This window comes from Dermacentor andersoni, chromosome 2 (genome assembly GCF_023375885.2).
Source record: "Dermacentor andersoni chromosome 2, qqDerAnde1_hic_scaffold, whole genome shotgun sequence".
Lineage (NCBI taxonomy): Eukaryota > Metazoa > Arthropoda > Arachnida > Ixodida > Ixodidae > Dermacentor > Dermacentor andersoni.
In genome coordinates this window covers 21,144,981-21,289,159 of record NC_092815.1, presented here as the reverse complement: position 1 = coordinate 21,289,159, position 144,179 = coordinate 21,144,981, and the positions used below count along the sequence as shown (strand labels likewise).

The 144,179-nt window shown below is 46.1% G+C and overlaps 5 protein-coding genes, 1 long non-coding RNA gene and 1 pseudogene across 8 annotated transcripts in view; 3 read left to right on the top strand and 4 right to left on the bottom strand.

The window, feature by feature from the left end:
• LOC126542786 (uncharacterized) overlaps positions 1-22,320 on the bottom strand; it is a 31,144-nt gene extending 8,824 nt beyond the window's left edge. The window contains exons 1-7 of one of the 2 annotated variants that reach the window (XM_050189850.3): positions 22,211-22,319; positions 19,611-19,820; positions 19,236-19,304; positions 18,762-18,846; positions 13,572-13,672; positions 11,188-11,258; positions 3,999-4,057 (exon numbers count right to left, since the gene is read on the bottom strand). In XM_050189850.3, the coding sequence (XP_050045807.2) occupies positions 3,999-4,057; positions 11,188-11,258; positions 13,572-13,672; positions 18,762-18,846; positions 19,236-19,304; positions 19,611-19,820; positions 22,211-22,231 (616 nt within the window). In that variant the 5' untranslated portion in view covers positions 22,232-22,319. Of the gene's footprint in view, positions 1-3,998; positions 4,058-11,187; positions 11,259-13,571; positions 13,673-18,761; positions 18,847-19,235; positions 19,305-19,610; positions 19,821-22,210 lie in introns of both variants that reach the window. The other variant, XM_055077442.2, reaches the window with a different exon arrangement.
• LOC126542886 (U2 spliceosomal RNA) lies at positions 7,329-7,508 on the bottom strand (annotated as a pseudogene).
• Positions 22,321-33,634: 11,314 nt separating the features above from the next.
• LOC126542784 (cleavage and polyadenylation specificity factor subunit 4-like) lies at positions 33,635-35,332 on the top strand. Its single transcript, XM_050189843.3, has one exon. The coding sequence runs from the start codon at positions 34,412-34,414 to the stop codon at positions 35,255-35,257; it is 846 nt and encodes a 281-aa protein (XP_050045800.2). The 5' UTR covers positions 33,635-34,411; the 3' UTR covers positions 35,258-35,332.
• A 2,701-nt stretch (positions 35,333-38,033) lies between these two features.
• On the top strand, positions 38,034-74,149 carry LOC126542765 (high affinity cAMP-specific and IBMX-insensitive 3',5'-cyclic phosphodiesterase 8B-like). Its single transcript, XM_072286114.1, has 14 exons — positions 38,034-38,134; positions 43,703-43,913; positions 49,764-49,820; positions 55,259-55,473; positions 58,952-59,011; positions 60,061-60,118; positions 61,157-61,324; positions 62,963-63,195; positions 64,378-64,448; positions 65,014-65,081; positions 65,760-65,939; positions 67,187-67,250; positions 67,314-67,449; positions 73,799-74,149. The coding sequence occupies exons 1-14, from the start codon at positions 38,034-38,036 to the stop codon at positions 74,121-74,123; spliced, it is 1,947 nt and encodes a 648-aa protein (XP_072142215.1). The 3' UTR covers positions 74,124-74,149.
• Positions 74,150-75,036: 887 nt separating this feature from the next.
• Positions 75,037-88,489, top strand: LOC140216077 (high affinity cAMP-specific and IBMX-insensitive 3',5'-cyclic phosphodiesterase 8A-like). Its single transcript, XM_072286361.1, has 5 exons — positions 75,037-75,162; positions 76,605-76,830; positions 77,034-77,186; positions 79,300-79,429; positions 88,253-88,489. Exons 2-5 carry the CDS (start codon positions 76,642-76,644, stop codon positions 88,342-88,344), a joined length of 564 nt encoding a protein of 187 aa, XP_072142462.1. The 5' UTR covers positions 75,037-75,162; positions 76,605-76,641; the 3' UTR covers positions 88,345-88,489.
• Positions 88,490-111,114: 22,625 nt separating this feature from the next.
• LOC129387854 (uncharacterized) lies at positions 111,115-122,668 on the bottom strand. The gene is made up of 3 exons (XR_008615005.2): positions 122,558-122,668; positions 114,405-114,468; positions 111,115-111,257 (listed from the first exon to the last, which is right to left on the bottom strand). It is a non-coding gene; the product is annotated as an uncharacterized lncRNA (long non-coding RNA).
• A 21,143-nt stretch (positions 122,669-143,811) lies between these two features.
• The window catches only part of LOC126542783 (techylectin-5A-like), a 66,719-nt gene continuing 66,351 nt past the window's right edge, over positions 143,812-144,179 (bottom strand). For both annotated transcript variants that reach the window (XM_072286360.1, XM_050189841.3), the window contains exon 6: positions 143,812-144,179. This exon is cut by the window's right edge and continues 1,051 nt beyond it. The gene's annotated coding sequence lies outside the window, so the exon portion shown is untranslated.

Below are 144,179 nucleotides of genomic sequence, written 5' to 3'. Positions count from 1 at the left end.
AGCGTAAGCTCCAGGAGACTGCCTGTGCAAAGCAAGGCGATGCAACCCTTTCCTGCCGCTGCAGCGAGAGCGCGAAGCGATATATCGCGCCCCGAGTGTTATGCGACGCGTCGCAGTTTCAGATCCAGCGAAAGCCTCATCCCGTGCGGACCAGCCACAGCGTGTGCAGCGAAAGAAAGCGCTTCGCACCATCGGAGAACAGGGCCCACAACAAGCAAGCGATTCAAAAGCGCATGGGTTATGCAGCAATTTGCCGGTACTCTCAGAAGCTGGGAGCCTGCGCGCGTGTGATCTGGTAACTCTGTGCGTTTCGGAAACGGCGTCGTTGCATTTGCTACATTTGACGCTGTTTTCCGCCGTCAAATTTGGGAGGCAGTCTGGCAACATTGACCCAACATGTAAAGCTGGCAACAGACTTAAACCACCCCAGTCGGAACTCTGCCAAGTATAGGCATGCAGTGGGACACAAATCATGATAATTTTGAGTTTACTCTGAAGTCAGTAATAAAATGCTAACATCAACAAAGTCAAATACAAAACGGTATTTACTAATGACGGCACCCAGGATCTTTGATCCTCTTGGAGTACTTTCACCCTTCACAGTGACAGTGAAACTTATATTTCAACAATTATGGGTTCGAAACGTTTCATGGGACGAAGAATTACCCAAGGAAATTAGTACGCCTTGGAGTATTGGTGCACAGACGTCCTACAGCTTGGCTCGATTAGAATTCCCCGCTGCATAAGAAGCAGTCTCCAAGGAATCACGGATACAACGGAACTACACATTATTGTGGATGCTAGTTTGAGAGCATATGGTGCATGCGCATATCTGAAGGCAACCAACCTGCAAGGCGAGTCCATTACTACGTTCACAGCAGTAAAATGTCGAGTTGCACCGATGAAAATGCTCATGTTGCCAAAGTTGGAGCCAATGGGCACAGTTATCGGAGCAAGGTTGTTGAACTACATCTGATTTGCATGGGATTTCTGACATTTTCCTTGCATTATCTGTCCTGACTCTACTGTTGTTCTCAGCTGGATCCGAGGAAGCAGAGACAAACTGAACCAGTCCGCTAAGAACCGAGTGAGGGAAATTTCAAGTGTAACAATTCCTGAAGAATGGCGTTACTGTCCAAGACAAGAGAATCTGGCAGACATGCTCACACTTGGTGTATCTGCAACGGCTCTTTTGGAAAGCCGCATCTCGTGGAGTAGTCCAGAATGGCTCACGTGAGCAAGTTCAAAACGGCCTCCAGAAACAACTCTAGTGTCAGAGGATAAGGTTGAGCTAGGATCTGAGTGTAGTGTGTAATGTCATCATACAGGCCCAAAAGAAGAATGACACATTCATCCATTTAACAAGACTCAGTGATTTACAGAAGTCACTGAGTATCACTGCGATGGTATTACGGTTTGTTGATAAATGTCATCATATGCAAAAACCCTGTCAAGAAAAAATTTATGCAGGCGAAATTAGGCAGGCTAGAGAATTATGAATTCTTCAGGTTCAGAAAGCAGTTTTCAAAGGAGATATCTGGCAACTGCCGTGCAAGAATGCTATTAACAAGAATTCTGCACTGAAAGATCTGCATCCATTCTTTGGTCCTAATGGAGCACTTCGCCTTGGTGGACAACTTCAAGAGATGACTGGTGCCTGCCAGAAGAAACATCCTATCATTCCTACATGTAAGCATGCATTTACAAGACTGATTATGACAGATGCACACTGCTGTGTTTTATGTGGTAACGTGTCAAGCACAATGATGCAAGTGCAACAAAGATTTTGGGTTATACGGGCTAGGCAAGAGGCCAAAAGAGTAATCGAAACCTGTTTTTTGTGCATATGATACAATACAAAACCGACAGATGTGAAGTGTGCTCTTATACCCGTAGACAGAATCAGAATGCTCGACCCTTTGAAGTTATCAGAGAAGATTTTGCACGCCTGCTTTATGTAAAACAAAGGGAGCTTGAGTTTGGCACTTATAAGTCTTTCGTTTTGCTTTTCACTTGTGGGCGTACCAGAGCAGTACAGCTTTAACTGGCTAGTGATCTGTCAACCACGGTCTTCCTCCTTGCGTTTCGCAGATTTCTATCATGCAGAAGAGTTCCTCTATCTATCTATTCTGCCAATGCCCTGGCATTCAAAGGAGCATCATGGGACTTGCAGGACTTCATGAGCGTTATGAATGGCTGACCTTCTGCCACTTTTCTTTTGCTTCCCACTGCAACGAATGGAAGTTCATTGTACTGAGTGCACCATGGTGGTGGGGGAGGTTGATACGGTCAATGAAGCCGGTGCTACGCAAGACACTTGGCTCGATAACAAAGAGGTAACAACGTTACTGGTGCAAGTGGAGGCCGTAATTCTAGGCTACTGACCTATGTGTACACAGACACAAGAGAACTTGCTCCAATCTGTCCAGCCAATTTTTTAGAAAGTCTTTGTTAACTGAACCGGAGTATGGCTGCGAGGAATACCAGAGCCGAATTTTGCAAACTAGCCAATAAGACTGCATTAGAAGACTACGATATCGGAACAAGCTCTCAGATACCTGTGGCTTTGTTGGAAGAAAGAGTATCTACTTGAATTTCATTTACTTCATCACTATCTTACGGCGACAAATAAAGGTTTAAAGGTGGACGACATAGTGATTGTCGGGGAACCCAACGGCTTACTATGCATTTGGCCACTCGGAAGAATAACTGAGGTCTATCCTCGACATGATGGATTGGTATGAACCTGCCGAGTTCAGACTCGGGACAGGAAGTTAACAAGGCCTGTGCAAAAACTGTACCCACTAGAGATGACATCTGTTTCTTTGGGCAGGGAGAACATAGCTATAATAAAGAATGGCCGCTCATAGAGAAGAGAGACGGAGGATGAGGTTTGAGTGGGCCCACGGTGTTCGAGTCAGTCTCTTGCATTTTTAATACTTGGTTTGAAATTCCAGATGTTCTCATGGCATGCAGCGCTGCAATACTTTGCAGACACGATCATCAGCATGTGAGGATGCGCAGTGTTTGTGTGTTTAAAATAGCCAAACCTGGTGGGCGGCCCTTTAAGCTTTTGTTTTGTAATAATGGTTGAGATTTTGAATAAGCACTTAAAACATAGTCTGCAGTGTTCTTCATAAAAGATTCTGCAATAAAAATATCTTCCAATTTTTGGTCAGAATTCGTTACAATAGCATGGCATGAAAGGGGTTATTATGCCTGCTGCCCAGTCAGTAAAGCTCAATAGAAATATGTCTTCTAATGTTTCTTGTACCTTTTACATATAATTTTTGTATCACGTGAGACTCCAATGAACTCTCACTTATTCATAAAGCAAAAAGAATGACATGTTGTAGAGCTGGCCTAATGGCATTGGAGCAAGAGTACAAACGGAATGTCCCTTGTCGTGTGCAAAGCAAGAAAACTAATGTACTGTAAGAAATAGGTTTAACTGGGATGAGAAATAGCAGCTGCACAGTATACCACACACAGGCTGTAGCAGAAAGGATATTATAGTGTTACACTACAAAGGCTGCCTCCATTGTCATCCAAGAGGAGCACCATTTTTGCTTGGCTGATTGCAGTGCACACCATTTAGCTGCTGCATGTGGATTAGCATCTAAAATGGCAAGCTCAGCCTGACCAAATCAAAGAAGTACACAGACATGAACACTATGTTTTCAAGCGATGTGTGAATTTCCTACCTCACCTTGGCATGTATGTGTGAAGGGCTTGTGGCCGGAATCCACCATGAGAGAAACTCGCGAGCAATACGTTGCTGTTTGCTGCTTTAAATTATGTGATTTGCGCACAGGTACTTGGACTGAGCCAAACATCTCGTGGTTATTTTGCAACTGCTTTACCAGATGCTACACTTCAACTAGTCTGAACGCAAAACTGCATTCTTCTCCAAACTCAAAGTGCCCCAGCATTGCATTGTCATGCAGAGACAGAGTATGCTCTGACCAACATTCAAGTGTGAAAGACAGCATACATACTTCCAAAAATGTCCAGCGGTGGTTCCAACAGGCTTTTTCGTTGGCCTTGCAGTGTGTGTCTAGTTTAGAGACGAAAAGACAAACAAACAAATGATTGAATACAGACGAATACAAAAAATAAAAGTTAATTTTACGAAAGCAACTATTCAGAACAACGGGTAGGTGGAAGTTTGTTGTGCCAATGCTAGGCAACCTACACACCTTGTTTCGATGGAGGGCAACGAGCATATTTACATAGCCCCTGGAATCCTCCCATCACAATGTTTCCCATACATGAAAGCAGGCTGATGGGTTTTCAAGCAGAATTTTCATTCGGTGAAAAGATCTCATTTTAACTATGCATGGGTGACGTGTCCAGCACAACAGATTGTTTTCTTCTCAAACATGTCTGAGCCAAACTGCAGCAAACAAATGGAAGCTACCCAGTGCATCTGCAAGTCAATGCACAGCCTTCACGTATTACATACTAGTTAATGCCTTCTACAAAATAACATCCACACATTGGCAATAGTTGCTTGTAAAGGTCAACTATAGTAGCTTTGCAGATCTGAATGAAATTTGTATCAAGAACTGCTAGCCTTAGAACTTAAAGGAAAAAAAGAAAAGGTGCTAAAAGATTATGCAAACTACTAAGACGCATTTTATTATTCACGACATTGGCTGCTCATTTAAAAATTCACCAGCTTTATTCTGTAAGGAATGCTGTGAATACTGCTCTACTTGCTGATCGAATGGTCTGCAATGCACATAACAAAGAAAAATTGTCACAGCTTTTCATTTCTGTCAACAGCCCCATCTTTTCCTTCCGAGATAATCAGATGCACCAATATGCTGCACCAACAAGGGTAGAATAAGTTGACAGTGTTACATGATAAAATTTTGTACTTGTCACCCTTTCAGTGCTTCTCAACGCTCATAAAATGCGGAAAGTAGCATAAATTATTTTAAGTACCGTAAAAACCCGCATATAATACGAGGTTTTTTCCTATTATTAGCGTCCCAAATTTTCGCCTCGTATCCGAACAAAAATTTCAGTCAGAAATTTGGGCTACAAGTTTTGGTTTCGTTATTGCTGCCTGGCTATGGCTTGACTTCGTTATTGCTGCATGACTGCAGCATCATTTCTTTAATGTTGAGTGCACACCTTGGCAGCACACGTGTAAACCATGCTTTGCGAAGTGCATCTTTTTTTATTCTGCATTGAAGGACCAAGATGTCCGGACCACGAGAACAGTACTCGGCTGCTTTCAAGAGAAAGGTTATTTTAGCCGCACAGGACATCGGCAACAGTGTGGCTGGGAGGCAGTTTGGCGTCAACGAGGGAAGCATTCGCGGATGGCGTCGACCGAAGGAAGCCCTTCTCGTGTGCAGTGGAATGCGAAGAAGCTTTCGCGGCCCTAAGAGCGGGACATTCCCGGAAATCGAACTCGCCCTGATGGAGTTCATACGCCAACAGCGAGCCGCGCATCTAGCTGCGAGCGTGGAGCTTATGCAGGCAGAAGCTAAGGAGCTTGCAAGAGAAAAAAGGCTACCGAGCTCCGCCTTCAAAGCGAGCAAGCACTGGATTTATCGCTACATGTGCTGTGCTGGTTTTTCCTTATGCCGCCGAGCTTCGATATTGCAAAAGCTGCCAGAATCGTTCGAAGAGCTGCTTGTGGCTTTCCAGCACCACATTATTTCGCTATGCAAGTCCAAGAACTTCCAGCCAGGGCAAATCGGCAATGCTGACCAAACGCCGGTTTATTTGGACATGCCATTGCCCCTCACCGTGCACGAAAAGGGCTCTAAACAAGTTTATGTCTGGTCCACTGGCAACGAGAAAACGCGAGTTACCGTCATGTTGTCGTGCATGGCAGACGGACGCAAGCTTCTGCCATATGTCATCTTCAAGCGAAAGACAGTGCCTAAAGGTGAGGAGCTGCCAAAAAATGGTCGTGAGATGCCATGAGAAAGGCTGGAAGAATGAGAATCTTGTGCCCGACTAGATAAAGTCCGTCTGGTGTAGGCGGCCCGGCGCACTGTTGTCATTCCCGTCCATCTTTGTGCTGGATGAATTTCGTTGCCATTTGGCTGACTCGGTGAAGAGGCTGTTGTGTGAATCTGGCACTGAACTTGTCGTTATCCCGGGTGGGATGACGTCTCAGCTGCAGCCTTTAGACGTTTGCGTGAACAAGCCGTTCAAGGACGCGGTCAATCGGTGTTATGCAGATTGGATGCGCTCAGGTGAGCCTGCAGTGACGCCGACCGGACAGCTGAAGCGGGCTTCGCCAGCAGCGCTATACAAGTGGACTGTGGACACGTGGGCCAGCATACCTTGTGCGTTGTGCATTCAAGAAGTGAGGCATCTCAAACGCGCTCGATGGCACAGAGGATGAGTACCTCTGGGGAGATATGTCCGACAAAGAACTATCCAAAGAGAGCACAGCTGAGGAAGACTGATTGAAGTGCAGAGTGCAATTTAAATAAATGTTTTCCTCGAGTTTTCCTAACTCGTATTATACGTGGATAAAACTCTTTATTCCATTTCGTGTCCCAAAAATTTCACCTCATAGTACTATATGCAGGTGTTTACGGTACTTCTTTTTGGAGATTGTGTCACTGCAACACAGCAGTGATGGACTTGGCAGGAACCATGGAGCAGGAGAGAAGCTGAAGCCTGCCAGCACAATAACTCAAACATACCACTACTAGCTACCAAAGGGTTAATAAGTTATACCACTTGCCGACTGGATTCTTGTCATGGCCCCACTGACTTGCCTGCTAAACATAACTAGAACAATTGAATTATCTTGAAGATCAGTGCAAGCACATAAGCAAGGAGGACGGCAATTGTCGAGACAATTAAGCTGTGGTTTACCAATTCTGCCAAGCCTACAACCTTCCGAGCTTCAGCACTGTGTGGTGCTGCAGTATGGGCGACAACATAAATGACTACACGTATCATGTTGAGACACTGACCACACAGATCATGTAAAAAAAAAACTTAGTGAGACACTGTGAAATGTCTCAACTTTATGTCTCCCTTACGCATGGACTTTATGGAGTTGGTGGCGATGCTGTAGAGTGCTAAACAATTGAGCAGGCTAAAAAAATTCAGGCATCCAAAAATATTAGTCGAGCTATTGTATTCATATACTTTCGGAATAAAATTGCTCCTAGCAACTAAAATGATTGGTCTCATTACGACTGCAAACATGCCTTAAAAATCTGGTATTTTGCAATAAAATCATAAACGTGCACCAGGTATGTGTATCTTACATTCAATTGTGCCCTTTTACAATGAAGCTGTTTATGGCTAGGGTTGCGTGCATTCTTGCTCTGCATGTGCAAAAACAGTGAGCCGGTCCCAGAGATAGCACAATACCGAGCCGACCCGTGGTGGAGGTGAAGCAGGCTTCAAGCACTCTGCCAACTTGTAAAAATAAGTTTAATAGCTTGGGTCTAAATAGAACCCATATCAGATATTAAGCTGATAAGAAAGGATACTACACTTTCACCTATGTTGGCCATGTCTATGTTTTCGCTGCCCTCTCTTTGTCAGTGTTCCAAGCACTTGCATATCTACTTTCCTTCCGCTCTCCTGTGGCGACGGTCCTGTTGAAACATCACGCGTGTCTAGTTTTCTCCGGTTTCTCGGGGTGGCAGTCCAGTCGTCGACGTGAATGTATATACAAATCACGGTAAACAGTTCATACCTTTGTTCAAAATTCTCTGTCACCTCTGTGTCATGTGCTATATAGCTAAGATGGTCATCCACCTTCACAGAGTGGAATGGCTCATGATTTTTTTAATGTGCACAATATGGTGTGACAGAGTTGTGTGGCCTCTATAGAAACTATTTTGAATACTACTTCAGGGCGTTGTCGCCATCCATTTCTTTCTTGAAACTTTTATGGCTTACTAAGCTTTTTGTCACAGTAAGAGTGGATTTTATGGTACTGCAGAAATGTAATTTATAATGCATCTAAACTTATTTTTCTCTGTAGTGCTTCTTTACAAACAGATGATGACACTGCTCACAATATCCCTGCATAAGCTTGCGGCAAAGAGTGCCTTAGTTTGGGGCACTGCTCAAATAAGTGACGATTGTCAGCAATACTTGCTTTTGCTCAATTTTATTTTTTGATCTAGCATGCCATGAGAGAGATAGCTGAGCTGTTCCAAGAGAGCCAGTAGTGTCATATGTGGACATACGAGTTATGGATCGCTATCATTGCAACCACCACACTGACCACTATCATCCACCAGGCAACTAGGCACAAACGTATATGCTATGAAATGACCAGCTGAGTTTGTAGCCATTTTTGGGACTTGGATTACAAAACTATGAGGACACCCAAACACTTCTTATGAGTTGTGAATGTGAAAGCACTAATTTCCAATTGAACGCCGCTGAGTGGTCTTGTCAGTTTTGCACTGTGAGCAATGTGTTCGAGTTTGCTGTGGCGTATGTTATAGAGTTTTATGATTAAATTAGTGTGGGTTACTTTTTTGTACAGTTTCTACGTTAGCATGCTGGCTATAGACCGGAATCATTTGAACGATACTGCTGAGAAATCAAGGATGTCGCATGCCATTGATGTCCTGCATGAGTGACCGAGTAAGCACCAGTGGCCACCAAGAGTGGCAGGCACGTGCAGCAGCTAAGCCTAGTGGGGGTGAGAGAAAAAAATGAACTGACACCGGCTACCGAGAGTGAGACAGCAGCATCTGCACGTGTGCGTCTCATGACTACTTCGCAGACGACAACTTGTCTCAACCCACGGCATTGCGGTGCCACATCTGTTCCGTCAAGGTGTGCTGGTGATGTAGCGTCCCTTCATGCAACCCTTCGTGTGCTAGGGTGGCAGCGGCTTAGTGATGCGAGTTTTGCTGCTACAGATGCCAACTTTTTCGCTGAACGGGCCATTTTATGTTGTTGCATCCATAAGTATCCATCCCGACACCAAATACTAGTCCATCTAATCACTCAGTTAGGCAACATTGTGTTTCTTACATGGTAGCTATGCCTGATCGAGACTTATGGCTCAAGTGCAATGTCGCTAACAAACCAGAAATATGCACTAGTTTTGAAGAGAGCTTTTGCAGTGATGTGCACCTGTGAGCACTTTCGAGTGCATGTGCTCGGTCCACAATTTCACACAAAGGGTGATGGTAAGTGTTTGGTGCTTCTCCTCTAAACAAAATGCATTATCAAACGAATGCCTAGACCACAACGGTTTTGCCTGCATCTATGTGAATATGAGTTCACAATTTCACATGTGCAGGGCAAGTGCATGCCCAATGCAGACGTGTTGTCAAGGAAACCTCTACAGCTTGAAAATAAAAGCCTAGCATCAGTGGTGTATGAGTGAAAACTTTTGACAGCTGCCGGCCTATGCAGACATGCTGAATAGGAGAAGAGTTGAGCTCTAGAAAGACTCAACCATGTCTATGGTGATGCAATATTCGGTAACTAAGTGGCCAAGTTAGAGACTCTCATGCAGGATGTATGCAAATATGAAAGTGTTGCTCAGGGGTAGTCCATCAAATTATAAGGACTTTTGACGTAGTAGTTCTGCGGAAACCCGCAAGGTGGAGAGAAGTAATGAATAAAGGGAAAATCAGACATCCACCCGTTCGTAGCAATTGCTACAAAGATGTAGCAATTTCGACTTCGCCCTGCCATCTGCTAGCCGCCTGATTAGCTCAGATGGTAGAGCGGCTGCCCCGGAAAGGCGGTGGTCTTGGGTTCGAGTCCCGGACCAGGACGAATTTTTCTTCAACTATGAGGCTTTTCTTTCGAGGAACCCGTATGGGTTTCCTTTGTAGCAATTGCTACGAACGGGTGGATGTCTGATTTTCCCTTTATTTATAAGGACTTTTGCTCAGAGGTTCAAACCAGTCCATTCATCAAGACTATGCCAAGAAGTGCTTCAACAAATGCGCACTAAACACCAAGGCACTGCAAGAATCTGGGCTTGATACTGAGAGTCCACTTGACAACCTGTCAGCAGCAGCGACATGGAAGCTTTTGGGAGTAGATGTACGACCTGTGGAAGGTTTGATCCTGACTGAACCAAAACACCAAACGCCCTGTCTCAAACTATCGTGGCAATAATTGGCATGGATTTGTTTTGTTGCGAAGGGAAGGACTACACTACAACTGTGCACTATTATTGGAAGTCTTTTGTTAGTCAAGCTCCAAGAAACACAAACAAAGAATGTCATCCACTATTTTTAACCAGTTATTTACTCATTATTTACTCAACCATCCCAGATGATGTGCTTCAGTCAGACAATGACCCTCCAGTTTATTTCAAAAAAATTCTGAGGGTATGGAGAGTAATATACATAGCCTGAAAAAGCCATTCGAACAGCAATAAATATGCTTTGGAATTTGAGCAATGATGCAGATGATCTTTTGGCACGCAGAGCAACTTCTTCAAACTAAAGATACTCTTTGCTGCAAATTTCTGAGGGGTCAATGATTGACAATGAATGACCCTATAATTTCAGCAATATTGGAACCAATGAATGACTATGAGCAAAATATTGGCAAAGGAACAAGCTAAGGGAAAGACAAGAAGCCAGAGACGATAAAATTTGGCACTAGACTCTTCCACTTTGGTATCCTGGCACCATTGTGTAAACCACGCAAGAGGCACAGCAGAAAAGAATACTAATAAGGCCTGCAACTACCTTGAGATTATACGTTGTGCACAAATATAAGAGAAATGTGTGTTACATGAGGAAACACCTTCAAGAGATCCCTTGGAAACACACTGCCCTTGTCACAACCTAGAGGACAAGCTGGACAAGCTGCACAAACTGGACAAGCTGGTCGCACCAGTTGCAGTGATGGAACAGTGAGGTTACCGCAATGCCTGAACTTGTCAGGGAGACACCTCATTGGGAGAAAAAAAAAAGTGTCGTATGTGGTCATACCAATGAAGGACCACGATCACTGCCACTGCCATGCCGCTTAATATCTTCAACTACGCAACTAGGGATGATCGCATCTACTCTGTAACAACTGGCTATGCTCATAGTCTCTATAAGACTAGCTTTGGACTAACAACAATAGATATCAGTCCTGACACCAAGTATAAGCTATCGAATCCCTTGGTTATGCAACAGCAGTAAACCTGTGCTAAATGATTACCTTAAAATGTTTGGTATGGGCAGTTAAGATAAATAACTTGCTTACTTGTGGAAGCGGGCGAGAAAATAACAGATCATTGATGCTGCCATTACAACAAGCGTCATCCAAACGGGATTCTGAAACAGAAATAAGGACGTGATTAACAAAATTTATGGTGACAGTCTTACAAAAATGTCATTCGCCCAAAATGCCAGGGCGCACTTCCAGGATAACTGCTATGAACTTCCATCCTGCAACATCCACTAACCTCTGGATATTGTGCAGTAATTACACAATGTAATGGCCTCAGCAAAGCAATATCATTGCTACAGACCGGAATTACAGGAAATTACTGCAGTTAAACCTCGATATAACAAAGTTGGTGAAGTCGGTACTTAAATCATATGGGAATTTCATTATATTGAAATTCAAAATGAATTTCTCTTACACAGAAGGCACTGAAAAATTTTCTGAGTTACAGGGCAACTTCAAAAAATGAATTTCAATGAAAAGAAAAATATATATACATATTGTTGAATTTGAGAGTTGGTGACGAAGTTATGGTTTTGTGCTGTGTCGACGATATCCTCACACTGGTAGTATGAAGCAATGTATGCAATGCTTGTCCACACCGCTGCTGGAGCAGGTTGCGCTATTATGATGAGCAGAGGCAGAGGGGAGCGGATACTGTGCCTGCCTCTCGCTTCAACGCGTCCCTGAAACTAGAGATGACACAAGCTCCACAATTACGTAATGCATTAGAAGCGTCAATTGCTGGGCCAGTTGGTTCATGTTTAAAGTGAAAAAAAAAAAAAAGTCTGTGAAAACCAAGACGCACGACCAGAAGAAAGCATACACACAGTTGCCGGCGACTGTGTGTGGGTGCGAATCCTTCTGGCCCACATTTGGGTCAAACGTGGGCTCAGGGCCGCAGCTTCAGAGCCAGTGGCCAGCTGAGGCTCTCAGAGACGACACAAGTGCCATTCAAGAGAGAACCTTTACTGGTTGTCACTAGCCTGAATAGGAAATAGTTCTCATCATTCAATTGCTTGTTACAGGAACTGAAACATATCAGAGCTCGTGTACAGCTAACTTAATTCAGTCCGATGGAAGGGTCTGCTTGGACAAACGCGAAACACCCAAGTACCTACTGTGGGCATATTTGTATCAGCCATTGGTATTGTTCTTCCATATTTGAAATTTATGGTGATAGGTCTATGTTGAGCCTCCTGTACGAGGGTGCGGCTCAACATGGCGATCATTGCGATTGGCAGACCAACATGATACATAAGCTTTGTGTTTCGGCACAGGCTCTCTGCCCGGTCAAGCAGTAACATCAGTGCGTAAAAGGAATGCGATGGTGTTTTGTCAGGACATAATTCTGATGAACGAGTCGCACCATCTAGTACAAATATTATATGGTCCGAATGCTTGTCGCTGCAAATAGCATAACGGTGCTCACATTGTTATGACGTTTACGTTTCTTGAACTACTCACTGCTGCTAATTTACAGCCAGGTAAACTACAACTACAGTATTTCAACAACAACAACAACGACGACAACAAGAACAACAACAACAACAACAACAAATGCAGGAACTCCCCTGGGAGTTGTCTAAGTATGCCTAAGCATTGTGCCATATGCTCATCTCCATGCTGCTCAGTGTCATTATCAATGTTATGAAACTTGATCTGACCAGTACAAATGACAGTGCTGCGGCGACATGAACTGCCACCGATGGCAGCGCAAGGTTAATTGATGACTCAAGCAAACTATTGCAGGTGGAGGCGCCAGGTAGGCTGATGACATTCCAATCATTATAAGCCGCTGTCCCTCTTTGGTGCCTTATCCATCCACGTCAAACCATTACAACCGTGATCAATTGTGCTTCAGCGGTGGCTACATCTGGCGTGGCGGCATGGGCTGTATCTTCAAGGGGATGTGCGACGCCGACAGAGAGTGCCAACTGCTGATAGCTTGGCACACTATGTCCTCGCCGCTTACTTAGTATTGAAGAGAGACGAACAGGCCCATATATTGAAAGCGGTCTGTGAAACAGGCAGAGTGCAGCATGTGCCAAGAGCTCCTTGAGCGCTGTGTTCTCGCCGCTTTTTTCGCGTTGAAGCGACAGGCAGCACGAAGGTAAAGTCGCTTGCTACTGGGGGCTCCATCTTGAAAGCAATCGTCTTGCATCACAGACGGAGAGACGGTTTTTTCGTTGGGTAAGCATAGAAATGCTTACACATTTAAAAAGAAAGAAGAAAGAGGTTTAAGTACCGCTCTCAGTTCATTTTGATGACAATTAAGTTTTTATTTGCGGCCATTTCCTTCTTTCTTTCTCTGACTAAACATTTTTATGCCTTTTGAAGGGCCATTACAAAGTTACGTTACATTTGCAAATACAATGCTTAATTAGCATACAAACATAGAAAGCATGCAGGTTCATTACCACAAGAAAGGGTTGTTCTCTGATGCCAACGTCAAAGACAACAAGAAGCACACCCAGAACAAAGCCTGTTGCAGCTCCGACCCAGGGAATTTGATTGTCCACTGTGGGGGGAAAAAAAAATGTGGCGACCAATACAGTTTAAAGCCTGCAGCTGTTGTCTTTTCTTGTTGAGTAGCAACACAATCGTTGCATGGTACATTTCACACTGAAGAAGTTAAACCAAAAATACAGCAACCAGTGCTGCTAAAAAAAAAAAAAAAAGAAGAACATTAGCACTGCTGTTGCTTACTGGTGCTCCGTTTTCAGTTTTCATTGAGATTTTACAACAATATCGCACATTTTATTCTGCATTGTTTTACAGAAAACCAGCATCACATGTACATCTTGCCTTCAGGAAGCTAGCTGTAGCAGTGAGCTACTGTAGCTGTAGCAGCCCGTTGGCAAGAAGTTCTGATAAATTAAGCAAACAACAATACCACTGAGTTTTACTGAACAGTTTGAACCTAGAAATGTGAAGAAATGTGTATATGAGAAATATGAACCTAGAACATGGCCATCTTGCATGAAAACTTGTGCTGCTGCCATCATGCGATAACATCGACTATGAAGCTGGCTTCAAGGTAGGCCAGTGCTAATGCCATGAACGTGATTATGGTTTCGTATGCGATTGTAATCCACAATAAATTTACAGACAACTTGGAAAAAAGAGCTGCATTAAGAATTGGGCAAAACGGTAATAATTCATTAGGAGCTGTCATTTTTTGCTTTGAAATATGGCAAAGGTAGGCCACAAATGGGCATTCTTGGCTGGAGGTAATGCATTCTTAACTCCTTCATTGCCCCATAAGTGCAGCCAAGATAGACACTGCTGTTATTGGGGTCACGATTGGGGTCAATATCGGGGTCAGGCATATGTATGCTTAGTGGTCAAGTTTTAATTATGCTGTGAAGGCCAATTTCAGGATTGAATTAATAAAATTTTAGGCCCATAGAAATGAATGGGTGCCGGCTGGGAAATTCAGTCTGGATCGAATTAACTGAAAAATTGAATTTACCAGAGTCGATTTAATGAAAATGTGCTGTATAGGTAATATAAGCTAGGTTATTGTAAGACATGTTTGGTTAAGAGTAAAAATGGGAAATGAAAGCAAAGAATATGAATACACATATGGTCAAAAATTGAGGGAGAGAGTGTTGTGCCATACCACGTTGCTATCATCGAGGCGACGGGAGCTGCCATACTACGTGCACCACGTGGCTATCAGTGAGGCGACGGGAGCTCCCACTTCTCCGCGACGAATCATGAATTCGACGAGGGGGACTTCAAGAAGCGCCTAGCCATCTCCGCGACGAATCAAGAATTCAACGCGAGTGGCGTCGGCTCCTGCCAGACTGGTTCCTGCCGACGAGGGGTCACCAAAGGGACTAAAGGGAAAACCAGCCCATTGTGAAGCAGAGAGAGTCGCCTCCAGCTGCCCAGTCAGTCTGATGCGCTCTTGCAGCTACATGTACGCTATCATCCCCTACCTGTAAATATTGTACAAAGTTTTTCGTTTCTTTTTCGTCTGCGGAAAGAATCTGTCTTTCGTCCCCCACCCTGAAGTCACAACAAGAGAGAAAAGAGATAGACAAAATATCGAATAAATGAAGACAAAATAAATAAACTGAGTATGATAATGAATTAGTAAAGAACAGCTTGTGAGGAAAAAATATTGGGGCAGGGGATATGATCAGCTCTGGTCTAACCAGGTGCAAGGATACAAAATGTTAAGCACTGCTGTGTATATCTGTGCTAGTGGCATAATAAATGGATTCAATAGCTCCCTTTGAAACCTTTATACTTGGTCAGTGACGTGTACTGCACCTGTTTTGTATTCTATATTTTCTAGAAGTGGTAGAATGAAAGTGTGGTTGTAGAATATGAAGTTTAAGTTCTCTGAAATTGTGACCTGGCAGGCTAAAATGCTGAGCAGCTGCTTTGGGAAGCTACTTGGTCGTGTCCATACAACGTCTCCTTAATCTATAGTTTCATTTATGTGTTGTTTGTGGCAAAACAAGTTCAATACATTTCTATCAACAGGCACAAATGTTTCAAAGGGTGTGCTTGAATACATTTATTATACCAATGGTGTACCTGGCTGTAATAGAATTGACTATACCCTCAGCCCCGCTCACCCCCCCTCTTTTCTATCTCACCAGCTTTTCCTTACCTATTTATTATCCCACCTGGTTTATTATATGTTGTGTTTACTTTTAATATTTGGCCAATCTCTTTTCTGTCTCCCTAGCTCAGTTTCTGACAATACGTGCATTCACGGTTGCTTTTCACTTCTTATCTTTACTCCTAACTGAACACATCTTTACTCCTAAGTGAACAGATCTTGATGCAACTCAGCTTCTTTCACCTTTTTCCTTTCACTGATATTTTATTGTTCATTCTTCAAATGACCAAACTATATATCTTCCTGGTTCCTGTTTTCTGGGAAAACTAGTCCCACTGGATTGATGCCTGCCTACATCTTTAGATCCTTTCCATTTCTGTCACCCCCACTTAGTAGAATCTACAGCAGTACCCCTGCCTGTTTCCTTGATATCACAGCAAAACATCAACCCATTTTATTATATTTTTTCTCAACAGATCGATTTCCCTCACTCGAATCTATGCAATAGCTTATTCTTCTTCTCTTGCCCCAACGAAGCAAGGGAAAGTGAGCTATGCATACATAAATGCTGCCAAGGAAAGCAGTTGCTGCCCTGACACCCCTTGTAGAAACATTGGCTCCAGTTACATTCCTTGTTGAGCCACACTTAAAGGGACACCAAAGCGAGACAACAAATGAGTTTAGACTGATAAAGCATTGTTTGAGAACACTACAGGCAGTCATTTCAAAATAATAGTTTGAGCATTAGATGAGAAAATGAAGGTCGAAGTATCAGTATTTGAATTTCACACCGAAATCCCGACGCCGGTACGTCAGTGTGACGTCAGGGATTCCAAAGTATGTTTTCCCATTTGGGCCGCATTGGCTCAGTAAAGGTTCCCGAAACTTGCCATGTTTAATATTTGGTTCCTTTAGAAGACAATGTAGTCAATCTGTACTGCTATTATAATTAGGTAGGCCTTAGAAGATGCATCAAAATCCATGACGTCACAGCGACCAGGTGCGGGAACTCCAAGGAGCCGTCGCAACCCGTATTTTGTTCTTGTGCTTTTTCTGGCTTACCAAGCGTCTTATCGTGGTAAGAGTGGCGTTTTTGGTGTCGTAGAGAGGTAATTTACTGACGCAGAAGAAATCATTTTTCTTTTTAGTGTCCCTTTAAAGGGAGCCTTGAAACACTTTTCTAACTAATCATAAAATGACATCACTAGTATTAAGTTGCATCCCCTCATGAAAATAGTTTTTGTATCCTTCAAGCACAAATGAAGTTGTAGTAGTTATCGCATCGACGAGCACCTTTTTCACTCTTTTCATTTCCACTAGTGAGCTAGAAGGTACACAGGTGAGACGGCAAAAGGGCGCAAGAGAGCAATGCTCCGCTGGCCTCTTTCAAAGGTTGAACATCTCGGCGATGAGATGGCTTGTGGTGGCACCCTGTGGCAGCTACGGTAGGCTTTTCAACTCAGAGGCCATGCGCAACTGTCGTGTGTAGATTATCGGTGCAAAGATAAAATGACTTTTTAGTCTTTTGATATTGCATATATATATATATATATATAGTTTATTTACCTCAAATGAACAATAATTGTATTCCAGAAAAGCGTATTGCAGTAGAGTAGCCAATTGGGCTAGTTGGTGGATGTTCATCTTGTAAAGATAAGATGGGGGTGTTGCACTAAAAACATGGACAACAGAAGTAGAAGTGGGCAAGACCCTTGCATCCTGTCCACTTCTGCTTCTGTTGTCCCTGTGTCTGTGCTGTGTGTTTTTAGCGTAACACCCCCTTGTTTGAAGTTGAGTATTCCAGAGAATTTTCTTGTAATCACAAAATCAGGCAATTGCTGTTGTGGGTACATCTGCTTGCAGTGACACTGTGTAGCGACATCACAGAAGCGAAAGCAAGAATATTTCACTGCTTTTGACACGAGAATGCAAATTCTGTGCTGCATGCAGTGCAATAATTCTTGACCCACACTATCACAGGAGCCTTGTTAACAGATCGGCAATGTTTTCGTACTATATATGCAAAAAAGCGTTTCAGGGCTCCTTCACAGCAACATTACAGGGGCCCTGCAACACTTTTTATCAAGCCACCGTATTTGCTCTAGATCTGTTCACATCATGTCAAATAAGGAAGAGAAAAATGAATTATGATAATCGACGCCTACAAACCCAAGTTATCAGTCAAGAGAAATTTCAAAATACAAGGAAAATGAAGGTTACTCTAAACTTGAATTTTTACAGTTCTAGATGCCTCATTTCACACTTCCACGACATCAGATGGTGGTGCTAATAGCAGTGGGCATTAGCGGAAGTTGGTGTGCCGTGGTTTACAAGCCTACTCAGCCTGTTCATGGCCTTGCCATCATCCCATGACCTGCCTGGTCTGATCTTGGAGGCCATGGTGTCACTTTTATGGCTACAACAGTTTCCGTGAAGCGGCCATTGGTGTGTCAAAGTGCTCTGTGAGGTGATGCGTCATTCTCATGGTTGACACATAGCCTGTGGCTGTGCAATGCTTAAATTGGTTACAAAAGATAATTCTGCAGTTATTTTTTTGCAGTACTCACACATCAAATATTTAACCAATGATCAGTGTCACACTTTGTTGTAACGTCCTGCCTAGGAAGTACATAAAATCACCAATACTGAGGCGATGCTATTGGTACCGCTCAACAAACTTTCTCTGGCACGTTGCAGGGCCCCTTTAAGTGCTTTACCTTATATTAAAGTTGTTAAACCAAAAATGACAGTCACTATACTGTTTATTGAAAGTGACATGCAGTATGGGCCACTATATTTGTTCACAATTGGCGGTACGCAGAATGCTACCTCATGTCGCTTTTCATATGTGCCAATTTAAATGTAAAATTTTGCATTTACCACACATGTTTTCATCACTCTAAGGTGCTATTTTGAAATATCTGCATCATATGTTACTGTGACTTAACAGATATCAGTGCTGTCCAAATAAACTGGAACACGAACTGTGTTTCTCTGTGTCTAACTCATGATCAGTGGATTTTCTCACCTCTGATCTGCCGTTCCATTTCTCGCTTTGCCTTCCTCAACTGGTCCAACACCTTGGGTTCATCGGCTCCAAACTGCAGTGATTTCTAAAAGGACATGGGAATATAAAGTTTGAAACTGGACTATACGAAGAGGATTGCAACCCCATCATGGGAAATTTAAGGCAACAAAATTGTGGCTTACGACTATGACAAACAATCCACTAGTGACACGGCTACAAGGCACATAAAAGAAACATCATGTATCCAACATAGACACACAGACTTCATTGTTATGAAAAAGTACCATTTTCCTGTTGTGTAGAAGATTATGTACGAATTAAAATGCAAATTTCAGGGAATAAGTTTGCTGTTAATGTATACATTCATAGTTTAGAGGCTATAAAGGCAAACAATGTGCCAAAAATAATGAGTGCGCTTGTATACCATACAATGAGGAAGAGGAATGTTTGAAGTTTCATGTTTTGCATACTCACACGGAAAGACTCCATTGCTTCTCTATAGTGCTCCGCCTTGAACTCCACCTCAGCCTTACGGTAGTAACCCTGCACAGACACGCAGGAAAAAGAAATAAAAGAAGAAATAAAGAAAGATAGGAAAGCTGATAAATAACACTTTAGTAGTGATGACTAGCTTGCAAGACAGACACAGTGATTCTCTTTTTCAGAATGGATGATGATAATTTGCAATTAATTTTTCGCTCTGTGTGGTAGACCTTTTAAGATGCATGTATAACTTTACGGTGACAATGCAGTGACTCTTAACTGCGACATGGCAAAAAATTTAGGAGTGTCCAGAACTCTAAATGCATGAATGTGCATGAATGCTACTTCAAAGCAATGAAGACTTACTTTGGGCCATTCCGGGTTGAGTCTGATTGTTTCTTTGGCATCTTCATAAGCCAAGTAAAACTGGTCCATCTTCAGAAAGGCCATTGAACGATTGCTGTAGAGAGCACTATTTTCACGATCATTTGAGATGGCATGCGTGTAGTGCAAGATGGCCTCAGCATACTTCTCTTCCTTCAGACACTGGTTGCCTTTCTCTTTAAGCTCTTCAGTCTGGGTGCGAAAGTTGAGAAGTCAAAGTAGTGGTTAGATTTACTACAGAAGGTAGTGGCCACGTGACAGCAAAAGGCTCCTTAAATCGGCAGCACTATGCACTGTTACTTCAAACAACTAAGTGGCATTCAAGGATGCAAAATATACAAAGATTAAAAAAGAAAGAAGAAAAAAAAATTATGCGGATCCGACACACTGTGGAAACCGATTTAAACGGAGCTTTCTGTGTTATTTGCTTTGACTGATTATAATTCGCAGTGATGGTGACGGTGAATATTTAATTTCTCCCACATTTAGTCCAACATGAGAGTGGTGAGTTGATGTTAAACATTACTTTGCATGCACCACCGCTGTTTGTCTGTGTAGTACACAAAACACATGGGGGGGGGGGTGTTTGAAGCATTATTGTGTACCATTCTTTATACCCTTTGAGAGGGCTGAGCAAACTTATTGCCTCACATGGCACATCACATCGTGGCAGAAGCATAAAACATTAATTCTGGGGCTGTACAAGTCATAACCACAATCAGATTACGAGGCATGCCGCGGTTGTGGACTCCGGATTAATTTCGACACCATGGTATTCTTTAACTAGCTCTTAAATCTAAGTGCACAAGTATTCTTTATTTTGCCCCCGCTGAAATGCGGCTGCTGTGGTCAGGATCAAACCTGTGACCTCGAGCAACGCCATAGCCACAAAGCTATCGCGGTGGGCACAGAAGTGTTGATTTCACATGTGATCACTTCCGTAGTGTCGCCTAGACCTTAATGGGCTTTAATATGGCTCTGCTTTTGCGCACCCTGCGTAAGTTGTCCGTTTGAGAAATTTACACGGTGTTTATTTTTCAGAAATAGCAGATATGTACCGTATCGTGCCCTGAACTTAAATTTATCCTGTTTGCCCACAACTGCTGTTGTGTCTATAGTAGTAGCGTTTCCTTGCCTTCTCACGTCACCTATTCCCTGTTTACTCACCCCCCCCCCCCCCCCTCTCATATGGGAACTGCAAGCTAAAAGTGGCAAGGCAGTTAATAAATTGTTTTGTGACTGCGTCGGTTCTACCCATCCCCTGCCTCCTCTCTACAATTCTATATAGCTCCCTCTGGACGTCAACATTTATAGAAAGGTAAGCGCTGCAATTTCTGCGATGCTTTTACGGAGGATCATGGATAATTACAGCTGTCAAGAGGCTAATGTGGCGACGTCCAGGGAGCTCCAGAGAGTAGTCTGCAGATTTGACGCGGTGCAAATATCCAAACGAGTTTATCGCGTCGCCTTTCCTCTCTGCCGCGTTCGTGTCATGCATGCATACGCTCTGAACCACCCCCCGACGCGATGTGCCAGACCACCGGCCAGACAGCAACAACAGCAGCAGCAGTAGTGGGAAAGTCGAAGGAAGAGGCAAAGAAAGCTTTGCCTTAAAAGAAAACATGCGTCACGATGCTTCTTTATGCGATGCTTTCTGTTTGTACTCGGCACGAAATGTACTGGACTGCCAGCGCCTATTTCTTTTATCGCATAACATCTTAATTTTCACACACTTCAAAAGAAACAACAAATATATTGAAGCACTCCAATTTGCAGTGCGTTATTATGTACTAAATACCACAATTTCAGGACAACATTCATTTGGGCTAGATGGTGCATACTTGAATAAGGAAGGAACAGCGCCAACTAAGACTATCACAAGGCGCTTGTCCTGTGTCGTTCTCCCCTCTTGTGATCGTCTTAGTTGGCGCTGTTCCTTCCTTATTCAAATACCACAAACCAACGGTTTTTCGCGAAAGGTCGGCTACTTGTACAGACAAAATGCGAGCGTTTAAGTACACACATCTGCAAACAGCAACGAAAACGCTTCGTCTTAAAAATATTCTTGCACTAGACATGCTTTCCATGAGAGACGTTCCTACGAATCAACGCAATGGCGAGCAGATTCGCTTGGAGTGCGAGTGAAAGAGCGAAACATGCAAAGTAAAATATATAAAACAAGCGCGCGTTCATTTTACATCGTGCCGGAACATGAAATGCAGCTGGTGGCAAAGAACGTTCGCGAAAGCTGCCACACGCGCTTCAGAAAGGCTGCTGCTACAAAAGCGAACGCATGCGCTGCACTGAAAGGTGAAATATTTATACACAGTACACTTTTTATAAGGCGCTGCTCGAAAAAGCACATTAGTAAATAAGAGGCCTTTAAACATATCTAGTGTGGGCAGTATGAGCCGGTTCCCGGACGCATAGTGGAACCGCTGATAACCTGACGATAAAGAAACGGTTTTCAACACGCTGCACAAACGAATGCATATATGGAACATACTAAAGCAGCATTAAGCACACAACTACAAATGCACTTCCACGTACTGCGGTTAAAAACAGGAAATGTCTATGTATACCTTGCTTGGAGATCCCTTCATCTTACTTGCACTACCACCACAACTACCACTTCTGTTTCAAGCGAAACATGCGATTCGAGAACCAGCTATGGCTTAGACTACTGTCAGTTTGATGTTGAATTCGGCTCGGCTTTGGCTGCAAAAAACAACCGAAACCGAAACTGCCTGCTAACAATAGAGGTATGCTAGAGTAGCAGACATAAACTACATATACAGACTGAGGACGGAAGATGCAGACAATGAAAAATGAAATTTGAGACATAGCCATTACAAAAATCCAACCGACTTCTCACTACTAAGCGGGCATGACTAAAACGCAGCAAGAACGCGAGAAAGCAGCGCGGCAGCGCTGTCCCAAGACAGTTGTGGCTTGGTTGTGGCGTCCAAACTTCATGAACGAAAATGATAGACACACCGGTGGTGATGATGAAACGCCTTCTCCAGGCGTGACAGGACCGGGAATGCCATGGGGAATGCCGACAAAGCGCGCGGAATATGTGGAATGGTGGAACATATGGAGTGCGTGGAACATGCGCTTTGGGCAGCTGAAAAAAGGTTCACCTGCCTAGAAGCTGCCACATAGTGAAAGGAGGAACAATGGGGTCAATGCCCCGGGTCCAATCTGAGTCACGCAGTAAAGGATGACAAAGAGAGGAAGAGATAGGCTTCGCCAGTAGGCGAGAGTGAAAACGTGATAATCAGTGGTGAACCAAATCCGACTAAAAAAAAAAAAAAAAAAAAAAACAACTCAGAGCCCGTTTTGTACATCTTTTTCAAAAAAGACTTAAAAATTCTCGGCGCCAACCACGCTGGCTCCGTTGTGCAAAAAACTATCATCATCAGCATTGGCTCGAGCGTCGTCGTTTTCCATAGCTGGCTCCGTTGCCGCACCTGGCCGCACATCGTATAATTTCACTTTTCTTCTGTGGTCGTAATACGGAGGACGCGTTTACGGGAGCATGAGCCATTCATTGTCTTACGTGACGGATACATTTAATGAGAGGTGATTCGCGAATGTGTGGGTCTGCTGCTCCCAGCGTGTCCCCTTCAATGTTTTCGTAAACGGAAATGAGGTTCCCAAGGTGGAGGAAATCAGAATTCTGGGCATGTATATGCAGAGAAATGGATGCAACCTCACGACAATCAAAAAGCTGGAGGGATACGCGGCGCAAGTCACGGGGATCTTTAGGAGAATTGCACTCATAGGCAGGGGCCTCAAAGAGAACAGCCTCCTCAGACTCATGCAAGCCTTCATTACCAGCCGTATAGCGTATGCCACACCGTATCTTGTGTTTAAACGAGAAGAAAAGGAGAAAATAGATGCGATCATTAGGAAGAGCGTTAAGAGAGCCCTAGGGCTCCCAGACTCGACCTCGACAGACCTCCTCCTCAAAATGGGGTTCACAACACGCTAGTTGAACTCACTGAGGCAGTACGAGTGTCTCGGAAAGATTAGGCCAGTCTAAAACAGGGAGAAAAATCATGGAATGGGTAGGAATCCAATGCGACAGGGGTGCCCCGACTGACAAGAAAGACATTCCGTTGGATGTGCGTAAACGCTTCCGAATCGCCCCCCTACCTAAAAATATGTATCCTATCTACAACAAAGAGAGGAGAGCTCACAGGGCTAAGGCTCTAGTAAATAAACTTAAAAACACACAGGCGCATAACGTAGCGTACGTGGACGCCGCTTGCGGCAGAGACGGGGCTGCGGTATCGACGGTGATTGATGGCGACGGGTGCGTTAAGATAGCTTGTTCCACGTGCACGAGGGATGCCTGTACAGCCGAGGAGGTTGCAGTAGCGCTCGCTTGTGCGGGTACAAAAGCGGGAGTAATATTATGCGATAACAAATTAGCTATCCGAAATTTTAACAAAGGGAGAATCTCGAAAGAAGCCCTCCACATTCTACTCAAAAACCCTCCCAGGAGGGACTTATCTTTTATTTGGGTACCGGCCCATGAAGAAGTCCCAGGCAACGAAGCCGCTCACGAGCTCGCCCGAGCACTCTACCACCGGGCAACTCTAGAGCAGCCAGTTCCAGGGATAAAAGATAGCATCATCACGTACAGGGAAATTGTCGATCACTACAAAGCCGAAAGAAGAATCTTTCCGCCTCCGCATCGGTCTCTCTCTCTATGGAGGACGCTCGCATTTGGCGACGCCTCCAGGGAAACAATTATACATCACCACATTGGATCTACTTAACACAGACGAGGGACCATAACGACGCCCTCTGCAAAATTTGTAAGCAAAAAGGTACGCTAGACCATATAATATGGGAGTGTGCTGGCTCCCCAGGGGCCAAGGAAAACATTGACAGTAGAGAAGCCTGGGAGGCCTTGCTCCAGAGCGAGGCTGAAGACGACCAGCGTCGAGCAATCCGCCTGGCCGTTGAGGCCGTGAAGACTCACCGTCCTCAACGCGCGGGGACTGCTTCGTCCTCCCCCCCTACCTACGTGTAGGTTAAGAGGCGGGCACCCCAGCTCGGTGGAATAATAAAGTTTTCAATCAATCAATCAATCAATCAATCAATCAATCAATCAATCAATCAATCAATCAATCAATCAATCAATCAATCAATCAATCAATCAATCAATCAATCAATCAATCAATTGCGAATGTGTGTGCGTACCTATATCACCACGATGACAACAGAAAAAGACAATAAATATGTTCGTGCCTTTGTTCAATATTCTGGGTCACCTCTATATCGTCCACTAAACAGCTTCGGTGCGTCCTCCGCATTACGACGAAAGAAGAGAAGTGAAATTCTACGCTGGAGCATGGAGCGTCGTCTCAAAAATCAGAAATGGAACCGCAACCTCAGAAGAAGGATTGCTAGGCATAATAAGGAAATCGAAGATTATACTTTTACACTATGCGAACAAAATTGGGCCAACAAGTGTGACGAAATGGAGGGGAGCATGAACCTCTCCAAGACGTGGAACATCCTCCGGCACTTGTTGGACCCCGCAAGCTCGAAAACTCAATCCGGTATAAGATTGGCAAAAGCTAGGCACGCGTTCGTAGGGAACGATGATTATTTCATGAAGAAATTAATTGAGACGTTCGTGGGGGAAACATCGCGAACTCCACTACCCGACTATGGTGGAGCGCCTAACGAGGCGTTGGACGCCCCCATCACAGAAGCGGAAGTGCGAGCAGAGATTGTAAGACTCAGAACGAAGTCGGCTCCGGGCCCTGACGGGGTAACGAACAAAATGCTCAGAAACTTAGACGATGATTCCATTAGTTATCTAACGAAGTACATGCAGGAATGTTGGGAAAAAGGCGAGCTCCCACAACAGTGGAAGACGGCAAGCATTATTTTAATACCAAAACCCGGGAAGCCTCCGCAATTGGAAAACTTACGGCCAATTTCCTTAACTTCATGCGTGGGGAAATTGATGGAGCACGTCGTCCAGACCAGACTGATGGGCTTTATGGAGCAGGGCGATCTGTGGCCACATGAGATGGTCGGGTTCCGACCTCACTTGTGTACGCAGGACGTCATGCTCCAAATCAAACATGATATAATAGACTCAAGGTCTAAAGATGCAAAAGCAATTCTGGGACTGGACCTCACGAAGGCTTTTGACAACGTAAAGCATGAGGCGGTCCTGAAGGGCTGAACAAGATTAACGTAGGCACCAGAACATATCGATACATCAGGGACTTCCTGACGGGAAGAACTGCTTGCATGAAGTTCCAAACGCTGGAATCCCCCACAATTGAGCTAGGCAGTAAGGGTACGCCCCAAGGATCAGTGCTGTCTCCCCTACTCTTCAACGTGGCTATGAGGGAACTCCCCGAGCAATTGGCAAAGCTCGAGGGATTAAAATTTAGTATATATGCGGATGATATCACCCTCTGGGTCAACCGGGGAAGTGATTCAGCCGTCGAAAGCCTGCTCCAGGCCGCCACCGACATCATAGTCGATTACGCGGCCGAGAGAGGCCTAGCATGCTCGCCGCAGAAATCAGAATTGTTTATATACAATCCGAAACACTTAAGGTGCAAGGCACCGTCGGAGATCAAAATTAAAGTGGCGGGTAAAGAGGTCCCAATAGTCGAGCAAATCAGAATCTTGGGCCTGATTCTGCAGTCACACGGCCACAATGGCGAGACCGTCAAGAGGCTGCAGAATCACACAATACAGACCCTGAGCCTAATTAGGCGGGTGGCCAGCAAAGGCCGAGGGTTAAAGGAAAAAAAATTTAATTAAACTAATACAGGCGTACATATTCAGCCGGGTGAGCTATGCAACGCCATATCTCGACTTGAAAGCGGTGGAAAGAGAAAAGATTGATTCTCTAATGAGAAAATGCGTAAAACGAGCGCTGGGACTGCCCATGTGTACATCAACAGAGAGACTGATGGCTCTAGGAGTGCACAACACATGGGCAGAACTGGCGGAAGCGGTGCGAACCTCTCAAATTGAGAGACTTAGCACCACGAGGACAGGAAGAGCCATATTGGCCAAAGTTGGAATAAATCCGGACAGAGGCCCCTCCCAAAAGGTGGAAGTAGATAGGGAAGTGAGAGAAAATCTGATTATCCCCCCCTGCCAAAAAACATGCACCCGGAACATAGCAAAGTCAGGAGGCATAAACGAGCCGAAGCATTAAAAATTAGATTCGGTAATATTTCGGAACATGAGGTGGCCTATGTAGACGCGGCGGGAGGTAGCGGCAGTTTTACGGTGGCAACGGCCGTCAGCGGCCGGGGTATTCCCGTGACCGCTGTCACTCTGCGCGGGCGCAACATAGCAGTTGCCGAGGAAATTGCGATCGCATTAGCTTGCGCTGGAACGGACGCGAAATTTGTGATCAGTGACAGCAAAACTGCCATACAAAATTTTAGCAAGGGAAGGATCTCGCCCTTAGCGGCCAGAATACTAGGCCAGAGAAAGTTAGATAGAAAAATTCAAATAATTTGGACTCCGGCGCACGAAGCCGTCCCCGGCAACGAGGCGGCCCACGAGCTGGCTCGAGATCTCTACCGCCGAGCCGCTACGGGGCCCCCCGATGACCGAGGGAGCGGAGAGCGCATGCTAAAATATGGGGAGATTACGCAGCATTACAGATTGGCTCGTAGACTGGTATCCCCGCCAGACCCAAAATTAAACAACAGACAAGCAGTCGCGTGGAGACGACTACAAACTTATACATATCCGCACCCGGTTATGGCGAACCACATGTTCCCCGAGGCCAGGAGCGATAAATGTAATCTTTGTGGGGCGAGAGGGACCCTCGACCACATAATATGGGAATGTCCGTACTCTCCCGGGGGAACGCACAAAATAGGTAGTAGAGACACCTGGGAGACCCTGCTGCGCAGCTCGGACTCTGAGCTCCAGCTCCGGCTCGTCCAACTGGCTGAAGAGGCTGCTGGGACCTAAGACCTCCCAGCCTGCATCTGAGGCGGCGGCACTCGCCCCCTGACTTGTGTGTCGGGGGGTGGGTAGATCACCTTTTCCGTTGGACATTAAAGTTTATTCTATCTATCTACGCTGGAGGCATGTGCGGCAACGGAGCCAGCTGGGGAAGACGACGACGCTCGAGCCATTGATGATGATGATAGTTTTTTGCACAACGGCGCCAGTGTGGTTGGCGCCGAGAATTTTTAAGTCTTTTTTGAAAAAGATATACAAAACATTTTTTTTTCAAAAAAACATCTCTTCTTACCCTTGTGCCAGGGACCTCTTTGGGTCCCACGTGTGACAAGGGTAGTTCAACGGCGTGTTACAGGTCCCCGAGCTCACAGGGGTATGTGCCATTGAGCTTGGACACTTTCTGTGCACTATCATCAGGATCGGCCCACATGATGGCCTCGACACTAGGATATCCACTGTAGTCACAGAGATGTTTGTTGCACAGTGTTTGATTTATTAACTGAAACAAAGCGATTATCCTGCTTGTTACTGTAGCTTTGTTCTACCTATCAGATCAATATTCATTTCAGTGAAGTTGGTTTTTCCAATTCTTCATTAACATTTTATTTGTCTCTCCTTGATTGCAACATATTTTAATATTGTTACGTGTGGAAAGACACAGATTAAAGAGGCTATATACAGGCTATTTACACTGGAGACAGATCGCCAGGCCGACACTCGCTCGCGCCAAGGGCACAGACCCACTTCGTCGTCGTCCTCGCGGCGGCTCATCCCTTGAGCATCGCTCGATGATATCGTAATACTACCCCCCGGCGGCAAAAGCGCCGTCGCGGTGCTGTTAAATATCCAAGGCGCGTGGACCGTTACAGACCCACTTCGTCGTCGTCCTCGCGGCGGCTCATCCCTTGAGCATCGCTCGATGATATCGTAATACTACCCCCCGGCGGCAAAAGCGCCGTCGCGGTGCTGTTAAATATCCAAGGCGCGTGGACCGTTGTAGGGCTTGAGTCGGGCGACGTGGACAATGTCACTGGTTGTCACAGCGGAGGACGTAGTGGGCGTGGCTAGAGCGATTTCGTAGGTGAGAACGGTTACTTGGCGAAGCACGTGATATGGGCCTGTGTAGCAGGAAAGCAGTTTTTCACAAAGGCCAACTTTACGCGATGGTGACCAAAGCAACACGAGGGTGCCGGGCACAAAATGGACATCACGGTGACGGAGGTCGTAGCGTTGCTTGTGTTTGCCTTGAGAGACTTGTAGACGAGTGCGCGCAAGTTGGCGAGCATGGTCAGCATGGGCGATAGCATCACGGGCATAAGCGCTAGTTGAAGCTGTGGTGGACGGAAGCACAGTGTCCAGTGGTAGCGTCGGTTCACGGCCATACAAGAGATAAAAAGGCGAAAAGCCAGCAGTTTCGAGACGGGAAGAGTTATACGCAAATGTAATGTGAGGTAGAGCCTGGTCCCAGTCACGGTGGTCGTCTGGAACGTATTTGGATAGCATGTCTGTAAGGGTGCGGTTCAAACGCTCAGTGAGGCCGTTCGTTTGAGGGTGGTAGGAGGTGGTAAATTTATGCTGTATTGAGCAGGCACGCATGATGTCGTCAATGACTTTGGCTAAGAACGTACGGCCACGGTCTGTTAGCAATTGACGCGGAGTACCATGAATCAAAACGATATCATGCAGGAGGAAGTCCGCAACTGGTCGGAAGAGCGCGGGTTACGGCATAGCGGGTCGCGTAGTCCACCGCGACTGCAACCCACTTGTTTCCTGATGTAGATTCCGGAAATGGGCCGAGAAGGTGTAAGCCGACACGATGGAAGGGCTCGGCAGGGATGTCAAGCGGCTGTAGGTAACCAACGGAGAGCTGGGAAGGCTTCTTGCGTCGTTGGCAAAGTTCACAAGCGGCGACGTAACGTCGTACGGAACGGGCAAGGCCCGGCCAGAAAAAACGGCGACGTACACGGTCATAGGTTCGAGATACGCCGAGGTGTCCCGCCGTTGGTGCGTCATGAAGCTCTTGTAGAACGGTTGAGCGGAGGTGTTTAGGTAGGACAAGTATGAACTCAGAGCCGTCCGGATGAAGGTTACGACGGTACAGAGTAACGTCGCGGAGGACGAAGAGGCGTAGAGTGGCGTCGGCCGGAGAGTGTTCAAAACGGTCGATGAGTGCTCTGATGTAGGCGTCACGACATTGCTCGTCGGCGAATGAAGCAGCTGCGACAAAGAGAATACACAAGCAGCACTGGTAATATTGGAGGAATCAGGGTCGTCAACAGGGTAACGCGACAAGCTGTCAGCGTCTTGGTGCAGGCGGCGAGACTTGTAGACCACGGAATATGAAAATTCTTGTAGCCTCAAAGCCCATCGACCAAGCCGGCCTGTAGGATCCTTTAGCGATGAGAGCCAGCAGAGAGCATGATGGTCAGTGACTACGGAAAAAGGGCGACCGTAAAGGTAAGGACGGAACTTCGCAACCGCCCAGACTACAGCAAGGCATTCTCGTTCCGTAATGGAATAGTTGCGCTCCGATGGTGTGAGGAGGCGGCTCGCATAAGCAATAACGCGATCCTGGCCACGCTGACGCTGGGCTAAGACGGTACCTACGCCATGACCGCTGGCATCTGTACGCAATTCTGTAGGGGCATCAGGGTTGAAGTGGGCGAGAATGGGTGGTGAGGAGAAAAGAGTGACGAGACGAGAGAAGGCGGCGGCTTCTGCAGTACTCCACGAGAATTGTACGCCTTTCTTCAAAAGATTAGTGAGGGGTCTAGCAACTGCCGCAAAATCTTGAACAAAACGAGGAAAGTACGAGCATAGCCCGACAAAACTTCGAACGTCTGCGGCTGTCTTCGGAACCGGAAAGTCTCGGACAGCGCGAGTTTTGTCGGGATCAGGCTGTACTCCGGAAGCGTCAACGAGGTGGCCCAGAACAGTAATTTGGCGGCGGCCGAAACGACATTTGGACGAGTTAAGTTGCAGCTTCGCCTTTCGAAATACATCAAGTATAGCTGTTAGACGCTCAAGGTGGGTGTCGAACGTGGGCGAGAGGACGATGACGTCGTCGAGGTAGCAGAGACATGTGGACCATTTGAAACGACGGAGCAAGGAGTCCATCATACGCTCAAAGGTGGCAGGGAAGTTGCATAACCCAAACGGCATTACTTTAAATTGGTATAGGCCATCAGGTGTGATGCGCGGATGTTGTCTGATTCGGATGCCTGACGTCGTTTGCTTTATACGCGGCGTGCACGCCGATGGCCGCGCCACTGGTGGCGGCCTTGCGCAGAACGCATGGGAGAGGAGCGAGCCGCGCGCCGTAGCACGCCGTAGTTTGTTGCGTCGAGGATAGTGCTTCTCCATCTTATTTGTGTTTTCAGAGCAAAATAAGCAACACCCTTCGCATGTGTGGGATGGCCAAAGCTTCCGAAGAATGTCGAAGAAGAATTGTTGCAGGGTGGGGGGGGCTCAAATACCGGCGAAAACGTGCCGGTGATACGGTTCTAATTATTCCCCGCAAAGCCTCATCAGCAGGAGCAACGGTGGCAATGGATCGTAGCTTCGGCGCGAAATTTCTTGTTCTCATCCTTTCCTTTGTCGCTTCGGTGTTTTTTCTTTTTTATTATTATTTTTTTACTCAATTGTAGTTAGACGGGTAAGCGACGAAGTTCGTCTGCAGTGCAACCTGCGGTTGAAAGGCATTTCGCTAAAGTTCGGAATGCCGTTTGCCGCTTATATTGTTTTCCGCTTCTTTACCGCGTTGGGCTAGCTAGGCAGCACGACTGCATGAGCGCATTGTTTTGCATGTTAAAGCTACAGAAGTTTGCAAGAACTGAAATTGTTAGTTTTATGTGGCCCGGTAAATCCTCGCACCAGCTGTCGCGCACTTCATGTTTTTACATTTATTTTATGCGTGGCTTCGCCCATGTTTAACTGTTGCTAGTTGCTTCATGCATAACTCCTGATTCTTTTGAGCTGCGAGGTTTTCACCCTGCCTCGTTTGTAAAGGGTATAAATCACGCTGTGTCTTATCGGAATCACACCAAGCAAGTGCTTCTTTAACAGCTTTATTCATTTCGCCCGAGGGCACCTTAGATATTGTGTTTTTTTGGGAAATGTGTTTAGAAAATAGGTAGCTCAGGGCGAGAATTGCTAATAGTTACTGCATATGGTATTTTTGTTCTATTTTTCGCTGATCCATTTTTCGCTGAGTAGTTCGCGTCACATCATCATACCTTGATGCTGTCTGAGCAGACATAACACGCCGAGTGATTTGTTTGTTTCACAACGTAATCGCTTCTTGCAAGTGAATTTTGCACTCAGCTGAATTATTTCTTATTATGATTACGCCGCATAGGACTAAACCCGGCCTTGCCGCCAGCGCTGTATCTAATTTGACTGGCGCTGCTCTGCCTTTAAATATATCATGTGGCCATTCTCTCGAGTAACATTTAAAAAAAGTACTGCAATGTTAGTCACACTATAGCTTTGTACGTTTCCAAGCAGTTCCCTTAGGGAATTTAAAATTGCAAAAACTGCAGCGCGAACGGCAGTTCATCGGCGGTACAGCGCTAACACCGCGCTTTTATTAACCCGTGCGTTTGGTGGCTTCGTTGCTGTAGTGTACGCGTTTCTATCAATAAATTCGCAATTATTCTACTTCAGGCGACTTTCACTACAATTATTCGGCGGCGTCACATGTATTCATCGGCAGAAAAATCACAACGGTATATGTAGACATCGCACCGTGCGGATTTGTTATCTAAGTCTGCACTAACGACGGGTGCTTATTATTGAGGTACAGAAGCAGCATTACGGCAAGGGTAGAATTAAAGAAAAAAAAACGGTCGAGACATCGCATTAGTCAACAAAATTTGTCGGCTAGTTTACATGAGCTCCACTTCATGTAAATGGTCTTCATGGCGTTTGTCTGCGGGACGCACCTGGCGCGTATGTGGACCATGTTGCCCCAAACACCGGTAACACCTTGTTCATACCCGCTCCCACAGAGGTCTGCGTCTTCCCTACAGCTGTCACCGCAGAAGAAGCAGTCTGGCGCCCGAACCAAGGACAAATCGCAGCCGCGAACTTCAGTCACCCTTGCTGCAAAGCGTTGTCGTCTGCTACTGCTCCCACGCGTATTGTTGGAAGCGCCCGCTAGGTGGCTATCAGTGGCGCCTCTATAGGCGGTGCACGCGGCCTATAGCGCTGACGTTCTCTTTCGCGTTTCCGCTTCTTCCCTTTTTCCGGGGTCTTCCTAGGCATCTCTAGAGGTGTCGTCTCATCATCACTCAGATTTTAATGCGACAGCGTTAAGGAGCTCGTGTCGCACAAAAGCCGGTGTCGTCGGCGTCGGCGTCAGCGGCGTTGGCCGTGAGCGATAAATCCCAGAAGGCACTTTATAAATAAAAAGCATCTTGCAAGATGGGCTGGTGGGAACCGAACCAGGGTCTCCGGAGTGTGAGACGGAGATGCTACCCCTCAGCCACGAGTTCGTTCCTTCAAAACGGCACAAAATCACCTCTAGAGAATGCGGTGTTGCCTTAGAAACGTGCCGTAGAAAGTTATACTGTGGTGTATATCGGTAATTATGACCATGTAACTTACAGAAGTCGCAGTTTCACGAGTAGCGAAGTACGTTTCCGCTACATTTCTTCTGCGCTCTGCGTACACGCAGAGCCATCTTGCGGCAAACACAGAAGACCCCCTCCTCACAATGTGCGGCGCTGCCCCGAAACGTGGCGCGCCACTCGCCCCATGATGGCGTCCCCCTTCATGGCGCGTCGGGGCCCGGCTATCTGTGCCGATCGCGACGTTTGGCTGGCGTAGCGCGTTTGAGTAGGCGGTGCAAACGGGGTGCGATAACGCTATCGCGTTCCACTCTTGAAGGCGAAGCTTAAGCGTCCTCCATGTTTTATTCCACAAGATCGCCCGTAAGCATTTCCGCGTGAGCGCGTTTCTTGGTGTTTTTTATGCTTTGATGCTTGATGTTTTTTGTATGCGTTGCGCGCGCTGTGTGAACTTTGCTCGAGAGACGCCAGACCACCAAGCAAACCCCGTAGATTATAGAAAATTTCGCTTTAAATGTCAGAGCGCACCAGTTCCTTTCCTCCTCCTGTGGCAGTTAGCGCATTGAGACGCCATTTGACATTGTGCCGCGTTGGGCATCGACCAATTCATTCCATGCCGTGCCCTACATTCGACCTCGGAGAAGGTCGGTTAGGAGAAAAGGCGCATCCGGAGTGGCGTGTTGTGTGACGCTACTATACACGACAAAAGCGACGCACGGCTCCCCCCCCCCCTCCCGCCCAGCGGGCCGGTACCACTGAAAACCTGGGAGGACTGGGAGACCTCACTACGCTCCACGGACCCGGCAAGGCAGAAGATCGCCGCCAGCCGGGCTGCCACCGTCATGGATATGTTATACATGAACGCTTGAGTGCAGTGGGGTCGTGTGGAGACCCAGGGGGCTGGGAGGTCCCAAATGCCCAGTTAATGTTTTTCCTCCTCCTCCTCTTCCACAGCCGCGATGCACCGCTAGCTCTAAGGACCTTAGCTGGCACGTGAGCACAGCGTTCCAGCGCGGCTGTGGTGCGAACATACGACCGCGCTCGAGCTCCCAGCTCTACCGACGTTGCCACCTACTTCCTGTTCCGCCTACGGCTGCGTTCTTGATTGGTGTGCTCATCCTTGGCGCTGCAAGTACTCGTTCTTGCTCGTAACATTCGCTCTCTTGAGGACTGAGCTAGTAATTAACGCACGCTGGTCGCGGAATCCAGTGGTCCGCCCAAACTACGGCTGCAATGGAAGAGATAGTAGCCAAAGTAGGAAACGTTGTCTTCGAGTTGGAGGTGGCCCTGGATCGACAGCTCGGCGCGTTGCCACTGCCTTTCCCCGGCATGGACAAGTCTGGAGCAGCCGTGTGCTGTTTCTATCTGAAGGGCAGCTGCAGCAAAGGATCCGCATGTCCGTTTCGGCATGTTAAGGGCGACCGAACCGTGGTATGTAAACACTGGCTGCGGGGTCTTTGCAAGAAGGGGGACCAGTGCGAATTCCTTCACGAGTTTGACATGACGAAAATGCCGGAATGCTACTTCTACTCGCGTTTCAACGCATGTTGTAACAAGGAGTGTCCATTTCTGCATATAGATCCTGAATCGAAAATTAGAGATTGCCCCTGGTATGACAGAGGGTTCTGCCGGCACGGCCCACTCTGTCGCAATCGACACACACGGCGCGTGATGTGCATCAAGTATCTTTGCGGATTTTGCCCCGACGGACCTGAGTGCAAATTTATGCATCCCATGTTCGACCTGCCTGTTCCAGACCCTGTGCCGCAAGGGAAGAACATCGTATGTCATTATTGTGGTGAGCCTGGGCACAAGGCATTATTTTGCCAAAAAATGCCAGACGATTCGCGCGAAGAGCAACGGTTTCGTATGCAGTTGCACAACCACCACGGCGGAACGCACCGACGCGAGCACGACGACGGAGGAGGAACCAGCACTGGACGAGGTAAACGAGGCCTCAGACCACTGGATCAAGTCACCTGCTACAAGTGCGGCGAAAAGGGACACTACGCCAACAAGTGCCCCAAAGGACATTTGGCTTTCCTCAGCAGTGCACTTAAAAATTCCCCGTACGTGTAAAGCTGGCGCACGCAGTGCATCGCAATATTTGGCGTTGTTTTGTATATTTCAGTTAATAAAAAGCTTTGTGGCAGACTTTGTTCGCTACAGTGAGAAAAAACAAAAACAAAACATTACTGCTAGTGGCCAAGAATACGTTAGCATCATTCTTTGACTTGCAAATTTTCAGCTGCAAGGGCGCGTCGGTGATCGAAAGGGGGACGCAGCTCTAGCGTCCGCAGCAAGACCACGCTTCACGCGAACACCGCGGCCGCCACCATGTATCGCGTCTCGTGAGACACAGCGGTCGTTTGTCTCCCGCAACTAACGTGGACACACGTGTCACGGGATGGTTGTCATGCACTTGCTGCGCCTCAAGGAGAGCGCTGAATAAGGCTGCGGACTGCGTCCTCGAGTCAGAAAATTAGGCGCGAATAGTCCGACGTTATCGGCAAGCGGGCGAGGGTGGCTCGACGCCAGGCGCGTCGAAGGGCGTTGGCCGTCTCCGGTTACGTTGGCTGCGTCCATAGTTTCGTGCAGTAATTACTAGAGGAATGGCCATGGTTGACCCAGCATGGGAATTATGGGAGGTACGCATGGATTTTCTTAAACTTCGTCCTTCTGGTTTCAAACGGCTTCGGGACTTTGTAAACTCGTCATTTTCAAAATGCAGTGCGTAGTAAATAAAATTGTCCGACGGCAGGATTAGAACACAGGACCTCTAGCACAGAAGCCTGACGTTGAAACCATTACGTCACGGGCGCATGCATTGACAAACGATGTCAAACGCCTTTATGAATTTATCATGGGTATGCGAGTGCCTTGAGACACTTGGCACGTTTCGATTTGGCCACCTCGACAAGCTCAATTGTTGCAATTAGTAATGATTGTGCATGTTCGCAGCGTCTTCTGCACTTCGAAGAGTATAGATCACTCTGAAATTTACGACAATGAATGCATATGAAGCGTAATAAACAAAGCCACAAGAACGTCTGAATCCACAAGCACGAAGATCGGACAAATCCATGTACTTCCCATCATTCCCATGGTGGGTCAACGACTGCAGCACCAGAATAACCTCTAGTATATTGTAGGAAACTCTATGGCTTCGCCAGTGCGTCGAACCGTCGGTCGAACTCGCACCGTGGTCTACAGACGCGGAACTACTACAGAAACTGAAAGAACGATACATATATGACCATCACTAAGTACAGACGCCCCAAATGAGACGCGACCGTACCTTCGGAAGGCCAATTCCAAATTAGACGAACCTTTCACATATGCAGAAGTCACCAAAACTCGGCTCCCGGCCCTGATGCCATCACGAACGCGAGGCTTCGGAACCTGGACGTTAGAGTCTTGACTAAATTCACAGTACTGTTCAATGGCGAGAGCTGGCTCAACGGCCAATTGCCCCCGGAATGGAAACACGCCAAAATTATCATGATCCCCAAACCTAAGAAGACCCCTTCAATAGGCGTTTTGAGGCCCATTTCCCTCACGTTCTGCCCGGGCAAACTGTATACGAACGAGTAGTACAAATAAGACTGCAGCGGTACCTTGAAGAAATAAGATGGTTTCCAAACACCATGATAGGGTTCCGTACCAGTCAAGACGCATTCTTACTGATAGTAGAAGTTATATCTCACGTGATGTTTGTACCACTCCTGCCTGGGCTTCCAAATGGAAGCTGGCAGTATTCTGAAATAAATAAAATATCTAACATCGCACGCGGAGAGAAAAGACTAGTGTTTCAACTAGGCCTCAAGGGAGCATTGATAACGTTGCTCACAAAATAATACTGGAGGAACTCGAATTGACAGAATGAGGAGAACGTACGTACAACTAAGTGGGGGCTTTTCTCGCCAACCGCACCGCCACAATAGGCATCGGCCAAGTCGCTTCCGAGAATTCAAGATGCCCAGTAGAGGAACAAACCAAGGGGCAATAAACTCACCTTTGCTGTTCAACATAATGATGTGTCGTCTGGCGCGACAGCTGGACCAAATTCCTGATTTGGGTTACACACTGTACGCAGACGACATAACTCCGTGGGCAGCAAGGGGCCCTCTGGGACACAAAGAACACGTACAAACAGCCGAGGCAGTAGACAAATTCTCGAGGAGAGTGGTCTCAGATGTGCCCCCGAAAAATCACACGCCATTTGAGTACACTCGAGGGGCTACTTATCCAATAGACCTGTCAACAGCGTTGTGGAAGGACCGACGGTCCAAGAAGCTACGACGATGCGGATCCTGCGTTTCTGGCTCCAAAGTAGCGGGAAAGCGCCCCTTACCATCAAAACACTCAAAACCACCACAAATAACATCCCACAAATGCCACGTAACTTATCGCAAAGCGGGCATGCAAGAACACGACACGCTTAGGCTCTTCCAAGCCCTACTGATAAGCCGAGTCACGTAGGGCCTGCCCTACCACTTCCTTAGTCATGAGGAGAGGCAAGTCGACATCATAATAAGATCAGCATACAAAGCGGCCCTCGGTATACCAAAGGGGACGCCCAGAGCGCCTGCTAGCCTTAGGAATACACAACACATTCGAAGAGCTAAAACAAGCCACACTAATCTCTAAGAGGGAACGCCTGAGCTACACTCACGAACGACGGGCCCTACTGACAAGGGAACGTATTCCTCCACACCCCCAATTCATCAGCGAACGGGTATTACCACTACAGACCTCAACACGAGCTCAAATAACAGTGGCCCCCATACCCAAAAACATGCACCCGGAATACAATAAAGCAAGGCGCAAAGCACGCGCGCAACATATTAGAACAATGTATGAAAATAATCCCACGTACAACACGATATACATGGACGCAGCCGCGTATCCGAACGTACACCCGAACGCCAGCGACGCACAAAAGAACATCAAGAGGTACGCAGTGGCAATCGTCGACAAGAAAGCCCAGCAACAATTTACGGCATCCGTCAGGGCAAGTACTCCGGCGGCTGCCGAAACTTTCGCCGTGACAATGGCCCTTGCCCATGCAGAACGCACACAAAAGAGCGTCACCATGATAACAGATTTCACAAGAAGCATGTTGCTTGCTTCTCAGGGGCCACGTGACCAAAACAACTCGCTGAATAATACCGACGAAATTCGCCCATCATCAGTGGATCGCATGGTGTCCAGGCCACACAGGCCACGAGGAGAACGAACTGGCCGATTCGCTAGCCCGAGGGATTATTAAACGGGCCGACTCGACTGGGGCGGTCCCGGGAAGCCAACGTAATAACCCCAATCCAACGAATGCCCGAGAGATCCTTGCTCATCACCCTCACCCACTACTCAGTGGAGAGGTGAGGGTGATGATCATCACCCCACCTTAAATTACAATATCCCATGTTCCCCACTCGCTACAGGCCCGAATGCCCGTGGTGCGGCGGTATACCAACACTACAACACATTACATGGGATTGTGAATCGCAACGTTTGATAAAACAATGGGGCAATTGAAGGCACAGCTAACCAGCTCAGGGCTGGCGGGACAACAGCCCTTCATAAGACAGGTCAAGCGGGCGGCCGAGGCCACTGGGGCCTTGGACTAAAGGGGCTCCGACTATTGCACGTAAATACTTTTAAGCAATAAAAGTTTTTCGCTCTCTGGTGGCATGGTCTAACTACAGACGCCGTTGTTCTCGCAAACCTGACGTAATGTGTGCGAGCGTTCGCGCTACGTCGAACTATATTTAGCCCTTTAGCGCCAGCTTTGGTCGCATACGAACGCTCGAGGCGTCGGTGGTATCAGCCGGCTGTCTGAGAAGCGCGGGAGGCCCTTATAGAGCTTCTTATAAGAGCTGCCTGCTTGGAGCGTGTGTTCGATCTTCTTCACAGAACAGCGAGCAGAAACTCCAGCGTTGTCACACAGGCTGCATACAGCTTTCTTAAAATATCTGCGCAAAAGTACAGGCTGCAATGAGAGGAAAAAACATAACAACGCACAGCTACATTCTCACAACCGGTCTACGAGAGATTTTAATAATACTAACTTGGCGATAAATATTACACCAACAGAAAGCGTGTATAAATTTAATAAGTTGTTTATTTCCAATAGAGTGTAACGATATTAACGGCAGTGCAGATTTGGACGGCTGCGGGAATTATGAATATACATTGAGTATTCTAACAGTCTCCGTCCTCTTACAACATATATGAGGACGACGGTGGCGACAAGTAAAGAACATCTGAAGGGAAAAGTAATAATGCGATTGACCAACACTGCCCGACTTGGTCTTTGCAAGCCTGCGGTTAGTGCGCTTTCTTATTTGGAGAAATCATAGAATTCCAAACTAAAATATATGAGTCTTGATATCGCGTGCCAGGTCGGTCTGGAAATAGCGGACTCTGAGAAGCGGATGGGGCCGATCTCGACGGCAATGCATGGCACGCCTGTTCAGTTCACTGAATTCGAGAGCGACCAGTTTCATTGCGTAAGCGAATTTCAACATGCCGTTTTCTCACAGTTGCATAAAAAAGTTATCCACTTTCTTTACCATGGTGTTACTGCCGATTGATTCGTGGAGTTTAATGCCCCTCCAGAAAGCAGTTGCACTTAGTTGGACTGTGGCAGGCGCCGCACTAGAGGGCTCCGGGATAACATTGGACCACTTGGGTTTCTGGAACGTGCACCTATATCTCGAGCGTTCTTGCATTTTGCTCCGATTGAAATGGTGGCCACCGCGGTCGTCGTGTCATCGCATTGTCAATCAGTGTGGAGGTTTGGGCTTGTTGGTACGCCATCACGAAGGCTTTTCGGTGTAGCGGAATACAGGGACGTAGAGAAAAGAAAACAATACGCACACAGCGCTAACTTCCAACAATGATTTAATTTCCGTAAATAACGATCCTTGTACATCCCGCACATACGTCAGAGACATGTATCTATCCAAAGCGATAGAAAATGAGCGCTAATAGTTGGAACGTGGCAAAACAAACCAAACAGTAACTGCTATCGCTAACGCATGCGTGAAAAATCTATTTCCTTCTCATGCAGTCAGTTTGGCGGTAGAAGACAAAGTTAATTGTGCGAAACTTGAGAAAATTGTTAATATTGAGAAGATGGGCAGTGCTCGCTGCAAGCCAGAGCCTGCTGCTGCTGCTGTAAATTCATGAGTGCACGATCGGAGGTCTCGTTCAAGTTTGCTGGTTTGTTCGGTTTGATGGCATTTGTCCTCTTTTATTCCAAAAGTCATAATTTGCTGCATTTTTTCGTCTTCGTGAATCTCAGACACGGGGAATTTCCTAGACGGCTAAGAATTATGTGCGTGTACACTTACAGTTACAATTATATACACTTTCAACCTCCTATATAAGTGTACAGATGCACATTCATATGCATAAAGCTCGTCGGAAATGAGAAGAGCAACTAGTGCGAGACTATCTTTCTAATTAAGAATATTTCCAAAGTAACAATGAAAATATAATGTACAAAGTCAATACTTTATTACAATGATCGAGTCGGATTTTTATGTGGTTTCGCCAATTCTCGGCTATTGTTTCAGGAACTGATCAGTTTATTTAGGATTGTCTTGAAAGTACCAATCGCTTAGTTGGGATCCCGGATTCTGGCCGCCTTACCGCTGAAAGTAGCTTTAGATGTTATATGTAATAAGCCTGCACATAAACATAGACATAGTGTACTCTTCAGGACGCAGGTTATGCCTTTTTCATGCTCTTTCGCCCCCAAACCTCTTCGTCGTTGTTGTTTTTGTTGTTGTCTATCGAACATGTGGCTCCTAATGACTATGGGGGATCGGTCAAGAAGTGAGTGGATTATTCCAAGATATAATGAAAAATAAAATTTAAGCAATAATTTGGACTAAGTGCTGTAGAAGGTGAAATAATTTTGTACAATGAAATAAATAATATCATGAAGAATCGTTAATCATTAATTGAAAAGTACACAACAGCGGATTCTGCGCTTTCAACTTCTTCAACAGCCTGGGCATGCTTCTCTAACGCCACCTCTGTTCTCATATGTAATAGTATTTGAAAACGTTTGCTATAGAGGCCTCATTCGACGGGGTCATTGGGGCTTACATGCCAGACACTTGTTATAGTTCCTGCTGGCTGGCTATATTGACAACAAAGGATAGGTCTCTATATTATATTTTGAGTTTGACAATCTATTTCTCACTAGCACCAAGTCTCCAACCTCTATTCTTGTTGTTGTTGCCTCAAAACTCGTTGTCGCTGTGTTCTGTTCTTGGTCAAAATTATTTTTCATCCTCTCACGGTGCTTTACTCTGTGCGGTTCTCCGAGCCTCTGTTAGGTAGATTATTGTTACAGCGCTCAGAAACGTTTCGCATAATAAACAGGTTGTTTTCCTATTAAATGTTTCACAGGCCCACATTCCTGTACAATGAGCCTTCATCATCATCATCATCATCATCATCATCATCATCATCATCATCATCATCATCATCATCATCATCATCATCATCATCACCACCACCACCACCACCATCATCATCATCATCATTATCATCATCATCATCACCACCATCATCATCATCATCATCACAATCATAATCAACAACAACAACAACAACAACGACGACGACGACGACGACGACGACGACGACAACAACAACAACAACAACAACAACAACTACTACTACTACTACTACTACTACTACTACTACTACTACTAAATATGCGAAGAGCAGTTGCATAGAGGGGTTATTATAAGCTACCGGCGCAGGGCAGCACTTCCAACCTCCTGGGAAGTTGGGGTACGTAATTATGTACTGTTTGGTGCCACGAATAGCTCATTCAGCTAGTCTGTTAGCTGAACCGAGCATAACTCTGCGTCGCTTTGCCCATTCTTTGAGCTGATGGCTTCGAAAGGCAAGTCCATTATATTGCATGCGAGCTGTTAAACATATTTAGACTTAAAATGAAGGCCACGCTGTTGGTTCCCTCCTTCCCTGGTTCCTTTGCCACCATTCTGTTGCATTCATTCACACACAACAGAAACGCATGTTTGTCCAAACCTTCTAATTCTTTTTCGAAGTTTAGCCAAATCAGTGTGAATAACTTCAACTTGCCTGCTCTAGTGCTTCGTTAATACCATCGAGTGAGTTATTTGTTTAAACTTTACTCTGTTCAGTTGGCATTCATGACAAGGTTGCGTGTACCTCTTCGTGCCCACTTTGATGTGGGGCCACGTGATCCGTTTCGTCAGTTTCATGTAGGTGCGCCAAAATCTGTCGTGATAACCTTAATGGGAGCTATTGTGGTAAATGTACAGAATTCTTGTAACTATTGTGGAAGGCTCTGCGATTCAACCTGCCATTTTCTGTTGTAAATATTCACTTTCATCTAAAAATTTTGGCCGCATTTACTGTTTTGTGTTTTACATGGACGAATATGACGCCCAGTCTAGACACTGCTTCGATTTCTTTCATGGGAACTCCTGAGTGGTAATCTATATTTCTTGCGTACCAAAGTATTTGTAGTTGTCTACAGAGAAAGTCCCCCACATATTGACTCATGCCATCGGCTGAGCCAGATTATTTACATTTCCGGAAATAATAAGCCGGCCCATTACTGTTTTATGTAGTCGTGATCCTGAATAGTTATGGTGCATACCAATTGCGGAGGATTGGCCAAGAATCAGGTGGTTAATGGAAATGAACAAGAAGAGGGGAATAAAAAAAGATGGAAACTCTCAACATTGCGGCCTCATGACGTTATTTCTATCTTCCTAATAATAATAATAATAATAATAATAATAATAATAATAATAATAATAATAATAATAATAATAATAATAATAATAATAATAATAATACCTTTATTCATGAAAATAAGTGGTAAAATGTGCCAAGGCATTTCTGTTCTTAACCCCCTCCCCTGCTCCGTTAGTGAAAAGTCTCTGCTGGAGAAGTATGTGCTTCGGCCTTCAAACGCCTGATCACGCTTCATTATATCGTGACCTGTAAAACGCATAATTGTTATTTTCAACGAAGCACTTTCACATGAGAGGGTCATATTTCTATGGTGGCCTAGCACTAAGCATTAACTTCGATGCTGTTTTGCAGACGTACGCACCCGACAGCACACGATAAAATGCACGCCAATGCCGTGTTGCGCGCTAGAAGATAGCACGGTTCACGCTGGGACAAATGGCGCTGAAGAGATTACCACTAATCACATAGATTACCACTTCCTATATATACATCATATAGATATATAGATATACATCACCTAACTTTTGTGGAGTGGTTATAGACACAGAGAACACTTTTTCATGCGGTGATCCCCTGCAACGCCGAAGCTGGGACATTTGCATCAACCAATAAACGCTGCAAATCCGATTACGGTAGCGTACTGCTCAGCCACGCGTTATACATCAGCATAGTCGCGAAGAGAGCGAACACGAAGCAATTGTTTAACAGAAAGTTTGACAATTTTAACAGGCATTGTGTTCATCACAGAATATTTCCGCCTGAGGAAGAAGGAGGCGCCACGAAGCTCGCGCTGTCTGTGCTCGCGGCGGCCGAGGAGGCAGAAGAAGAAGAGAGACGCTGCCAGCGGTCGGCGGCACTCCCCCTGCGTGCGGCTGCCATGGCACCTCCCCACGTCGGGATTACGTTGCACGACGCCGACCAGAAATACGACATCGCCCGCAAGCACCTCGCCTGCTCGGTGAGGATTCCACCTCTAGTTCGATCCCAAAGAGCGCCTTTGCTGCGACCCCCGAGTTTGGTCCAGACCACGCGTGAATACGCTTGCGGCAATAGAGACTTTTAGCTCAGCGGGTTTACGTTTCGCTCCGCTCGCGGTCTCCACCGTTGCGCCAGCGGAGCGGCTCGCGAAAAAAGAATTTTAGCCCGGCGGATCACTCACCCGCTCGAGCGGGGTAAAGAGCGGGGCGCTTGCTGCCCCACCTAGTGGTCCGAATAGGAGTTACTGAGAAATGAACTTGAATTACGCTTGCTTTTAAAATGCAAGAAATGTTGAATAAAGATATATTACATGTTCTCAGTACATTATTTGTTAATAATGTACTGAATACTAATGTACGGGTCAGCGCCGCAGTCGCCGTCGTCGATGCACACGGAGGAAGGAAACTAAGGAGAGGCCCTACCCCCTCTGCGCGCTAGGAGAAAAGTGTGGCGGAAATGACGTAGTAGGTTCTCATTTTTTTGCTGCTTTTTTATTTTTTTTGTTGTATGGCCACGCCTTTTGGGCCACAATGGCGGTGTTGTTATGGTTTTGAGCGCTCACACGTGTTGCTCTGGTAGGTTTCGGGCCGTGGCAAAGGCGCTGAGTGGGCGGGTTTGCGTTAGTCACCGTGTCTTGTTGCGCTGTGTTACCTGCACCGTGCTCTGCCAGATGTTGCGCGAGCGCGCGACACCACGCGCAGCGCGGCGTGGTTTCGCGAAAGATGTAAACAAGAGAGGAGGGTGGCCCAAAAGGCGGAGCATCGCCATGAGCAACGCCAAATTCCGGCTTCACTTTTGCTTCACAAAGAGTGACGTCAGGGCCTCTCCTTAGTTTCCTTCCTCCGTGTCGATGCAGAACTGCCGGCGTTCATGTTCGCGGCTGCCATCTTGCATTTCCCATACACGCCCGCGCGCGCTTACGCACGCTCGCGCGCTGCGTATACCCTCCGCTGGGGAGGGCTTTCCAGCGGGCGTAAACGCTGCTCCGTAAAACCGCTGGCCGCCTCAGCGTGGTGCGCATGCGCAGTCGCGTCTCCGCTCGCCCGCTCCGCTCCGCTGGCCGTAAACCCGCTGGGCTAAAACTCTCTAATATTGACTCCTAAGAACGAGAACCTGGGCCAGTTGGTAGTTCACGATGCGAAGCTTTGCTTAGCACGAACATAAGGGCGACGAAGGCAGCGCTTGCCCTTCGTCTTATGCCCACTGCAGGGCAAAGGCCTCTCCCATACTTCTCCAACTACCCCGGTCATATATATATATATATATATATATATATATATATATATATATATAGTGACACTATTGCTTGCTCTTGGTTGTTTGTGTTTAATTTGACAGTACACTACAGCATATTACAGCGGACCATGAAAATTCGTTCGTCTTAATAGAAGTTCGTCATAAGCGAAATCAACTTTAACACAAGCACAGCGCGAAAGACGGGAACAAGATAGGAGGACACTCACGGCGCTGAATTCCATCGCTGGCACACAACATGACGCACAACCTACAATGCTGACAACGCGGCGCTGACTCCTTTGTGAGAAATCAACCCCGTGCAGGAATGAGTTTGCACCCATATACCGTATACACGAAGACAATGAAAGAGTATTGAAACAAATAAGGCACATATGTAAAAAAAAGGAAATAATGTAAATGCCACTGCAATACATACATAATTAATTGAAAGGGTTGACTTATACATAGTTTTGTTCAGGCTATTCTGAAACTTCTGCCTGCTTCTACTGCGCTAATCGGCATGGGCGATGTTGCAAAAGCTGACATGTTACTCAACCTGAAGCGTCAACGCGGTGCCTTCACTCCTCATATCGCTGAAATAAAATTCAGTAAAGCACTAAGTGCATATCGGCTGCATAACTTTGAATTCTGGGATATTACGTGCCAGAAGCCCGATTTCATTATGAGACACACCGTAGTGAGGGACACGGGATTAATTTTTACCACCAGAGGATATTTAACGTGCCCCCAATGCACGAGACACGGGCGTTTTTGCGTTTCGTCCGCAGCGAAATGCGGCCGTCGCGGCCAGGATTTGATATCCCGACCTCGTGCTTAGCAGCCTAACACCATAGCCCCTAAAAGCCCTCGTGGCGGGTAGCTGCATTACTACGTGACGCCTGCTGCAGAAAAGGTTTCACAACTGCCGCTATGGCCACGAATGGCATGCACCGGCGAGCATTCTGAATCAATATTTCTGTATATGCTCCCGCTTCCTACGGCATGCAACTGTGTTCTGTATCGGAGGGCTAAGTTTAGCAACCTTCCTCCATGTTTAGCTAAAGCCCGAAAAGAAGGCGTTGTGATGCGGGGACGTACTTTTTGGTGAGGAATATTGGATGCAAAAATACGAAGAAAATGAAAAAAAAAACAGCGATACGCCAAGTACTAAACTTGCATGATTGACAAATATTAAAAAAGGCTGTATATAAGATTTGGTAAACATCTAAAATAAAGAGTCGGTAAGACCAACAGCCCTACAAAGGTCGTTCCTGTAGCCCAGGGAACGAGCAATACGTTTGCATTCTACTCGCGGGGCGCAAAAACTGGTCATGGCAGCTGACGCGATAAGCACCGACAGTGGGTGGCTGCGGATACGTATCGGAGATAACCACAAATTGCACTTGAACTCTGAGAAAGCTCAGAGGAGAAAAAAGTGAAAATATGGACCTCTAATTCTCGCAACAACAACAACAACAACAACAACAACAACAACAACAACAACAACAACAACAACAACAACAACAACAACAACAACAACAACGACGACGACGACGACGACGACGACGACGACGACGACGACGACGACAACAACAACAACAACCACCACCACCACCACCACCACCACCACCACCACCACCACCACCACTACCACTACTACTACTACTACTACTACTACTACTACTACTACTACTACTACTACTACTACTACTTCTTCTTCTTCTTCAGGCAACGCTAGTGTTACGACAGTCAGCGCTGCGACAATTGTTTGCTTTGTAAGAACGCCCGACAGTTAGAGAGAGAGAGAGAGAGAGAGAGAGAGAGAGAGAGAGAGAGAGAGAGAGAGAAAGGTGAACCCGAAAAGCGTCCAATCGCGTGGTGGTGTGGGCGTCGGCAGGAAAAAAGGATCTTGTGTGGTGCAGGTACTTCACTGATCCGCATAGCCCGTCGGAATGGGGCAATTTCGCTGATAATATATGTATAATAGATTATAAATAGTGTGAACAGAGCCATCCCATTTCTTGATCTGGAAGCACCAAATGGCCCATTGAGCGAAAACGCCGGTGTCTGTCATCTCTAGGATCGAAACGGCACCTAATTTCCCATTGGCTGCGATGCCACGTCACGAGCGCGCCTCGAAAGAGTAGAGCGGGCGAAAGGGAACACCTGCTGCTTCAATAGCGCGCCAGGTGTTACCTAAGGGGAGAGGGCATCACTGAAACGCCACGCCCTCTCACTCTCAGAAACCTGCGTTATCCGCGCGTTCCTTGTCTACGCGAGCTCTCGCCTGCGTTCTTATTTCGCTTCGGTAAGGCCAAGTCAAAACGCCCCAAGCGTCTCAACGCGCTCGATTGCCTGCGAGGAGTTCCTAACTCGAAGGACCGCTCAGCGGCGTTCAATTGGACTACAATGCCTTCGCATTCACAACTCATAAGTGTTTAGGTGTCCGCGGATTTTTTTCTTTCCCCCTGTAGTAGCCCTTGACACGTCCTGTCCCAAATTTGCGAGCCATTGGCTTCCTAAAGTAAGTAAGTAAGTAAATACATACATACATAAATAAATAAATAAATAAATAAATAAATAAATAAATAAATAAATAAATAAATAAATAAATATTATATAAGCGCCTAACGACTGTCGTGAACGCCCATGGCAAATTTCCACTATTGCTTGACATTCATTTAGGAGAATGATAACCGAGTGCTCCTCAGCGTCAGATGAACTTAGTGCGAACACACTGCAGTGTATTATTGCTAAAGCAATGTTTATATAAATACGTAAACTAAGGGTGCATAGCTGAGGAAGAAGGATCGGACATCGCGCCACTGTTCCTGTGAATTGAGTCCCAAATATATTCCGAAAGAGCTTCTCGCTGGGCCAGCTTTTACTTATAACCCAACATCCATGTCTCTGGCGTTGCTAAAGACGAAAACTTGCAGAGAGGAGACAGGACAAGCAGCTGTCATATCTTCTCGGTGTCACTTTAGTCTTTCGAGGCACTAGACACATGGAGTCACGAAACACGGCAGGCATTTGCTGATCATCAATTCGTGGCAGGATTTGCCTTGCTAAATCTTCCGCAAACCTTTAAATAATAACACGTTCTCAATTGGTAGTTGTTAGATAAGGTGCACTAAACTACGACATATTACAGTAATTGTTTGTAAAAAGAAATAATAAAGCATAGGGTTACTGACCGCATCGTAACTAACGTTGAGGCTGCCAACTGAACAGCGGATAAGAGAGGTTAAAGAAACAGAGGATGAAAATATAAACGTAAGGTAGGAAGAGAGAAAGAATGCAAAAAGGCAGAAATGTATGTGAATATCTACAAACTGGCCTGAAATTTACAGTTCGACTTTATGCCGATGACTGTGCATTGCATTATCCGGTTAAATGTTTTCATGACATTGCTGTATTGCAGTCCGACCTCCAAAAAAATTCGTCTTGGTGTGTTGGCTGGCAAATGAATCTAAACATAGCAAAATGTTTGCACGTACAATTTACCAATAATAATAAAAAAAAAGTAACGCTGAGCAGTTCCTATGTCTTCGAGTCTCGCCTCTTGGAAATGACTGATCACGTTGGATACATCTGCATAGCATTAACTTCTGCGTGGGATTGGACATGTCACATTGATTGAATTGCTGCTAAAGAAACTAAGTTGCTGCACTCTTTTTCAAGAAAATTTCAAACATGCACTGAGAAAGTTAAAAGAAACCTTGTATTTCACGAACATTAGACGAATTTTAGAATACGCTTGTGCTGCGTGGCACCCCTTTACAGCCATATTAAAACATAAATTAGACAGGGTACAGAAACAGGCTGCGAGGATTGTGATGATTTCACCATAAGAAGCTCGCAGATTACAGACGGATTGGGCTGGAAACAACTCTCCTCCCGTCAAAGGTTGCATGGCTTAAGTTTCTCTTCATCATTTTTAATAAGCAAACTGGAATAGATTAAACTCGGTAGATAAGCAGCCATTTTACCTGTCAGCGAAGCGTGACCATATAAAACAAAGTAAAGGAGTATAATTGTCGCCTTGAATATATTCAAATTTTTTTTCCATAATACTATTAGTGCTTGGAATGAGCTCACTGCTTAGATATTTTTGGTGCATTGCTTAACTAGTGCAATTGAGTCTGTTTGATAACACAGATGCCCATTTTTCAATGGATTTTTGTGCTGATTTTATTATGTAGACGCTCTCGCTTTTCTTTTGTCGTTTTTTCTTATCTGCAGGCATGTTTGCATATCTGCTATTGTGAGTGCGGTTGACACTGCTTGCGAATGTTTGTGCCTGTTGGGGTCGGTTGGCCGTTCTTCTTTTTCTTTTTTTTTCTTTCTTTAGCTTTGTATCCCCCTACAACAATGTCGCCAGGTGATGTAGGTATCAAAAATAAATAAATGAAAAGACGGAACCATGACAAAATTTGTCACTGCTGTGGTTCACGCGTGACGCTGAGAGGACTCTCGTGTTTCAATGGAGAGATTCAATTTGTCGCAAGGTATGACATGTCCCTACATTTGGAATTGAAGTGTTCCTTTTTCTGAGGCTATCCTAGTGACCCAGTATTTTTTTCTGTTGCAGCAAGGAACCGTATGTTTTAAGTTCGGCCCCATGTACCTCACCGTCCCGACTGTCAGGGTGAGCACATTTATTTTTCGTTTCTTCACTTTTCTACGCATTTCGCCTTCAATTAAAAACTTAGCAGCGTACGCTGCGTGCGGTATACGGATGATGCGATATGCCCGCATTCTCTCCCTTGAACGATACTCGTAAAAAAATGGCCGATGATTACGCTTCTTGGTAATGCGATCTTTGAGCGCAGCTGCTGCCTTATTTCAACAATAGGCAACCGCATACAGGACACGCAGTGCCGAACGGAGGTGGTTCTGCGTTTCGGATTGGACAGCACACGCCGCGATTCGCCGCTATCGAACCGGCGCTCCGGCGACGCGCCATATTATAGTGGGTCACCGCCGCGGAGAGGGGGAGGGGAGATTAGTAATTATTATTTAATGTTTCTTCTGATGTGGGATGACGAAACGGGTGGAGAACAGGGGGACACACTCATTCACTCACAGACAGGCCTCAATGTGGCCGCACAAGGTTGGGGTGGGAAGTAGAAGTAAGGGGACGAAACGCTATAACTGTCTTTTGAGTCACCGCAACGGCACTGCGCCAGGTAAGGGGAGGTATAGGGCAAGAGTGGAGGCGGGAGAAGGACAGCCAGGCGCAAGCGCTGCCAGAGCCGACAAATGCCACTTAGGAACGCGCCCCGCAAACGGGGAAGCGAGAGACACGGCTGAGAGCCGTACAGCCACGCGACGCGGAGACGGAGGAGCAGAGAGTCGTGGATCACGCGCGAGGCGGCAAGGAGCGCTCGCCGCCTGCCCCGCGGCAGTGCCGCGACAGCGGGAGACGGGATGGCGAGGGTGGAGTGGACGGAGTGGACGGTAGCGGCGAGAGTCACCGCAACGGCGCTGCGCGGAGGAAGGAGGCGAGAGGATAGGCGAGAACACATGATCTGGCTTTGGAGGACAAGGGAAGAGCAAGACTAAGTAAGTAAGTAAGTAAGTAAGTAAGTGGTCCTGATCCCTTTTGACTCAGGGCAGGCGTTTGTCAACGCCACAGGAGATGTTCAGAGTACAAGAAGGAAAGAAAGTAAGGAGAGAAAACACATAAAAGAACTTAAAAGAACTTAAAACACAGTTTTGTCACAGTCTACGAGTCCGTCTGGTTGGTCCGGTTTGTTGTATTCTAGGCTCCAGTCGCCTCGGATTTCACTAAAGCCACGACAATCCAATCCGCCAGCGCTGCCGGTTCAAGTCAGCGCGTCCTATGGCGTCCCATTTGCGTCGCTGCTTGGTCGGCCGTCTTTATTTTAGGAGTTCGTGTAGCTGAGGAGGTCGGCTTCAGCGGTCACTCGCTGTGACTGGGCGGCTCTAGCCGGGCGATATCTGTGTGCGGGTTTCCTTCACCTATTCGGCTCGCCTGCTCAGCCGTTCCCACTGTTCTAGCCGGATCTTCGTAGTCTCGGCGCGTGCTGTTCGGTCCTCCTCGGTGAGACCAGTCAGCGCCAGGCTCTCAGCCAGGGGGCACGATCGGGAAACTGCGGGAAGTCTCGGACACTGTTGTAGCACGTGGAGAAGGGTTTCTTTTGGTGCACCGCACAAGCGGCACGTCGGATCCACGCCGAATAGTTCGTGGCGGCGTTGGTTGGTGAGGAGAGCGCCAGTGCGGGCTTGAAACAGCAGGGCGCTGCCTCTATCTCCTCGGTAGTCTGGTGATGGGCACGGTTCCGGCTTGTGGTGGTAATATAGTGCCAGGCTTTGCTTTTTTGCCACTGTCGTGCGCCAGATCGTTTTTTCAGCCTCATTGATTTCCTTGATGACTGCCTTGCGCCAATCTGCCTCCGTCTTAGTGTCGTGTTGTTTTGAGTTTTCGCTGTATTTCGTGTCTAGGGATGTGTATTTCCGAATCCAAGCCGTCTTGATGTTTTTGTATCTTAGGTGTAGGTACATTCTGCGACTGTAATTTGTGTTTGCCATAAATTTGAGTCTGCCGGCATATTGTAATTTGGACCGCGCCTCCCTTGCCTCGTACGAGGACCAGCTCATTTCACCGCTTACTGCTGCATTTGCAGTGGCTATGCTGCCCCCTAGCAGCCAACGGCCTAGTTCTGTTTGGTGACGATCCAGGCATTTTATGGTTTCACTGGAGTGGGCCAGCACATCGTCTGCGTATGTTGTCGCTGGTACTGCTACTCCCTTCCACAGTGTGCGTCCGACAGTGTATGGGTTATATGAATGTCTGGCCAAGTGCCAGATGCGGCCTTTGAGGCGATTAGATTTATTTACTAGTGCTTTTTGATGCGGATCCAGAAAGTTTGGCTGGTCACTGAGAGTTATGCCGAGGTATTTGTATTCCGATGTTTTTTTGACGAGGTTTCCTTGGAGGGTGAATTCATTGTTAGTGTTGCTTGTATTTATCCCCATCCACTGTGTTTTCTCAGTGTTAAACCTTAGCTGGTCGGTTCCTGTGACTTGGGAGCAGATGTCGAGCTGGTGTTGGAGGTCAGCTGCTGATTCTGCTAGCAGCACAATATCGTCCGCGAATGCCAGACATGAAATTTTGGTGTATTCTTCTTGTTTGTCAGTTGTTATCGTGGATAGGCGGAGGCCTGGTCCTTCATTGTCTAATGTTTGGAGTAGTTGTGTGATGTATATGTTGAATAATGTTGGGGACAACGGGCATCCTTGTTTTAGTCCTATCTTTTGCTCGATTTTCTTCGACCTTAGTTCATGTAGTGTGTACACTGCTGTGCAATCCGTGTATAGGTTCTTGAGCAGGTCGATGCTTTTACAATCTATTCCATTGCTCAGTAGTTTTTGCCAAAGCCTCGAGTGGGGCACACCGTCATAAGCTCTTTCCATATCAAGGAAAGCCAGATAAAGCGTTGATTTTTCCTTATGTTTCATCTCCATAGCCTGGGTGAGAGTGAATATATGGTCACTTGTCCTGCGGTTTAGTCTGAAGCCGTTTTGAGACTCTGTGAATATGCTATTTGATTCACAGAACTTTTGTAGTCTTCTGTTGAGGATTGCGCTGAACAGCTTTTGTACGTTGCTCAGTATAGATATCGGGCGATATGAATTTAGTTGTTCAATTGGTTTTCCTTTGCCCTTGTGTATGAGGATCACTTTTGCCTCTTTCCAAGCTGGTGGAATTTGGCCCGAATCGAGGATGCTGTTGAAGTAGTCTAGTAGTACCTCTCTTGCTTTGGTCTTTAGTGCTTTTAGGAATTCGTTGGGGATATCATCAGGGCCTACTGCTTTTTGGTTTTTAAGGTCGCTGATGCTTCGTTTCAGTTCTGTTGTGGATATCGGGCTCAGTATGCTATGTTGTTTTTTTCCCCTCTTCATCTTATCAGTCGCTGTGTTTAACGGCTGTGGTGTGTGATCTTGTGGATTGTCTTGGAGTGTTTTGAAGTGTGATGTCAGGTATATTTCCATCTCTTCTTGTGTTTTCAAGACAAGTCCAGACGCAGTGTGTAGAGCAGTTGCTTTCATTGGGGTCTCTTTTGGTTGAAGGGAGTCAATATACATCCAGAACCTTTGACTGTAATGTTTTCGTTCCTTTATTATGTGGCTTTCTTGTTGTTTGAAGGTGGTGTCGACTTTTTTAGCTACTAAGTGTTTAACCTTTTGTTTCTGGTTTAAGTAGGCTTGCCATGCATTGGCTTTTTCAGTGGTTTCCTTCTCATTTGTATGGCGGTGTAGTCTGGATAGTCTTTTCCGTTTTGATATTTCTTCTTTAACTTCCTTGTCAAACCAGGGTGTTGGTCGTGTTCGGGTCGACTCGCGCCGCGCGCGAGAGATGGCAGCAGGAGCGCGCGCAGCTGTAGAGCAACGCGCGGGTGATGACCTTAATTACGGCGAGGCCGACGGCGACGCGAAACGCGGGAATGGGCGCCCAAGAGCTGCGCTGTGAAAAAATGGAGGAAAAGAACACCTGTTGGAAATTCAGTAGTATTAGAAATGCGTGCTGTCCTTGGAGACCTTTCCCTCTCTGTTCCTGGAGTCCAACTTAAAAAAAAAATTAACATGACGATAAAGCAGGAAAACCGACTAGTTTCTTCATTTCTCCTCGGTTCACTTGCCTGTAGTCAGGTTTTACCGTTATTTTTCATTTCACCAAGAATGCCTGTGCACATCACACGGTATTTTAAGATTAGAGAACTCAATCAATCCACTGTAACCTTTCTATTATTACGTGTGAGCGGCCTGCATCTATTGCTCTTTCGTATGGATACTAATCTATAGTCTATATAATTTATACTAATCTATAATTTGTTCCCGATCAGAGGCGCCGGAATGTTGCCGGTTTTACCCCTGAAATAGTGGGCTAAGCAAATAGCAATGATGCGTCACAACAGTACTGTGTAGACTTCTAACACGTATTGTTCGCAGCTTATAGCAATTTTACAAATCGCATCTTATTTATTTATTTATTTATTTATTTCATACATACTGTTAGCCTCCATTTGGACGTTGTTGCAGGACATGAGAAAATACATTGCATTAAAATAGGAATGACAAACTTATGCACTTGTTAATATTGTAGTTTACAAGAAGACGTAGTTGAGCAATACAGTAAGAGGGTGTGACCTTCCTCAGTCAGCCCTTAAAAGTTAATGAACAGAAATACAGAAGCATAAGGTAAACAAAAAAAAGTACATCAAAACCAATTAGAGACAAAAGGCGGTGTCTGTAGGCGATACTTATAAATCAAGATGCGTACTCATAGACATATTTTTCCGCATAAGAAGGAAGTGGTCAGGTGAGCAAATTATAATATCACTATAGGCAATGAATTCCAGTCTCTGATTGTTTGAGGAAAGAAAGAACACCTGAATGTGTTTATGTGGAACCTGCATTCAATTAAATGTTTAATATGTTTAGTTCTAGTGTTTCGCTATTCAGAAAAAGATACATATGCACCGCTGTATAATTTGTAGCCCCCGTTAAGAAGGTGGGATAGAAACTTGAGGTGTAAGAATTTAGCACGCTTGTAAATACTCGGGAGGCAAGCTTTATCAAGGAGTTCTGTCGGAGAATCATTACGGTTGTACCTAATATAATTGAATCTGATGGCTTTTCTCTGTATTGCTTCTAGGCGGTTTATGCACTGTTTGGTATGGGCGAACCAGCAGGTGATTGCTGGTTATCCCTGTGAAATAAACAAATACGTTTACTTGAAGTACGGCGCGTCATTCTTTTAGTTGAAAACGCAAAAACAGTAGATCCTGCATACATTGAAAGCACGCGAGCACAAGCTTATTTCTTCGCAAAGTCAGCTGCAAAGACACGAAAGCGGAAGTTTCTTGAGGCTGTGGGGCTCACCGATGCCATAGCTCATCATGCTGAAATCGTCAACGGATAATAAGAAATGTTGAATCTCAGAACGAAATGCTCACAACTCGGCGCATGGCTATCGGTGTGCGAGTGAGGAGGTGCCCGACACTATCAAAAAAGAAAAGCAAACCTTGTCCGTTGTTCTGTGACGTCGCTGGGGCGCAGGTGATGTTCGTGTTCGACACAGAGGACGACGCGCAGTACCAGACGCTCAAGGCGGCCGCCGAGAAGATGCACTACGAGTGCACGCTGGCGCCGAACAACGAGGAGGCCGTCAACTACTACCTCATGGCCCACCCGCACTTGGTGTTCGTCGACGCGCGAGGCGACAACGCCGCTGAACGAGAACTGAACGGCACTGAACCGGCGGCCCTGTGCAGGTCTTCCATCTCTCTGTGGGCTTAGCTTCCGCTGGCTTTCTGCGGCCTCGAAGGGGAAAGCTCCGCTAGACCGGGGGAAAAGTAGGGAAGAAATGGACGATGTGCGAAAACCGCGAGTGCACTTCACCGCGCAGTCCGTCTGACCTAACCGAGATGATGGACCTCGGACTAGAACTTTAATTACGGTGTCAACATACGGTCTAGCGTGATCATTCCTGCCGTCCTTCGTTCGCCGCACCGTCCAAGCTATCGAAACTCGTGCCGTATGTTTAACTGTTACTAGAGGGAACGGTGCTACCTTAGTTAGGTTAGAGACATTTTACTGCAAAAATTCGGATATTGTCTATTACCAGCCCATTCACTGGAGCCGCTCTGCGCCACCAGAGCAAGCTTAGTGTGCGGTTCTCTGAATTAAGGACTGAGTCATGAGTGCCCAACCACAGGCGCTCGTGTCGTTATAGATGCTGTTGCTGAATTGTTAATTAAAAGAAAATAAATATTTCCAGGAAGTTATGCCATAAGTGCGTGGAAAGAGAATGACATTGTTACACGCTGCTTGGCGTATCAAATTGTATAAGGGGCCTCTTGGGTCATCTTAAAAATGGAACGCAGATGAGAAGTACGTGCGTAATGGGGAGAGAACGCGTTGGTGAAATTCGAGGAAGGGGAATGCGTAGCCTGCGTGCGCACAAAAAAGTCACAGGCCTGCGTGGAACACGCAGCACAGTCACAGCGTAAGCTGGAGAGGAGCGGCTCCGTAGGAACTCCACTTTCGGAACCACGCACTGTAGAGTCCTTACGGCGAAGTCTCTTTGCGTCGTTTTCACAAGAACGAGCTGAACTTGCCTCCCAGCACCGACAAGCTGCGGCTTGTCCTGCTCTCTGCACAGCCCAATGTTGCCTGGTCGTAGCCGCGCGCGTAGCTCTACGATTCACTTCTTCAGCAGAGGTCCGTACCTTGCGAGGAGGCGCCATAACGTGTAGCGAAGAGTAGGCACAGGTATCCAGACTACGGTGCACGCGCCACATTCCTCGACATGTGGCACACTACGTTGCTGTTATTGATGACGATGATAATGATGGTTTATTGCCATCCCCTTCGAAACGTGGTAGTTAAACATATTCACCTAGACTGCTCGAGTTAACGAGGTCCAGCTACATGCGGCATGCAATTGCTATATACAACTGCTACGTGTCGGTACGGCTGGTGCAATATAACGGAATTGCAATGCAAAACTTGTACGAATCGACACTATGCGGCGCGCATGTCACAGCGTGTGTCAAATGTCATGATACGATGCTAACGATGCTAATGGTGATTTACTGGCATTCCCTTTGAAACGGGACCGTGACAGTCACCTAGCCTGCTTGGATTAATCAGGTATGTCATACATGTTTTTCATTACATCAATTGTTTGTATATCTCCACAATCTTCTTTTTGTTACTGAAGTATTCAGGTACCTTGTACCGCTACATATGCTGGCTGGCTGGATGGATGGATCGATATTATGAGCGTCCCCTTTGGAACGGGGCGGTGGGTTGCGCCACCAAGCTCTTGCTATTATACTGCCTAATGTCCCTACCCAAGTTCAAAAAAATACCACTATGAACTCCCACAACCACATTGTCGTTTCCCTACTTTTCTTCCCCCAACCTTCCAATCGCCTCTTACTAATCCTTATTGCGGACATATTTACTTTTCCTCTGCTCTCGCTGAACCCAAGGGCTTCAAGGAAGCCAGTGGCGCCTAAATCGACTGCTGGGCAGGTGTCTTCCCATTCTAATAAAACATGCTCCATCGTTTCCCTAGCTTTACCGCATCCAAGCATATGCTTCTTCTTGCTTCTTATATCTCCCTTTATAGGTGCGTGTTCTAAGGCATCCTGATCTCGCTTCGAAAAGTAATGCAACTGCTACATGGCGTGCCACCTGGCGTAATAATATGCTACTGCAACGTAAAGGGCGCACGTATAGACGCTACGCGGCGCTAATCTCACATTACAAGCTAATCACGAGAATCCAACAAAGACACCAAGGACAGCATAGGGGAAATTACTTGTACTTACTAACTGAATTAAAGAAATAAATTAATGGCAATGAAGGTGGATGAAAAAGCAACTTACCGCAGGTGGGGAACGATCCCACGTCTTCGCATTACGCGTGCGATGCTCCAATCAATTGACTTACCGCGGCGCCGTTTCCACATCCACTTTCTTGGGTATTTATGCTTTTACTACTGATGAGGCACGTCGTAGTGGGGGACTCCGAAATAACTTTGAACACCTGGGGATCTTCAGCCCCCTTTGCATGCTTACGAGACATGCATGCAGCTCGACTTGAACATGGGCGAAGGCATGTGCTGACTGCGTTACCTATAGTGCTAACAATTCACCGCCGGTTCCCTCTGTACAGCTGCGACCATGTGCAACATGTCTGACACCTTGCGATTTCAGTAGGGTGACAGGAAAGTTTATTGCGGAAAGGGAGCGAAACAAAAGCGAGGTCCAAGGAAGACAAGAAGCGACAACAAATGCAAGCATCCTCATTATCGCGCCCGGGTGTATTCTCTGTTACAGTTTTCATTTCCCACACTTTAAATGTTAGATGCACTGTACCACTGTACCAACTATTTCCAGAACAAGCTTGCAAACGGCGTCACAGAACACGAACAATGCGTTTTGTCCCCAGTTTTATGCTTCCAGAATAGGGTTTACGAAATAACAATATAAAAGTATCTTGGAGGGTGTTTGCCCGCGGAGGTTGTATAGCCTGCTTGAGCATACGTATATCGTAAGCAAACGGCTTATCTTAGCTCTAGGAACATTCTATTACTGCAGATCCGCTGACTAAGTTCGTTGAGAATAGGTAGTTTGGCACTGTGAGAATCGTGCAGTGGTGAATAGGCCTGTGCAGGTCGCGCGACTGACCGCTGGAGGCACATTGCGTGTATTCGCGGGCTTCTTGCACGCTCGGAAATACTTTTATGAAGCACGTACTGAACAACAAAGCTCTATCGAGAGTTTTTCATGTTGCTCTACAATTTTCTAATTGATACTTTTCATGTAATTGTAATATTTGAGAAAATGAATAATTATGATTAATTAATTAGGCGGAATGAAAAAAAAATACTCTGAGTATCTCTAAGTGACGGCAAACAACATTACCTTGGTTGTGTCCAGCTACGTGGTATTTGCATATTTTTAAATCTTGGTGTATTATAGTTGTGGCACCCTTTATATCAACACCATGGCAAGTGGTCTGGAAATTCTGAGGTTTAAGCAGTTCATTTCATAGCAGCATGTACACTTTAAATTAAAGTGGACGGAATGGGATAGTTTGTTGCTGCAGAAAAGCTGTCGACTGGACTTGAAACATGTAAAAGAAGCATTATGGATATCATGCCTGGTTACAGGAATGAAAAGGTAAATATGTTAGTACATGCCACAGCTAATCGGCCCGTCTCCCTTCCTCTTACAGAATGCTGCGAAGTTTCAAGGGCTGCGAATACTCCTGCCTCGTCGCTGTCGTAAAGAAAGAGTGAGCATGCCATTATTAGTTTTTTCTCCTTCACAGTTTCTTGGGCAGCTTTTGCAAATTGCTTTGGCTGCTAGGAAGGAGAGCTGTAAAAATTTATTCCGTTCGGTTGGACATGCTGTCGACTGAAGGTCTTTTCTTTGTGTCCGTGTCACCCATGGCTGTGTTTCTTCTTGCTTGACGTTATATCACTCGATGAACACAATGACAATGCGAAGCTCAAAGGTAAAATAAGGTTGATCTCAGAGCGCAAGTTAGCAAACTGCAGCTGTGAGTGAGATCTTACGCTTCTTTGCGATGTGGGAGAACTATAGACAACCTCCACGACTGGTCCAGGTTGATTCCAAATGCTTCTACTGCAGTGACATATTGTGATCCATTGTAAATAACAAAAAGTAGGAGTCATTCTAGCTGGCGTGCAACACACAAAAGCGAAGATTATGAAAAAGGCATCTGTCTAGTATAATTTCGAATAGAAAGAAACAATACCGCCTTATATAGGTTGTTTTAGAGTTGCTGAGGACTTCTAGATACGATCACTGAATATTGATTTTAGGGACATCAGCTAACGTGTATATTCATATAGATATCGCAGTAGACTACAGCTTTGCAAGCATGACCTAATAGCGAAATATTTTAGAATTTTGTATGTACGTATCTTGCACGCATGCATTCAAACTGTGACCATAATGAACGCATCAAGCGCAGCTGTGTTATAAACTATGGCTCAGACGGTTTAGACCTTACCACTTGCAGTTTCACTTAACAGAAAATTTGGCGCACATATGGCTGCGAGATCGGCTTAAATTAAAGAACTAGAGCATGAATTGTTTAATCATGCCAAAAATGGCAACAAAGGCAGCGGACGTGATCAACAACAACTTGAATGTAACATTAGCCCGACCTCGCGGAAATATCAAAACTGTTTTCCTAGACCAGTCCTGTGAGGTCTGATGAAGTGGATCTTGACACTTGCGTATTAATTTTATCCGCTTATGTGAAGTATGTTAAAGTGATACCGCGGCTGTCAGCCTTCAACCTTTGATTTTCAGGCTTGCCGAAGAAGAAGACGCTGCCATCATTCCGCTGCTCAGGTCTGGCTACAACAGGGTAACCATCCTATCCGCACTTGTTCACACTGGTGTCACACTATTTACCGTGCAATACACGCATTTTCACCGAGACGTGATGCCTGGTGCATCGGAAAATCGGCGTTGGCGTCATAATGGCTGTCGAAGTCGGTATAGGGACTTTAGGAGTTGTTTTAGGGCTGTTCGTTTGGTGATTATACCATTGCTGTGGTTTAGATGCTCGTGCTTAGTGGCACAGACAAAGAATCTTGACGTTATGCGCATTTATATAGGCAGGTCAAGTAGGAAGGAGCGTTTATTTAGAGTTTGTGAGCGTTGTAGCGTTGTTTGTATGTCTGTAGCTCAGAATGGGTAGGAGAGAGAAGATACAGAAATAAAGAAAGGCTCAGCGCGCTAATAACAGTGTGAGCAGAGTGCAGAAAGCGCGAGAATAGCAGCGGCAGCTTTGGGCCGTCCATCTGCTCTGCAGGAAGTAACAATTTTATCTTGGAACTCATGGCCGTATTCTAATGAAGTTTGAACGAAATACCGCAAATGTTTTGAGACTTGTGCATGTGAAAGCAACCAAATAAGACGGTCCAATCAATTATAAGCCACTCACACTAATGTGGGCCTTCATAACCGAGCTGTAATGCGACATCCATTAACTCTCTGCTAGTGATCTTTACCAGTATAAAGAGAGGGAAAGGAACAAAGCCAATCAGCCAATTACGAACTTCCTACGAAGGTATTAAACTACCAGTACGTGATCATGTTTGTTTCCTATACGTCCAGTAGCGAATACCTCTCGAACAGTACTCGCCAACCAATTGATAATACGATGGCAATGATCCTCATCGCTTTAGTAGGGCGTGATGCTACCATGACGTCACTTGTGCGAACAATTGAAACGTTATACTGCCATTATTACAGAGGATGTAAATCATGCTTAACAGCTACTTTCACCACTATAAAACTGCGCGCTTTCTGCTTAACTATTTACCGAGTGTGTGCTTGTCAGGCAGAAACTGAAGGTGCGGTGCCGCTCTAAAGCATGATGCCTTCACATTTCACGCAGTGGTTCTCGGAGTCACTCTCTCTGGGCGTGTGCCTGAATGAGATGCTACAGATCGAGCACAACGATCTGATCAACCTGTGGAAGCTCATGGCTTCCGAGACACTTTTCTGCGCACTGCACTCTTCACGGGACAGCGTCATCGTCACCGGCTCAAGGCACGAGATACTGGTTGGTATTCGCCAAGGAGGGTATAAAGAAAAAAATTCCGGTTACTGCTTACGACGCCAGGTAAAGCATAGCGTAGCCTATATGTATGTAAAAAAGTTGGTTCTGAGCATGAACGCTCTTGTTTTGAAATGCTACATCGTGTGTTTGAGGCAACCCCATCTGCTCCCTTAGGTTACAGCACTCGTCAAAAGAGAAAGAAAATCTGCGCTTTCAACCGCGGAAGTAAACATGCAGAAAAGTTCGAATCTATAGGGAAGCAACCTGGTGCTATTGTGGGCATTAAGCGTTGTTCCAGGAACAATTTTGTTTCGTGTGTTAAGTCATGAGCGCTTTTGCTGCTCTCTGTTTAAATGTGCGGCGTAGCTTGACGGCAACGAGGAGTTCATACGTACACGCGCGAATTTTGTTTTCAAGTGCTGCTTCACGACAAAAAACAAGTTCGCGGCGATGAAGCCAACAAAATTTGCGTACGATATTGCGCCTCAGCTTGTAGTTACTGTTAAGGGTTACACGCTCGAAAATGCAGCATTCTAGAGCAAATAATAATTTACTATTGGCAGCTAAAACTGGCACGTCGACTTTGTAATCGACCATCCTGTCACGCATGCACAAACGTTGAGCATGGATCTGAGCAAGGTCTAGAAAGGTCGATCAATGTTCATTTAACATAATTTGCAAACAATATGAGAGGCATTAAGTGGCACGCTCCTATAATGTCAAGCTCGACGTTTCTGCATCGACTGCGATGCCGTCTTCCACTTCAATTTTAACATGTCAACTTCAACGTAGAAGCTTTTTTTGCAATCTCCTCCGGCGGGCCCTCTGGGCGCTCTCGTTTTTTCTGAAGTTCTGCCTTAATTTATATTGCCAAACTCTGTTGCACCTGAATATCAATGATAGAAAACTGCTCTCAGCCAACAATTGCCGTTTAATGGTTAGGGCAGCTTTTGGCCTGGCAAGACTGTTATTTGGATTGCTACAATTTGCTTTACTGCCTTATCATTGGTGATAATATAACGTAACGATCACCTGTGCCATGAGAACACCGGTGCTGCGCATCATCTTAGTAGCCAAGAAAACTTCAATGGTATATCAGATTTCTTGTTTCTTTGTCTGAATAGGATTTACACGTGACTGCCTCTACATATTGTAAGCTTTCGCAAAACCATCTTTTTCAGCGCCTGACCTTTTTTAGCTATTAATATATTTTTCGAATTTCGCACCACGACATGGACACGGGTACGTCAGCGTGACGTCGCAGGCTGTAAAGCGTATTGTCGTATTCGCGGGTCTTTTTGCCAGAGGAAAAGTTTAATAAACTTGCTCGGTTGAGTCTTTGGCCCCATGAGAATGCAATGCAGTCCTTCTTTATTGACAAACAATTGACAGCGCCTGAGTACACGCTGTCAAGATTGTCGCGACGAGCTTCTGGGAGAATTCCAGGGCAGTGTCGGCCCTCGTGTTCGATAATTCCATTTTCACTGTGACTTATTAAGCTGCTTCTAATTGTAACCATAGGTGGTTTTCCAGTGCGGAAGCATATTTTACTAATACATTACAACTAATTAGCCTTAATCAAATGAGAGTTGGCACAAACGTAGATTAGGTGTTGGAATTACGCTTTTCGCGCGCGCGCAGTACATGAACTCCACTGCTGAAAAGCTTGTCGGCTTCTCGGTCGAGGAGGTTCTGGGCACAGACGCACAGGACCTGCACCACCTCACGCTGCTCAGGCCGAACGTCGCGGGCAACATCAGCACGCAGTTGAGCAAGGGCAAGGAGTGGCAGGGCACCCTGTTCCACAAACGCAAGGGTGGAGAATGCGTCCCCGTGCTCAGCAAGATCGTTCCCATAGACATTAACATCGTCGGGTAAGTGACTTTCCCGTTTGGTGGGCCGACCAAATGGCAACATTTGTTTAGTGCTGTTTGTGTTGACTAACTCAATGTTTGGTTTGTTTGGATTCGCGCACGCATGCACGCACGTCGGGACACCTCACTGCATCAGATGTGTCCGCTTTTTAGAGCAGTTAATTTCCCTAGGCGACCAGACTAGGGAATCTGATTGTATCTCGGCCAATCACAATCGTTGAACCATTCGCAAAATCCCGCCAATGTCGTCGCACCGTTCTGTCGGACTCCGCCTCCAATGTTGCGCGATCGACCCCGCATACGACACAACGACGTGGCAATTTGGGAACCTGAAGTCGACGCACTTCCCACGGAAGTCCTCGACCTTGGCCCCTTGCATCAATTAGGAGGATCGATCGTGACGGTCAGCTTGCAGCGATCCGGGAAGGTTGGACTTCCCGGCTGTTACCGCGTCTACAGAATCCGGTGGTCATTGCCACCCTTTAGAAGGCTTCTCTGTTGACCCGTCAGCAGTTGGCGCCGAGGCTCCGTTTTCATCTGGGCGGGCGCTGGTCAAGTGGGGAGCATCCAAGCAATTCCATTACCGTTTTGAGACGTAGCAGTACGCATACAATTTTCCCCCAATTTGACACTCCTAATGCTAACGCATTAAAAAAGAAGGTTCTGGCTATTTTACACCTGTGATTGACACCTGCGCACAGAGGGATCTCGAGATAGTATTTTCTTGGCTTTTTTACGTCTCAAGCGAATTCAAGAACTAACAGTTTTTTAGCTTTCGCAGTGCAACAAGCTTTCTGAACTGATGCGTGTCCATGGAGCACCACGACTTCATTGGAACTTAGGAAATAATTGCAAATATTTGCTCTCTTCACATGCATCTTATGGTCATGCCTGTAAAATTACTCCCCATAACCTTTTGAATATGATCAGTTGACTACATGCAGAATTTAATCATACCAAGCTGTCACAGGCACAAAATTCCATACGTAGGTGACAAACTGTTGTATTTTGGACATTGCCTGTCGCCATTTTCAAGTGGAACGGACCTCACATGTAATTTAGTACAATGACATGGTTGGGATAAGCGCTTCAATTGTTTGCCGTGGAATGACCAAGTGTAGTGTGATGCAGGGTCTCTTAACTCAGCCGATCAATTTACTCTCCACCGTTGTGTTTCCGCAGGAAATTGGACTACGTCGTGTACGTCAAGGAGAACCCCTTCTTCTTGGACAAACCGTTCTCGCCTGACATCAGTGAGCTTTGAACTCGTAGTTGATGTATAAGCATGTGCGATCAACATTAGAGTAATGGCGCGGTTGCGCAGAAGTTTGTCACTTAACTCTGCTCCCACAGACGCCAGGCGCTAACACTCCATGTGCACCTGTAGAACTACTGCCATATTTAGTAATTTTTTAATAAGTCACATTACGCCCTCCCTTAAATCTCGTGGGAGTGATAATTTTTAGACATTTTTATTCTGAGGTGATAAAGCTTTCTAGTCAACATCCAGTGCTTTAATCATACCCGAAGCGTTACATACAGCGACGCATCGCCTTGAGAACGACAAGCGACACCTTGGCGCATGCCATAACTGTGTACGTCAGTTACAGGCTTTCCGTCAGGCAGCAATAGTATCAAATACACCTAAGAACTCTATGGGTGCAACAAATTCAGATTCGTATAGGAGATATTTCACCGAAGAATTGTCAGTAAGTGAGACGGGTCCACTACTTGGTTACAATATTGGCAATGGCTCAGCGGCTGTGTGCACGCATGCCGCGTGTGGTCCTTAACACAGTCCGTTCATTTTGTCAACAGTTGGGATCAGCAGACGACAGTCCTTCGCAAAGTTCAACGCCATGATAATCGAAGCACCCGTCACAAAGGTTAGTTTCTAAAATTCCATACGACATTAGCTAATGCGTTGTGCTTGAATGTCAGCACGCTCAACTTTCGATACTTGAATTTACGTTTGTGAGAGTTAAACAGAGCGCTCCGGAATTATACATCTTTGGTTTGCAGGTTTATCAGCAGCGTCATTGTAGTACTACTAATGCGTCTGCATAAAAAAAAAAAAAAATGTCAAGTTTTTGGAAGCTATAAGCAGCAAACCTTCTGTAGGACTCTCTTTTATACCATAATTTCTTATTTAGTATGAGTTTCGCGATTTTATTCACTTGTCACACTGGCTATGTAGTTTGTTTGATCTTTCGTGTTGAGTAATGCATCTATGCCCCGCACCTTCATGGGCTATCAATTTACCACGCAAGAAAATTCATGCTCTTGGCAATTCACGAAAACGGCCTGGATGCAGAGAGAAAACTCGTCACAGTTCTGGTTTGTGAACAACGGCACAACAGATGTGGTGTTTGGTGCAATGGCGTCTCGCCCAATCGTTACAAAGCTTTTCTTTTTTTCTCGAGGCTAGCGGCTGAATTTCTCAGTCGGACACGACTGCATTGCAGCTACGCCGCAACTTTTGCAACCGCTAGGCGCTATTTTCGCTGTGGCTAGGAAAAATAGAGAAATTATAGAAGAGTAAACTTTCTTTGCGCTGCGGCTAGGTCGTCAACATGCTGGTGAAGGCTAAAGAGAGTGCCTCAGTACCCGCCGTGGCGCAGCAGCTGGACCGTGTGATTGACATCCTCCGCTCGAGCGAACTATACAACCCGCAGATCGGCACCGTCCAGATGAAGACAGAGGAACAGGCAGCGACACCGGACATAGTTTCAGTGCCAACAAACGTTAGTATTTCGACGTTTTGTCTGGTGAGCGCAGGTTCAAGGCGTTCATGCATGGTTAAGACAGAACAGTTGTAAACAGGACGCATAAAGCCTAAACGTACGCCTTGCGCCGTCTATAAGATCCCATCCTTCATTTTATTGCCTGTGCTTTTATTGCCTCCATGTGATACAGCTTCCGCATAACGATGAGCAAAACGAGAACAAGGTGAAAGCTTTTACTTTGTTCTCGTTTTGCTCATCGTTTTGAATTTCCATCTCCCGACTTCCCCCAGCTTGCGCCATAAGTAGCACGAAATAAAACAACACCAAAGTGACCGTCAAGCAGCACGTTTGAACATGCGTCACCCTTCTTTCCTATCATAAAAGCTTCTCAAATCCTCATTATTGTTGGTACCTCACCGCTGGCACGAGTTGTTGTAATCTCAGTGCTGACGCCCGTTGTTGCAAATGGGTCGCAAGCCCCAAGGGTAGCGTTGGCCTGGCGGCCTGGGGCACAACTGGAAGCATCCGAAGGTCCCGGCAAAGCATGAGTCGACTGGTAACAGAACAACTTGTTTATTCTAGCATCGCAAAAGAGCGGGCGGTCAGGTCGACCGAAGTGGAGAGACGGGAGAGCACGTAACTCAACGGAAGAAATCGGAGCCTCTCTCTTGGCGTCCGGGGGCAGCTGCTCTTATACTCTCGGAGTCGAGGGCAAGAGGAAGGCCTCGTGACGAGGCCACGTGACGGCGGGGCACGGACAGGCTGAGAGACACGTTGAGACGAGTGTAGTGACGCATCCGCCAAGCCGGCGCCGGTCAGACCTCCTCGCTTCACACTTGGGGAGCTCCTCTCCCCGGCTGCCGCGCTTTGACAAGCGTGGGCACCAACACGCACACACACACACACGCACACTTGAAGACACGTGGCACTGAAACATGCCTGGACGCGCGTGGCGGGGAGGCGTATCGGCGGCGCTGAACGGGCCAAAATGTCCGCCGCTTTGAACGAAGCCCCGGCGTCCGTTGCATCCGCGCCGGCTATACCGCGCGTCGTAGGCGAAACGTAACATTATGCAAACATTGGCACGTGACGTCGAAAAGCTATCGAGGTCGAAAAGCTATCGCCAGCGGAGAAGCGCTTGTAGCGCCCTCGTCAGACTCTCATTTTTGAAGCAGTTCTTGACAGCTGTGTTTGCAAAGAAATATGCCAGCAGAAACGCCGTTTTGCAGTGTTGTTTTATCAGCGTCGGTGCTTTTCGCCTGCAGGTAGGACAGCCACAGAGACCAATGGGCGTTCGGCGGTTGTCCCACGAGGTGATGCAGAGGAGAGGTTTGTGCTGTTGCTTCTCCTGCCGCAGCGCCGTGTGCTAATCTGTGCACGTTACGCACGCAGTGAGCGCCGCAAGCACGGCGCCCAGTGTCGTGGTTCCGAGCCTGGCTACGGCACCGCCTAAGATAGCGGAGCTGCTGGAGAGCGACGTCAAGTGGGAGTTTGATATCATAGAGCTGGAAACGCTCACGGCACGGCGGTGCGTACGCTCACAGAAGATAATTCTTTGACAGAATCAACGGCGCAAGGCTCATGCATTCTGCTGACTGTAGACCATGTCTAGCCGCGAGGGTTGAGCTTTGCTTAATGTTTACGGCTAGCTACCACATGCTGCGTTTCAGTAACGAGCAGAATAAGACCCAAACATGCCACGGCTCATTCATATACAACGATGGGACTAACAAGCTTGATTTGGCTTGTCAAGTCATATTTTGTTTTAATGCGGCCCAAATAATTGAAGTTCAGTTAATCCCATAGTTCCTGAAAAGTATGAGTTGTTCCTCAATTATACTATAGCGAATATTTTTCAGCAGTAATTTCACAATGGCTTTCTACTTCACCATGAGAAGGCTAGGGCATTGATTTCACTACATCAAATAACAAGCATTCGCCAATCACTTATCGACCGATTTCACTTACCAGCGTTTCATGGAAGATTTTTGAACTTGTGTTTTCATATGTGGTCAAGTCTGTCAATGCCAACTCATTGCCACACATTCCCAACACGGCTTTTGCAAAGCCTATTTATTTGAAGCACACGTCATATTGCTTACGCATAAGCGAAACATGACCCTTGACGACGGTTTGTCAGCAAATTCTGTCGTCTTAGATTTTTCAAAAGTTATTACTTTACAAGTTGCACTTAGTTAACCTAGACAGCAAACATCGCAACTTGCTCGAATGGTTTCTGTTTAACTGCTTACAATTTGTTTTAGATACCAATATTATCTCCTCACCAAGTCCTGTTAACTCCGGCGTAGCACAATGGCCTGTGTTCAGCCCCTTACTTTTTCTTATCTATATTAACGATATCCTTGCTTGTGTTTCATTTCATGTGCCACTGTTCGCTGACGACTCCGTAATATTTCACAAAATGCGCCACGCTAGCCAATTTGACCTTCGCACTATCTCCTAATTATCATGAAACATGGTGGATCGTATTAAACCCAAAGGGGGGTCCTGAACCACTATTTATCAGAGTGTAGAAATGCATTTGAAGGTAAAATAGGCTATTTCAGAAATACTTTGGTGCAAAAAGTAGTTCAATGCATTAAGAAGAAGCGGAGTTATTGGAAATCAAACAACGCCCTTCGCGGTGCCTGCGCTCCTTCAATGCCTTGCACTGCGAAGGCTACGGCGGAGCGGGGCGTGCTTACAACGCTCCGCCAACTGAACTGTAGCGCGCAGCTGAAATTTCATTTTGGATGTTCACGTAGACCAAGGAGGTTTACACAAACCTCCTTGACGTATACGCAACTATTTCCGCTTTTGGCGCTTACGGCGGGCCAAACGCGGTGGTCCTCAGCGAGCCGCAGTGCGCTTAGTGAGCGGACTCGTCGCGGCAACGCGCAGCGCCGCGGTATGTAGTACATAGCACAACGCGGGTATACGTGCAACTGTAGTGCGTATGCGCAGCGTTTGATTTTGTGCACGACAGGGCTTGAGCGCGCGTCCGCGCTCACGCGCTCCAGTCTGGCCGTGCTATACGTGGTGCGGACCGGCTGTTTGCTGCACCTGCTCGACTGACGTATCCAGCTTGCGATACAGCCACATCCAACTTGAGTATTTTGAAGCGCTGTCAATAGCGCAATACGAAGCGAAGCTTGCCAAGGCGTCTAGCCAGGAGCGGCTAGGGGTGAGCTCGCGTTGGCGAACGTGCGCGTGGTCTGAACTTAAGTTTCGGGTGGTCCGAGGCTAGTTGAGTGCTCAAAACTAATCAAAACTAACGAGACCCGATGGCTGCGACACGAGTAAGCAGTCTGGCCAAAGTTTAGCTCATATGCGGGCGGCCGCGGCCGAGTGTGAACAGACGATAGTTGGCTTCTTCCGGAAGTATGCACTTCTTACAGAAATTAGAAACCAGATTCTCGCCTACTTCAGCCTCGCGGTAGTTTAGCAGCGGCTATGGTGTTTCGTTGCTAAGCACGAGGTCGCGGAATTGGGGGCACGAAATCCCATGGTGGTCAAAATTAATCCGGAGTCCCCGACTCCGGCGTGTCTCATAATCACATCCTGGTTTTGGCACGTAAAACCCCCGAATTCATTTACTTCGGCATATTTATAAAACTGCGTAAAAAATACACATTAACAGTAGGAAGGAGCACACTGATCCAAACACCCTTCTTGATATCAACCATTGAACAATAGCAGCCCCATATGGGAGCATGCTATATGACGAAATATAGCGTCCAGAAGAGAATGTGAAAGCTTCTGTTGAACTGAGAGTGTTTGAGAAAACCGCGACTTCGCGCTCCGCATGCGAGCTCCACGGGTGGTGCATGACTGCAAAATTTGGCAGAGATGTTCGCAGCTGCGCATGCTACCCGCAAACCTGAGTTTTTTCGCCATGCCGCAGGGGTGCACGGTTCAGAACCACTTTAATATATGTAATTCAGTGCGAGTAACCCAATTGTGAAGTTATTGCTCATTATTAGTGGGAAAGCGTTATAGATGGCTCATGAAGCGGAAAATCCGGCGTCGTCGCCGGAGATTGTACAAAAAGTCACGTGATCAGAGGTGCGCTCGTGCCACTGCTCGCGCGTTCGCGGTCGTCGTCTTTCAGTCACGCCAGCGTTCTCGTACTGCCCCTTCCTTTGGCCCATTGCATTGGCCCATTGTCAATCGATGCGCTACTTTCGGTGACTTCTGTCGCGTGCACCGACGGAAATGGTACGAAAAGTCACCTGGTCACAGACCGCGCCAGTGGCCGTCATAGCACAGCGCCGCGCGTCGCGGCGGTGCCAGTCGGTGCGGTGATTTCGGCGAGTTCTGTCTTGCGCTCCGATGAACGAACTTTTGACTTCCACTTCTCAGTCAGTAGCTGCGCCAGGCTCCTTTTGACGTCCGTGCAAGTACGCGAACGAGACGTCAACGGAGAGACGTCGCAATGCTTTCGTATTCATCCACGTAGGCATACCTAAGTGCCCTTGATTTTTACCTGTAACTACCTGGGCATTCACATCAGAACGGGCCTCACCTGGACAGCTCACATTACCTACGCACATAACGCGAACAAAGCTACTTCCAATACTTTCCAAGTACTTTTCACACGTACCCCCATAGCTGTAATGTTTGCTTTATACAGGGTACTTGACGTAACTTGTGCCAAGGATATAAAAAAAGCGGTCAGCCGCAGCTGAATGAAATAAATGGGCATATGGTTTGACGTCATGTGGCACTCTTTAGAGTATTCTTTAAATGCTACGGTTAATTAGTTCATTAACTAAGACGAACTAAGCCAAAGTTTGAATATTCTCTTTAGGGCCAAGTGCGTTTCGTTTTACTGTAGAGGGGGTTCAGAAACGACCGATCGACCGAACAAGGTACGTGCTGCGTGGCGATTTTTTTTTTCGGCGTTTAAAGAAAGTCCGCGAAATATGAAATAAAGTCAAGTGACTGCGCTCGTGCGCTATCGTATTGCAGCGCTCTCAACCGTGCTTCGAGCCTGTCGCTTATCGGGGACGAACGACGGCGCTTCCTTTTCGTGCGCCACCGCCGAAGATGCGTCAGCCGATGCCCAGAGCCGCGGCCGCTCACTTCGCCACGGTCCGCGAACCGCGATTGAGAGCGCTGCAATACGATAGCGCGCGAGCGCAGTCGCGTGATCTTATTTCATATTTCGCGGGCTTTCCTGAAACGCCGAAAAAGATCGCCATGCAGCACGTACGTTGCCACGAAAAATTGGATCGGTCGTTTCTCAACCCCCTCTACAACACAACGAAACGCACTTGGTCCTAAAGTGATTATTAAAAATTTTCCATAATTCATCTTAGTTAACTAATTAAGCGGAATAAAAAAAATACTCTAAGGAGTGCCACATGACGGCAAACCATAAGCTGTTGGTTTCATTCAGCTGCGGCTAACTACTTTTTTTAATATCCTCGGCACAAGTTACTTGAAACACCCTGCATATCAGTAATAGATTCTAAACAAATAAGCTGCATACGTTTGGGACGTTGAGCCAGGAAACATAATTCAAAACAACTCTGTCACATATGGCTAAAGTGCAGCGTTTCGGTTTAAATGCGATTATCAACGTTGGGGAACTTCACCCACTTTTCGGTATGTCTGCCCGTCAATAGCCTCGGCTAAGCTATTTCACACGGACTTGGGTGGCTGGGTCTAAGGGTAGACATTGGGCTGCTGTGCTGGTGGAAACGGGTTCGACACCAACCGCTGGATGACCTTCCGCCTCTGAGCATCGTACCGCATTCAACGAACCTCTTTCATGCCAACTTGGGTCACCACTAACCTTATGTGCCACTGATTGTGTGCTGCTCTTCAATGAACCTATTTGACGACAACTTGGGCCATTGGGTATACGTATGCCGATGGATACGCGCCACTCTTTGATGACAAAAGAAACTCTTCTAAAGTTTATCCGGTGCTTGGCGGAATCAAACCCGCGTCACATATAATCAGACAATCTTGTCTGAATAGCATTAATACACGCGCCACGCGTGGACTTCATGGCGGCTTTGCTGCATGGCGCAGCGTGTCCGGAGAGAAGCGCCCTAGAGGAGCCCATGGGGTGTACACGCCTCAACGTGACCCGTTTCGGCGGAGGCTGCGTCACTGTATTGCTTCGGTGCTCATCACATTTGTGTCGACAGTCATCCAGAGTTTCTTTGTGCCGGAATTTATTATTTTCCCGAAATTCGACGTGCCTTTTTAGGTTTTCATTTCTTCTCCAACCTTCTTTTTTTGTGAACACATTTCTTCCAGGGAAATTTCACCCGTTTTATTGGTATCTAATTTTTTAGCGTTGAGCTTACGAGTTTCTTATCGGAATATATCTGGTTCACCTAATTTTGTTGACGCTGAACCGTGCTGTATGAATGCAGATATTGTTTTTAACGCTGTTTTTACATCATTACAAACAATAACAAACTTTTCCAAAAGCAGTCTAGCATGGGCACAGCGCCATACGAAGATTAGCTTATGGTTGAGAAAGCTGAGGGAGCACCGGGCGCATTAGCAGGCAACGGTTGGGTCAGGCATGCTTGCGGATGGCTGTAGAAGATGCCAATGCATGCCTTTATACGACAGCACATGTGTCCTGGAGAAGCACAGATAAGAGAAATGCTAAGTAATTCATGAAGATAACTGCATCGAAAAGGCAAGCGATAACCGCGAAAGCACATCGTCGATCGCTTTGATCAAGAAATGGTTGATAAAGGGAAAATGAGACATCCACACAATCGTAGCAATTGCTACAAAGGAAACCCATACGGGTTGCTCAAAAAAACAACAACAACAAAAAAAAAAGACTCGCAGTTGAAGAAAATTGGTACAACGGCTGCCCCAGAGAGGCGCTGGCCCCGGTTTCGAGTCCCGGGCGAGAACAAATTTTTCAACTGCGAAGCTTTTCTTTCGAGGAACCCGCATGGATTTCCTTTGTAGCAATTGCTACCATTGGAGTATGTCTCATTTTCCATTTATTAATTACCTCTCTCCACCTTGTGGGCTTCCGCAGAACTATTAAGTCAAATTCTTGCCTTTGCTTCAAATTGTTGAGAAGTTCGACTTCGCCCTGCCATCTGCTAGCCTCCTGGTTAGCTCATATGATAGAGCGGCTTTACCGGAAAGGCGGTGGTTCCTGTTTCGAGTCCCGGAACAGGACGAATTTTTCTTTAAATGCGAGGCTTTTTTTTTCAAGGAACCCGCACGGGTTTGCTTTGTAGGAATTGGTACGATTGAGTGGATGCCTCATTTACCCCCTTATTAATTACCTCTCTCCACCTTGTGGGCTTCCGCAGAACTATTACATCAAGAAATGATTGATTTGACTACCTTATTCAGCAATTGTGCTACAAATCTGTGAAGGATGGCGGAGCGCCATGTGCAATGATTGGACCCTTCCTTTGCTCTTTTGTTACGTGTAGGTGCGATTTCCATCTAGTGAAATAAGCTGATGGCTTCGTGTGTGCTGTGTTTTCGCGCTCCAAGCTCGCATTGAGGTGAGAGGCAATACGAAAAGGAATTCGCTCGCCGCCGCTGCCGCTCTTCATCACGCCAGCGTTCTGACAGCTAGTATCCGCGGTCACTTATTGAGGTGTGTTCGTGTTTGCCTGTGCGTGCGTGACAGCGTGCAGGTTGGTAAGCGAATATTTATAGCAGCTTATGCACCCGATAAAACTGCTAACCTCACTTCGCAAAGCTGCTGTCCAATAATTTGCCCTCGCAATCAATGCTTCGCGTATGGGGCGAAAGTGCTACATTTTTTCTCTCTTCAAGGGTTTATTTATCTACAAGCGCTATAAATAATACGAATGCATAGCTGGGATTCGTAAATGGGCAGAAATGAAGCGACCTTTGTTTTTTTGCAGGCCGCTCATCTGGTTGGGCATGTCACTGTTCTCAAAGATGAACGTGCACGTGAGCTTGGACACCGACGACGCCACCATTCGCAACTGGCTGAAACTTATGGAGTCTCACTACCTGGACAACCCGTACCACAACTCAACGCACGCCGGTGACGTCATGCAGGCCACTGCCTACTTCCTGCTCAAGCTGCGGAAAAAGGCGTGTCACCTGACAGGGCTCCTTTATTTAGTTCCCTGCGTTTTACTCGGTTATTACGATCAAGCTTCGTACCAAGTGAACTTTTGTCGAATACTGAATGGTTCAATCGGCACTTTCATTTCGTACTAAGCTTTTACTGAGAAATAAAACACTGTGCTTTACATGCGCTATCATGGCAAATACCACAGGGAAGCTATACGTCCTGCATGCCCTCACTTAAATCGTAGACATTCAAATAAATTGACATGCTGATAAATTAATTTGTTGCAACTACACGAGAAATATTGAACTCGGAAAGTGAGTGTAGCGCCAGAGAAAAACATGTACAGAAACATTACTTTAGATATTAATGCTCACGATCTGTAGCGTTGCTGCAGCCTTGCATTAATTGCAGTGCAGTGCTTGTGTGCACTGCAACTAATGTTAATAAAACGATGCCTTTGTTAGCAGTAAATAAATGAAATTTCTATACATGCGACACGATTGCAAACTACATTAACGGGACGCTTTGTCACTTTTCCTCGCAATCCAAATATGTGAAACAGAAATACTGTCACTTGGCTACCACTAACCCGCATCGAGCTCTGGGAACAGATCTTTTATATAGGGCCTCGGCTCTACTGAGTTCTGTAGCAAGTCCATTAACTTGCCAGCATTAAACTGCTGATATAGCAGGTATATTAACATATTTAGTATATGTACAATTTTAGGAAAATCGGTTGAACGGTTGCTTATAGAGGGAATTCCTGCCTTTTACTTGCGTTGGATACGGCAATTGGAGTTGGCCTCAAATTAAAGCCTCTTCATTAAAGAATAAGATTGCACTAGCAATGACACCACGATTCTTACGCATGGTCATAGTTTTTTTTTTCTTTCAGAGCAGCTTCACCGCCATACAGGGTGCGCTGTCTGTAAACGGCGCACGACCTGTTGTGCCTTTTGATGCTGGTTCTCAGTGAAAAAGTGTTCTAGCAGTTCTGCTGTACTGTGGCAGCCAGACCACAGGCGAACGAAGCGCGCGTCCCGGCTGTTTGCAGGACATATTCGACCCACTGGACGAGGCCATATGTCTTATATCGGCAGTGATACATGACATCGACCACCCCGGAAAGTCGAGCCAGTTCCTCTCCAACTCTGACCACGAGCTTGCAATACTCTACAATGACCGGTGCGCCTTCTTTGTCGTAACTAATAGCGCGGTACATGAGCGGTGATGTTACTTGATACACGGAGAGTGGCGCCCTCTGAACAGTCTAGAAATAAATTTGGCAGAAATAATTTTTGCCAGCAGTAAGTGAGCATGCTTAGCATTACGATTAGCCACTTCAATTGAGAGTGAGGTTGAAGCATGTGCTTCGGGAAGGCGGGCTGGCACCTGGAGTTTGTCTCGTGTGCGTGCACGTGTCCACAAGTGCGCTACAACAGTAATCAACAGACTAGCCCACCGAGATCTTCTCATCGAGTGAACCTTTCTTTTTCAAGGTGGAGCTGCCACCGTTTGTCAACAGAGGGCGTAGTGAATGTAGAGGCCGTGGAAAGGACCGGGACATAATAGAACGGAAACCAACTCTTACCCCTTTACACTGTGTGTTTGCAGAAATTGACATTTCGGAGAAAGAGGGGTCGAAGTTACGTGACGACGAAGTTCGGTCGCTCGTTGGAGCGGTACATATAATACAGATTCTGAGTAAAATGCCTACATCGATTAGGGATAAAAAAAAAATCATGCTTGCATTTACTTGCCGCTGCGGAAGTTATGAAGAAATTTCGATTGAATTTACCTCGAAACCCTTTCGGAATTTTCTTAGCAGGAGCTGTAGGAAAGGGCTTAGCCACGCACGTGCCCGCAGTGCTCACTTCTTGGCGAGTGTGCCCAGAGACATGTCTTCAACTGCAAATGCATTGGAGGTGAATCGCTCATTCTGACAAATTAGGTTTGTGGATGCCATCAGGCAGTGGAGGCGTACGTATGAACGAACCTACGGAGTGCGAACCTGTGCAGACATTTCCGTCTCTTTAACATCTCGCATTGCAGCTTCGGGACCCATTAGAACCCAGTTAATTAGCATTCCAAGCGCAAGGTGATTTGAGTAGGATCATTCATCTCTTGCCGCTCACATGGTTTATACAGTCATTCGGCCTGTTTTTGCTTTCCTTTTTTGTATCATTTTCGCTTTTCCTGTCATGCTGTGCAGGCTATTCAATAACTCGCTGTAGTGGCTTAATTAGCGGCTATGGCGTTTCGCTGCAGCGACGAGGTCGGACACCAGCCGCGGCGGCCGCATTCCGACAGGGGCGAAATGCAAAAAGGCCCGTGTACCGCGCATTAGGTGCATGATTCCCGGGTACCCAAGAACTCCAGGTGGTCAAAATTAATCCGGAGTCCCCCTGTACGCCATATCTCACAGTCAGGTCGTGCTTTCGGCACGACTTGGCTGTGAGATATGGCGTACTTAGGCGTATCTTAAGTCAAAAATAAACGTCCAATAACCCTACTAATTCTTTTGCCAGTGATGGAATCATATTGTTTCTATCTAATAAATTTCCCTCGACCACTTCAAAATGTAACAAAGACAGAGAGCGCGTCTTTACGAAGCTCTTTGTTCGCAGCTCTGTGCTGGAGAGCCACCACGCAGCGATCGCGTTCATGCTGACGCTGTCGGACGAAAAGGTGAACATTTTTCACAAGCTGGACCGTGACACATACCGCATGGTGCGAGCGTCCATCATCGACATGGTACTGGCCACTGAGATGACCAAGCACTTCGAGCACCTTTCCAAGTTCCTCAATGCCTTCCAGAAACCTCTCCAAGGCGACGCGACATTTGAGGCTGAGGTAGCTAGGCACGCCTTCGTAATACAGTGCGATGTACTACTTCCAATACAGGTTCAGTGTTAGTGTCCCAAGTAATCGTTTGTCGCTTCGAAATACTATGTTACTCAGCTCGATAACTTGCACTACTGAACAGTAGTGTCTCGCCGTGGCTATCATGAACGCAGATTTTTCAAGGCCTTTACACATCTCGATTCACTGTGCAGGATAACGAAGACGATAACATGCTGCGCTCCTCCGAGAACATCATCCTCATCAAACGAATGCTCATCAAATGCTCTGACGTGTCCAACCCGGCGCGGCCCATTCACCTGTGCATCCAGTGGGCGCAGCGAATCGCCGAAGAGTATTGCGCCCAGGTATACAAGTAATATTTATTACGGTGGTCATTGACGAGCTTCTTTAGTGTCTGAGTTGCATCAGACTATTGTGTTCACGTTGTGAAGTTCAGAACTGAAATTTTAATGCGATAGCTATACAGATAAAAATTTAGCATTTGGCTGTTTAGGGAAGGGTGTGTTTGGCCGTGAACGAAGTGGGGTACGAACAGCAGCGTCGTCATGAAAAATCACCCTATAGCTAGCCTGCGTGATAAAAGTAAAAAAAAAAAAAAAATGCCACACAAGGACATCTTGAGAAGACGAGCGCAATCTACCAACCGAGTTTAATGTCTGCTTCCCCTGAAGGTGTACGTATACATGGGCGCAAGTGCGCTTGAAGAAATCAAAACAACATAATAAACGGCGCGATGCGGAAAGGATACAGCGGAGATGTACAGCGATGTCTACAGTTACGTGCAGTTACGTCCTCCTTTTCCATCGACAATTGAAGTCTGGAATTCATTACCGGGAAAATACGTTCACTACCACAAAAACAATTCACGCAAGCTTCTTTATAAATGTTTGTATGGTTGTTGTTCATCCCACTCCTGCAATAGCCTCATTGAGGCTGCAGTATGTATAAATAAATAAATCAATAAATAAGTAAATAAATAAATAAATAATGCTAACAGACATGCACTAACTAAGCACAGCAAGATGTTATTGTGAATTCCCATTCTGTGCAGCACCCCGTGGCAGTGTGGAAAGGGGTTTATTTATCGAGACAAAGCCCCTGCATGCTCTGCACGGTTTCGCTCGACTAGTTTGCGCTACTGTAGTCTCGCCCTGTCGTTATAATGACTGCAACGAACACGCTGGCACCGTTATAATATGACGGTGGAGGAGAAACAGCGCATCTCCGAGTCCAAATGGTGAAGCCGTACTGTCGAAACTCTTGGGGCAATGTGAGGCCGGACTGGCTGGTATGCGGGCCGCAAAACGTCGTCGCATGGGGGTAGAAACACTTGAGAAAAGCGAGGACCGTTTCGCTGGTATGAAGATGACAGAACAAGGTGGCAAGTCGATGTTTCAGTCAGGGAAAGACTATAGGCTCGTCAGCATATATTAGTGTGGCCGCAGCTCAAAGGCGATGGAGATGACGTGAGCGCTTAGAGGAACGTGACGCAAGGCTTGTTGCATTCCACGGGGATCAGAAGAAAAGCGCTCAAGAAGCTGAAAAGCGCGGGAACATTTCGTATCGATGGAAAAAGGTCCAATCGACGGTTTATGGTAAATGACATGGGCCATTTTTGCAGCGTGTGTGACCAACCGCTACTGCAGTTAGATTTGCCCCAAATGTCCTAAATTTATCATTAATCGATTTGAAACAAATTATCGAATTATATAGACTGATAAATCCATCGTATTACAGTCGCTCGAGCAAAGCATGAGGGCTTCGGACTTATTTTTACGATGAGAACGGGTAAATCGAAGAAGTATCGTCGTACACAATGGCAGCGCATAGCGCCCCGATTTAAACAAAAATCTGTAAGAGCTGTAAGCGAACACCTGACTTATTTTACCTAACATTGCCTTGGGATTTCAACGACTGTGGAGTATGTCGTACACTTGAGTCGGCAAGAACAAGGCTACCCCAGGAGCAAATAGCGTTCAGGTAAAACACGGGAAAGACCATTTGAAGGTGCATTGATTTGGCTTTTTGTCGGAAAGAATTCATGCTGTTTGTTCTTCTGATAATGAAAATCGTACGGTAGTAATCAGCGCGCGTCCTGTGTCCTCTTTCTTCTTACATGAACCTTACATGGTTTTTTTCATATGCAAAGATGTATTTAGAGAGTAAAAGTCTAGCTCCATTGAAGACATCTCCTCCTTATTGGGATTTTGGCATGCTATACTTGGAAAACAGTGCAATACCGGAATGTGCTCATGCTTTCTATCGCAGCAGAAAGGTTAAGACCATTCCTTCAAATTGCAACCTGTGCTTAAAAAGGTATTGTTGCGAAATGAGCCATGCGGTTCATACTCACGCCGTCTCGCGTGTCAGTGTATTCTACCCGCGTCGAAGCTTTGTCCGCTAAGCTCGTTGCATATGTTGTCGTGCTCGTGGCCTACTATTCTCGCGCATGCGCAGACGGACGAGGAGAAGCGGCGAGGCCTGCCCGTTGTGATGCCTGCCTTCGACCGCGTCACATGCAAGATATCCACCTCGCAGCTTGGCTTCATAAGCTACTTCGTGCGTCAGATGTTCCGTGCCTGGTCAGGTGAGGTACCCGCATAGAAACCGCTTGACTGTTCGCATTGCGCCTATCCTGACACGCATAGACCTTTTGCAGCGAGCAGTCTGCACACCATGCACCAGGGGCCGCCACGGACCCGCTACCACTGAACGCCTTGTGAATAGAAAGCGAGCCGGCAGCAACGTTTCGCCGAAAGGACGCGAACCGCTTAGTACTACTTATTTAAAATGTGGAATAGCAAAGACGCAGACGTGCTTTGCCGTGAACTGCAAGAACTGAGACAGAGTTGAATGCGTGGGATGAGACACATTTCCGAGCTTCACCCGCCTCAGCTGCGAGAGGTGTGCCCGTATTTACTACCGTTCGTCATGCACACCTTTACGCAAGGTGAGCACAACAAGCTCTACTACCAGCATTGGATAGCCAATAGCCGGCAATGACTTCCAGGTTCCAGACCAACAAGATCCAACCACCTCAACCGCTGTTAACAATATCGGCCGACTACAGCACGACATCACTACCCTGAAAGCCGCGAACATTGACGCCAACAACCGTGTGCGGCGAGCCAACGTGCTCTTCTTTGTCATTGACGATTCCGATAAAGAGCCTTGGAGTGATTCAGAGAACAAAATTCTAGACCTATGCAAAAATAATCTTGGTTTAACATTGAACGCCAGCGATATTGAGCGTGCACACCGACTTGGAAGATTCTCCGAAACAAAAAAAAAAAAACGCCCTATAGTAGTAAAACTGGCCCACTTCAAGACGAAAGAAAACATATTGGCATGTGGGCGTAAGCTGAAAGGCACATCTTCTGCCGTCAGAGAAGATTTTGCCCCAAGTACGCGCCTTGCACGCTCAAAATTGTTAAAATTTATCAAGCCCCAAAAATGCGCGTTTAAGCTCAGCCTGGACAAGCTGCATGTAGGCGACAGATGCTATTTTTATGAGACTACATCCGATAGAATCATTGAACATACCACAACACCTAACAGCAATCAAATGCCAGCTCCAACTGATACCTTATCTGACCAGCCGCAGTGACAAACAAATTCTGTGCCTGCTTCATTCAAAAACCGCCCTGATTCATTTTTTTAACATTAGCGTGATTTTCACTAACATCCGCAGTATAATTCCAAAACGTGGCGAACTCGAAAGCTTCATAGACGACACCACAGCCGATATGATTTTACTAACGGAAACGTGGTTAAATAAGGACGTCGGCGACCACGAAGTTTTTCCATCCTACCCTAACTTTACAGTTTACCGACGCGATCGGCATGATAGGCGAGGGGGAGGTGTACTAATCGCCGTTAAAGACAGTTTACCATCATCCCTGATAAATCACGACGACAACATCGAACTAACATGGGTAAGCCTGCACAGTACAATTGGCAAAATAGTGTTTGGAATCTGTTACCGTCCACCAGATAGTAACCCCTCATTTTGCAATTTCTTACGCCTCTCGTTAGAACAAATAAAAAAGATATGCCCGCTACACCTATCTTCCTTTTTGGAGACTTTAATAATCCCAGCATCAATTGTCCACTACTTTCACTACCCAACAGAACACTCTGTAGTGAACCCAAACAGTTTCTTGAATTAACACTAGACTTTAACCTCCACCAAGCAATAACATGCCCAACTAGGGGCGACAACACCCTGGATCTCTTATTAGCATCTAGCCCGGAAAACATAAAAAAATTGACTTCGCTCCCTGGCTTTAGCGACCACAACGTACTTCATATCGGCATTTCATTGCCATTAAAAAAGAAAGCCCCAACGCAAAAATTAATCACTGATTACAAGAAAGCTAACTTCGACGCATTTAACCGCGAACTTGCACTCTTCTACGAAGATTTTCGACAGTCATACTCTGCTCGCTCGGTCAACGCCAATTTGGAATTATATAAAAACACTATGCTAAACTTAAAAAACCTATATATCCCTGCTATCCTTATAAATACCGACAAAAATAACCAGTGGTTTACGCAACACCTAAAACGTCTACTTAATAAGAAAAAACGCCATTATCGGAAAGCAAAGTTAACTAATAACCACAGAGCTTGGGATAGGTACGAACTAAGCGTCAAAAAATACATCAAGGAATTGAAAGCTTCCAAAAACAAATTTTTTTCAACTGACCTCTTATCAATCCTTCAGTCGAACCCTCGTAAATTCTTTCAGATTATCTCCCCGCCTAAGCGCCAGACTCAGCTACAACTATCAGACGACGACAATGTACTAATTGACACTGAAAAATGTGTTACAGCCCTTAACTATTTCTTCACATCAGTATTTTCCCCTGCTATAAACTTCAGTTCTGACGAATTACCATGCCACTCGCTGTCCACAATGCCCGATATCCAGATTAACGCTGATGGAATAGCTGGGCTAATACAGGCTCTAAAATTATCCTCCTCGGCTGGTTGCGATCAAATCAGCAGCAGATTACTTAAGAACACCAGTTCCCTGTCAAGCGCAATACTTAGCTTACTTTTCCAGCAATCAATCAGTACTGGTGAAGTTCCCCACGATTGGAAAAAGGCTCAAATCATTCCCGTCCATAAATCTGGTGATCGATCAAAAGCATGTAACTATCGTCCAATTTCTCTAACCAGTATCCCCTCTAAACTGCTGGAACATATCATAGCAACCAATCTAATGCACTACCTTGAATCAATTAACTTCTTCTATTCATATCAGCATGGTTTTAGAAAACTATTATCCTGCGAAACTCAGCTCTCTGAATTCACCGATGAAATCTTACAACACATGGACGATCACCTAAAAATTGACGCCATATTCTTAGACTTTTCGAAGGCCTTCGACCGCGTCCCTCACAATCACCTACTTGTCAAATTATCTACTCTAGAAATCCCCCATCACTGATTACTTGGATCGAACATTTCTTAAAAGGACGCGTACAATACACATCCGCTAACTCTCACGACTCACACCTTTCGGATGTTACATCCGGTGTCCCCCAGGGAGCAGGCTTATCCCCGCTGTTATTTTTAGTCTATATCAATGACCTGCCATGTAACACAAAAACTAGACTTCGTCCTTTTGCTGATGACTGCGTCATTTACAACGCCATCCATAACCCTGGTGATTCCATTGACTTACAAGAAGACATAGACACTATCGTTTCATGGTGTGAAAAATGGTTCATGCCTCTTAACCTTAATAAGTGCCAATGTATGTCCTTTTCACGTAAGCGCAGCATTACAAATTACGCGTACCACATAAGCTCAACTAAAATACCACGAACAGACTGCTATAAGTATCTAGGTGCTCACTTGACATCATCATTATCATGGGTTACTCACATTGAAACAATATGCGCAAACGCCTCGCGCACACTTGGTTTCTTGCGTCGCAATCTGAAATCTGCATCGCCCGCTATAAAAAAACTTGCATATCAGACATACGTTCGGCCGAAACTGGAGTACGCATCAGCTATCTGGCACCCCTCGCAAGCATATCTCACCTACGAATTAGAAGCCATTCAGAATCGTGCTGCACGCTTTATCATGTCAAACTACTCAAGTAAAACCAGCATAACTGAACTAAAACGCACACTCGATCTTCCCAGTCTTCAATCATGTCGTATCATCTCGCGTCTCTGCATGCTTCACTCTTACTACTATCACCAAATAGCCAGACACCCTCGACTACAACCCCCGCCTAGAATCTCTCCCCGCCTCAACCACAGCTGTCCAATCACGCACATTCAGTGCCGAACGTCTTCGATGAAGGATTCTTTTTTTCCAAATGCAATAGCGCTGTGGAACACTCTGCCCGACTGTATTGTCTCTTCCGCCGACCACACGACTTTCCGTGAGAAACTAACAATCCACTACACCTAGAATGGTTTGTCTCAAATGCATTTGCTTATTGACCCCTTTTAAGTAATTAATTGTTAGTGATTCGTTCTCACGCATAATATGTTTTTAATAGTATTTATGTAGTATGTATTTTGTTCTATTTTATGGTTTCTTTACAGTGATTTTGATGGTAGTACTGCTTGCTCGGTTCCCTCCTGAGCGTTGTTTCCTTTTCTATTCTTCGTCTATCTTCTCTTCCTCTTTTCCCTCTTTAGCGTGATGAAGAGTTCCTCACACTTTGTTTGCCCCCGCCTTATGTAATGCCTCCGGGCCTTTAAGGCTTCAATAAATGAAATGAAAAAAAAAAAAACATCACCTGCAGCAACAACAGAGCGTTGCCGCCCCACCACTGGCCTAAAATATCACGGTGTATATGTCTAGCTTCGATAGGCATGCAAGTCAGCACTACGTCCCCTCCATGCAAACGCGATTTACTCCAGCAACTTCCATAACTTTCCATAACAAAAACTTTCCATGCCAACTTTCTATAACTTTGCATAACAGCGGAGTCGAACGTGGAATAATAGGCGGGCACCGTGAGTTTTTATTCCTGCACTGGGAAACAAACAAAAGGAGAGCGATCGCACAGCCACTTGCAGAATTTTGGCCCATCCAATACGCGAATACATTTTTTATTTACAATACTACAGGCCCTCCTCGGGTCATGCAGGAGTGGATTCATGGTTAAAACTAAAATATGGAATGTTGCACAAAAGATTTACTACAGTATTGGAAATGAGACAAGGAATTAGGAGAAAAGAGAAACGTGAAAATAACAGAGCGCAAATAAACATCAATAAATTGCCTCTGGACAAAACGTATACTAAATATATGCTAATCTGCGTTGTAAGTAATAAGACAACAATTTCCAAATTATCTAATCATCGCTGACGACAAGAATTACGCGGTCCGAACGTACCACCGTGGTCGGAGCAGGTGGCAAATAGGCATTTTCTACGCGCAAACACACACCTATTACCCTATAAGGCTATACAGTTAATTACGGCCAAAGCAAGCGCACGGCTTTAACTGTCGTAGAAATCAACCGCTGTAAAGACTAGAATATTAGAATATAAACGGTGAAAGCAAACACCAGGCTGCTTCATTCGTCGCGTTCAGCCGATAAGCTTGCAAGCAATCGATTACAGAGCAAACAGAACGGATAAACGAAAGTTATACTTAAACTGCCTCTGCAGCTTTGGCCAACGCCTTTCTATCCACTTACTGCTCACCGTGGCGGCCGAAATAGAGGCTGTTTGAGCCGTGCCTGCGGCCGCCGTCGCCTTTGTCAGCAAGCGAGCAAACGCCGATCAGAAGGCGCTCAACGGCGCTCAAATGGCGCTCAAGGCGCTCAAATGTCGATAAGTGCTCAACCGTATTGCCTAATATGTCCGATGACGTTTGATTGGGACCTTGCATCTCTTTCACACTTGTCTACAAAATGTCTATAGGCTATATATAGGCTGTCTATAGAGATGCTAATTCACTCTTCTACTATCCATAAAAGGTCTATAGACAAATGTGTACAGAATGGCTATAGGTTATCGATAAATATAAACCATACTATAGACTGTCTAGGGGCTTCTGACCTTACGCTTTTTGACGACTGTGGTTTATAGGCAAACTATACAAATTTCCTGTAGACCAGCCTATAGACATTCTATGGAATTATGGCCTTACACTTTTTGTCAACTATCGTCTATATGCAAGCTATGCAACATTTAAAAACACTGGGCTATGCAGTCTTTACACTTGTACCTGTACGGGTTACCTGTACAGGTAACTTTAGACTTGTGCCTGAACCTGTACGGGTTGTACCTGTGCGGCAACCTGTACACGTCGCAGAGGCTGTAGTTGCAGGAGGAGGTGGCGAAGGCTGTCATAGCAATTTTCGTTTGTTTTTATTTAAAAGAGGAGAGCACCAATAACGGGCCATGCGAGTGGCGCGCACGCACACCCAAAGACCAATGTGCGTGCGTGCCTGCATGCGCGCATGCGACAGTGACCTGTCCCGTCTTCTGGGCTGCTTCATTGAAAGTGTCGCCTTACCAACTAGATAGGTCCGGATGCTTGTCTTATACTTGCGCGATAACCCGCATAAGGGACAATTTAGGAATGAAGTTTTTGACGCGGTTGCTTAGTGCCTGGGATGCTAGGGTAATATCGACTTACTGTTGAACTATTAGTTCATGGTTCAATTTGTTATCATGTCATCCACCTAATATGACTAGCATGCCTAGGGATTTGGGACATCGGCGGCTAGCGCCATCTATTGTTTTAAAAAAACTGAATGCTGTGGAACATTTCATAACGTGCTCAAATCGCTCCACTGATGTAACTTGTAAGGCATCCCGTCCTCAAGCGCCAAATCTAGCTGCATTCTGGCACTCTTCTGGTTGCCCGGTCACTTTATCCGTTGAAGCTCTGTATATTGTGTGTGTAGAAAAATGATGTCAATATGATGCGTATTCGATTGATCAAATTATGCCTGTGACGTAACCATTACGACGAACTGTTGGCCAATGTCAAGTTTCGCGTCACTCCGCAATGTCGCGTTGGTTCGAAAGACAGTTTTGTAGCAAAACTCTGCAGTGAAGCAATATTTCAAGGACATGTGCGTTTTATGCGATCGTCAGCCACCGGAGAAGAGATGAATATGTTCTACATGCAATGAATGAATAAATAAATAAATAAATAAATAAATAAATAAATAAATAAAACGAGTCAGTAGATGTGAGTTTTGAAGTTAGTAATGGGAAATCACCTCGAACTCCTGATGAAGCAGAACTTTGCCGTGAACGCACAGGGCACTTGGACAATGCAGTGAAACCAATGCATAGGGGTGAGTCGCGAATTAAGACTCAGCGATGAAAACAGTCTCCACAAAGGAAACATTGAAGGGATGCAACCAGCGCTAACAGGACGAGTACAATGTTCCGAGTGACGCGTCGTGGCGGAACAGGCGAACTAAAGTCGATGTCCCAAATTCCTGCATAAGTTGTACAGTTCGGGATCAGTGACAATGGATCGGTGAAGCACACATCGGTGAAGGAAATTGTTACGCCATAGCGAATAGCTTCGAACGTGGCGCACAAATACAGTGGAGTACAACGAAATTAAGAGATCACCGCGCGACCTGTTGCACAATATTTCTGCGAGGTCATGTGCCTGTCCACCGTGTCATGCGCTTCTCCCTTGGACACCGTGTGCACTCTGAAGCGATTGCGCCGAATCTAAAATACAAAAAAAAAAAAAAAACGTTTAAGCAATAAAAAGCGAACTTTCTCGACGTGGTTAGTAGGATACTATAAATTTTCTCACTTCATTACTGCGTTCTTGGCGTTGGCAATACAGAAGTATACGTGCCATTGCGGCCTAATGGTTGGAGCATCGTGCTGCTGTACTCATGCTGCGCAGTTTGACAACTCTTTATTGCCTTGTATTTCTTCACTTATTAAGGCGAAAGCCTTAATTGGCTCATCGTTTCTTTCTTTGCTGCCTTTAGCCTTAAAGGGCTCGTTGCAATGGCTTGTACCCGAAAAAATTTGGGGGACGCTTAAGCTTCGCCTTTAAGACACGGCAGCATATGAAGATCACTGACTGCTTATCACGCTTCCCGGCAACTACAGCTTATGTAACCGTAGTGTTTACCGGGAAACGCTGGCGGCGAACGCTATACACGAAGGTGAGCTTTTTGGTAGAAACGCGGCCTCTTGCGTGGGCCGCGGATGCGCGGACGCGAGCGCCATCTGGATGGTGTTGCAAGGAACCGGGCGCGCCGCTGTATGAATAGTTGAAATTTACGCTAGAAAAGGAGTTTGTGTTTGATTTTCCGCGCAGTAGAATTATGTTTTCTCGTATATTCAAATTACAATCTGACGCTATCATGTCTTTAGGTTGTGCAAGTCGTACTTTACGATTTTACTGACGCATTTTACTTTGAGAAATTCAATTAGTTCAGTTGCGTCTTCACGCTGCACGGAGGGCATCCGTGGTTGGGTATGCGTGGTTCGGAGTGATCTATCGCTCGCAGGACGGTCGACGCGGGACGCGGGACTCCTATGCCGGATTTTCTGCCACACGAGGCCCTTAACGCTGTCACGTTAAAAAGCGGCGTCTAGTCCAGTGAGACAAAAAAGACGTAATCAGGAATGGCTCATACTCCCGTAAGCAAGCAAATATGCAATGACTGAATATTAATGAAGAAACGAAAGAAAGAACGAAAGAAAGGACGTTTAGTAGTGCATTAGGTGCGCCCATGTGCCGTTGAGGAGGTCGGCCTACATCGCCATACGTTTACTTCACACTGCGGCTCATTATGTGTTGCAAGAAGTCTGACCTCTCCGATCGTACAGCTTAATGCATTACCACATGCGCAGCAAGATTTCGCCTTGACGCGTTACAGGAGTGCAACATGCTGCCGAACCCTTAATCTACCGCTCGCTTCTTGGCCAATACCCCGTTGTGGGTACGTGTCATAGTAGGAAAATAATCGTTATCAACAAAAGGCGATCATCTCAAATAGCTAGTTGGCGTTGCCACCAAGAAGCATACGTGCGATTGCGGCCTAGTATTTAAAGCATCCGGCTGCTGGAGAACTATAGGTTGAGTACCAGCAACGGGCACCTAGCCAGCAGCACCCACGGTCAGGAAAATCCGGGATGGTTCGCAAAGAGAGCTTCGCTTTGAAACAACTAGAAAAACAAGAACATTAAACGGTCCTTTTTATAAGTTTGCAATAATGTTTTCTGATTTTAGAAAATTATTATCCCGCGCAGTGTTTCTAGAGAGAAAAGTTCTCTCTACTTTGGTTCAGAGCCCTTCTTAGCTTATACAAGTGCGCAAGTTTGTGAATATTTTGTTTTATTGAGAACATTTCTTGTCCGGCATCACATTGTGTGTCGTTCGAAAACAGTTATGCTTACACTTACAATAATTATGACCTCGATACACGCAGACTTCGGCGAGATTCCCGAACTGATGGAGTACGTTGAGCAGAATTATGACTACTGGAACGACAAGGACAAGGACAGCCGTGCAGCGAACTAATCGCAAGCACTTCGCGGCTGACTCGTCGAGCGTGCACGACAGACTTCGGTCGCACTCGCAAGGCTTGCAAAAGGCACCGCGGGCTGAGCGCCTCCTCGTCTCGTGACTGTTAAACACGGTTTGTAGATTACGGGACCTGGTTCTCTCAGAAGTGCAGCGCCTTGAACCAATTCATTAAAAAAGAAACAAAGAAAGAAACGCAGGTCAATGTGGTCCTACTTTTTATCTTAATATCAAGTGCGGTGTACTGCGCCTGAAGCTTTTTCAAGCTATTCTTAGGCTATCGCTGCCGGCTTGTGGCTCGTGTGGCGGATCTCTGCTGAAGAATAAGGGGTGTGCGAGACTATGCAAGTGTGCTACCCCGCACATCTCGTTCGAACCACACGTGGTGGCGGACGTCGCCCTATAAGTGGAAATAAAGCAGCAGTGCATGAGCTGATGTCGCAATATTCGCCACCATTTCTTCCTTACTACATCTGCACTGTTTGCAAGCTTATACCATCGGCTGAATGGTGCTGTGATTTGGAGGTCAACCATCTTGTGAAAGGCAACCTAACAGTGTGAAAAAAGCCTGCTTCCATTATTTCTCGACGCATAGCTATGAGTCGTAGTTCTATGAGCCGTACAAATTGTAGTAGACGTTCGCCTACTAATAAACAGGTGGGGTACGTGCCATGGGCCCAAAGACGCACATGAGACTTCATTCGATGACCTCGAGCCCTCGCGGTCAACGCTGGCGTGATAAGGAGCACCGGCAGCAGCAGAGAGCACACGTATTTGTGCAAAAGGATGTTATTGTGTGTTGCCGCTGCTTTCCATACTTGGAGGAGGGAACCATGGAGGAAGGAAATGATCTTACAGCGAAGCTGTTGGCCGCCCGGTTGTCGGCATTTTCGCATCCGTCCGTGGGCAGAAATTACCATCAGTAATGGCTCGTACCCTCCTAAGCAGAAAAAAAAGAAATAAAGAAAATGCAATGGTTCATCCCCCTCGTTATGCAGAGGCTATACAAGCATTGTCCTCCCCCCCTACCTACATGTAGGTTAAGAGGCGGGCACCCCAGCTCGGTGGAATATTAAAGTTTTCAATCAATCAATCAATCAATCAATCAATCAATCAATCAATCAATCAATCAATCAATCAATCAATCAATCAATCAATCAATCAATCAATCAATCAATCAATCAATCAATCAATCAATCAATCAATCAATCAATCAATCGGCAAAGTGAAGCGAACAGTGCGCACACCCATTGGAATCACGCATGCAACGCACAAAACAGCATACGTTTCAATGAATAACGAGCTCAAAAAAAGAACCCGAGCCATAAATTAAGCATTGCACAGCCACCTCAGCAGTTTAAGTAGTGGTTTTGCAGCATCTTCACTGGGCATCCACTTTCGCATGCACGTATAACAATATATTCGAGTTTATGCACGTTTTCAAGAGTAGACTATGCACAATATTGTGCAGAATAATTTTTTTTCAATTATCCCTTGAAATTACTGCCTTTTCTTGAATTAATTCACTCTTAAGAACTTAAACATTCGAGAAAAAGTAAGATCACGGAGAACACTTTTCTCGAAAAAAAGAAAAAAAAATCGATCCTTGGTGGTCCAGATGAAGTGGAAGCTAGACGAAGAGCGAGAAGACAGAAGGAGCTAAGCTGCAGCTGGCGATAAAGTGTGTCCCACACGTAAACTGGAAATCACCCTTACAAAATTACGTTGCCGTATTTCACTATTAAATTTTATTTGCACAGGTCTATCTAGCACGGTCGCCTCTATGGCGTATCAGCAAAGAACCTGACACCACTGATAATTTTTTTATAACCTGCCGTCGATTTACAAACCAGAGAAAGTATTTTGAAATTACATTCCGAAAGTTAAGCATTGCTGTAAACACGACAAATATTCTCTCCTTTGATGCCTTCACATCGGGTTTCAGCCCCAGGAACGTATGCATGACTGCGAATTCCTTTGGAACACAAGGGGAATATACCTGGTTAACTTACTCATTTAATAATTGATATTTAACAAAATTGCAAGTTGAAACTCAGCATCATTTATTACATTCAAATTCCCTATCCTTTCAGAAAACACATGTTTTTTTCTAAGGAAAAATTAATCTCTCTGAAATTAGTTTGTCAACCTTAACTTCTTGCACAGTTTCAACTTTAACCCCGATATATACATTTTCCTTCAAGTTTTATCTCCTCCCATCCGTTCAGCCATCAGCTTCTTGGCCAATCCCTAGAGTGGGTACGCGCCATGGGTTTAGGGAGCAAGCAAGCAATATCAGAATGCCCCGTAGTGACTAAGGGCTATATTTTGGAAAGAAATCAAAACAGCAGAACTTGCCAAGATGATGCTGGCGCTTTCAACTTTAGCTGTAGCAACCTAAGCCAGAGACGACCGTTCCGTACTGCTTTTATGCACGAATATATGCGCACCAGAGGTGGGAAGTGCAGCGCGTGCCATAGAACTTGGGCGCCGACACGCCAGCCGATGACGCCGGCTGGCATGCTGGCGTCGTCGGCATGTTCACGTCCGTCTCACGAAGCTTTGTGAATTCGCATCGCAGAAATCTTCAGGGGTGGTATTGCAGGGATCGTTCGTAGCTGCCGCATGAAGGCCCACTGCAGTGGATCAGTGACTACGGCACGAAGTTGCGGGATTGAACCCCTGCCATTCAAATTGCATTCTGGTAAAGGCGAAATGCAAGAACGTTCTTCGGCTTGTGATACTTATGAGACTTAATTGGATGAGTATCGGAACCCAAAACTAGTCTTAAATTGGACTGGAAAGTGCGAGAGTATTTCGAATGTTAAACAACCATCATCATATATGTTTCATAATTTACGTACTAATGGTTGACGTTATACAACCGGAGTGCTTGTGCACGGCTAGAAAATCAAATAACTATATTGTAATGAAGAAGAACGCCTGGACTTAGGCAGTGGCATTTCCAACAGCATCACGTGCCACAGAGGTTCGAGCTTTGAGACGGTGCTCTGTGGAGCGCTTTACCTGTCGTCGGTCCTTCATCGAATAAACCTCCTTTATAATATAGATGATCAGTACCGGTCGCTGCAGAGAATTCGAGTCAAATGCGTGCTATATGACGCCACTAACTATTTTGGTTAGAGCATTCACTCCTCGCACTGTTCATTATATCATAGTTCAACAATTTTGAATGGTCAGTTTAAATATAATTGTTGTGATGCGGGTTCTCGGGCGCGACCGTGCAGTAAATATAGAGATCACAATGAGCCAAGGTTTATTCTTCCTCCTCACAGCTCTGACCACTGGGCGTTACCCCCAGAGCTTGGACCTTCGCGCGTGTGGTTCTTTCAGCAGCCGGCGAAATGCAGCCCGCAATACTTGCTAGGCAATGCTTCCTGCGGCCTCCAAAAGAGGTTTCTGTGCCTACGACGGGCGTTGAGAAAGCACCGAGTGGTCGCGACCAGAAGCCTTGGAATAACACACCGCTTTATTCTCTTGGAAGATGCGCAAAGAAACGCCGGTAGGGAACGCCAGATGATTGCGCCACGCACACGTATGCCAAAACATGAAAAAAATATCATATAGGAAGGAACTTGACAAATGTTGAATGTGACCTGTGTAGGGCAACGACCTGTACCCCGCAGCCTGGACGTCTTTGGACTGCATATCTGTCTCAATAAAACGCGAAGGGCGGAGGCGACGCATCTGACGGCCCCTGCTTGGAAGCAACGTATGTGCGACTCGGAAAACGCCATGCGCCAGCAATAATATTCTACCCTTCTCTAAGATGATGATGTGCTTTGTGGCGCAAGGGCCGGATAGCGCCAAAGTACGCCAAGCAAAGGCTTTCTCAAGCATGACGATGCGTATAACAATAAAAACTCACGTGCCATTCTATTGCTGTGAAGGTGGATTACTAGCGAAGCTGTTTAGCACACGACATAAAGGTGACAGAATTTAAATAAAAGGAATGAGCCAATTTCATTTGGCTTGAGCGCTGTCGGCGGTCATCCCGGAAAGACCTACGCACACACCACTTCTCTTTTGATCGGCAATCTTGGACGGCGGCACACGAACACACACATATGTCCAGGAAGGCGGCGCACGCTCACACACACACGCACACACACACGCACACACGCACACACACACACACACACACACGCACACACACACACACACACACACACACACACACACACACACACACACACACACACACACACACACACACACACACACACACGCACACACACACACACACACACACGCACGCACACACGCACGCACACGCACACGCACACGCACGCACGCACGCACCGTAATTGCACCGAAATTATAGTCGCAACAGAGAGCACTTATAGAAAGCAGGAGTTCGGCAAAATATACGAGGACTAGTCAAATGAAAGTGAGCCAATGCGAATATATGACAAACGGGGTACTTTATTTAAAAGTAGTCTCTATGAGCATTTAGACGTCTTTCTCATTGACTAACGAGTCGCGTGATTCGCGTCTCATAAAACTCCTTGGGTTGCTGCTTCAAAAAATCTGTAAATGACTCTTTCACGTCATCGTCCGACACTAATCTGGTTCCCTTGAGCTGTTTCTTCAGATACTCCAAAATGTGGAAGTCGCAAGGCGACAGGTCTGGGCTGTATGGTGGTTGTTGCAGCTTTTCCCACTTGAACTTCGTCAGTTTTGTATTAACCACATCAGCGACGTAGGGACGGGCATTGTCGTGGAGCGAGATGACCCAGTTCATCAATTTTCCACGTCGTTTGTTCGTGATTGCGGCACGCAGCCGATCCGGCGTTTCACAATATCGGAAACAATTGATAGTCTCTCTAGGTTTAGCAAATTCGATCAATAATGGCCCCTGACGATCGAAAAAAAAAAAATAGCCAACAACACCTTCCCAGCCGAAATGACGGCCTTTGCTTTCTTTGGGGGTGGTGAATTCAAATGTTTCCACTGTAAGCTTTAGCGTCGTGTTTCAGGCTCGTAGTAGTGGCACCATGATTCGTCCCCGGTCACAATTGCAGAAGACAAAAAGTCGTCACCCTCATCATGATACCGGACTAGATGAGTCAAGGCAGCGCCGAACCTCTCCGTCTTCTGGCGGTGGTTCAAAATCTTGGGCCATCATTGCGCACACAAGATCTGATAACCGAGATGTTCATGAATTATGGTGTGACCCGAACCGTGATTGATGTTTACACGCCCTGCCAATTCGTCGATGCGTATCTTCCGTTCTTGTCTAATCAGCTCATCAATCTATACAATTGTGTTGGGGGTTATTACACGGTGTCTTTGGCCCTGTCTTGGATTGTCTTTGCAACTTTCACGTCCTTCTTTGAACCGTTTGCGCCAATGCTTTACAGTGGCCAATGAAATGCAATGTTCAACGCACACGGGAGCCATACGACAACTAACTTATTTTGGGGAATTTCGGACCTTCAGCTGTCAGAAACCTCCCGACACCACGCTGTCAAACTTTTGGAGTGCCCATTATGTCACGCAACCATGTTCAACGTAGTGTATGAGAGCGTTGAAGAACATTTATTCTCACACCTGTGTGTCACTTCTGTAAATGAGAGATGCCGGTGTGCTACGCGCATGCCTCGCAGATAATGAACCAAGCCATTATTGCGCTGGGTGGGTTGGCTTACTTCATTTGACTTGCCCTCGTACATTAGAAATGCGAAGATACAATGGAATATACAAATGCAAAAATACACCTTGATAAAGGGCAAAAAAGTGTTACTGGAAACAAAGCTCACTGCACGTATACAGAAAACCTCGCAACAAGATATTTAAATATACGTATAAGTCTCCAATAAATCTACTGTATATAATGTGTCAAGCAACGCAAATAAACATGTTGCGCAACCACATATTCGCAGATCACAGCCTCCCTTCCCTCCACTCCCCCCGATGGATCGCGATCGGCGAAAGGCGGCGCGATTTCTCCCCGCCTTTCTCCTTTGCGCGTAGAAGACTGAGCCACCATCGTGAGCCGCCATCGTGAGGCGGGAGCGCGGAAACGAAAAAAAAAAAAAAAAGAAACCGGAAGGAAAGCAGGTTGGCCACAATCGAATGCCTACTTTAGGCACCTAATGTACCTACCGCAGGAATATCGAAGAAAACGTCAAACGCTTGGTCCACAAGAACCATACGCATACTGCTCGGTATCCTACACGCACGAGACAAAATTTTCCGGTAAGGTTGCGCTCAATCGAACGCGTTGCAATCTGTCAAGTCCCCGCAGTGATGGCGGCGAACGACCATGCATTGTTTCTTTTTCTCGTCTGCGAGCCAGAAAGCGTCCGAAACTCTGCCAAGCGAATACCCACCCTGCCAGAGGAAAACGAACGCGCATCGAAGTGCGCCGAGCGCTGGTCGGGGCAACACAAGAAAAACAAAGGCGCTCTGGCTGGCTCCGGCAGCCAGCGGATAGCGAGAGAAAAAAAAAAAAAAAAGAGAGGTGAAAAAAAAAGAAAGAAAATTAATGAAGAGGCTTAATGTGTCCTCGCAAATAAAAGGCAAAGTAGAAAAATTAATAAGAACGTAGTTACCTTCGCTGGCTTTAGTGTATTGACATGGATGCTTTGGGGCAGGAGAAAAAAAAATGTTGATATTCTTTTCTGTGACATGGCGGCAAAAATGAACCACCACAACACTTCGCCTAATCGGACCTCGCTGCATTCTTCATCAATTTGTCTGATAGTGCGTTGATTCGGCTTGCCTCGTTGTATGGTCCGATGTCCGACTTTAGAAAAGTCAATGCATCTTTGGCGTCATATAATTATAAGAACATTAAAACCAAAAAACATCCGGAATTGAAAATCTAAAGCACGACTTTGCAAATGTCAATGCACGGGCCTTTCGCATCAAAAGTTTATCAGAACTTTATACCCATAAAGTTTTAGAATCGAAATCCATGCGTTCCGTAGATTCCACGACCTCCGCGAGATGCCACGACGAGCCCGCTCGCAATCAAAACGCCCTTGAAGCTGTGCTCGGATGGGGCTCCTTGCTTTACGATATCTGACTCCCGGTGCATGGGCGTTGCCGCGACATCCACCCCCAATTTCGCAATGTTCGCGCTGAAATGTCTTTTATTTATTTATTTATTTATTTTTATTTATTTATTGAATACTGCGGACACGTGGTCCAAGCAGGGAGGGCGACATGGCGACAGGACGACACCAAGCGACAGGGCGACACCGAGCATTTAAGAGGACATTCTAGACAAAATGGAACATGATTTCCGGCGTCGGTGGTTGTTTTGGTCGGCGGTGCATGACAGCACGAAAAAATTTTTCGGAGGGGGGGGGGGGTGGCTGACGTCCCATAAGTCTCCCCCCCCCCCCCCCCCCCCCCCCGCCCTGGCTATGTCTCTATGAAAATGGTGCCTACTGATCACTAATCTACTGAAAGTGCGCATCCAAGAGATGACATGTATAAGCTTTTGCAAAGAATGAAGCGATTTTGCATTCAAATCGGGAGCTGAGTTTTTTGCACACGCAGATTTGTTGACGGACACGAAAAATCCACGGAAACCTAACCATAAACAGCTTCGCTCTGATATATTGCGTTATTTGGTTGAATGTCACAACATGTCCGAGAAAGCTGTACATTCGAAAGTTGATGAATGTAGCAGCAACAGAAGAAATCGTAAAGGCTATAACAGCCGAAATCGTTTCCGAGGGCTGGAAGGTTGTTAAGCAGTAGATCCTTCGAAGATTTCATACCTTAGCGCATTCTCACTGCCACACAAACGATTCTGCTGTGTGATCGACAGAAGTATCCAATGCAACGCGCAGGCTGAAGGAAATTGACGTCTAGCCTGAGGCAAAATAGATTTAATAGAACTGAGAAGGCGTCCGATTAGGCGTTGGTGGCTGGCTTGGAACATGACGGCCTGCCACGTGCACATTGAGGGTTATATCTTTCCCTTCAGGCGTAGTGTGACTGAATATTTCGAGAAGGAGAGAGCGAGGAGTTGATAAACAGAGATGAGGAGAGCGGCCTCTCAGTGCAAATGACTCAGCGCATCGGAAATGCGCTCAAAATTCAACAACACAGGATCATTACTTGATGGAATGTTTGCCCATCCGGCGACGTTTATTCACCGCCTCGTTTCTGTTAGGCGCCTCGCCTGTTATGTCAAGAAAACGGGCAAGAGTTGCGCGGAGACGACAAAGCCTGTGCCACCAATCTGACTCTGTGGCATAAACGCAGTTTCTTCTTTGGCAATATGTAGTGTGTAAGAATTGGCGAGTTATCATACTCACAGGCGTTATCACGAAGATCACCGGTTGTACTTTAAGGACTGGCTTTTTACCTTAACCGAATACAAGATTAGAGCCAATATTTGAGTGCGTGTCTAAGAATCTCAGTTCTCTAGTGTTAAACATGAGTCTTAGTCCACACGTCACCTCTCATGGAGTAGAATGCAGATTTAGGAGAGAAAGAAATTTGGCTTACAAACAGCTCTTTTCCCACTCCGTCATATTTGGTAACATATAACGTATCAGGTGTTCTTTTGAGGTTGGAAAATTCCCTGAATGTGCTGCAAATTTTGGAGGTTAAGCACTACCAAGTTATTGTTCTCCGGCTGATTATCATTATTATCACCAGCATTTCCACCACAGTTTCTCCTCCTCCTCCTCCTCCTCCTCCTCCTCCTCCTCCTCCTCCTCCTCCTCTGTCATCGTCGACGACGGCGACGATGAGCTGTGGTTTCTTCCGCGAATGAGTCGGACGGCCTTTCCACTACTAGGAACATGGTCTGTAGATTAGCGCCTCTGCCATCGACTATCACAGACGCCCAGCTAACTGTTTGCTCTTACTGACCGCTGGAAGAGCAAGAGAAATAATAAGAAAAAAGAAGTTTCAGGAGCTCAACTTTAAAAACAAATTTCCACAATTTCCGTGAAGCCGTCGGTGTTTTGCTATGAGGATTGGGAAAAAAGTACAAATGAACATGCCTGCAGATATTAACACGTGGTGAAACATTGCTATCACCCTGACCCGTAAGTGCGCGTACACAGCGGGTATTTCAAAAAGTTTCCGCATCAGCACTTTCCTTTACAACCTTATTGCTTCATTTTCTGTAGGCTACCAATACTGCCGCACCGGTTTTATTGACCAGCAGGGCTCCGAAAGTATCGGACGTGCTGCTGAATCTATGAGGCGGCTTGAATTGGTATCCTTTTCGACCAACAAAGGGATGTGCATATCACTTTTCCTTCCACCTTGTCTGGTCTAATCAACAAGCGTAATCAACAAGCGTGGTTAATCAACAAGCGTAAGACAGCTGACATAAGGAAGCATAACATGGATAGAATTGAACAAGCTCTCAGGAACGGAGGAAGCCTAAAAGCAGTGAAGAAGAAACTAGGAATTGGCAAGAATCAGATGTATGCGCTAAGAGACAAAGCCGGCAATATCATTACTAATATGGATGAGATAGTTCAAGTGGCTGAGGAGTTCTATAGAGATTTATACAGTACGAGTGGCACCCACGATGATAATGGAAGAGAGAATAATCTAGAGGAATTCGATATCCCAGAAGTAACGCCGGAAGAAGTAAAGAAAGCCTTGGGAGCTATGCAAAGGGGGAAGGCAGCTGGGGAGGATCAGGTAACAGCAGATTTGCTGAAGGATGGTGGGCAGATTGTTCTAGAAAAACTGGCCAGCCTCTATACGCAATGCCTCAAGACCTCGAGCGTACCGGAATCTTGGAAGAACGCTAACATAATCCTAATCCATAAGAAAGGCGACGCCAAAGACTTGAAAAATTATAGACCGATCAGCTTACTGTCCGTTGCCTACAAAGTATTTACTAAGGTAATTGCAAATAGAATCCGGAACACCTTAGACTTCCGTCAACCAAAAGACCAGGCAGGATTCCGTAAAGGCTACTCAACAATAGATCATATTCACACTATCAATCAGGTGATAGAGAAATGTGCGGAATATAACCAACCATTATATATAGCTTTCATTGATTACGAGAAAGCGTTTGATTCAGTCGAAACCTCAGCAGTCATGGAGGCATTGCGGAATCAGGGTGTAGACGAGCCGAATGTAAAAATACTGAAAGATATCTATAGCGGCTCCACAGCCACTGTACTCCTCCATAAAGAAAGCAACAAAATCCCAATAAAGAAAGGCGTCAGGCAGGGAGATACGATCTCTCCAATGCTATTCACAGCGTGTTTACAGGAGGTATTCAGAGACCTGGATTGGGAAGAATTGGGGATAAGAGTAAATGGAGAATACCTTAGTAACTTGCGCTTCGCTGATGATATTGCCTTGCTTAGTAACTCAGGGGACCAACTGCAATGCATGCTCACTGATCTGGAGAGGCAGAGCAGAAGGGTGGGACTAAAAATGAATCTGCAGAAAACTAAAGTAATGTTTAACAGTCTCGGAAGGGAACAGCAGTTTACGATAGGTAGCGAGGCACTGGAAGTGGTAAGAGAATACATCTACTTAGGACAGGTAGTAACTGCTGATCCAGATCATGAGAGTGAAATAATCAGAAGAATAAGAATGGGCTGGGGTGCGTTTGGCAGGCATTCGCAGATCATGAACAGCAGGTTGCCATTATCCCTCAAGAGAAAAGTGTATAACAGCTGTGTCTTACCAGTACTCACGTACGGGGCAGAAACCTGGAGGCTTACGAAAAGGGTTCTACTTAAATTGAGGACGACGCAACGAGCTATGGAAAGAAAAATGATAGGTGTAACGTTAAGGGATAAGAAAAGAGCAGATTGGGTGAGGGAACAAACGCGCGTTAATGACATCTTAGTTGAAATCAAGAAAAAGAAATGGGCATGGGCAGGACATGTAATGAGGAGGGAAGATAACCGATGGTCATTAAGGGTTACGGACTGGATTCCGAGGGAAGGGAAGCGTAGCAGGGGGCGACAGAAAGTTAGGTGGGCAGATGAGATTAGGAAGTTTGGAGGGTCAACATGGCCACAATTAGTACATGACCGGGGTAGTTGGAGAAGTATGGGAGAGGCCTTTGCCCTGCAGTGGGCGTAATCAGGCTGATGATGATGATGATGATGATGATGATGATGTCTGGTCTGCGGCAGGTTGAATTTTTGCGATCCTCTTCGGCTAGCTATATGTTAATTGATCCTTTGAACGAAGTTTTCTTTGCCTCTTTCCCACACCTTTCGAGTGCTGACTGCTGGCTGCTGTCTTGCAGGATTGCCCTGTTCCGGGTTTAGTGTGAGCCATTACCGGATATAGTACAAAGCGAGGCGTAAGCGCCAACATGAGCTCCAGCACAAACCCGCCTTCGTCGTCACTTTGTCGTCGCTCTTCCTTTCGTTTCCATGTCGTCGTCATCTTCGCATCGTCGTTAATCCATCGTCATCATGCCGTCGTCGTTATGCCGTCGTCAATGCATCTTCATTCTTCCACCTCGTCATTAGGCCGTCGTAGTCACGACGTCATCGTCACTCCATCGTTGTCACTCCATCGCCGTCATGCCTTCGTCATTGTGCTCTAGTCGTCACGCCATGGCCGCCACGCCATTTTCGTCACGCCGCCGTTATTACGCCGTCGTAGCAATTCTGTCATTGTCATTTAGTCGTCGTCAAACTATCGCCGTCATACCTTCGTCGCCATTACATCGGCGTCATACAGTCGTCGTCTTGCCGTCATGGTAATGTCATCATTGTCACGACGTGTTGATTGTTCCGCCATCGTCACACCATTTTTATCATACCGTCTTTGTAATACCATCGTCATTATTTTGTCGTCAAGCGTTGTATCCGTGTTTTGTGGTGCCAAGAGTTCACGTTTCCTGGTAAGAATGTGTCCATGTGGGTCGTGTGCTTTGTACTTGCAAATGGTCACTTAGGAAGAGCGGCGTTCCTCGCAAACACAAATGAAAGCTTTGCCTAAACTAATTACCGCAGCGATGGGATTTGCATATTTTTTCGCAATCGGAATTCATTACTACTTTACTTAATCAGTTCTTTCTTTATTCACACATTTCTCCTATTTGCCTGGAGGCTACAAAAGTGAAAAAAAAAAGCATCCTCAGTAATTTGCTGAGTGTTGGAGATGCAACGTCCCGCCGAGAAGTAAGGAGGTCTGCATTGCTTTTGTAGCGCTGTAAGTGACTATGCTGTTTTGTGAAGTCTTCAGGTAGTGAACTTTGGTGTGGAATTCGTGGCTCACGAGCATGCTGGTGGAACTTTATTTCAATTCTGAGAAGTGTAATGCCGACATCTGATTCTCACATTGCTTGCTATATACTAGTTATGAACATCTACGTCAATGCCTCTGCTTCACGCAGGCCCCGGTGGTTACAGGGCCCGTGCTCACAAGTGACTTGTTTATAAGATGTGTTTGCATTTTCCGGAATCTTCTGCATCCTATCGTTAGTTGTTGCAGTTGGGCGGCGCCTGATTCTGCGGTCGCACGAATTAGAAAGTGAGCGAGGCCTTGATGAAAAAAAAAAAGCAGAGAGATTGATCTGCGGAGCTGTCTATGTCTGCTACATTAAGTAGAGGGAAAGTAAGGTAAATGCGGGGCAGAAAGGGAAGCGAGGCGGTCAAGATTATGACGATGAGTAGTTAAGAGCACCAGCTTATCTGAGGCATGCAGTGTACGAATGGCTTCGGAGAGTACGAATGACTTCGTTAATCAGACTCCAGATTCCGTCTTGTTGCCTGATCATTTACGAAATGATACAGGTGGTGTTTGTAATGTTAAAATTAGAACACAAATATCATACTTTGTTGTTAAATATGTTTTCGTAATTATTACATGTAAGCAGACCATTAACTATTACTGACGCCTTTTTTGACCTTATCACCTCGCTACATTTCCCTCAGTACATATGGAAGCTGCATCAAGCTACAGAAGACATATGCGAGTTGTTTCGTAATTGTCATACCGTAATATCTCCAGTCATCGCCAATTCACTCACCAGGCTTAAATAAAAAAAGTGAACGTAGGTGGTGTCTCAATGAAAAAGCAAAAAGAAAGCAAAAATAAAAATAACTCAGTGCCTTGCCACTCTGTGAAGAAGGATGACCAGCGAAGCTGTGTATGTGGGCTCCTTAATGGCAAACTGCACCTCCGCCGCGGGTCGGCCTAGCATTGCACTATCTTCGGAATCGGCCCGCGTACGGGGAGCGCTTAACGCCTGCGTCATCTCTGCCACGGGTCGGCCGGGATTTTCTTTCTACACGCGGACATGATACTAAGGAAAGTAGCCCTTAACAGCATTGCTGTAAAAAGATTACACGCCGAACGTGAATGATTTGCAAAAGCCATCAATGGCCGACATGTTTTTCAAGGTTTTTACAGCGGCGCGTGCTGAGAAACATTTACCACGTGCCTCTAGCAAACATGTACTTTCGCAAACAAACACAGATTAAAGCTAAAATTTCGCCTACGAGCGCTGCAAGCTTCACCTAATGTGTGGTGGTGGTGGTGAATTGTAGCAATAGGTGGGTTTAGCCCGGCGATCAAGGCCGGCAATTGCTCCACCCGAGCGTCTCTTATAGAATCACTGTGATGTTTCCCCACATGTTCCTCATACCAGTCTCTCTTAAGAATTCGATAAGGAGACGTGAAGTTTCTTTGCGGGCGTTGGAGTTGCTGACAACGAGAAAGGTGATGCCTTTGCATACACAACGCTCCATCATCCTCCCAAAGTCAAGGGCCCAAAGAATAATCAAGTTAAGAAATCTGACATTTGAAATCACTTTGGATCACTTTGGGCTCCACTACATGTGCCATGCGTAACCAAGGAATTTCGCCGAGAGGAAGGTTCACTTCTATATCGAATGAGGACAGGATCCGCTAGTACACCAGCCTGTTTATTTAGGACGGGGTGGCGTATCAATTCTCCGAACTCTGCGACATGCGACGAGACAGGAGACACTGACCACTTTCTGTGATAGTGCCCAAAATTCCAAGATAACAGGGACGCTCTTCTGGAAAATCTGCAGCGAAAGGACCTTCCGCACACGTACCTGCAACACCTTGTGTTCACCTAACGTGCATTGTGTTACGTTTCGCCTACAACGCGCGGTAATGCCGGCGCGGATGCAACGGACGCCGGGGCTTTGTTCAAAACGGCGGACATTTTGGCCTGTTCGACGCCGCCGCAACGCCTACCCGCCAAGCGTGTCCAGGCGTGTTTCAGTGCCACGTGTCTTCGTGTGTGCGTGTGTGTGTGTGTGCCCTCGCTTGTCAAAGCGCGGCAGCCGGGGAGCGGAGTTCCCCGAATGAGGAGCCTGGACGTCTCTCGGCTCAACTGTTCGCGCCGTCGTGTGGGTGAGGGTTGGCGATGCGTCACTACACTCGGTTCAGCAGGTCTCTCGGCCCGACAGTTCGCGCCGTCGTGGGCTCATGCTCCGCCGTCCCGTGACCTTCATCCCGTGACCTTCCCTCCTTCCCTTTTGGACCGCGACGCCGAGAGTATAAGAGCAGCTGCCCCCGGACGCCAGGGGAGAGGCTCCGATTTGTACTGTTGAGTTACGTGCTCTCCCGTCTCTCCACTTCGGTCGAACTGACCGGCCGCTCTTTTGCTATGTTAGAATAAACAAGTTGTTCTGTTACCAGTCTTCTCTTGCTTTGCCGGGACCTTCAGATGCTTCCAGTGCCCCAGGCCGCCAGGCCAACGCTACCCTTGGGGCTTGCGACCCATTGGCAATAACGGGCGTCAGCACCGAGACCCCAACAACTCGTGCCAGCGGTGCGATTCCAACATCTGGTTGCCAGCGGTGAGATCGCGACAACGGAGGCCAGCAGCGAAGAGATGCGGTTGACTGTATGCTGAGCAGCTCAACGACCATCCGGGAGCAGTGCAACGAGCCCTGTGTGATGACTGGTTGCCTGCAGCGGAACGACTGCGCTGAATTCTTGGCTGCGAGGTTTGGTGAGTGCGGGACTTTCTTCTTCTGAGTTTTGCCAGGCTTTTGTTAGTGTTAGAAACAGAGCTGGTAATTGTGGTTGTCGTTGCTACCGGGTTAGTTTGCGGCAAGACAATAGTAGGCAGTAGAGAAAGCAGCATTCAGAGCAGCCATGGATTTGAAGTCGTTGCACAAACCGAAATTGTTGGAGCTTGCAAGAGAGTTGGGTCTGGATGTCTCAGACAAACTCAGAAAACCAGAACTGCTAAGGGCTATTCTTGAGTTAGAAGCTGAGGATGACGAGCTGTCGGAATGCCTTGAGACCATTGAGGAGAGGGAGACGGCAAAAAGACAGGAGCGCGAACTTAAAGAGCAAAAAGAGAAACAGGAGCGCGAACTTAAAGAACAGAAAGAGAAAGATGAGCGTGAACGAAAAGAACAGAAAGAAAAAGAAGAGCGCGAACACGCTTTGGAAATGAAGCGTCTCGAGTTAGAGATGGAACGCGCTCGTAATGGAAGTCAGGCACACGGTGCAGGAGAACGAGTATTGTTCAAAATGACTGACCTGATGCGGCCGTTTAAGCTTGGAGAGGACATTGGTTTGTTCCTGGTTAACTTTGAGCGAACGTGCGAGAAGCAGGGGTTCTCTCGGGAAACGTGGCCACAGCGCTTGCTCACTTTGCTACCCGGCGAGGCGGCCGACGTAGTCGCTCGCTTAGAGAGAGAGGAGGCAGAGGATTTCGACAAAGTGAAATCGAGTCTGCTAAAAAAGTACCGGCTGTCAGCGGAGGCGTTCCGTCGGAAGTTTCGGGAAAATGAGAAAGGCAAAAGTGAGTCATATACAGAGTTTGCCTACAGGCTTATGTCAAACATGCAGGAGTGGCTCAAAGAAGAGAAAGCGTTTGGTGACCACGAGAAAGTTCTGCAGTGTTTCGGGCTAGAACAGTTTTATAGTCGGTTACCTGAGAACGTGCGGTACTGGGTCTTGGATAGGCCAGACGTTAGTACGGTGGCTCGAGCCGCTGAGTTAGCCGAGGAGTTTGTGACGCGTCGGGCTCGTGGAGCTAAGGACGGTCAAAAGGGTGAATTTGGCTCCAAGTTTGAGAGGCCGAAGTTCACACCCATGAGAGCAAAGGGGGATACACGTAGTGCGGATGCGAGTGAAAGCAGTCCAACCGAACGTAAGGAGACGGCGGCAACCGAAGCCGAACGCAGAAAGCGGTTCGAGACGAGGCAAGCGCGCGTTTGTTATACGTGCCAGAAGCCGGGTCACTTTTCGGCGCAGTGTCCAGAAACAAAAACACAAGTCGTGTTTTTGTCTATATGCAGCACTGACGAGAACATGAAGCTTCTCGAGCCTTACATGCGAGACCTCCTCGTGAACGGGAAAGAGTGCCGAGTGCTTCGCGATTCCGCAGCTACAATGGATGTAGTTCACCCCTCTTACGTAGAACCCGATATGTTCACGGGCGAGTGCGCATGGATCAAGCAAGCAGTGGAAGCTCATAGCGTGTGTCTGCCGGTAGCAAAAGTGCTTATTGAAGGACCTTTCGGAGCACTTGAGACGGAGGCCGCAGTGTCATCTATGCTGCCCCCCCAGTACCCATACTTATTTTCAAACAGGTCCGATCACCTCCTGCGCGAGAAGGGGCTTTTGTTTGGTGAGGCTAGCGTTCAGGCCTTAACCAGATCGAAGGTTCGGGAGCTCGCTGCAAAGGCGGTAGTTGCGGGGCCGACGTTGTTGAACGATGAAAAAGGGTCAGAGGCGCAGCAAGCTGGTATTCAGAGCACGCCCGAACTGAATAAAATTGAGCCTGTAACGTTAAAGGCAGCAGATACTGGAGAGGAAATTCCCGACACGGGAAAGTTAGAAGAGCTGTCTCCAGATTTGCTCATCGCGCCTACGTCAGACGGACTTAACAGGTTGCTAAAAGTCAGCCGGTCGGCTTTGATAGCCGAGCAAAAGAAGGATGGCAGCCTAGAAAACATACGCTGCATTATCAAGGAAGGTATCGCCAAGAAAAATGCTCGCTTTGTGGAAAGAGGTGGGGTCCTGTACCGGAAGTATCTAGACCGCAGAGGAGTGGAGTTCGATCAGCTGATCGTGCCTCAATGCTATCGTCAGGATCTGTTGCGCTTGTCGCATGGGGGTTCGTGGTCCGGACACCTAGGAGTTAAGAAAACTAAGGACCGTCTCTTGCAGGAGTACTATTGGCCAGGGTGTTTTCGGGACGCAGACCACTTTGTGAAGACATGCGACACCTGTCAGCGGGTGGGCAAGCCAGGGGACAAATCGAGGGCGCCGTTGAAGTTGGTACCTATCATTACGGAGCCTTTTAGACGGCTCGTCATTGATACAGTGGGACCTCTGCCGGTAACAGCCACGGGGTACCGACACATTTTGACTGTGATCTGCCCAGCGACAAAGTTCCCTGAAGCAGTGCCGCTTAAAGAACTCAGCTCAGTTGAGATAGTCAATGCACTACTGTCCATATTTGCGCGAGTTGGTTTTCCTGCAGAAATCCAGTCAGATCAGGGTACAGTGTTTACTAGCGCTTTGACGACAGCCTTTCTCGAAAGGTGCGGGGTAAGGCTGTTACACAGCTCAGTGCACCACCCCCAGTCGAATTCCGTTGAGAAGCTCCACTCCGTCATGAAGCGCGTGTTGAGAGCATTGTGTTTTGAACATCAAACTGACTGGGAGCTGTGTCTGCCTGGAGTGATGTTTGCTTTAAGAACCGCGCCGCATGCGGCTACGGGGTTCTCGCCAGCTGAGCTGGTGTACGGTCGCTCGCTGCGATCTCCGCTTCGCATGCTTCGAGAATCATGGGAAGGCAGGGGCGACGACCCAGTCGTGGTAGAGTACGTGCTTAAGCTCCTCGAACGCTTAAGAAGGGCACAGGAGTTGTCAGGTGAAGCAATGGCAGAGGCCCAGCAGAGGGCCAAGGTTTATTATGATCGGACAGCCAGGGCCCGTCGTTTTGAGGTGGGCGATGAGGTCATGATATTGCGCACATCGCTAAAGAACAAACTCGACGTGCAGTGGGAGGGCCCAGCACGGATTGTTCAAAAACTGTCGGACGTTAACTACGTGGTGAGTCTGCCAGGAAAGCGGAAAGCACAGCAAGTTTACCACTGTAATCTGCTCAAACCCTATAAGCAACGGGAAGCAGTGGTGTGCATGATGGTAAACGTGCCCGAAGAGCTTCCGGTCGAGCTTCCGGGACTAGGCTCAGTGACGAACAGGAAAGACACCGATCAAGTCATTAGTGACTTAATAAGTAAAGCATCGCTGTCGCCTGAGCAGAAAACCGAACTACACCAGCTCTTACAAGAGTTTCAAGGTCTGTTCTCTGAGAGGCCTGGTAGGACTTCTGTCCTTACTCATGACATAGAACTTACCTCCCCAGAGCCAGTACGATCCAAGGCGTACCGGGTGTCACCCCGCCAGAGCGATATTATGGAGGCTGAGGTAAAGAAAATGCTACAGCTCGGTGTTATTGAAGCGGGTGAGAGTGATTATACCTCCCCTTTGATTTTAGTTGAGGTACCGGGCAAGGAACCTCGTCCTTGCGTCGACTACCGCAGGCTTAATTCCATCACTAAGGATCAAATTTATCCGATCCCTAACATCGAGGAGCGCCTTGAGAGAGTGAGTAGCGCTCAGTTTATTTCCACCCTAGATCTTGTCAGGGGTTATTGGCAGGTTCCACTTACAGAAGAGGCTAGTAGGTATGCGGCGTTCATTTCACCAATGGGGACATTCCGTCCTAAAGTTTTGAGTTTTGGTTTGAAGAACGCGCCATACTGCTTTTCAAGCCTCATGGATAAAGTGTTGCGGGGACAGCAAGAATTCGCTTTACCGTATCTAGACGACGTAGCGATATTCTCCGCATCCTGGCCTGAACATATGGCGCACTTGCGGGCAGTGCTAACCCGCCTGCGCGATGCGGGCTTGACAGTCAAGGCTCCCAAGTGCCAGTTAGCACAGGCCGAGGTTGTCTACCTCGGACACGTGATTGGTCGGGGTCGACGCCGCCCCTCTGAAATAAAGGTGGCCGCTGTGCGAGACTTCCCGCAACCGCGCACGAAGACCGATATTCGGTCGTTCTTAGGTGTCGCCGGCTACTATCAGAGGTACATCCCCAGGTACTCTGATATCGCGGCTCCCTTGACGGATGCTCTAAGAAAGACAGAGCCGCAAACAGTCGTCTGGGATGAGACGAAGGAAAGAGCTTTTAGCGCCCTAAAGAGCGCCCTAACAAGCCAACCTGTGCTACGATCGCCCGACTACACAAAAGGGTTCGTTGTTCAGTGTGATGCTAGTGAGCGAGGCATGGGCGTTGTACTGTGCCAACGGGAAAATGGAGAAGTAGAACACCCGGTCCTGTATGCTAGTCGTAAGCTGACCAGTCGTGAGCAGGCGTATAGCGCCACCGAGAAAGAGTGTGCGTGTATCGTGTGGGCCGTTCAGAAATTGTCATGTTACCTAGCTGGCTCGAGGTTTATCATTGAAACGGATCACTGCCCTCTCCAATGGCTGCAGACCATCTCTCCCAAAAATGGCCGCCTCCTGCGCTGGAGCCTCGCTTTGCAACAATATTCCTTTGAGGTGCGTTACAAAAAGGGGAGTCTCAACGGTAACGCCGATGGCTTAAGTCGAAGCCCCTAACGTGGGAATCAGCCTCAAAATTGCTTGTTACTGATGTTTTTCTTCCTGAGGCAGGATTTTTAACTTATTGCTTTTGTGTAGTGTTTCAAAGTGATGATGTGCTTTTTAGTGCAATTTTTCCGATTTGTGGACGCGTTCTGAGTGCTGCTAAACTACTGTAAGGAACTAGGCAGCAGTATAAAAGGGGGAAGAGCCTGGCAGGGCTTAGTGAGGGTTGTGCCGTGCTTGCTGACTGAGCGGTTGACTTTTGGCGTGGTTCTAACGCTTGCCGGAAACGAGAACAAAAATGTCAACTCTCCCGAAGTCACTTTGCAGTGTCCTGTGTGCACCTGAACGTGAGAACGAGGCCTTCTCTGTGCGCTGCGCTCAAGAAACGCCCAAGGACGCCCAACTTCGGTTATGAGCATCATCGAGCGACATCCCTCCGAACAGCGGATGCAGTCCCCTGACCATCGGGATCTCCTTCCCCCGGCGGGGCGGTCTGTTACGTTTCGCCTACAACGCGCGGTAATGCCGGCGCGGATGCAACGGACGCCGGGGCTTTGTTCAAAACGGCGGACATTTTGGCCTGTTCGACGCCGCCGCAACGCCTACCCGCCAAGCGTGTCCAGGCGTGTTTCAGTGGCACGTGTCTTCGTGTGTGCGTGTGTGTGTGTGTGTGCCCTCGCTTGTCAAAGCGCGGCAGCCGGGGAGCGGAGTTCCCCGAATGAGGAGCCTGGACGTCTCTCGGCTCAACTGTTCGCGCCGTCGTGTGGGTGAGGGTTGGCGATGCGTCACTACACTCGGTTCAGCAGGTCTCTCGGCCCGACAGTTCGCGCCGTCGTGGGCTCATGCTCCGCCGTCCCGTGACCTTCATCCCGTGACCTTCCCTCCTTCCCTTTTGGACCGCGACGCCGAGAGTATAAGAGCAGCTGCCCCCGGACGCCAGGGGAGAGGCTCCGATTTGTACTGTTGAGTTACGTGCTCTCCCGTCTCTCCACTTCGGTCGAACTGACCGGCCGCTCTTTTGCTATGTTAGAATAAACAAGTTGTTCTGTTACCAGTCTTCTCTTGCTTTGCCGGGACCTTCAGATGCTTCCAGTGCCCCAGGCCGCCAGGCCAACGCTACCCTTGGGGCTTGCGACCCATTGGCAATAACGGGCGTCAGCACCGAGACCCCAACAACTCGTGCCAGCGGTGCGATTCCAACAATTGGCATGTCGATGCACGTTTTGCGAGGACAGGCGATCTCGCAGTGTATTTCGCGAAATTGTTTTTCTGAGAGAACATGGGAGCGGGCAACTTGCACCGAATATACGAGGGCTTAAGACATTGAGGTTGTTGGAAATAAAAAAAAAATATGGGATTTTACATGCCAAGGTAGTTGAAGGTAACTACACTAGTTGAAGTGCTACACTGATCTTAATCAAAACGTCCAGAAGCGACGAAGAGAAGCGCTACAGAGATCCGGCAGGATTGTGCTCATGAAAAGTAAGAGAAAACTCAGAGGAACGCGTTCGCTTTAATAATGTTCTCTTTTTGACGGCCAACGTCTTTTTTACGTGCAATACTGAGCTGCTTCCTAAATTATTCGTTCTATAAGAAGCGACGCGAATTGCCAAGCATCATCTTCGCTGAAAGCACATGTACTACTGCGATATCTAGAGGAAGCCGGTGTTATTGATTGCCAGCGTACTTGTTTTTTTTGCGTGTGCTCCCACTTTTGTATACCACCCATGCATTTCCCACTCACTACCGTTATTCATATTCTCTGATATACAATGTGCTTTGGAATAGTGCGTATTAAGTGAATTTATCATAATGGTTACATTGGTTCCATATAACCTCATCGTTTTCTGTATGAACGCAATCTTGAAGGGCAGACTCGTGGTACGGCAATGCTTAGCTTCGTTAACTTTCCAAGTTACAGTAGTCATTTATGTTCATAACTCTACAAATAAACGGAACTGTTTAATATATCAAAGAAGAAACAGAGATACAAAGCACATTTCGGAAAATACTTGAAGCGAAGCTTTGCCCAAGCGGTAAATGAACGCTACAAAATTGTTCATCGTCTGCAACCATTTTTGCAGCACCGCGATTGCGCGCCTGCCTGATCAGAAAGGCGAACAATCGCCCACCACGCGATCACGGATCACAAAGGCTCTGGTTATCGACCGATTTTTCATCACGAATCTCCGGGGTCAGCTCCGTTTAATATCATGCTATCTGCAGGACCGGCCAACCTTACTCGCCAAGAAGCCAATCAACCTGACGCGTTAAACTCCGTTAAAGAAGTGACAGAAAGCTTCGATTCGTTAAACGAGCTATGCGCTTGAATGCGTGTATTAGTTGCAGTGAGGACATTTAGGTGCCGCTCTTTGTTTGACTGCGTAAATGCGTTGAGAGCGGAGCTGGCACATCTGCCAGGTTAGTACAGATGGAATGTAAGCCGATGCACACGAAGGCCGATTCTTTATATGAGCGCTTTCATGTGTGCGATATATTTCGCAAGACAGCAGCAACAGCGACCACGCTCAGCAAAGTCCGGGAAAGATCTGGAAATTTCAATAATCACTAATGATGAGGATCTTACTGCTAAAATGTCATCTAAACTTAAAGACACGGTTGAGCAAATGTGTCGGGACGGCACTTTGAATTACATAAGTGAATTAGTTGCGAACGTATGACGTTCAACTGCTATTGAGAAACATTGTGCGGCTAGCATGCAACAATGCGGAACCACAACGGCCGATAAAATAATTCTCAGCGAAGTGCTAAATTGTGCATTTTATGTACTGTACCCATCATTCCAACGATGGGTGATCGATTCTACTAATTTTAATATCGAACTTGGCACACTTGAAATTACTCGTTCGTAGAAAAATATAGCTTTTCTGACGTTTTCTTAAATAATTTTAGATCACACTTGGCCTTTGGGTCATTTGTGAAGTTGATCGATTCTACTAATTTTAATATCGAACTTGACACACTTGAAATTACTCGTTCGCCGAAAAATATAGCTTTCTTGACGTTTTCTTAAATAATTTCAGATCACACTTGCCGTTCGAGTCATTTGTGAAGTTGATCGATTCTACTAATTTTAATATCGAACTTCGCACATTTGAAATTACTAGTTCGCAGAATAATATAGCTTTCTTGACGTTTTTTTAAATAACTTTAAATCACACTTGCCCTTCGAGTCATTTGTGAAGCCATCCAATCTGCTGCACCGCTTTGGTAGTCGCTGGTGCGAAGTCTCCGATACGGATGCCGGCGGTACTTGTCGCAATCACTGCTGTCTTCACTCATGTTTCTGCCTTTAAGCTGCAGTGTGTTTCCAGGGCCGTGATCTGCAAGGACGAAGACCGCCAGCTGCGTCAAGATGAGCGAAAGGCGGTCTCCAGATCTTTTCATTTAGGTTCACACGTGGCCAGTTAGTCGAAGAAGCGACTTTTCAGCTATACTGTCGCTCGGTGGAATCATTTGGCCCGTGTAGATCTGTACGGAAAGATATGGGGCCGTATTCGCAAGGCTTTTTCTTTTCTTTCTTACGCTATACTTAGCTACGAGTTTGACGTGCCGAGAAGACAGTGCAATAGCAAGGGTTCGTATGATTCGTAAAATCGAAGAAGAAAATCAAGGTATGGACAAAGCGATAAGAAATAAAAGAGCACGTTCGCACTTCTTTCGCATCGCGTGTCTGGATTATGCGATGCAGCGAATAAGCTTTCCCTGTTGCCTCGCGCCTTCCTCGTCTGAGCGTCTACGACGTAGCGCTGACGAGCACGGCTTCGTCCGCTCTCTTCGAGTGCAACCAATGAGTGCACTCGGTGCGCTCCACTCGGTGCGCGCAGGGGCGCACCGAGTGGAGCTTGTTTTATTCTTTCATAGTCTTTCATAAGGCAGTATTTAAGAATAGCGCTGCCATTTTCGATTATCACACCACGACTCTCAGTAGGAAAGAGGGGATAAAAATGTATTGCAGCACATAGGTGTATTTTGCTCATTAGCGCGCTGTTCGTCAATCGCGCTGCATCAATCAATTGCTGCCACATTGCACATTTTAGCAAGGCCTGCCAACCAGTTACAAGATTTCAACGATAGTGCAGAATAGCTTGCAGAAATGCGTAGCGCGTAATTTACAAAAAATGCTCATTAATTTTTAACAAGTTTATTTGCCTTGCAATTGTTGCCCGCGAAGTTTTATGAATTACACAATGGCTGCCTATTTCGTTGATGTCGTGCCCTGAATTGGTAATTGTACAAATCGCCATTGAAGGTGTTTGTTAAAATTTATTCGTAAGCATTACAACATTTCAAAAACGTAAGTTCTCTTCATAATATGAATAAATATGAGCACAAGAACTAAAACAAGCAGTAATCAAGCAGACCAGCTTAAGAGACCCGACAGGTTAGTCTATTGATCAGGTTAAACGTCCGAAAGCAACACAGGATTTACGAAAGACGCCGTGGTGGTGGGCTTCGGATTGATTTTGGCCACCTAGAGACATTTAACCTGCGTCTAAATATGTTATGCGTACAATTCCTTACATTTCACCCACACAGCATTGTGACCCAACAGCCGGAAAAACCAATCCGCGGCACCGCGCTCAAAAGCAGAAAACTACCGCCGCTAGCCTGCAGCGCATACTTTCTTCCTCTCGTCGTTCGCACGAACAAGAGGATACATCGCTTCCTCCCAGATTTCACAACAAAAATTGCCGAACATAACCGAATGGTGTGTCTGGCGGTCACTGAAATCTCAACCCGTCATTCTGATTTAACTACGTTCTAGCACATTACATGCTCTTTTAGACATTTCAAATGCTTCGCTACTGTGCATGGTTAACGGTGGTACAACAAGGAACGTCGCTGAAGGCAGCAACCAAGGGACTTGCCTTCGTCAGAGAGAGAGAGAGAGAGAGAGAGATGGAGAGGGAGAGGGAGAGGGAGAGATTATAACAGAAAAGCTGGGAGGTTAGCTGTAATCAAAGTTATGACCTTGTGCTAAGCATTGGGGAAATGAGACCGGAGTAAAGGAAGGGCAGCAACTGCTTTCTCCAGCAGCGTTTGCATCTCTCATGACATTCCAGCAGCGCTTGCAAACTCTGCTAAGGAAAGCGCTTGCTGCCCTGAAGAAGACAACTCATCTTGTTGAAAGGTTGGCTTCAGCGACGTTCCATGTTCCATCACTGTTATTCGTTACTCAAGTATTATTGCGCAACAAAAAAGACACGGAGGTAAGACACTTCTCTCACGCCCGTGTCTTTTTTGTTGCGCCATAATACTTGAGTAATGGATTACCAACTTGCCCGGAATGCTACTCTCACTGTTATTCGCTTCAAGCATCCATCTTCCATTGAATCCCCCCCCCCCCCCTCTCTCTCTCTTGCTTTCGAACACTGCTACGCTTGTTGTAGCGAACTGCCAGCAGGCCACGTCAGTCTAACAAAATCAGTGTCACAGATGAGTCTTGTCGTCAAGCGTGTTTCAGATGCACGAAATCGCAACTTCTTTGAAAGCGGGCGAGCGTAAGTTGTATGTGGGGGAACTTCAATTTGTTAAATTAAAGAATCTGGCAGCGTGCAGACCTTTCTGCTTATGCAATATGAAAACCATTATAACCATCCATGCAAGAATTTTTTTAGTGTTCAATTTGGCTAGTATTTACTCAAACGGCGTTGAAACGGTGAGCTTAAATACTTTGCAAAGCCCGAAAATGCAATAATATCCCGTTTATACAAAAAAAAAAAGATGAGCAATGTTCCTCAAGAACGGGAATTTGTAGCGACTCCTACACACATACACAAAAGAAAATCAGTAACAAGAAAAGCAAGGGAAAAATGCTGTCTGCCATTGGTTGGTAGAAAACAACATAACGGCAATGCCTCTTGAAAAACGAAACGACGAAGAAACCGAACGGAAGACCTGCAATCTCCTATAGGTTTGCGCAGAGGTTCGCGCAGGTTTGTACAAACAGCCGCTGCTGAATTAGAAAAAAGTCACATCGAATGAACACACAGCTGTGGCTTTCACGCGGTATCACATGTGGGCGCCTTGTCGGCACACTAAGCTGTTTTAACGCGTAAGGAAAAAGCGCTCTGGTCCACGGCGGTACAAACAATAACGAGGCAGAACTTACCACAATATTTCGCTTTGTTGATATACTTATGTAGTTCCAATTGTCGCGTGGAAGAAACTCGTTCTTAAGCGAGTTTTGTGAATTCGGATGCGGCCCCGGGCGCTTTGTCGGGCTTAGGTGAAGTGGCTAGCCAACAGGTCTCGCACAGGTAAGTAGTCCTAAGTCTTGAAATCAATTTTAGTCACTATTATGTACCTAGTGGACGAACGAGAATGAAAGAATGCGTGAAGGAAACTTAACTACTCTGACCAGACACTGGAGATTTCATTTTTATTTCTTCTATGCTTTGCCATGTCGTACATATAAAGGAGCAACTACTTGCTTTGCTAATATAATAGAACGTACATGCACTCACCTTGATGTCCTAGAGAACGTTGGGAAAGCAACATTTGCTGGGATCTGTAAGGTTGCCTTCATCACTGTAAAAACCGTAGAATAGAGTCAATAAGTTTCCTAAATACTACATCCTCTAGAATTAGAATAATCGGTTATAAAAATAATTGGTTCATTGGGGACAGGCAGGAAATTCTGTAGGTGACCTTTGTGAAACCGCGTTAGTTCGCAAAGGGGCTCATCTTTCCGCTTTCTTTTTTTGGCCTCAAGCACAGGTCACGTGCACGCAAGGGCGCTTCAACGCGGTACAGTGGTCACTCAAGCTAAAGGAAGCCCGCGCACACAAGAAAACTGAGTAACGTTTCCACTGCATTGCAGATGCGTAGCAGGTGAAGCTATCACTCATGGCTCTAAAAGAAAAAAGAAAAAGAAAAAAGAAGTTCGTTTGTCCGATCTGCGCAGTGAAGATAACGAGTGTTCGTGCAGTTAAGACCGTCTCCCTGAGCCATGGCTATAGAAGCCGCGAGTCTTGTATTTGCCGCTAATTTCGCTTTGTTATGCTACTTTCTATTTGTTTCTTTTTCGAACAAAGATAATGGAGCATCTATTTAAATTGCAAGTAATAATGATAATAATAAAAAAGAACCGTCTAATTTTGCGAACAAAAACACAATTAGATATATGACTGGGATAAGCCTAAAGTGTGTCCTCTTTATTTTTGTTCATGGAAAAGAACATTATTCAATGCCACACGGGCACCGTAAAACCATGCATGCACCCCTACTTTTCCTGACAGAGCTTTAAAGTGTAGCCAGGAAAGCAACGAAAAAGAGCAAAATAGGAAAAAGAAAGAAAAAAGAAAGAAGAAAAAAACGCTTGCTTCTCCACCGGTCGTTACCGTTTTGCGGCCTTATTCAACGTCGCTCATTTAGCTCTGTATGCTCGAAGAGCTGGACATAAAAGAAATACAGTACGACGCAGTACGTTAAGCTCTCTGAATAATTCCTTTAGTCCCATTTTATTATTATTATTTTTTTGACATATGTGTTGCGCTGCATAAACTGGAGCCGGCTACGAATATTGCAGTGCCCTGTTCTACCTTTCCAAAGAGGTTCATTATGGCTCGAGTGAATGTGCTTTAATTTTTGCGCAGCAAGGAAAGATTCGTTCGTACACGCAAAAGTGGCGTGATGCTTTCGCTAGTCCGCAGAGCCTCAAGAGAATAATGTTTTCAGTCTCGCAGCTGTTGATGAAATCCTCTAACGCAAGTGGCGAATAAGAATGAGAGAGAGAGAGAGAGAGAGGACTGGAAAGGCAGGGAGGTTTGCTACCCTGCACTGGGGGAAGGGGCATGGGGATGAAGAGAGAGACAAAGGAGAGAGAGAGCACAGTTTCTCGCAAAGTGAAAGGTTTGCACCGAGTCTACACACGGTTCCCAAGACCTGTCGACTTGAAGTATTTCAAGAGCGCTTTGGTGGCCTTCTGTGCAATCGACGCGAACGGCCATGGTCCAAGGATCTTCATTACGGAAAGTGGTCTAGAGTTCATCTGGTTCAGTGCTGTCCGGAGAACTTCGAGCTCGACGTCGTATTGGGGACAGATACATAGGATGTGGTCAATCGTTTCTGTGGTTCCGCAAGAGTCACACATGGGCGTATCCCCCGTTCCAATGCGGAACGAGTAGGCCTTCGTAAATGCCACCCCGAGCCAGAGGCGGCACAATACTGTCGCCTCAGAGCGGGAAATTTTTGATGGCAGTTGTACCTTTAAGGATGGATCCAGCCTACGAAGACGACACTTCGGGATGTTGGGAGAAGACCAGTATTTGTGGGTCATAGCTTTAGCCACAGTATGAAGCTATCTTGCAGCGTCGGTTCTTGGTAAGGAGATTGGAATTGGTCGGGCATCCAGAAGGGCTGACCGGGCGGCTTCGCCGGCGAGGTCATCACCAGCAATAGCGGTATGTCCAAGTAGCCACTGCAATATGATTTCATGCCCTTTAGCGATAGCTTGATGGTGATCGCCATCATGCTGGCGATCATGTTCGATGGTGATTTCATATGTCAGTTGCTCATGAATCCTATGATATATGGCGAAATGCAGACTCTGAAGTGCTGCCTTAGAGTCGCAGAAAATGACCAATTTCTGAGGTGTCCCATGCAGGAGATATTTGATAAGAATGAAAGGAACCCAACAAAACACCCCAGGTTCATGTCGCCTATGGTTGACTCGTGCAGTTCTAGGATTCTGTTAGCGGAGAAGCAATTGCTAAAGTGTGGTATTACATTTACTATATTAGGCATGCTTTCATGGTACGGTATACATGCCTTGCAGCTGACCTGCGAGAAAGGAAGAGCCGGCTCGATTACCATCATGCGTCAAGTAGATGTTTTTCGCTCTTTGAAAAATAACATGGTTCTTCGCCTCGTTTTCACGGTTTGAAAGGAGACGTTGCATTGAAGAGGAATTCCACTGTGAATCAAAACGAAACTCAAAGAGACTTGAACTGAAAGTTGTTCGTGAAGGACGCAAAATGAAACAAAACAAACTAGTATATACACTCGCAGCACCGCTGGCGATTGAATCCCTGCGCCAAAATGTGGATCAGAGGCGGACTTGCTGCCAGCCGTGCTTCAAGACAGGCATTTCGTCTGGTGTGTGTGTAGTACGTGGGAGAGAGCGCCGAAATCGGAGGGTGGCCGGCTCTGCATAGGCGCGCAAATGTTTCGAAGATGAAAGGACGTGACATGAGCACGCACACTAAGCTCACGAAGTACAAAACTAAAGACAATAGAGCGGCTCGTGTCTTCGTAAGGCTTGATAAAAAATCCGAACAACCGTACAAGAGCAACAAAACCAAATATATTTACGCTATTGATTGTGCAGTGGCTGACAGACACGAAGTTGACGTTTCCGCGAACAGGGTAATGGTAAGATTGTCACTGGAAACGTCTCCCGCGATTCCGCAGCGTCGTAATGACTTCAGGCACGCTGCCTTGTCATCGCATCGAGTAACTCGCCGAGCATGTCGCGTGCCAATGCACGGGCGCCACGAAAGGCTGTAGCGGCCGCTGTTTCAGGTGCAACGATGGTGACGCAGATATCGTGAAACCTGGTGACAGAGCTAAGAAAAACGAAACACAAATGCCTAATGCAGAGGACTGTTTGTGTTTCGTCTTCATTAGCGCTGTAACCATGCTTGACAATGCCAGTAACCAGACCATACAACCTTCCCCAACAGATGCAAAGACATCGTGACGCTAAGGAGTCATCACGTATAGGTGGGCACATGGAATCGATGATGCACTCTGATGACCCTCATCTAAGGAACGTGTGTTTGTAGCTATTTTATATTCAGTTTAACCGCTTCTGGTAACTGAGTCATTTTTTGTTGTTGCTTACATTCACTTTATTTGCGGGCATGTACCAACTGCGTATTCGCCTTCGTTTTTCGTCATTGTTGCTAATGTTCTAGCGAAGAAGGATTTCTTTCTTTCCTTCTTTCTTTCTTTCTTTCTTTCTTTCTTTCTTTCTTTCTTTCTTTCTGTCTGTCTGTCTTTCTTTCTTTCTTTCTTTCTTTCTTTCTTTCTTTCTTTCTTTGTTCCTTTCTTTTTTTCTTTGTTTCTTCCTTTCTTTCTTCAATTCTTTCTTTCTTTCTTTCTTTCTTTCTTTCTTTCTTTCTTTCTTTCTATTCGCCAACCCCATTACCCCTAGCATGACGGTCAGCCATGCCTATCTTGATAAAGCTTTATTATCAACATTCACTCCGCACGTCTCACATTTATTTATTCATCATCATATGGAACCAATCCTGCATACACACAGTGCTTGTTAGTATACAGGCATATTTTTCTTAGTTCTAAAGGCGAAATTACATGTACGCTTGCCGTCGCGCCTTGCGTTTGCCTCTCGTCTCGCGAGGAATGGCGGTTTGCATTTACAAGAGCAGCGGCTAGCTTTTGGCAGACTCTACCAAGCCTGACAAATTTCTGGCGGGTTCTGCGCGTCTTTCTTGATGGCCACCTGAGAGCTACGTGTCCGCTACTCGCCACACTGTGTTTTAGGGGTAATGCGGTGCTAAAATCGTGATTTTCGCCAGAAAAACGCACCTTATATATAGGTTTGCTTAGTTCGGCTTACCAGAGGTATAAAAAAATTCATCAACAAACTTGGTTGCAATCTGGGCCGTGTGAAGACGAAAATGAAATCTCTTCTCGTTTCGGTGACGCGCGTTCGCCGTCGAGAGGGCCCGCGAAAGCTGCACCGCAATATTACCGATAGGTGAATCTGGCACCACCGTCTATGGGAGTTCCCTACCGGATGCTGTGCCATCACGGTAATGACTGTGGCTGTGTTCCAATACTCGCCGTAGACGGCTAAGTAGACTGCTAAGTGGACAGCAGCCGTCTTAAGTCTCGTTCCAATCGTCACGAAGACGTCAAAGTAGACAGCTTCGCGAAGGCAGCATCGAAGTCAAAAACGATGCGGGCTACTTTCCTGTCCAAACCATATGGCGGCTGTGCAGGACGCTTGTAAAGCCGTCAGGAAGCTTGTTTGCACACAAGAAAACGTAGACACGCTATCCTGCGCCCTTAATGTATGCTACCTCGTGTTTTTCATAGGTTCGCAGGCGCAAAGACTTAAAATACAGAAATAATGTACGCTTTTTCTGAACAGAGCAACCACAACACAAACGCACGGTACATACGCAAACACTTCTCGGGCTTTTTTTCTTCTTCTTTATTTCCTGCTTGGCTACAAGCCTCAAAAGTGTTTGTGATCATAGATCACACTCGTTTTATATGTGTCAAAGTATCAAGCATTGACACCACATCTTCATCACAGTCATTCGTCTTGTACGCGTCACGTACTTTCACAACCATTTCCACAAAATCTTCATACACAGATCGGCCTTGAACATCACAATATCTATATGCGAACGGACTACGCCAGACTGCGTGCAGCCCAAGTAAAAAGATAACATCCATCTGTTCAAAATCGCGTTCAGGTGGTAAAAAACGAATGCCATGTGGATTGAGGGGTAGGTCTATTTTTAGAGTTCTATGTTACGTATCCCAAAAGAATATGGCATTATTACAATCATTGAAAACGTGTTCGATCGTTTCAGCTTTGTTGCACAGAAAGCATCTGCTTCCCCATGTCATATAAATAGCTCTTTCGCCTAACCACGTTTTAACAGGCAAGGTTCCCGTGTGAAGCTTGAAGAAAAATGGTTTAACGTTTGCCGGTATCCACATATCTTTAAACCTTTTAAGTGCGTCTTACCCAGGCGCTTCTTGAAACATTAACCGATAAATGGTGCAGGGAACACACTCTCACTAAGATACTTCATAAGACGGTTTCTTTTTTCATTGGAGAGGTACTAAGGAAAAATCTTGGCACTAAGGAACCGATAGGACGTTCCAACTTTGCGCAATAGCCTTGAATTTGTGTAATGAGGGCCAATGCCCGAAGAATAAAAAAAAATCAGGCATAGAAACTGTTAACACGGTCTGAAAAAAAAAAGAACAGCACAGAAATGGGTCGCTTTCGTCCCTTATCAGTATGAAACGTGATACAACTTACTGAGGAAACAAGTGGCACACCGACAGACCACCTTTCTTTAACCGACGAAACAAATTTGTCCTTGATGTTTGCTTCCACGTAGAACACCAGAGAAACGTGGCAAAGATTCGGTGAAATTTTTTAATGTGCTTACGTGCACAACACAGTGCCTGCAGAAGATACATAATTTTCGCAGCGAGAAAAGCGTTACAAATAGTGGCATGTGCTAAAATCGACAATTCACGGCCACCCCATGCTTCGGCTATCGCACGCATTTCATCCAAGTTTTCGAGCCAGAGTGACTCGTTCGCACGATACCCATCCAAAGGTACCCCCAGGTAAGTGCTAGGTGTCGCGAGCCCACGGATATTTTCAAAAACACTGAGCGTGGCATTCCAATGCCAGAGACCAATACTCTTTTGCTTATTGATTTGAGTGTCTCTTTCTCGCAAAACTTTTCAGTAATTCTTAATAATGAGCTAACACTCTCCCTATCTGCAGCAAATAGGGCAACGTCATCGGCAAAAGCTAGAACGCGTACTTCACAGGATTGTATCTTAAACCCCCTGATTTCTGTACTATTAACTATTCTTCTACAGATGGGCTCCAAAAATAAAGCAAAAAGTAAACGACTTAACGGACAACCCTGTCGAACGGAAGAGTGTACTTGTATGCATTGTGAAAGTTCACCATTAACAATTAAATTGGTACATGAGCTTTGATATGCCATTTTGATGCCTTTACACATGACGGAACCAAGTCCTACATAATTAATAAAAAGAGAACACTATGTGGCACCATATCAAAAGCCTTAGCTAGATCTATTTGCAGCATCGCTACCTTGAGGAGAGCGCTATCGCAATATTCTAAAATGCTTCTAACTGTATGAATATTTGTAAATATTTTCGTATATCCCTGAAGCTGCATGTCTGATGCGGCCCAACTAACTTTTGTATAACTCCCTGCAGCCTTGCTGCAAGAACTTTCATGAAAACCTTGTATTTAACATTTGTCAACGTAATTGGCCTGTATCCCGTTACTTTACGTAATATATTTCTATCTTAGCCTTTTGGGATTAGTACTGTGTGCGCACGATTGAACGATGGAGGTAAGGTCTCTCGCTCGAGTGCCTCTGAATGCCTTGTAAAATGCCGCGGTAATCCCATCCGGACCAGGAGATGCGCCCAAGCTTAGTTCCTCAATAGCCCTCTCAATCTCTCCCATACTAATATTCATTTCTAATAAGTTCGTTTCCTCTTTGCCTAGCGTCGATATTTCTGACAAGAAGTCATCCTCGTAGCCCGGCACCTTTGGCTCACGACAAACAAACAACTCTCTATAGTAACTTTCAAATGCCGTCATGATAGCTTTCTATTCTCTCAATATCTTATCACTATATTCTATTTCCAATATTTCATTTCCTCGAGCGTACGCCTTTTCATCTGACAAAGCTCGCTTTGTTGGTACTCCCCCCACGAGATACTTTTCAGCTCGTGCATGTATAATTTCACTTCTGTATTTATCCCTCTCTAAGCTTTCTAGTTTTCTTTTAATGACTTGCAGTTCTTGCCTCACCAAACCCGGATTAGCTGTTTCGATTTGCACCAAGTCTTCCAGCTCCTGCCGCAGACCCTGTTCATGTTTTTGAGCTTGATACTTCATATGCCCCCCCACCTCTTTATATTGCGTTCAATTTTACCCTTTGTTTAAATAACTCCCATATCTCTGCGGCATTGCGCAGAGAAAAAACTGCTCCATTTCCTTTTATGTTTTATCTATGGACACGTCATCCTTGATTAGCTTGGCGTTCAATTTCCACCTTTCCCATTCAAGTTTCCTTTTATGCTTTTGGCCGATCTCAAACGTCACTAAACAATGATCACTGAAAGAAACAGCATCAACATCGTAGTCCTGACACATAGGCCCAACCTCCGAACGCACAAACACTTGATCTAGTCGTGCATGACTAATGCCTTGAAAGTGTGTGAAGTGCTGGGGACTTCCACCTCTTGCGAACTGTGCCACACCGTTTAAAGAAAATTCGCTCACGCATTCTTTAAGATACGCAACACTTTCATTATTTATACTAGCAGTGGTTGAACGGTATTTCTGATGAAGCACGCAATTGTAGTCACCCAACACAATGAAACACTTCTCACAATCAAAATACATACTCAATTCGCGAAAGAACATTTTTCATGCGGCTTTGTAGGTGCGTATATAGACATGAATAAATCTAAATTTCACTTCCCCGTAAGAACGATCGCACAAAACAAAACGTCCTTGCAAGCAACTTGTAACCGTTTCAACGACAATGCCAATTGAATTTTTAACCAACAACATACTCCCGGCTGATGTTCCCACCACATGGCTCACGCATACATTATACCTTAAAGAAAATTTTGCCACCAAGAATTCGGTCGCCTCCTCTCTGCTAACCTTAGTCTCCTGAACCGCAAGCAGATCTAGGTCTCTTTCTTGCATTACGCGTTTGACCTTATATTGATTCGGCTAGCCCCTAGACCCCGTACATTGAGCGTACCGACGCGTAATGGTGCAGGTATACTAATTATGGTGTTTCTAAGCGCGAACCACCAGTACAACGCTTACCATGGCTCTACCCTGCAGTGGGAATACCGGGGTGTTACTTGTCGCGTCCCTGACCCCGAACCGGCGACAATGACGCCGATGGGACTTCGGGGACATATTTTTTACCCTTGGCGCCAGCAACACGATGCCACTGACGCTCCAGGCGTTTAACCTAGCGTTCGGTGCTGTCCTCCGTCAACTTCGGAATGCCTGTTCAGGGATGCTTCCCACGTGCTTGATCTTCGGCTATCTGCTTTATCTTCGGCTGTAGTGGTCTCGGTGCTGTCGCTCCTGCCTTCCTCTTCACTTGCTTAAGAGCAGTGGCTCCTGCGTGCAGCCTATTTCGGCACGTTCGTCAGTTGCCTTCGTCAAGTCCCGGCTGTCAGGCGTTGTCCCTTCAGCTTTCTCGGCGTCCGTCTCCCAGTCCTTGTCACCGCGTTCCTTGGCGTTGCTATTCGGGGCAGACATTTAAAGCGAAAGCTTTACTGGCCGGGAACTTGCGATTTCACCGTGGCGGTGCTCCGAGGAGGCACATGACGTCACATCGCGTTCCTCGTCATACCGCGTTCATACACCGCGTTCCTCGTCGTTGCGCTCGCCTCTGCTCGCTTCGCCAGCTTCGTCGCATGCCTGATAACATGTCGGAGGATTGAAAAGGAGAGCTCGCGTGCGCTGCAACCACAGTTGAGGCGGCAGTACGGACGGCGACAATTCTGATAAGCAGGAGGAGGCCTGGAATCGACATCGGAACGAGATAAAGAGGAAACGAATCGCCCAGGAAACAGACGAACAGCGCGCCGAATGACTGGCTAAACGCCGCAACATAGCTAGACAACCATACTAACCTGGACTTGCAATCAAGATTAACCAAGGCTAACCATGCTATTCCTTAGCTTTCTCTACGTATATCCTGGCATAGCCGAGCTAAGCCACTGCCAATTTTTTCGGCTTCATCCGCGTCCATTATGTTATCTTGCACTGCTGTTGCGAGAACCGTTTTAGTTACTCTAGCGTAGCTCCTTGCACAATCAGTGCTTTCATGTCCGAACACCCGGCACACACCACAACGTGGCATCTGGCAGACCCGTAGAATGTGTCCATGCTTGCGGCACCTCAAACATAGCGGTGACAGACCCGGGGCACAAGAAGGACGGTGCCACTTCCTAACTTGAAACCATGAGGCAGGTCGTCAAGCTCAACACCTTCCTTATGTCTCATTCGCATGACTCTCGTCGTGGACGTCGCATCTTCAAAGCCGGCGACGGATCGTTCGAAATGTCAAGGGCATCACCAAAGTTGCTCAACGCTTGTCAAAAGCTCTCACTTTGGACAGCAAAGTCGACCCAGTGTACTTTCACGGTGACGTCTTGTTGGACGGGGTGAATGACAGCGCAGAAGCCGCTTTTGACTTGAAGTCCACCCGTTTTCACCAGAGCATCGTTCTCCCGCCTTGCTGCGCACCTTGACTAGCCAGATGTCGTTCATCTGGAAGGATCCTATGCACGTGATGTTCTTGATGATGCCAGCTTCCTCCAATAGCTATCGAAAATCTTCCAGCCGATATGGTCGTCTTAACAGGTCACCGTGCAAAAAACGCTCTGCTGCATGCTTTCGCCTGAAGGCAATGTTGGCAGCAAAATCCTACAATCCGAGAGTGCAGGAGAAAAGCTGTTACCACGGCCACCAGCGGCCGCCATGGAAAGAACCTCGCACGGAGCGAGCCATCACGCGTCCGTCCTCCTCGAAAGCCGAACGCGAAGTCTGAACACTTCTCGGGCTACCTACATTTGTATACCTTGAAACCTTCTTATATAGCCATGATGTTTCGACCTGCATTTAGTGCCAGTGAGTGACTCTCTGTTATACGTAATTCAGCAATAAATTTCGACAGAATACTTGTTTGGGTATAGTCATCTGATAGGCACACGAAATCCACACAGACCTGTTAACATAAAACCGCATTATATTGACTTCTTTTGACTAGCGACTTTCAATTATCAACACAGTGGCGACGGTAATCTAAGCCTTTCCAGCTTTCACTTCGAAGCCGTAGCGGATGGCGCTTCAAGATGCGCTGACTTTTAGAAACTGCGCTTTGTTGAGATCGCTTCAACGTTTTCTCGCATAATTTCCTACGGAAATGGCAAAGAATCTGCTATCCGTACGCCGCTGCAAAGCGGGTACGTGCGAGCCGACGGCCGGACTCGAGGCCGCCCGTTTCGTTTAGGGATGAATCTGACCGGACGCGGAAGCCACCGCTCGCGAGCAAGCCTTGAAAATCATGTTTTGCCTTCCTATCCACAGACCAAAAGTATTCGGCTACGTCGAGGGCGTCGTTCGCTGCTACACGCTGCACAGCTGCGTGCGATTTGTAAGGATACAGCGGTTGGAGGAGAGCGGAATGTAAATACTAGCATAGCATGCAAGGCGGCTATGATACAAGTTATTCGCAGTAAGTGCTCCGCAACTTTCTAGAATTCCAGCACTCGACACAGTGCACAATGGTGCCGTCACCATGTGTGTCCCATTAGCTTGGTCTCCCGTTCATGTCTGGACATATCCGTTTGCCCCGTAGCCTTGTGCCTTTCATTAGGCTGTTCGTACTTTGTAGTTTCATTTGTCCGTCGGCATGTTATCTTCGGGAGTGTCTCCTTTTCTTCACAGACACCGACAGCCGTATGTGCAAAGCTGCAACGCGGAAGTCAGCAATTTGTAAAGGCTTTCCTGAAATTTTTTGTTTGTACATTTGCTTTTACCGCACCTTTCAGTAAATACATCTTCTATTGTTGATCGGTGCTTCCCGTCTCTCTAGTGTACACGATGCATCATGGTACACGATCTGTAGACGATGCATCACGGAGAAGCCGCCGCTGGCTGGCGGAGACGCAGACAAACCTGCACGCAAGTGACGCTGGATATACAGCTGTATATCTGGTTGCACGGTGCGCTCAAGCGCCTCCTTGCTCTGGCGGCAGGGCTTGTGCTCCATCTGTGGATTTGGAGGCATCGCTTGCGGCGGTGATGCGCTCACACCGCTCGGCTACGTGCCGACGGCGCCAGCGAACGTATTTTGCTTTCGCTTCGAAGCCGACGAGGATGGAGCTTCAGAACGACCACATGTGCACGCATTTGATATAGCTTAACCTTTTCCTCATCCTACTTTCACGCATCAAAACAATAAATGCTGGTTGATATTTGCGGCATCTAGGCCTAGATGCCTGAGTACGGGCTCGTCTCGCTGTGCGTCAGCAACCGGACGCTGCTTTCGAGTTGAACTATTCTCCTATCGCAGCTCCCGTTCGAGATATAGGTTTGACACTGATGGCCGCTTGTCATGAAAGGTTTAGACCTCAGGTTATGCAACTTAGAATTACTTTCCGTTGAAAAGACGTTATTGTAGTCGATGTTCGGCTCACCGGCGGCGGCGGCGACGCAAGATACGCACGCATACAGAAAGGCTCCTCCCCTTTTGATTGTCGCAAGAAGGCGCGTCATGGGAAGTGCGTTTGAAGGAGGAAAGCGGCTGGTTCCACCTTTTTCTTTCCCTTCTGTTTAAGAGCGTAGACGGGGCCCACCTGACGACCGTATTTGCGCAGTTGAGTTGTCCGAGTGCTTCTGGGTATTGGACAAATGCGGTAGGTTTTCGATCTTTGTGAGGTATTATGAGTGAGGAAATATTTGCGGTGAAATGAAACGGATGAAATCGATGTTCAAGAAAAGCAACCGAGGTATGCGTGGCATGGACATTTTACGGTATATATTGGCATCTTTGTTATCAACAAGTGGCCCGGCTGGTAGCGGCCACTATTACATTATGCGGTAACACCACTGACTCGCACAAACGCGCTGACCGGCAACCAAAGTTCTGTTATATGCGAAATCAACTCGGAGACTTTGGAAGCTTTGAACATTTCAACTGTTCGAAGAAGTTGAAGGTCCAGAGTTTTTTATTCCTGGATGCACATTAAACTTGTGTTCCTTGAAACTCGTTCGCGTTTTATGATCAAAGGATGTTCGTTTACGCTCACATGAATGTAAGGGGATGTCCTTTCTGTGTCTTGTTACAAATTATAGAGATGCGTGATGTGCGCATCTGCGGTAATTTCTTAGGTGTGAAAGATCGGAGATAATGTGGCAAGATGTTTATACGTGTGTTCTTAGGCCCTTCGAAGTCATCCTACATATATGAACGTAAAAAAAATAAAAATAAAAAAGCGAAGACAGGACAAGGAGAGTTTAGAGAATCATTTAGGTCAATATTATTGCTGCGGTGTGAAAAATTACCGAATTGAATGAAAATAAATATTGCGTTTTAGTTATTACTTAATGTAAAGATTAATCTATACTTGCGATGCTTGTAGGCACCACACAAGGGAGTGGTAGAGTAGAACAAGAAAAATGCAGTACAGTAACATGTAAGATTTAGCAATTGGCGTGGTAAATAGCGGTCTGTAAGCATAATGCGTCCTGAATGACAGCGAAGGATGCAGGAAGGTGTTCCCAGTATATACGCATGTGGGGTGAAAAACAAGCGGAATAAAAATTTGTACACAACAAGACGACCCAGAAACTGTGTGTGTGATCAGTACGGGATAAAATTTAAGAAGGAGGCGCAAATAGTTATCGCTTTTATAACGGGCTGTAATGGCATGGACCTTCTGAAAAAAGGAAAGATGACTGCGTTTGCGACGTGATGAAAGGGCAAGGGGTTGTGGTTCTTAAGGGGGTTGTGAGAAAGCCGAGGTTCATTCTAAATTTTGAGCGAACAAGTCATTTATAAGTTGCCGAAAAATCACATGATGCTTCGTATCGCAAGTGCGGTTAAGTCAGACTTTAAGGTGATAGGCCTAACACGTCTGTTAGAAAAAATAAAGAATAGACAACATTTCTTAAATATATATCTTCGTAAGGATTGACAGCAATAACCTCTGTTTGCAGACGGCATGCCTTAAGCTCTCAAAATTACTTTCACTTCATCGGAGTGTATGGGGCCGCTTGTACGAGCAACCTAAAGTCAATGTTACATGGCACTGAATCCTTGCATGACTGTTGCGTAATCGACGCCTCTATTAGATAGCTAGCACTGCGCCATGCAAAAGGTTGTGATGGAACCTTAATCGTGTGCGCGCCTTCTTACGTATGCGTATCTACGTGCACGCGGACTCACCAGTGCGCGCGCATCTGCACAGCCCACGCCGTCGATGGAAGTGCCTCCACAATTTTCTACTCACCGGGGGAGTCGTACTCGGCGAACAGTTTCTGGAGGTGCCGTCGGCGTGGCTCGCTCCTCATCCGAACGACGCTCTTTGACGCTCCACAGCAGGAAGTGACAGCGCCGCGTTCGGAGTTGGAAATATCGTTCTGCCTTTTCGGGGTTTTGTTTTTGGCGTTATCTTGGTTAATCCAAGCTTTCTTGCTTCGCAATGAAATTCAGTTTTCTGGCTTTTTTACCAATAATTTGCATTTCATTTGCACGCATACCCCAAAAACTACCTCAGCTAAAAAAAAAAAAGCAACCAGAGTAATGTTTCTTTTTTTATTGCGAGAGCACTTACATCGACACTCTAGCCGCATTGGTGGCATCGGCGCCGGCGTCGCCGTGAAGATCCGTATAAAGTCCTAGGGCGAAAAACAAAACACGCAGTTTCGCGCGAAAGGCGAAGCATCGATTGGGATAGCAAATTAGCAGACAGCCATACGAATTAAGGATAGTACTTTTATCGGCCGTATGAACTTGTAAACACTTGCTTACTAACTAAATTATTGAGCATGGTGTCAGCGCGGGCAGCAAACATGAACACATCACATTCGATGACTGGAGACACTCGCTGTCAAAACACTGGAAGCAGGAGAAGCGAGGGGCCCGACATATACTACAACGGATTCAGAGACAAGTATTCGCGGACATATCAAACCGCTTTTCTCATTCAATCGGATCTGCTTACATTATCTCTGCAAATTCCATTTTAACAGACACGGCTATAAAAAAATATCCGCTTAAAGTACAAATGACAAGATTTTGGGCAGATTTTGTCTAAATGATGGATATACAATGTACAGTGCTCAGCGATTGAAACGCGATACTCGGACAACATGGCGGCCGGTGCTTTCTCGCGCCACCGGTGGGCGTCGGTGACACTGAGATGATACATTCTCGTGTCGCATGAAACCGACAATCTTTCTGATACATCGCAACTGCACTCGGTCTCCTCGGCGATCACGCAGCGACCAACGGCGGCGCAAAAAGCGCCGGCAGCCATGCTGTCTGAGTATCGCGTTGCAATCGCCGAGCGTTTCACCTCGCTGCCGCGATGCGTGCGTGCGGCGTTACGCTGCACACAACTTTTCCCGGTCACTTGCGGAAAGCGCAAAAAATGCAGCTTTCCTTGCGGAACGAAAAGCGCAGCGGAAGGCCATCTTCCCGCAACGGCGTGCCGATGCGCGTCCCGCCTGCAAACGTAGCGTTTTCGGAATGACCCCACCCGCGACTCACCGACGCCCACGCTGTCGGCTCGGTGCGGAGAGTTACGCCGAACCGAACTCACCCCGCTTCAACCGTGTCAGAAGAGGCGACGAGCTCGGGTCGGGCGGCCGACAGCACGGGGAGTATGCCGCAACGGCAGAAATATCCCTCGGGCCCATTTTTTAGCCAATTGTAAAATATTGCTCTTATGCGGAACACTGCCATTTGAAGGCAGCCGGCGTCGAAAAAGGCCGGGCTGGACGGTGCCTTGCCGCTTGTGTGTTTGTACCATTGCCGCGGGAACCCATTTGTTCCTTTAATAATTCTACTTTCAATCATTTCAACGCTTTTGCGATAGTCTCCAGGACGTAATGAAACGTTCCACGGCGTTATATTGGAAGTTACTCCAGTTCCCAAGATAACGCGGCCCTATAATTTTGCATAGAATGGATTGGATATCACGAGAGGTATCTGATAGCGCAAAAAGTAAGGAAACAAGAAGGAACGAAGACGAAGAAAAGCGCTTCGTTTCTTCTTATGTCCTTGCTTTGTTGCACTATACAGATATCTTTCAATGATGACCGACCAACAAGCCCATATAGCCACGCACGTTGGATATCACGCCCCTTTCTCGCAGGATTATTGCATGCGGTACGCTGTAACGAGCGTCACCGTACTATGTACATATTTTTTTCCTTCTCGCTCAGTAATTTAGGACTGTGCAGCACTCATATATTTATGTTGCTGAATTGCAGACTATGTGTGTTTATATATGCTTGGACGTGAGCTCATTTTTCAATGCTCAGCCCTCTTAGGGCTCAATGCACATTGCTCTCGCTTTAGAGTGGTGCAACTGCGCTATCCAGTACCCTCGCTTCGGGCGTGCTCGCACTGGCCTCAAGACGCCCACTGGCGAATACACTATATATATATATATATATATATATATATATATATATATATATATATATATATATATATATATATATATATATATATATATATATATATAAAATATATGTATATATATATATACATATTCGCCTTTTCTCGCTTGAGAAAGGTGCAGCGACTTATGGTGCGGCATATTGCGTATTGAGGCAGTAAATCTTTTGCGACATCTGTACACGCGTTTTTGCGAAAGTTGAAGTTGCGGTTTGCTATGTCCACGGTCAGGTACAGCATCGAATTTATCAGCTAAATGTGATATTGCAGACTCCTCTCCACTTCCCATTCGTTTTTTCCCTGCGGAAGCGTAATAACTGAAAACGCTTGCTGTGGCTTTTTTTTCTTTCTCGCAAGTCAGTAACATATATAGTCTGCTTCAACGCGTTATTGAAGTAAGATACAGGGTTCTAAGCCTTAACGCCACAACGATTAATCTTACGCAATTTTAGCGTTTGACGGATGTCGAGCAGACTACGCGCCGGTTAATCCACCTTACTAACAGTCAGGGCAGCTGAATATTAACTTGATTTCCAATGTGGCAAAGAACAGTTCTTTTTGTAGTCAGTTATGAAGTATAGTTGGGCACATTTACTGATAGTTGATGAATTTAGGCACCTAGGATTGGCAGTGTGGATTTATATGAACAAGGGAACACAGTTATTTTTCTCAAGCATCGAAAACCTTGCATTTCTTCCCGCACTGCAGATGAGCTGTTTTTTTTTCAATCTCTCTCTCTCTGTCTTTCTGTATGTTAATTCCATAGTTTTTCCTGTGGCATAAATATACAGTCGCCTTTTACATATATTATAACATAAGTGGTTTTCTTTAACGAAGCACATCATATCCTTTTAAGACAAAAGCTCTCGCAAAATGAGCAACCAGTCTTTTAACCTTGCTAAGAATGAAGAAGGATATTTCTATCAGTAATCTTGGTGCGTAGGTGCGCACCAGAAGGACGGTGATCTCAAACAGTCATGACGCAAACAGTCACTTCGCAGCCGAGCAAGCCACAGGCGAGACGAATAGTCACAAGAACGCAGGAACGGCGATGAAATTTCTAAACGCATCGCTTGGGGCAAGTGTACGATAAAGCTAATTATTTCACTACGCATTAGGCAGATGATTCAGGTAGCTCACATTGCACACATCAGCATGTGATGCTCAGAAACTGAGGACCCCATATTTTATTTCATTTTGCAGAGCAAAGATTGATTCCTGAATGTGTTCTGGCTTCCCCAGTGAAATCTAGATGGGAATTTTATCACTTCATACTACGCCGGACAGGAAGAAATGATGTGCAGTGATGAATACTGTGAATAAATTAGTTTAGCAATTTGATTACTTGTTTCCTAAAATTGGCATAATTAGCCGGAGCTTGTCGAATATTACCTAGAAAGGAGCGCAAGAGAACCTAATCAGAGATGATATCGAGGGGTACGAGGGCTGTGCGGATATTTGGATCTTTCAAGAAACGGGTTCTTCAACGAAGACCAAAATAAGTATGTAGATGCCGTCAAATGGAAAAATCTGTGCATCAAAAGATCATCAAAAGAGCAAATAACGTTGCTGGTGGTGGCAACCTGATTATGTACACTGTAAATACAATGAATGTTTGCAGGGAATGCATCTGTGCGCACTGCTGTGCTACTACGGTATAAAACAAAAGCGAATAACGAGGCAATGGGTGTAATAATAATAATAATAATAATAATAATAATAATAATAATAATAATAATAATAATAATAATAATAATAATAATAATAATCATTTATGTTCACTTCAAGTCGATGGCTTCTGCCAGGGATTTACAATTATCCCTGTCTTGCGCTGGCAGATTCCACCTTACTCGTTAGTGCTCGTGTTATTTGAGTATTAACCTGCGGGTTTGAAACTTGGAGGATGACAAAGAAGCACGAGGAAGAAGCTAAGAAGCCCGTAAGAAGGGATGGAACAAGAAATCGTATGCGAAAGAATAAGAGGCACGAATATGACAGTAGGGATTAGAGAGCCATCGGCTGTGCACCTGTTGTTTTGGTTAAGATAAAGACGGATCAGTGGAATTGGCTAGGCCACGTAATGCGTAGAGCAAATAACTGTCTATTGGGGGGACGAAACGGGTTTCGAGATAAGGAGAACGTAGCCTAGGAAAGCCGAGGAGTATGCGGCGCCACGCAGATTAGATAGCTCGCTGACATGGAATGGAGCCGTATGACGCAAGACACGGGTAATCGAAGACTGCCGGGAGAGGCCCTCGACTTGAAATGGACATAAAATAGCCCGTTGATGATGAAATAAAGAGGATCATATGTACTGAGTGCGCCTGCGATTCTGGAAGGAGGAGGGATGGGTGGTCGGATAAGAGAAGGCAGCGCTTGAGATAAGTGTGTGTGTGTGTGTTTCTCTGTGCTGGAGGGAGGGGTTATATGCGATATTTAGGCAGAAAACCACTGTAGTGCCATGCTAATTATGAGACCAATCGATTTCCAGGACTGCACTGTAGAGTAGACTTCACAGTAAAAAATGTCCAGAACCTTATCTGCGAACATGTGTCTCCCAGTGTTTGATAGCAAGAAATCGGCACAGCATGCAAACTTCTTTGTTCTAAATGCGTATTGAATTACACGAGGTAATTCAATACCTGATTCTTTTATTTATAGTTACTGAAATCACGAAAGGTGATTTTAGCAGGGGGGTACAATAATGTCATAGATCAATGGCAAGCATCCCAGAGAAAAAAAAAAAGGACTCATGCTAACAACAAGAAACACTACAGTTATTCGAGAGTGCAGTACATTCACTCCGCACAGCAAAACTAAAGATTCAATAAAGGAATATATAGTTTACAAACTTAGAACTTTACTACAGATAATTTCAGAGTAAAAAATATTCGTGAAGATGCAGTTCATTAAAAGAAGCCTAATTACAAGCTTCTAGATAGGAAGAAAAGGCAGTAATGATTGTGCAGTCACTGTATCATTATTAGGCTGATTCCAGTCTGCTATTGTACGTGGAAAAAGAATAGTACTTGTATGTATTGTTTTGTATGCGAAATGGAGTGATTGTTAAGTTATGCCTCTCTCTCGTGGCACATCCTGTAGAGAATGAAGATATTTTAGTTATATCAATCTTAATATGTCCATTGATCGATTGGTATAAAACTTCAGTCTGTAACAACAATTTGCTTTTTCTAAAGGCTGAAGATTGGATTTTTTTAACTGATCCGTCACTGATGCCATGGAGAAATTATTAAAGAGAAAGCGTGCAGCTCTTTGTACTTTTTCTAGCTTATGAATGTTATTTTTGGTGAAAGGGTCCCAAATCATTACAGCATAGTCTAAAATTGGCCGTACCACAGATTTGTAAGCCAAAATTCGGACAGAAGGGACCGATAACTTTAGAACTCACCTTAGAAAAAAAAGCTTGCGGTTTGCGTTTGCGACGACATAATTAATATGCTTATTCCTGCTAGGAGAAAGAGAGAGAGAGGAATATAGGAAGGAAGGGATGTTAACCAGTGAAGGGTCTGGTTGGCTACCCTACGCTGGGGGCAGCCTAACTACTTATAATTAGTTACTTGGAAAGCATAACAGGGATGCAACACTGAAAGCTCAGTCTTTTTACCTGCCGAGTCATTTTCATAAATACTGTTTTGTCGTGACTGATCATAATTTGCCACTTTTCACACCACAAACCAGGTTCCTGCAGAGCTTGATTTAACAACTGGTCACGCTTGCTATCAATTTCCGAGTATAAAACGCAACCATCTGCATATATTTTAATTTTAACTAGAATATTTTCCACTATTTCAATAATATATATAATGAAGAACAGGGGTTCAAGAACAGAACCTTGGGGAACGCCCGAAAGGACTTTCACTGGCCTGGAACAATGATCACGGAAATAGACGTACTGATGTCCCTGTGGCAGGTATGCTGAAATTCATTTTATTAACTGATAATTTTGAAAAATCATGTCTAATTTAAAAATTAATTTATTATATCAGACTTTATCAAATTATTTTCTAAAATTCATAAATGTTACATCAACCTGCTTGCCGTTATTTATTGCATTTGCCATATCATACATTGTTTCAACGAGCTGTGTGCTGGTTGACAGGCATTTTCAAAACACATGTTGGTATTTCTTGAGAAAACGATTGCTGTCAAGAAACTCTACCATATGATTATGAATTATGTGTTCCGAAATTGTACAGATTGTTGAATTCAAAGATATAGGTCGGTAATTCGTAACGGTATCTTTCTTTCCTGCTTTAAGAATTGGTTTAATTTTGGCTGTCAACCAATCTTTCGGGAGTTCGCCTTCGTTAATTGACCGAGTAAAGAAAATGTAAGGTTATTTAGATACCCACTCAGCGTATTTTTGAAAAATACATTGGGAATGCCGTCTGGGCAAGGTTCTTTTTTCCACGTCTATATTCAACAGGATGTTCAGGATACCATTCTCTGTGATAATGAGGTTCGTTATAGGTGGCAAAGAGGCATTAAAATTGAGTAACAAATTGTTATCGCTTGTGAGTACAGATTTGAAGTGCTCATTGAAAGTGTCACAAATTGTCGTGGGCTAATGAATTTGTTTAACCTGTATTTAAAACGAGTCGCGAACATCCGCTTTAGCTGACACCGCATGCCAGAACTTCTCAGGTGACGTTGCGATAGAATTCGGCAACGATTTCTTATAATAATTTTGCTTATCTTGGCCTACTTTACTTTTAAGTTGAGAGGATACTTCTAATATTTTTTATTCATAATGCGGAATATTAGAGCAACGTTTCTTTTTCCTTATTCTTTTTAACTTCCTCTTTCACTTCAATGCCTCTCTAGAAATCCACGGGTTTTTAGCTGTTGTTTTCTTTGCGCTAGTTGGCACAAAACATGTAGTGCAGTCATTATGCAAAAAAGGTGAGGCGTGCAGACAGGACACAAGAGAAGAGGAGTGGACAAAATGAACGCCAACTATCAACTGAAGAGAGCACTGAGGCGAAAAGAGAAAGAAGACACAAAACTCATCTGCGCAAGCTGTGGATTGATTGATTGATTGAAAACTTTATTATTCCACCGAGCTGGGGTGCCCGCCTCTTAACCTACACGTAGGTAGGGGGGGAGGACGAATCAGTCCCCGCGCGTTGAGGACGGTGAGTCTTCACGGCCTCAACGGCCAGGCGGATTGCTCGACGCTGGTCGTCTTCAGCCTCGCTCTGGAGCAAGGCCTCTCAGGCTTCTCTACTGTCAATGTTTTCCTTGGCCCCTGGGGAGCCAGCACATTCCCATATTATATGGTCTAGCGTACCTCTTTGCTTACAAATTTTGCAGAGGGCGTCGTTATAGTCCCTCGTCTGTGTTAAGTAGATCCAATGTGGTGATGTATAATTGTTTCCTTGGAGGCATCGCCAAATGCGAGCGTCCTCCAGAGAGAGAGACCGATGCGGAGGCGGAAAGATTCTTCTTTCGGCTTTGTAATGATCGACAATTTCCCTGTAAGTGATGCTGCTATCTTTCAATCCCTGGAACTGGCTGCTTTAGAGTTGCCCGGTTGTAGAGTGCTCGGGCGAGCTCGTGAGTGGCTTCGTTGCGTGGGGCTTCTTCATGGGCCGGTACCCAAATAAAAGATAGGTCCCTCCTGGGAGGGTTTTTGAGTAGAATGTGGAGGGCTTCTTCCGAGATTCTCCCTTTGTTAAAATTTCGGATAGCTAATTTGTTATCGCATAATATTACTCCCGCTTTTGTACCCGCACAAGCGAGCGCTACTGCAACCTCCTCGGCTGTACAGGCGTCCCTCGTGCACGTGGAGCACGCTATCTTAACGCACCCGTCGCCATCAACCACCGTCGATACCGCAGCCCCGTCTCTGCCGCAAGCGGCGTCCACGTACGCTACTTTATGCGCCGGTCTGTTTTTAAGTTTATTTACTAGAGCCTTAGTCCTGTGAGCTCTCCTCTCTTTGTTGTAGATAGGGTGCGTATTTTTAGGCAGGGGGGCGATTCGGAAGCGTTTACGCACGTCCAACGGAATCTCTTTCTTGTCAGTCGGGGCACCCCTGTCGCATTGGATTCCTACCCATGCCATGATTTTTCTCCCTGTTTTAGACTGGCCTAATCTTTCCAACTGAGACAATCGTACTGCCTCAGTGAGCTCAACTAGCGTGTTGTGAACCCCCATATTGAGGAAGAGGTCTGTCGAGGTCGAGTCTGGGAGCCCTAGGGCTCTCTTAACGCTCTTCCTAATGATCGCATCTATTTTTTCCTTTTCTTCTAGTTTAAACACAAGATACGGTGTGGCATACGCTATACGGCTGGTAATGAAGGCTTGCATGAGTCTGAGGAGGCTGTTCTTTTTTAGGCCCCTGCCTCTGAGTGAAATTCTCTATAGATCCCCGTGACCTGCGCCGCGTATCCTTCTAGCTTTTTCATTGTCGTGAGGTTGCATCCATTTCTCGGGATATACATGCCCAGAATTCTTATTTCCTCGATCTTGGGAACCTCATTTCCGTTTACGAAAACATTGATGGGTCTGCTGCTCCCAGCGTGTCCCCTTTGATGTTTTGGCTCAATGATCAACAGCTCCGATTTCTGTGGCGAGCACGCCAAGCCTCTGCTGGCCGCATACTCTTCCACCATATTCGCCGCTATCTGTAGTTTAAGTTCGATGGCTGCGTCACTTCCACTGTTAACCCAGATGTTGATATCATCCACGTACATGCTAAATTTAATAGATTTAATCTTATTGAGTTCCGCCGGGAGATTCCTCATCGCTATGTTGAATAGGAAGGGTGATAGCACCGACCCTTGCGGGGTCCCCTTGCTCCCAAGTGTGATGGGAGGGAATTTTACATCCAGAAATTTTATATTCGCCTCCCTCTGTGACAGAAAGTCTTTGACGTATACATATACCCTGTGTCCCACACCTACCTCTTCGAGGCCTACCAAGATAGCCTTATGGCTAATATTGTTAAATGCCTTGGTGGGATCGAGGCCTAGGATCGCCCTGGTGTCAGTTGAGTCGTATCGGTCTAGGATATCATGCTTAAGTCTGAGCATGACATATTGTGTAACGAGCCCTGGCCTGAATCCAACCATTTCATGCGGCCACATATCATTGTTCTCCATGTACCTGGTCAGTCTCGTTTGAACAACATGCTCCATCAATTTCCCTACACACGAGGTGAGGGAGATTGGTCGCATGTTGTTCAAGCCGGGTACTTTGCCTGGCTTGGGAATAAAGACTGCTCAAAGCCGCAGATGGGAGACCTCTCATCATAATGGGAGACTTCAACGCGGCTTACGAGGAATGGGGATATACGTACAGGGACCCCAAAGGTAGACGAATATGGGAAGATATACAAACGCTAAGGCTTATTCTACATACTGACCCATGCGTCCCTATGCGCACGGGCAACAGTATAACCAGGGACACAGCACCCGACCTCACGATAAGCCATATGGTGGGAACAGTAACATGGAAAAGCACAGGACAAAATCTAGGCAGCGACCACTTTATTATTTCGCTCACGCTAGGCAAAGGCGTCAAAACTCGCCTCATCAAACAACCGAAATTAACGGAGTGGGATAAATTCAGAGAGATAAGAAAGGAGGCCTCACTGCCAGACGATATCTACAATATCGTCGAGTGGACACACCTCCTTAAAACGGACATCGGGGAAGCGACTACAGCTGTAGAGGATGAGGACGCAGCCCCAGCACTAGACAGCAAACTGCTGAACATGTGGAGCAGAAAGAGTAACCTGGAGAAAAGACTCAAGGCACAAAGATGGAACAGGAATATCCGGCGCGAACTAGCCAGACTCAACAAAGAAATAGAAACATATGCGATTAAGCTCAACGAGCAGAATTGGTACAGCAAGTGCGATGAGATGGAAGCCAATATGAGTCTCTCCAAAAGCTGGAGCCTTCTCAGACATCTAATCGACCCCAGTAAATCAAAAATGCAAGCTAGTACAAACCAGGTGAGAGCGAGGCATGGCTTTGTTGGTACAGATGAGGAGCTCATTAGCGAGCTCCAAGAGACATATCTTGGAAAAGCAGAGAGCAAGGTGTTTAAGGGCTACGAGGGACCTCCCAATCCAGATCTCGATGCCCCCATCACCACGAGAGAGGTTAGAGCAGAGATTAATAACCTCAGAATGAGATCGGCCCCCGGTCCGGACGGGATAACAAACACAGCTCTCAGGAATCTAGACGATGAGTCCATCATTGCATTAACCGAATTCATGAACCAGGTGTGGGAGAAAGGAGAACTCCCAAAAACATGGAAACACGCAAGCTCTGGAATGGTATCACCACGTGTCAGTTGCGTACATGTGCCGGTCTGCGTGTGTCTTCTTTCTTATTTTCTCCTCAGTGCACCCTTCAGTTGATAGTCGGCGTTCGTATTGTCCCCTTCTCTTCTCTTGTGTCCTGTCTGCACGCCTCACCTTTTTTGCATAATGAATCTTTACCAACTAGCTCAGCTTTCTGTCATTTTAGTGCAGTCATTTACAATGTCCCTGAACCATTCCCAGAGAGGGTGCTCATTATATGAGCTGCAAGCAAAGTCGTCATAATGAAAAGAAAGTTTGTCTGAAATTGATATATCATCTGCCCTGCAAAAGATGCGGTACATAGAAATCTTACGGTTCGGAGATTCCGGGTACGACCTCACAACGCCTATTTTTGCTTATGTTTCTACTAACAAGAAAGAGGTAAAGAACTGATTTAGAACTTCCTTGGTGGGCATTGCCGCAGCGCAGACGGCAACATGCAAAAAAAATCTATTTTGCGTGGCGGTGCAGGTTGTGGCTGTCTTCCTCGGCAGCGTACATGGAAAATGTGACGACGTTCAAGCGTCAGTGGGCGGAAGTTTTGTTGCCGATTCCGATCTCCCAGCACGAGCACGTGGAGAGCATCTCTCCTGGGATCATCTGTTTATCCCCTTAGCCACTGAAACGGCAATCATGGCGACATCAGTGGCGTCATCACACGTGGCTCGAGGTGCCGCTATAAAGCCAGCAACTAGACCATACATCGGCAGTGGACATTGCAGCAGCGCAGACGGCAACATGTTAAAAAATCCATTTTGCTTGACGGTGCAGGTTAGTACTTCTCTACCAGACATCTGCTATCGAAGTGATAACCGTGTTTTGCTGTTGCTGCCATGTCCACTGCATATATATTATATATTGAACTGTGTGATTTCTTTGCCGAAGAATCTCTTGGCGTGTGGTGATATTGAAGCGAATCCGGGACCCACTGAGAGAGAGCTTCTGCACACAATATTATATGGCCAGAACAATATGCGTCTGCCTTAGAGGAAATTAAATCATTCCAAACAGACATCGAAGAAAAAATTACGTCCCTAACGGGGAAAATCAGTGATATGGAAAAACAGCTCAGTAGCTTAACGTCCTTGGACAAACATATTTCTCCTATAGAAGCAACCGTGTCTTCCTTTGACAAACTGACAGCATTAGTGGATAAAGTAGACAAACTTGAAACCAGAGGCCGCTGGAAGAGCTTGATTGTTTATGGCGTAAAAGGAACTGCTACTGAGACTGCCGAACGACTAGAAATAAAACTGAAAGATGAGGTATTTGAAAAGAATATGGGTATAACTGTTAGCGGGATAGAAATAGTGCACAGACTAGGTCCCAAAGTTGAAAAACAAAGGTGTCCTGTCATCACAAAATTTTTTGATTACCGGGAAAAACAATGGTGCTAAAGAATGGTTATAAACTTAAAAAGAACAGTGACCTTTCTGTGTGTGAAGATTTTTCGAAAAGGGTACGAGAAATACGGAGGAAACTATGGATAAGCGCTAGCACAGAAAAAGAAAAGGGTGCGAAGGTAAAGCTATTGCACGACAAATTGAGCGTTGATGGTATTCTGTACAGTTGGGATGCGGATAAAGAATCCCGTTAACGCCTCAACAAGGAAAAAGGGAAATGACACAGAAAGGGCAAACACCATGAACTCGTAATTCTAAACGTTGATTGTCGCAGTCTCGTCAGTAACTCAACATAACTTGAGCTGCTTCTGATGACACATGACCCTGACATAACCATTCTCACGCAAACCTGTCTGGCAGATGCAGTTAATTATGACGAATTCGTTCCGCCTGGGTACAGCGTGTTTAGAAAAGAACGTGGCACAATTCAAAAGTCATGAAGTGTGCTTAGAATGCCGGATGTGCCGAATGTTGAATGCATCTGTTGTAGGGTTTACTGCGGCACTATTAAATATGTATTGGGGGCCATGTACAGGCCTCCTTCATCTCCAGTAGTTCGCATGGTAGATCTAAAGGGCTATATGCGCTCACACATAAAGTCACGTGATCCGCTGATTTTTAACGGGCGACTTCAATCTACCCAACATTGACTGCATGAATATGTCTCGTGATCACGGTAATGTATCAGCTTCTGAATTAATAAATATTGCCTTTGAGTTCGATTTATCCCAATTAGTGGATAATTATAGTAGGGCCTAAGGTAATGAAACCTAAAAGCCAACCATTATTTGAAGATTTCTTGTTGGCAGGCCCGAAACGTTGCTGAGGCTAAACGCAGCGCCGGTTGACAGCTGAACATATGCTACAATAGATCCGAAGGCCAACAACGTAGCCGCATCGCGCAGTGCACCTAGACTAAAGGTCGGTAAAAAAAAAAAAAGGAAGGGAATGCGTCCTGTGTTCCTTCTTAAGACAAGTCTGGGATATTTCCGATGCACGCTGACCTTAATAAAGTTTCGAATATACGTTCTCCTTCGCACTCTGATTATCTGTGCCAAGCGATATGAATGCAAGTCATTTAGCTTTTCTGAGAATGAATTTTAAGTATTGTTTGCGTGTTCCCGACTCAGGACCACGAATGTATGACTTTTTACTGGCCACCATGTTTTTGTGACGTTAGAGTCTACACCCTCACTTCGCCCAGGAACGACGGCGCTGGCTTCTTTTTCTGCGAGACGATGGCGGACAATCATCATTTTGACAGACGTAATGACCGGTGCTTCTCTTCGTTTTGCCGCAGCACAATGCGTTGAGCTTGGGCCTCGTCAGCTGCCTCGCGCGGTGGCGGCGCGTCAAAAGCAAGATGTCGATCCTTCAGAACTCGTACACTCGCTGAAATCACCGCTGCCTAGCTCCAAGAAGCTAGAAAAGCTCCCCGTGTCGCCAGAAGACATCGTCAGCTTCGGTTTCCTGGTGTTAACACCATGTGCAGTGCGTGTTTACATTGCGGTAGTGTAGAGTCTGACGTCATCGACTCATCGTGGACGTCCCACGATAGCAGCTAACCATTTCAGTTTCCGTTTCGGCACCTCGCTACTTGGTTGTTTAATATTATTTATGAGCTTCTAAGCAAATTAAAACACCCTACCACTACCGGTGACACGACTGTAAACGCCATTTCAATATGAGAATATTCTAATACGGTTAAAAAAAGAACAACGCTGGAGTTGCCTTTAAAAGCACCCTAAAAACAAGTTGGACATACAATAATTATTTAACAATGTTCGAAAAATATATCATTTGTTGTTCCTTTTAGTACCATGGCTATACGATTAGTGTTGAATTCGGCTTCAAAATTTGCACCCGCGCAATCATAGTAATAGAGCCTCTTCTCTTGAAGACCTGTTTCTTTCAGAGACAGTGGGACGTTTGCGTTCCTGCAAGCATTTGAAACATCTTCGCGTCTATTATTGCGAAGCATTCTTTAGTTACTTTACTGTTATCTTCTTTTTTTGTCACCATAGGGGTAGCCTCCATGTCGTACCTGTATTCGCGCCGCAGCCGGTTGTGAGCAGGTGCTTAGCTGCGACGTTACACGTTCTCTCCTCTCGTGTGCACCAGGTTGTGTGCAATCCTTAACGTTGTGCATTGTAAGCTATATGGTGTTAGGCTGCCTCCACTTGACAAGAGGATCGAAGTGGGGGAGTCTCACTCAAGCTGTCGATCATTGAAGATAAATTGCGTGTTCGATGGTGGAATATGAACCAGGGTTCTCAACATGACAGAATAACAACCTTACCACACTCCCTCGCACGTGCAAGCTAGCGCTTTGAGACGGTTGGCGCATGCGTCAAGTCACGTAGCAACAGTTTGCTTGCCTCGTGCTAGCGCATGCCAGTTTCCCCGGTCTTGCCCTGTGGCAGCAACGTGTTGTGTGACATCACACGATCTTCGGGATCGGCTCAGTGCCCTAGCTTTGGGCCCGGCCCGAGGTCTGAGCGGATCATTTTTACGTTTCATCACGGGAGTACAATAAACCCGTCGTCAAGCCATCGTCGTTGTCATCGTTATGCCATTGTCGCCTCACACACCCTCACTTAACACGCACAGCTGCTCGCCCGACATAGAAGTGTGGTACCACATTGAGTAGCGGCAAACCAAGCTCTATGGATAACCAGTTGTCTGCGAAATGATTGGCATAATAATAATCCCTACAATGTGTGACATCGGCTTACATATTTTTTTTTCTTTCAGGGAAGCGAATGGATAAAAGGTATGACTGTCTAGCAGATTTGCTCCCTCCATTACGTGAACACGTCGTACGTGTAACGAATGGGAGGAAAGTTGCATTTGTCGCCACTTTCTTATGGTAGTTCACATTGAAATGCGTATACTCAAAGTTGCATAATATACAAAAATGACCATGGCTGCCTTTTTTAACACTGATTTTTTCCTCTCTTTCTTTTATGTTCTTTGTTTCTTGGTGCACGCGTCCTGACGAACATTGCGTGTTGGGCAGCGTTTAGATATACTTTTGCCAAACATTAACCTCAATCTACGTTTTATAAAAGAAAAAAAAAACAACCTTCAATTTGCATTTTTAACGTAGCCACACGTGAACTCGACACATCACGTCCGCTTTCTATAGCTTTATTAACATAGACGGAGTGTAACTTTAGTCTAGAAGAATAGCATGGCTGGTGAACTTAAATAATGTTTGCTAGTGAGCTAGTAGGGGAGGAATTTTTCGTACCAGTGTTACACCACATATCCACGCGGTAAAATATAAATAAATAAAGACCAAGAAGGGACAACGAAGGGTGTTGACTCCCAAGTAACAGTTCTTATTGAGGGCAGATCGCCAGTTTATGCTAAGGACTAAATAAGATATGGCAAACAGGAAAGAGAGGAGATGTTTGGCGAGGAACCGTCACTGCGCATTATGTCTGCAGTGTCGGTCGATGTTCAGGTCTTATCAAAGCCCGCCAATATTTATGTACTCAATGTAGGCGAAGGCACGTGCGCGCACATTTCATTTGTCTTTACAGCCGAGTTCCAGCGGCGTATTCCATTAGGGAAGACGCCAGTCTATTCAATTTTCGCCCAGTCCAGTTGTGGTTTGCCAATGAGGGCATTCCCTTTTCGCTTAGAAGAACATTGCTTTTGCAGCGTTCCTTTCCATCCCTTGTGGGAGTTTCACCTGCGCTGTGTGCTCAACGAAGGCGCTTTTGGGCTCCGGTGGGAGCGAGCACAGTGATGCCTTAGGCAGAACAATGGGCGCATAGAGGTGACATCGGGTCAGCGGTCTTTATCATGAAAGAACAGTGGTGGGACGAAAGGTGGTGGACGTACGTCTTTATAGCTGTACGCGTTCGGTGAAGGCTAGTTGGGTGGTCTCGATTTTAATTTCGCCGCAAAATTTTTGTTGTATTCCTTCTTTGTAGTACGCTCGCACTTTTTCTTCTTTTGTTTGCGACGTATACAATCCCGATCAAACGTTGGGGAACCACTGGGTGCCGTGGAAAACAACAACAACAACAACAACAACAACAACAACAACAACAACAACAACAACAACAACAACAACAACAACAACAACAACAACAACAACAACAAGGACGACGACAACGACAGCTTCAATAAAATTTCTTTTAAGCATGAGGTAGTGGGATCAAATCCTAATTGCGGCGGCCACGTTTCAATTGAGGCGAAATGCAAAAAACGCCCGTATACGAAGCATTGGGCGCACGCAGAAGAAACCAAAGTGGTCCAAATTAATCCGGAGACCCCACTGCGGCGTGCTCATATCATATCGTGGTTCTGGCACGTAAAGCGCCAGAATTAATTACCATTGGGCCTGTAGTTTGTGAAAACTGCACATACATATATGCATGGATACATGCACGCATGTATGTTTTTATAGATGCATAAAGTGACGTTAAAGTCCTGACGCTTGAAAAAAAATGTCCTGTAATATAAGCGAAGCTCGTTGCT

Bases quoted from the DNA above. Each gene is read 5' to 3' on its own strand.
- LOC140216077 (XM_072286361.1), top strand. From the start codon at position 76,642: ATGCTGACGCTGTCGGACGAAAAGGTGAACATTTTTCACAAGCTGGAC. The intron at 76,831-77,033 runs GTAGCTAGGCAC...TTCACTGTGCAG, and splicing joins ACGCGACATTTGAGGCTGAG to GATAACGAAGACGATAACAT. The intron at 77,187-79,299 runs GTATACAAGTAA...GCGCATGCGCAG, and splicing joins CCGAAGAGTATTGCGCCCAG to ACGGACGAGGAGAAGCGGCG.
- LOC126542784 (XM_050189843.3), top strand. From the start codon at position 34,412: ATGGAAGAGATAGTAGCCAAAGTAGGAAACGTTGTCTTCGAGTTGGAG.
- LOC126542765 (XM_072286114.1), top strand. From the start codon at position 38,034: ATGTATGAAAATAATCCCACGTACAACACGATATACATGGACGCAGCC. The intron at 38,135-43,702 runs GTACGCAGTGGC...TGTTCATCACAG, and splicing joins GCACAAAAGAACATCAAGAG to AATATTTCCGCCTGAGGAAG. The intron at 63,196-64,377 runs GTAAGTGACTTT...GTGTTTCCGCAG, and splicing joins ATAGACATTAACATCGTCGG to GAAATTGGACTACGTCGTGT.